Source organism: Sander vitreus, chromosome 5, assembly GCF_031162955.1.
Source record: "Sander vitreus isolate 19-12246 chromosome 5, sanVit1, whole genome shotgun sequence".
NCBI classification, from domain to species: Eukaryota; Metazoa; Chordata; class Actinopteri; order Perciformes; family Percidae; genus Sander; species Sander vitreus.
The window spans coordinates 4,253,956-4,398,134 of NC_135859.1; the positions used below are offsets into that span (position 1 = coordinate 4,253,956).

General features: G+C 41.4%; 8 protein-coding genes, 1 long non-coding RNA gene, 3 other non-coding genes and 1 pseudogene across 19 annotated transcripts in view; 9 read left to right on the forward strand and 4 right to left on the reverse strand.

Annotated features, from left to right (window-relative positions):
* Positions 1-5,969: 5,969 nt before the first annotated feature.
* LOC144517568 (P2X purinoceptor 4a-like) lies at positions 5,970-10,675 on the forward strand. The gene is made up of 12 exons (XM_078249651.1): positions 5,970-6,130; positions 7,489-7,636; positions 8,284-8,355; positions 8,881-8,953; positions 9,051-9,147; positions 9,230-9,310; positions 9,428-9,569; positions 9,720-9,856; positions 9,941-10,034; positions 10,134-10,199; positions 10,285-10,389; positions 10,533-10,675. Exons 1-12 carry the CDS (start codon positions 5,994-5,996, stop codon positions 10,569-10,571), a joined length of 1,191 nt encoding a protein of 396 aa, XP_078105777.1. The 5' UTR covers positions 5,970-5,993; the 3' UTR covers positions 10,572-10,675.
* Positions 10,676-17,807: 7,132 nt separating this feature from the next.
* Positions 17,808-26,883, forward strand: LOC144517882 (P2X purinoceptor 4a-like). The gene is made up of 12 exons (XM_078250115.1): positions 17,808-17,988; positions 18,703-18,850; positions 20,214-20,285; positions 22,577-22,649; positions 22,747-22,843; positions 22,926-23,006; positions 24,126-24,267; positions 25,895-26,031; positions 26,114-26,207; positions 26,307-26,372; positions 26,458-26,562; positions 26,698-26,883. The coding sequence occupies exons 1-12, from the start codon at positions 17,846-17,848 to the stop codon at positions 26,734-26,736; spliced, it is 1,197 nt and encodes a 398-aa protein (XP_078106241.1). The 5' UTR covers positions 17,808-17,845; the 3' UTR covers positions 26,737-26,883.
* A 78-nt stretch (positions 26,884-26,961) lies between these two features.
* Positions 26,962-31,133, forward strand: gucd1 (guanylyl cyclase domain containing 1). The gene is made up of 6 exons (XM_078250119.1): positions 26,962-27,367; positions 27,508-27,592; positions 27,776-27,941; positions 28,044-28,135; positions 28,241-28,482; positions 29,918-31,133. The coding sequence occupies exons 1-6, from the start codon at positions 27,361-27,363 to the stop codon at positions 30,007-30,009; spliced, it is 684 nt and encodes a 227-aa protein (XP_078106245.1). The 5' UTR covers positions 26,962-27,360; the 3' UTR covers positions 30,010-31,133.
* A 37-nt stretch (positions 31,134-31,170) lies between these two features.
* Positions 31,171-46,597, reverse strand: upb1 (ureidopropionase, beta). Of its 3 annotated transcripts, none has more exons than XM_078250117.1 (11): positions 44,827-45,385; positions 44,442-44,531; positions 42,940-43,111; positions 42,720-42,807; positions 42,128-42,222; positions 41,884-42,042; positions 41,635-41,804; positions 39,905-39,986; positions 35,164-35,206; positions 34,785-34,939; positions 31,171-33,246 (listed from the first exon to the last, which is right to left on the reverse strand). In XM_078250117.1, coding segments are annotated over exons 1-11 (1,140 nt in total). In that variant the 5' UTR covers positions 44,829-45,385; the 3' UTR covers positions 31,171-33,162. The 3 variants fall into 3 exon arrangements, with proteins under 3 accessions (XP_078106243.1, XP_078106242.1, XP_078106244.1); XM_078250118.1 differs by lacking the exons at positions 44,442-44,531; positions 44,827-45,385 and adding exons at positions 33,644-33,703; positions 46,339-46,597 and having other exon boundaries at positions 33,170-33,246; XM_078250116.1 differs by lacking the exons at positions 44,442-44,531; positions 44,827-45,385 and adding an exon at positions 46,339-46,596.
* A 3,000-nt stretch (positions 46,598-49,597) lies between these two features.
* LOC144518804 (5S ribosomal RNA) lies at positions 49,598-49,716 on the forward strand. Its single transcript, XR_013502029.1, has one exon. It is a non-coding gene; the product is annotated as a 5S ribosomal RNA (ribosomal RNA).
* Positions 49,717-50,594: 878 nt separating this feature from the next.
* LOC144518816 (5S ribosomal RNA) lies at positions 50,595-50,713 on the forward strand. The gene has a single exon (XR_013502040.1). It is a non-coding gene; the product is annotated as a 5S ribosomal RNA (ribosomal RNA).
* An 878-nt stretch (positions 50,714-51,591) lies between these two features.
* Positions 51,592-51,710, forward strand: LOC144518827 (5S ribosomal RNA). The gene has a single exon (XR_013502047.1). It is a non-coding gene; the product is annotated as a 5S ribosomal RNA (ribosomal RNA).
* A 266-nt stretch (positions 51,711-51,976) lies between these two features.
* Positions 51,977-60,721, forward strand: LOC144517885 (uncharacterized). Of its 3 annotated transcripts, XR_013501977.1 has the most exons (6): positions 51,977-52,209; positions 55,972-56,138; positions 56,313-56,396; positions 59,170-59,358; positions 59,437-59,635; positions 60,062-60,717. It is a non-coding gene; the product is annotated as an uncharacterized LOC144517885 (long non-coding RNA). The 3 variants fall into 3 exon arrangements; XR_013501978.1 differs by having other exon boundaries at positions 56,313-59,358; positions 59,437-59,929; positions 60,062-60,721; XR_013501976.1 differs by having other exon boundaries at positions 56,313-59,358; positions 60,062-60,721.
* Positions 52,586-52,705, forward strand: LOC144518826 (5S ribosomal RNA; annotated as a pseudogene).
* Positions 60,722-66,935: 6,214 nt separating the features above from the next.
* Positions 66,936-86,281, forward strand: LOC144517888 (bromodomain-containing protein 3-like). Of its 4 annotated transcripts, none has more exons than XM_078250124.1 (12): positions 66,936-67,050; positions 71,053-71,356; positions 73,260-73,371; positions 73,973-74,110; positions 74,295-74,439; positions 78,004-78,173; positions 78,503-78,898; positions 79,266-79,394; positions 79,492-79,698; positions 79,924-80,156; positions 80,295-80,593; positions 81,561-86,281. In XM_078250124.1, exons 2-12 carry the CDS (start codon positions 71,265-71,267, stop codon positions 81,677-81,679), a joined length of 2,040 nt encoding a protein of 679 aa, XP_078106250.1. In that variant the 5' UTR covers positions 66,936-67,050; positions 71,053-71,264; the 3' UTR covers positions 81,680-86,281. The 4 variants fall into 4 exon arrangements, with proteins under 4 accessions (XP_078106250.1, XP_078106253.1, XP_078106252.1 ...); XM_078250127.1 differs by having other exon boundaries at positions 79,492-79,674; XM_078250126.1 differs by having other exon boundaries at positions 78,506-78,898.
* Positions 86,282-89,325: 3,044 nt separating this feature from the next.
* brd3os (BRD3 opposite strand) lies at positions 89,326-91,601 on the reverse strand. The gene is made up of 2 exons (XM_078250139.1): positions 91,221-91,601; positions 89,326-90,642 (listed from the first exon to the last, which is right to left on the reverse strand). Exon 2 carries the CDS (start codon positions 90,481-90,483, stop codon positions 90,184-90,186), a length of 300 nt encoding a protein of 99 aa, XP_078106265.1. The 5' UTR covers positions 90,484-90,642; positions 91,221-91,601; the 3' UTR covers positions 89,326-90,183.
* Positions 91,602-103,236: 11,635 nt separating this feature from the next.
* LOC144517895 (apelin receptor A) lies at positions 103,237-105,094 on the reverse strand. Its single transcript, XM_078250137.1, has one exon. The coding sequence runs from the start codon at positions 104,905-104,907 to the stop codon at positions 103,819-103,821; it is 1,089 nt and encodes a 362-aa protein (XP_078106263.1). The 5' UTR covers positions 104,908-105,094; the 3' UTR covers positions 103,237-103,818.
* A 32,353-nt stretch (positions 105,095-137,447) lies between these two features.
* LOC144517893 (TBC1 domain family member 10A-like) overlaps positions 137,448-144,179 on the reverse strand; it is a 16,339-nt gene continuing 9,607 nt past the window's right edge. The window contains exon 9 of the mRNA XM_078250133.1: positions 137,448-139,969. Within this exon, the coding sequence (XP_078106259.1) occupies positions 139,472-139,969 (498 nt within the window). The 3' untranslated portion in view covers positions 137,448-139,471. The remainder of the gene's footprint in view (positions 139,970-144,179) is intronic.

The window sequence follows — 144,179 nt, forward strand, 5'->3', positions numbered from 1 at the left end:
AAAGCTTACTTCCTCCTAACTTAAGTGCAGCAGCGTGCTGCGTCTGATGTCATTCTTATTGTTCTTTTGCGCATGCGGATCAGTTTGAGACCGCAAACTGTTCACACTGGAATCTGATATAGGCCACATTTTAAAAGGTAATGTGAACAGCCAAACAAAAACAAAAATCGCATCTCAGCAAAAAATCCGAGGCTTGCGGTGTGAACGTAGCCTATGTGAACTGAAATGGTTCTTTTATACGGAATTTATATATATGAGGTACTATTGGACCAAAGTTACAATGTATCTGTCCTGTGTTCATGGAAGTCAATGTGTGTTATGAAATTAAAAACTGACTCCTAATCAGTCTTGGTTTCAAGTGTTCTCACTTTGTGACACACTACAGTCCACCATTCAGGCACATGCAAATGATATTTATGGAAATATAGTGAATCCAAAATGTAAATGCTGAATTCCAATGTAGTGATTATATTGTCAGAGTTGAGTTCTAGTTATGTACAGTGGGGCAAAAAAGTATTTAGTCAGCCACCAATTGTGCAAGTTCTCCCACTTAAAAAGATGAGAGAGGCCTGTAATTTTCATCATAGGTACACTTCAATTATGAGAGATAAAATGAGAAAAACAAATCCAGAAAATCACATTGTAGGATTTTTAATGAATTTATTTGCAAATTATGGTGGAAAATAAGTATTTGGTCAATAACAAAAGTTCATCTCAATACTTTGTTATATACCCTTTGTTGGCAATGACAGAGGTCAAACGTTTTCTGTAAGTCTTCACAAGGTTTTTACACACTGTTGCTGGTATTTTGGCCCATTCCTCCATGCAGATCTCCTCTAGAGCAGTGATGTTTTGGGGCTGTCACTGGGCAACACAGACTTTCAACTCCCTCCAAAGATTTTCTATGAGGTTGAGATCTGGAGACTGGCTAGGCCACTCCAGGACCTTGAAATGCTTCTTACGAAGCCACTCCTTTGTTGCCCGGGCGGTGTGTTTGGGATCATTGTCATGCTGAAAGACCCCAGCCACGTTTCATCTTCAATGCCCTTGCTGATGGAAGGAGGTTTTCACTCAAAATCTCACGATACATGGCCCTATTCATTCTTTCCTTTACACGGATCAGTCGGCCTGGTCCCTTTGCAGAAAAACAGCCCCAAAGCATGATGTTTCCACCCCCATGCTTCACAGTAGGTATGGTGTTCTTTGGATGCAACTCAGCATTCTTTCCCCTCCAAACACGACGAGTTGAGTTTTTACCAAAAAGTTCTATTTTGGTTTCATCTGACCATATGACATTCTCCCAATCCTCTTCTGGATCATCCAAATGCTCTCTAGCAAACTCCAGACGGGCCTGGACATGTACTGGCTTAAGCAGGGGGACACGTCTGGCCCTGCAGGATTTGAGTCCCTGGCGGCGTAGTGTGTTACTGATGGTAGCCTTTGTTACTTTGGTCCCAGCTCTCTGCAGGTCACTAGGTCCCAAGGGCGTAAATCCCAGGGGGTCGGGGGGGTCAGAAATATCATTAAAACAATGCTGTGTATTGTAAATAACATAATGATGTACACTTAAAATATCTGTGTAAGCAGAAAAACAATACAAACCCCCAAAAATGCTTTTTAAGTTTAGAAACATTTTGAGTCCCCCCCCTCCCTTGCCTCACCGTGGTTTGGTCCACTGCATGCTGTAGGATCTGCGCTAGACTCACAGTCACATCGGGTAGTGACAGGAATGTAGTAAGTAGGCGGTTCAAGGCTGTTTTATTCACATTAAACATCAGATTAAGTTTTTCTTTTCTCAAATAGAAATCATGCTGAGTAATTAATGAATTAGTCATGACAAAAAAGTTCGCAATGTTAGTGTAATATAATGTAACGTTACCTAGCTTATAGCTTGTTGGATAGAAATGCACCCACTACAACTAACGTTACCACGGCGATAAGCCTAACGTTATGTGTGTGAACTGATATTAGGGTTAATATGGAAGATCTACAGTTGTGTTTTGCTCAATATTAAGTTAAATATATATCCTCTGTCCCAGAAGAAACCTAATATTTATGTGGAGGACGCAAGATCATTTTATAATTATAATATGACCACGTGGTGAACCTATGAACCTAACTCATATTTAGACATCTGACGTTAAAGATTTGTGTTGTTGTTAAAAATGACAGAGAAAAGAAAAACGGAACATTTTTTCAGTAGGCTTACACCAAAATGCCAAGTAAGTACATTAAGTCCTCCTATCAAGACAATTTGGTAACATCTTTATAAGAATGGGTGCTTATGGAAATACGAACGTCACTATGTCACAGGCAAAGGAGACAGTCAGGTGTAGAGTCTCAGGGAGACCAGGGACAGTCAGGTGGAGAGTCTCAGGTAAGTGTGTTGAGCTTAGTTCATATTTCTGGAGGTGTGTCTGTCAGGGTGAGCAGATGAGCTTCACCAGTGGCTCACTAATTTACATTATGATCAGCTAATTTAACAAGTGTACAAAAGCATTGTATTTCTTTTATATGGGGACACTTTTTCAAAATAAGTCATTATGTTTTAAGGTAGGTTAAGGTTTGTGGCTTGATTATGAACAACTTAAAAATAAATACATGATTTAAAAAATTTTTTTTATTGAATCAAGAGAAACGCTGAAAAGAAGGATAATGGTACAGTCTCCATGCTACACTAATGATGGTATAAAGGCTTTCCTCTGTGAACACGTCCTCTACGAGTATAATTGTGGCTGTATTATTTGTGTCCTCTTCAAAAATTGCTCTTCAGAAATTTTATGTTTATTGTCCCCCCCCTACTGTTAGATCAGATTTATGCCCATGCTAGGTCCCCCCGTGTGGTTCTGGGATTTTTGCTCACCGTTCTTGTGATCATTTTGACCCCACGGGGTGAGATCTTGCGTGGAGCCCCGGATTGAGGAAGATTATTAGTGGTCTTGTATGTCTTTCATTTTCTTATAATTTCTCCCACAGTTGATTTCTTCACACCAAGCTGCTTACCTATTGCAGATTCAGTCTTCCCAGCCTGGTGCAGGTCTACAATTTTGTTTCTGGTGTCCTTTGACAGCTCTTTGGTCTTGGCCATAGTGGAGTTTGGAGTGTGACTGTTTGAGGTTGTGGACAGGTGTCTTTTATACTGATAACAAGTTCAAACAGGTGCCATTAATACAGGTAACGAGTGGAGGACAGAGGAGCCTCTTAAAGAAGAAGTTACAGGTCTGTGAGAGCCAGAAATCTTGCTTGTTTGTAGGTGACCAAATACTTATTTTCCTGAGGAATTTGCAAATAAATTCATTAAAAATCCTACAATGTGATTTTCTGGATTTGTTTTTCTCATTTTGTCTCTCATAGTTGAAGTGTACCTATGATGAAAATTACAGGCCTCTCTCATCTTTTTAAGTGGGAGAACTTGCACAATTGGTCGCTGACTAAATACTTTTTTGCCCCACTGTAGATATTCATTTACGCTGAAGGAGAAGAAGCACAGATGTTTAATGTTTAACCTCAGTGAGCAGGCTTAGTTTTACAAGCTTTTTCATCAGTATCTGAAAGTGGCATGTAAATGTGTGGTGAGTTTTTACAAAAGTTTCATTGTATTTGCTGCAGTATGTTGTCTCTGTATCTTCACACCGGTGAGTAGATTATTAAAGAGGGGCACACAGCAGTGAACCTTTGCATGTTAAACTGACAGCTTCACCCTCCTGCCATGCACCTTGCAAAAGATAAAATGAAATTGCGCGTGTCACACATGTAATGTAATTTTATTTAGACAGGACCAGTGCACAATTAAACTTTAACCTTGTATAAAAGCAAGGAGAGATGCATTGTACTAGGTTTTGGCAAAATTGCTCTTTTCTGCCCATATTCCCTGGGCAGGTAGATAGAGCAAAAATATAATAACAGAATTAAATGCAAATGGAATACAAAACACCAGGTTATACAACTTTAAAAACATTATCATTCATATTTCCCACCCCACCTAATTACTAATTACTAATAATGGCAATATGTGGAAAGTTGTGCCATAATATTATCGGGCTCAGTCTTTCCCACATCCTAAAACTAGTCTCCTCCCCCAACCCCTTCCCTTCACGAATATGTATAATATATGTATAAATAAAGGTTAAAAAAAAAGAATAAATACACAGCAGAGGCTCCTGGGACACATGCATTCCTGAGTTGAATACAGTATCACATAGAGAATTAATTTCAATTCAATTGAATTTTATTTATAGTGTCAAATCATAACAGGAATTATCTCAGGACACTTTACAGATAGCGTAGGTCTAGACCACACTCTATAATTTACAAGGACCCAACAATTCCGGTGATTTCCCCAAGAGCATGCATGAATGCGTAAGTGCGACAGTGACGAGGAAAAACTCCCTTTTAGGAAGAAACCTCGGACAGACCCAGGCTCTTGGTAGGCGGTGTCTGACGGTGCCGGTTGGGGGTATGATGAACAATGGCAATAATAGTCACAATAAATATATTGTAATAATTATAATAGTTCATGGTGTTGTAGAGCACAGCCGGGCATAACAGGGTGTGGCAAGGCGTTGGCCGGACATAGCAAGTCGAAGCCGGGCATTGCAGTGCGTAGCAGGGTGTAATAGGGCACAGCAGGACGTAGGGCATGACCACGGCGACAGCTGCCACCATGATGGAGGTGCCATCATGATCCAAGATGATGATGCTGGGTGGAAAAAGAACATAAGGACTCCGGGGAATAAGCTCCCCGGAGCTATGTTAGTAACAAGCATTTCTGGGACACGAATACACACAGACGGAAAGAGAGAGGAGAGAGAAGCTCAGTGTGTCAAAGGAGGCACCCCGGTAGTCTAGAACTATAACCGCATAACTAAGAGCTGCAGAGAAGGGGAGATGGGGAGGCTGTGTTCCGTGATTGTGGCTACACACCTTCCCCCGCCGGTCTAGGCTAATGCTGCGACTCATTACTCCCTAAGTATATGTAAGCTTTCTATGGGGAGAAGCAGAGATAGGGTGTGGGTGCGCCTTAAGTAAAAGTTATTAAGTAATAATAGGTGGTTTCAACAATCTGCAGTTAGTGCAGTGTGTTTGTATGTTCACATCCATGTATCGTCGTTGATGGGCGGAAACCTTGTACCTCCAAATTTTATCATTTCAATTTTTTTCTCGCTTAATCAATGCTATTGGTCGCACTTTACATCTGTGAGTTTTACAAACGCATAAACAGTGTTGGGGTGATTTTGTCTGACTTCGTCTGAGAAAAAAATAGCTCTATAAAATGATTTTTTTAAATTTGCCATTTTTCATTTGCTGAAAAGCAACAGTTTCGGACATACAAGGTTTTTGCCCCAACAGCGACAATATATAATATAAGTATAATATATAATAGCAGTTATTTCCTCATAATATTCAGCTACATTTTTCAAATCAACTCCACATGTACAATATTATAATGCTGCAGTCAGATCATGTATTTATAATATATTACTTCAGCATTTACACTTTTACATACCAATCAAACCAAATATACAAAATGTAGCTACAGTATATAACACTGGTGAGAGGATTCCAATAGGAAATAAACACAGATAATATTTGCTAAAGATAATAATAATAATGTCTTTTCCACTTCTACTCTGCCGTATTCTATTGTTACATGTGACTTACTGTATGTATTTCAGGTTCTATGGTCAGTTAACAGTGCTGCAAAGCTCAAAAGTACTTATAAACTTCACATTGTCATTCAATGTGTGACAATGACACGTACCAGCTCTATGATCTATCTCTGGCTCACCACTTATACAGAACATATAGAAAGTATTTTGTCCCGCCTGGTTAGTTTAAACCTACTGTGTGTTCACTAATATGTGTGTACTACTTATAAAACACACTCAGGACAAAGAAGATTTGAATACAATGATTTGAATAAGGGCAGCTATGCTTTACTCATCATCATCACTGCACAGTCCATCACTGGTGTGCGCGGTGTAAAGGTCAGAATGACTGCAGGCTTCTGTCAGCGCTGTCTGCATTACATGTTTGACTATGAAACACCTAAAACACTGGTTATTCCAAACATTGGGGTAGGATGTGTCTTCAGGTTCACCCAGCTTCTGGTGGTGCTGTATGTGGTGGGGTAAGTAACAAATTATGGGGGGGGGGGCATGGTGTACTTGGTTGGGATTTGGTCAAATGTGGCAGCGGTGGAAGAAGTATTCAGATCCTTTACTAAAGTAAAGATACTAATACCACTGTAGAAATACTCTGTTACAAGTAGAAGTCCTGCATTGAAAATGTTACTTATGTAACAGTATGTAAGTATCATCAGGAAAATGTACTTAAAGCAGGGGTCTTCAACGGTTTTCAAGCCAAGGACCCCTTAACTGAAAGAAAGATGAAGCAGGGACCCCCTACTACATATATTGTATAAAATGAAGTTGCATATTAAACTGGGCCTACAATAACATTTAGGGCAGCCTAAAGCCTTTATAGATACCTTTTTTGCATAGAATACTAAGATATTAAAAAAGCCTAATAATTGTTGGCATGATTTTATAAATCATGTTTTAATGTTAAAAACACAGTGAATCCTTAGGGTTAACTGTATCTGTGGATGACTATCATAGTGATTACCTTACCTATAGGCCAGTAAGACTATCATCAGTGGGGTATTTATATTTGCTAATAGTATGTTGGATTCATTTTAGGACTTTTTTAATTTTTGAAAAGATTAACAATTATTTGGAGCACCCCCTGCATTGACTCTGAGGACCCCCTAGGGGTCCTGGACCCCCTGTTGAAGATCCCTGACTTAAAGTATAAAAAGTAAAAGTACTCAATGCAGAAAAATCCTCACATTTTAGAAACTGGAAACGATCTAAACCGTTCTGTCAATCAATTAAGTGTTTAATTGGCTAATCATTTCAGCTGAACTTGTACAGTAGGTCTATATACTGTACTTTACTTCATCATAAAACATTGTATTTTATAAACTAAATGTGTTTTGTGTGAAAAAAATCTTGTTTGTAAAGTGACCAGTAACTAAAGCTGACAGATGAATGTAGTGTACAATATTTAACCTCAGAAATGTAGTGGAGTAGAAGTGGAAAGTGGAATGAAAAGAAAAGACTCAAGTGAAGCACAAATAATAATTATAATTATAATAATAATAATAATAATAATAATAATAAAGAATATATAGTATAAAGATTGTGGCGGTGGAGCAGGTCTGTGAGGTAGGAAGGAGCCTGGTTATGGAGGGCTTTGTGGGTGAGGAGGAGGAGGACTTTAAACCTCAACATTTAGTTGAGGTTTTACATTTGTACCTCAACATTTGTACTTAAGTACCGTACTTGAGTATACTTAGTTACATTTCACCACTGAATGGGGATATGAAGCTAAACTTGTCATGGAATACTGTTGTAATGAGCTGCCTGGTGATTTTTCATGATTTGATTGCATTGTTAAAAGTTTCCTACTGCTGTAAACCTGCAGGTATGTGTGTGTGGTGCAGAAGGCCTACCAGGAGACAGACTCTGTCATCAGTAGCGTCACCACCAAAGTCAAAGGTTTTTCCTTCACCAACACAACTGACATGGACCCCCGATTTTGGGATGTGGCTGATTATGTTATCCCATCCCAGGTATCTAACCATACATTTCGTCTTAATTACGGAAATACCCACGCACAAATTGATGTTAAGGTTAAGGTTAAGGTTGATGTTAAATCATCATTTATGGCAGTGGTTCTCAAACTTTTTTTCAATAATGTACCCCCTTTGAAGAATTATACTAACATAATACTACCCCCTGAACAGCGCAAAACATTTTTTTGTAGAAAAAAAAAGCCTATATATATATAAGAGGTACAATGCTTTGCCTATTTAGGCTAAACAACAACCTTGTAACTGAAAAACACTTAAAGGCACACTATGTAACTTTTCCCTCTTCGGTCCCCCTACAGGTTGTCTCATTGGAACTACAGCTAGCCTACATTTCAAATGTTTAGAATCCATCATTAAGTTCATTTGTTATTATAGTATACTTATTTTAGGAAATATTATGCATGAAAAAAAATCTCTTGTACTCCAAAGTACCCCCCATTTGAGAAACACTGCTCCATGGTAAATGAAATGACAATTGTGTTGAACTGATTCAATTCAGTTTATTTAAGAAGGGGACAGTGGAAATTACAGGAAGTTACATAATGTACAGTTTGTTCAACTATGAATGTGAGCAAGATGAGTATTTCATTGCCTTGTGACATTTGTGCTTCTCTTCTGTCTAACAGGGTGACAACTCATTCTTTGTTATAACCAATATGGTTGTTACCCCCAATCAGACTCAGTCACGTTGTCCTGAGGTGAGTCACTGATGCTACCTAATATGATATAGTATATATGGAATGTTATGGACAAGTCATAGAAGCTAAGGTCAGGGCTAACTAGGGACTCTGCACATTATTTAGATTAATTGTTATTGTTGAGCTTACATAAACACTGTTATGAAACAATCCGATCATGATTGTTTTGTGGTTCTTATTCTATCATCTACTGGCTTGACCTCTGTGTGTTGATTCTGAAAGCAGTTAAGAGCGCTCGGGGAACAAAGTGACACGGTTCAGTTCACAATTCTATATCAACGACGTTTCATGGGACTGAGTACACTGACCCATGTGAGGAGGCCCCAAAAAGATGCTAGAATGAATAGCTGTGGATGCAGGGAGGGGCCCATAGAGAATGCCTTTGTGCAGGGCCCAGAATTTTGTGCTACAGCCCTGCCTCAAATGTGTACTTAAGTACAGTACTTGAGTAAATGTACTTAGTTACATTCCACCTCACCACCTCATACTAGATCAACAGATTAACACCATTGATTTCTCCTCCAGCTTCCAAACCCATCAACTACTTGTGTGGATGATTGTGACTGCATCGAAGGACACAGTGATCCTCGAGGCAATGGTAAGCTTTCCTCACTTGGTGGCATCAGATTATTATGGGTTGATAAAGAATGTCTACATACAGCAAACACCACCTGACTGACCAATTTCCCTCTCAGGTATACAGACAGGGCTGTGTAAGAACTATTCCACGACTGCCAAGACCTGCGAAGTGCTCTCATGGTGCCCTCTTGAAATAGACACTAAGCTGCCCAAGTAAGAATATATGCAATGTTAATAGTATTTATAAGTTATTATAGTATAATGTAGGTATGGCTTGATATGTTGTTTCCCACAGACATGCACTGCTGGCTTCAGCAGAGAACTTCACTGTGTTGATCAAAAACAGCATAACATACCCGAAGTTCAACGTTCACAGGTCAGAGTTTCTAAATGTCAAAAGAAAGGCTCTTATCAGTACAGTATATATGCAAAGATGCTGTTTAATTGGGTGCCATTATATCAAATGTATTTCTTGGCTTCCTTCTTCCCCCAGAAGAAATATTCTGCCACATATTAACTCCTCGTACCTGAAGAGGTGTGAATTCAATCGTGCAACAGACCCTGACTGCCCCATATTTCGCCTGAAAAACATCGTCTCAGAGGCTGGAGAGGAATTTCAAGACATGGCTGTAAAGGTATGGCCAGAATTAAATATGACACACATTTTACAAAATGTTCATTTCTGTATAATTTACCTCTCCACACTCCCTTATCTCTTATCTTCCTTAAATTTAAGTTGTATACATAGCTTGATAAGGGATTATTTTTGTTGTATGTTTCTAAAGGGTGGTGTCCTCGGTATTATTATTGACTGGAGCTGTGACCTGGATTGGTGGGCAGGGAAATGTTACCCCAAGTACAGCTTCCGCAGGCTGGACAGCAAACATCCGGTCAATAATGTTGCTCCTGGATACAACTTTAGGTGAAACCATTGTTAACAAATGCTCATTAATAAATGGATTAAGTTGGGGATAAAAACATTTTTTAAAAAAAACACTTCTTTTAGGTTTGCAAAATACTACAAGACCCAAGATGGAGAGGAAACTAGAACCTTAATCAAAGCATACGGGATTCGGTTTGACGTCATTGTATTTGGAACTGTGAGGCCAGAATAAATCTTTAAGTTGCAAAGACTTCATCAGCTAAATGTGTGTTCTCTTTGCTCTGACGATACCTGGGTTTGTTCTTTTATCTTGCAGGCAGGAAAATTTGGAATTGTACCAACAATAGTGAACTTGGGGGCAGCATTATCTTTCCTAAGTTTGGTGAGTAGACATGTTCAGTCCTGCACGTAATATCTGATTAAAAAGAATGCAATTTTCTAGAAAAAGCATTAATGTTTTCCTACAGGTTCCCGTTGTTACTGACTGGTTTTTGCTGTCATGCACGAGTAAAAGAGATCTTTACAGCAAACATAAAGTCACAAATCTGAATGAAGACGTTGAAACTGAATCAGTAAGCGGCCAATCATTTTCATTCTACATTCCTCACTGCTTAAAGTAATTAGCATTGAATGAAAAACATATTTTGTTATATATAATTTTTAACATATAATTTTACTAGACAAATAATCTGTTTTCTTCTGTTTTTATAAACAGGTGTCGATGGGAACAGGCACCAGCTATGGAACCCAGTAACATGGTCTCATCAACATTTTTCTGCAGCGGGATCCTGCTGAACATGCTCTGAAAAAAATTACATGAAAACATAGATCTTCTACATCATTTGAATTCTTCAATAAAACTGGTTAACTTTGTAAATGTTGAGAATGAGTGTAGATTTTTGATGAAATTAAACTACCTTCTAACCTGTAACATTTTAAAGGAGACTACCCCGCACCGCAAGGGGATGCATAATTTACAGCATAACAAAATGAACAAACAGGCTTCTCAGTATGCTAGCAAACAACAGATAACCGAAGCTGAGCTTCACCGTCACAAAAACTTGCAAAAAAAATTGTTTATACTTACTTATTTCGCTTATTTAATTGTTTAGTTAACTAATAATTGTATGTGAAGCAGTGGTGTGCGTTGAGGAGCTAGCTAGCTAGCTTTGCTGTAAGCAGCGAACCTACCAACTGACTAGTTTATGTTAATACTGTTAGCCTGACAGCTAATATTGCAGTTGGGCTGTACTAAGTACTGCTACTAAGCATCCATGAAGAAACCCAACCGTGGCTTCAGTGATGTAAACAAGGCCAGCTTGTCTTGAGTTAACGTTAGCTAGTGGGCCGCTTGTCAAAGAAAGAATACAACAGAATGACAGGTGAGTGACTCGACCTGGTGTCACTAACTTTAAACATAACGTTACAAATTGAGCTAGCTTGACATTGTTTTTCTGATAGCAGCGTGAGTTTACAGTTGTGAAAGTGTAAATAACATTAATAATAACACCGCAGGTTTTCTCAGAGGATGCCGTCTTGCTGAACGTTCCTGTCATTCGGCAGCTGTTCCACTGGGACTGTGGGTTAGCCTGCTCCAGGATGGTTCTGAAGTAGGCCTAGTAAGTACACAGCAAAGTTGCTTACTTAATAAATCAGTGTGTTAATCATATTTTTTTGCATTATGTAGTCCGCAAAGGTCTTCCGAATAACTACAGTGAACACTGAGAATATGTTAATAGAATTGTAGTGCCTAGAAACGCTGGTGCACTACAGTTAACCCATAGGCATTCACAGGCTAACTGTCTAATCTTGCAGGTATCTCCATCCAGTCAGTGATGAGGAGTTTCAGAGAGCATGCTGGGAGCTCAAGCTGACAGAGAGTGTGTGAACTATTGACCTGGCCTACCTCATGTGCCATCTAGGAATCAAACATTGTTTTTTCACGCAGACCCTGGGTGTTGATAAGGGCTTTAGGAATCAGGTACTTTTGCACAGTGTGAAACCTTTCTTATCCATGAAAAAAAAAAATTCAACTTCATGAAAGGTTGTTTTTTTATTTTTTTCTACAAAACACTGTAGATGTCTTCATATCGTACTTAAAAATTCAGCACTGAAACACTACAAATATTGACTGTACTTCATTAGTTTTATTGATGAATTAGCATTTCTTTGTGTACGCTGTCCAATGAGAAAAAATATCCATATGTATATTGTGTATGCAGTCTACTGACACTGCTGTAGCCTTTCTTTCTTTGTTATCTGCGTGAATATGACAACATGGACTTAATAACTAAAAGAAACTTGAAAAGAGGAGGAAAACATGCTCTGGTTTATTGGCATTTCTTTAAACCAATCACAAATATCGTTTATGTCTCCTCTACAACACCATGGACAACGAGAGATTCATCTTGGAGCAGGGCTGGACTGGGACAAAAAGTCGTCCCTGGCACTTTTAGCCCAGGCGGCCCAAACCCACCGTGAATGGATTACCTGCAGACAGTCCTCTTAAAATGTGCATGCATTCTATGATATGAGTTGCCTAGTGTTCTGCGTTCATGTGATAGCTTCAAGAGGGGTCTCAAGACTTATCTGTTGATCTTACACTTAAATAATTAATTAATTCTTATTATTAGTTATGATTTGTATATTTATGGTATTTGTTTATTTTATTATTATTATTATTATTATTATTATTGATATTTGATATTTTATTGCCATTATTGTTATTATTACTATTTTGCTTAATATTGGCTTAGCAACTTTTTAACTGTTTACTGTTCATTTTAACTATTGTAAGATTCATATTTTGTCGCTTTGGACAAAAGTGTCTGCTAAATACAATAACCATAACCATAACCCTTCCCAAAAGCTACAATAAAGCTGAGAGTAGTATATGCCCTGGAAGAGAGCACCAATACAAGAGAAACTAATTAAGCAATTCAAGGAACACTGATGCTTGTATCAACAGATTTTATAGATCACACAGACTTTTCAGCTACCCAACAGGCCAACCGCTAGAATTTTCAATGTAAGCTTAAACAGTTAGGTTACCTGACTAACTTTAATGTTACAGCCAAACTGCTTGTTGTTGTTATGACGTGAGGCACACATAACGCACACACACGCATGAACACACACACACACACACACACACACACACACACACACACACACACACACACACACACACACACACACACACACACACACACACACACACACACACACACACACACACACGTTTGTTTCACTATCTTTGTGGGGACCCGCCATTGACATAATGCATTCCCTAGCCCCTTACCCTAACCTTAACCATCACAACTAAATGCCTAACCTTAACCCTTACCCTCACCCTAACCATAACCTAATTCTAACCCTAATCCTAAAACCAAGTCTTAACCCTCAAACAGCCCTTTAACCTTGTGGGGTCCAGCATTTTGGGCCCCACAAGGCTGTGCAGACCCCACAAGTATATTGTATTCCCTGATTTTTGGACACCACGAATATAGTAAAACAAGCACACACACACACACACACACACACACACACACACACACACACACACACACACACACACACACACACACACACACACACACACACACACAGCCTCCCTCCCTTCCTGAGAGTTCCTGTTAATTTGCCTACTCCTTACCACGTCGTCATCTACTCTCTCTTCCATCTTTTCCTCACTCGCTCCCATGGCCCTGTCGGGTTCACTCTCCTCCTGATCGGCTTCATCCCTGTCATGATGTTGTTTCTGCTTCTCTGTATAGCCAGCCACCTCTCCTCCTTCCTCTACTTCAGGTAATGCTGATGTTGAAGCAGCTACTACAGCCCCAAACTTTTGGCACATTTTGAGGCATCCTGTAGATTCTTAATGTTTTTCTCCCGTAATTTCTCTGCACCTCCCTTGCGCTTTGGTGGTCGTTCGTCCATTTTAACGTGGATGCTAAACTTCCAGCATAACTATTACAGCTCGTGTCTCAGGGCCGGGAGTGGGGTAGGGGGTTCCTGGATTTGATTGGGTCAGGCCAGTGCCAATACAGACAATTAACCAATGGGCCTCTGTCAGTTCTTTATGGGCCGGCGTGGCAACAAAAAAAGGCCTATGAATTATATCGGCGATTCAGCCCAAAAGTGTGTCGGCCGGTGTCTTGGAGGTTGAAAAACATAATAAGACATCAAAGATCTTTGTCATCAGGAAAGAGAAGGCATGGAGTTTAATTAGAGGAGTGCTTGGAGTGGAAGTTAGATACTAGCTTAATAAACACAATTGTTCTGTAAAGTACTTGTAGAGACAATAAAATATGCGAGTAGGGCAGCAAGACGCTCCGCCTCTGAAACGCTCCGCCTCTGAAACGCTCCGGGTGTGATATGGCGCGTGGCGGAAGATGGAACAAAACTGGAACACTGCACAGATACGCCCTCTGGAGAATCGGAGTAACACCCTCCTCAGTGTGCAGGCTACACGCTTTTTGATCAGTTAGGGTTTCACAGTGCGAGTATCTGAAAGTGGCATGTAAATGTGTGGTGAGTTTTTACAAAAGTTTCATTGTATTTGCTGCAGTATGTTGTCTCGGTATCTTCACACCGGTGAGTAGATTACTAAAGAGGGACACACAGCAGTGAACCTTTGCATGTTAAACTGACAGCTTCACCCTCCTGCCATGCACCTTGCAAAAAATGAAATTGTTAAATTGCGTGTGTCACACATGTAATGTCATTTTATTTAGACACGGCCAGTGCAAACATTAACCTATAAAAACAAGGATAGATGCATTGTAGATTTTGGCACAATTGCTCATTTTTGCCAGTATTCCCTGGGCAGGTGGATAGAACAAAAATATAATAACAGAATTCAATGCAAATGGAATTCAAAACACCAGGTTATACAATTTTACAAACATTATCATTCACATTTCCCACCCCACCTAATTACGATAATTTGCAAATATGTGCAAAGTTGCAGCAATAAAATGATCGGGCTCAGTCATTCCCACATCCTAAAACTAGTCTCCCCCCACCCCTGCCCATTCCCGAATATGTGCAGAGAATGGATTTAGTGCAATAAAATTTGATAGGAACAAAGCTGTGCATTCCAAACCTTAATTCCCTTACCCCTTCCCCCCATCCGTTACATTACACACACACACATATACATACATATATATATATACATATATATATATATATATATATATATATATATATATATATATATATATATATATAAATTTGTACAAGTTTGTTGTGACAGTATCCAGCGTTTTGGTCAGGCATGAAAAGGTTTGAAGATTTGCAAATGTAATTAGCTGTGTTGGGAGGGTATTCCACTGACATAATTATGTTGTGACACATGCACACATGGTTCACTGTGTCACCATCTCTTCCTCTGATGGACTGTTGATACAACTTTGGAGACAAGAATTGGACCCCTGCCTTATACATGGTGTCTACTGAAGAACTTGTTACACACAGCAGAGGCTCCTGGGACACATGCATTCCTGAGTTGAATACTTTGAATGAACAGAGTATAGAGAATTAAGGAACATTTATTAAGTAATAATAGGTGGTTTCAACAATCTGCAGTTAGTGCAGTGTGTTTGCATGTTCACATCAATATATCGTCGCTGATGGGCGGAAACCTTGTACCTCCATATTTTATCATTTACATTTTTTTCTCGCTTAATCAATGCTATTGGTCGCACTTTACATCTGACTGTGAGTTTTACATATACATAAACAGTGTTGTGGTGATTTTGTCTGACTTCGTCTGAGAAAAATAGCTCAATAAAATGTTTTTTAAATTAGCCTTTCTTCATTTGCTGAAAAGCAACAGTTTTGGACAGTGACAATATGTAATATAAGTATAATATATAATATCATTTATTTCCTCATAACCTAACAGCTAAATTATTCAACTCTGCTCCACATGTACAATATTATAATACTGCAGTCAGATCATGTATTTATGATGATTTACTACAGCATTTACACTTTAACATACTAATCAACACTTTCAAATAAACAAAATGTAGCTATATAACACTGATGAAAAGACTCCCATTGGAAATACAGTGGGGCAAAAAAGTATTTAGTCAGCCACCAATTGTGCACGTTCTCCCACTTAAAAAGATGAGAGAGGCCTGTAATTTTCATCATAGGTACACTTCAAAATCCAGAAAATCACATTGTAGGATTTTTTATGAATTTATTTGCAAATTCCTGGGGAAAATAAGTATTTGGTCACCTACAAACAAGCAAGATTTCTGGCTCTCACAGACCTGTAACTTCTTTTTTAAGAGGCTCCTCTGTCCTCCACTCGTTACCTGTATTAATGGCACCTGTTTGAACTTGTTATCAGTATAAAAGACACCTGTCCACAACCTCAAACAGTCACACTCCAAACTCCACTATAGCCCAAGACCAAAGAGCTGTCCAAGGACACCAGGAAACAAAATTGTAGACCACCACCAGGCTTTGAAGACTGAATCTGCAATAGGTAAGCAGCTTGGTGTGAAGAAATCAACTGTGGGAAATTATAAGAAAATGGAAGACATACAAGACCACTAGCCAATCTTCCTCAATCCGGGGCTCACGCCAAGATCTCACCCGTGGGGTCAAAATGATCACAAACCGGTGAGCAAAAATCCCAGAACCACATGGGGGACCTAGTAGACCTGGCCTGCAAGACTGCCATCAGTAACACACTACGCGCCAGAACTCAAATCCTGCAGGGCAGGCATTGTCCCCCTGCTTAAGCCAGTACATGTCCAGGCCCGTCTAAGGTTTGCTGAGAGAGCATTTGGATGATCCAGAGAGTTGGGGAGAATGTCATATGGTCAGATGAAACCAAATAGAACTTTTGGTAAAAACTCAGCTAAATCGTATTTGGAGGGGAAAAGAATGCTGAGTTGCATCAAAGACACCATACCTACTGTGACATGGGGTGGAAACATCATGCTTTTGGGGCTGTTTTTCTGCAAAGGGACCAGGCCGACTGATCAAGTGTAAGCGGAAAGAAATGAATGGGGCCATGTATCATGAGATTTTGGTGAAACTCTCCTTCCATCAGCAAGGGCATTGAAGATGAGACGTGGCTGGGTCTTTCAGCATGACAATGATCCCAAACACACCGCCCGGGCAACAAAGGGTGGCTTCGTAAGAAATCATTTCAGATCCTGGGTGGCCTAGCCAGTCTCGAATCTCAATCCCATAAGAAAATCTTTGGAGAGTTGAAGTCGTGTTGCCCAGTGAGCAGCCAAAACATCACTGCTCTAGAGGAGATCTGCATGGAGGAATGGGCCAAAATACCAGCAACAGTGTGTGAAGACTTACAGAAAACGTTTGTCCTCTGTCATGGGTATATAACGATAAGTATTGAGATGAACTTTTGTTATTGACCAAATACTTACTTTCCACCATAATTTGCAAATAAATTCATTAAAAATCCTACAATGTGATTTTCTGGATTTTTTTTCTCATTTTATCTCTCATAGTTGAAGTGTACCTATGATGAAAATTACAGGCCTCTCTCATCTTTTTAAGTGGGAGAACTTGCACAATTGGTGGCTGACTAAATACTTTTTTGTCCCACTGTATATACAGATATTTGCTAAAGTATGATCAAAATAATAACAATGTCCTTGCCAATTCTACTCTGCCTTATTATATTGTTACATGTGACTTACTGTATGTATTTCAGGTTCGCTGGTCAGTTAACAGTGCTGCAAAAATCCCATTCTCTTTTCAATGTGTGACAATGAAACGTACCAGCCCTGCAAACTTATTTTTAGACTGGATCATCTCTGGCTCACCACCTATACAGTCAGAAAATATAGATATTGTTTTGTCGCCTATACTGTATGTGGTTAGTTTAAACCTACTGTATGTTCACTACTATGTGTGTACTACATGTAAAACGCACTCAGGACAAAGATGATTTGATTACAATAATTTGAATAAGGACAGCTATGTTCACTCATCATCGTTGCACAGTCCATCACTGGTGTGTGCGGTGCAGAGATGAGCAAGCCTGCAGGCTTCTGTCAGCGCTGTCTGCATTATGCGTTTGACTATCAAACACCTAAAACACTGGTTATTCCAGACATTGGGGTAGGATGTGTCTTCAGGTTCGGCCAGCTTCTGGTGTTGCTGTATGTGGTGGGGTAAGTAACAAATGATGGGAGGGGGTGTATATATGGTGTACTTGGTTGGGATTTGGTCAAATGTGGCAGTGATGGAAAAGTATTACTAATATATATATATATATATATATATATATATACTAATACCACACTGACACTAACTCTGTTACAAGTAAAAGTCCTGCATTGAAAATGTAAGTAAGTATCATCAGGAAAATGTGCTTAAAGTATCAAAAGTAAAAGTACTCAATGCAGAAAAATCCTCACATTTTAGAAACTGGAAACAATCACTCAGTTCTGTCAGTCAACTAAGTGTTAAATTGGCTAATCATTACAGCTGGACTTGTAGGCCGTTATAATGTTGGGTAGTTTCATTTATAATAAAACATTGTATTTTATAAACTACTGTAAATAACTTTGTTTTGTGTGCAAACATTTTAATTTGTGAAGTGACCAGTAACTAAAGCTGACAGATGAATGTAGTGTACAATATTTAACCTCAGAAATGTAGTGGAGTAGAAGTGGAAAGTGGCATGAAAACAAAAGACTCAAGTGAAGTACAAGTACCTCAAATTTGTACTTAAGTACAGTACTTGAGTATACTTAGTTACATTTCACCACTGAATGGGGATATGAAGCTAAACTTGTCATGGAATACTGTTGTAATGAGCTGCCTGGTGATTTGTCATGATTTGATTGCATTGTTAAAAGTTTCCTACTGCTGTAAACCTGCAGGTATGTGTGTGTGGTGCGGAAGGCCTACCAGGAGACAGACTCTGTCATCAGTAGCGTCACCACCAAAGTCAAAGGTTTTGCCTTCACCAACACAACTGACATGGACCCCCGATTTTGGGATGTGGCTGATTATGTTATCCCATCCCAGGTATCTAACCATACATTTCGTCTTTATTACAGAAATACCCACGCACAAACTTAACAACCGCACTCCATTTGAACTCATAATCTATGGCAGTGATTCTCAAGCTTCTTTTTCATTAATGTACAGTACCTCCTATGAAAAACAGATTTTTTTAGTACCCCCTGAACGGAGCAAAACATTTTGGTAGAAAAATAAAGCCTATATAAAGAGTTACAATGCTGTGCCTGTTTAGGCAACCTCAACCTCGTAACTGAAATGCTAGCCTACATTTGAAATGTTTAGAATTCATCATTAAGTTCATTCATTATTATAGTATACTTATTTTAGGAAATATTATGCATGGAAAAAAAAACTCTCTTATACCCCCTGCAGTATTCCAAAGTGCCCCCCATTTGACAAATCAAGGTCTTTAGCAGCATCACGGGTACTGATTTGTATAACAAACAGCTGTTAAAGAAAGCAGAATCCATCCTGTCTGACAGCACCCACCCCCTGCACCCAGAGTTTCAGACCCTGCCTTCTGGTTCGAGCTTCAAATACCCACTAGTCAAAACCAACAGATATAAACACTCATTCATACCTTCAGCTGTCTCATTGCTAAACTTAAATAGGATAAGGTAATATCAGCTTGACCACATTTACATTTTTGCTATTTATTGTTGTATTTTTATTGATTTTGTATACTTGTCACTGCTGCAAAACCAATTACCCCTTTGGGAATAAATAAAGTTCTACTTGACCATTTGAGAAACACTGCTCCATGGTGAATGACATGGCAATTGTGTTGAACTAGTCTCGCTTTGCCAGACCTTCCGCCACAGCTCTGCGGAGGAGGGCCTGGCTAGTCCACACAGCATTCCAGGATGGGAGAAAAACATGCTCTGGTTTATTGGCATTTCTTTAAACCAATCACAATCGTCTCGGGTGGTGCGAATCAGAATCAGAATCAGAAAGCGCACCATGCAAGTTTGCCAGATCGGATAGCGGATCTGTAGTTCGAATGATAATGGTAATTGCCAATTCCGCTTCCAACCCGTAGGGGGACCGAAGAGGAAAAGTGCTTTGGTGATGCTTTCAGAAGGGGACAGTGGAAATTAATAAAACACTTTTTCTTTTGCATGGGTTAAAAGTGCCAGAATTAGGCAAAAGGCTATTTTTCATCTGTAGTCCCCTGGCCTCGATGTTAAAAAGGCTTTTTAAAATACAAATAAACAAGATAGAAAAGACAAAACAAGACAGCACAGAACACAAAATGCCCATTACAAAACAGGCTACGTAATGTACATAATGTTTGTTCAACTATGAATGTGAGCAAGATGAGTATTTCATTGCCTTGTGACATTTGTGCTTCTCTTCTGTCTAACAGGGTGACAACTCATTCTTTGTTATAACCAATATGGTTGTTACCCCCAATCAGACTCAGTCACGTTGTCCTGAGGTGAGTCACTGATGCTACCTAATATGATATAGCAACCCAGTCTCACGGCAGTTCGTGAAATGGTCACGTTATTTAATCTATTGATTTGTGTTCATGGGGAAGTTTTTCTTGTTTTTTTTCGTAGTGGCCAGCACGAAAATGTAAACTAATTTATTTCAATTGGAAGCTTATTTCGTGTTCACAGCACGAAATACGTTATGGAGTAGTATGAAAAGCCGAAAATCTGCGTAGGGAGGGTGGTCGGGGTGGCGGATGGGTCAAACAATACAGGACTTTTACCCGGGAGACCGGGGATCGCGTCCCACGTCTGGCGTTTTGTTTCCCCGTTGTTTTCCTAAACCCAACCTCCGCCGTCCCGTTGTTGTTGTTGCGTGTCCCCCAGAGACCGCGGATCGTGTCCCGGGGTGTGACGTTTGCTTTCCTCGTAAATCTTTTCCAAAAACCCAACCTCTGAATAGATGGTTCCCATTTCGTGCTGGCCACCACGAAAAAAACGAGATAAACGTGTTGTTGTACACGAATCAATAGATTAAAAATAACGTGACAATTACACGAACTGCCGTGAGACCGTGTTGGATATAGTATATATGGAATGTTATGGACAAGTCATAGACGCTAAGGTCAGGGCTAACTAGGGACTCTGCACATTATTTAGATTCATTGTTATTGTTCAGCTTACATAAACACTGTTATGAAACAATCCGATCATGATTGTTTTGTGGTTCTTATCCTATCATCTACTGGCTTGACCTCTGTGAGTTAATTCTGAAAGCAGTTACAAGCCCTCGGAGAACAAAGTGACACAAAGCGAGTTTCAGTTCACAATATTCTAAAGGTTTAATGACGCATAATAATATATACATTTTCCAAAAAAAAATCTCTATTCACTTCAATGACATGAGAGTAGATACAGGTAAGAAAGAGGCACCAGGAGAGGATTGGTTTAAGGTAGGTTCACGCTAGAGATGGTCCGATACCATTTTTTGCTTCCCGATACTGATTCCGATACCTGAACTTGCGTATCGGCCGATACCGAGTACCGATCCGATACTAGTGTGTCATATATTTTATTATGTTTTAAGAACTGTATACTACTATCCCTGTATGGATGTGATATGATTTCTATTTTTGTTGTCGGTCTGGCTCAGGTTAAACTCTTTGTGAAACATGAATGCCACAGAACGTTCTTTTATTATCCAGTTTGACAGTCAGTTATAAAAAAAGAACATAAATAAACTACTTTAACATATTTTTTCTTTAGGGCTTTATTACGTGGTATCGGATCGGTGCATAAACTCCAGTACTTCCCGATACCGATACCAGCGTTTTAGGCAGTATCGGAGCCGATACCGATACTGGTATCGGTATTGGAACATCTCTAGTTCACGCAGATACATCTTCAGGAAGAAAAACTGAGATACCAATTTACCAGTTGAAAAAGATGTGAGAGGCTTTGTTCAGACTTTTTTGTGGAGTGTATGTTACATATTCACAACAAACACCAACCTGCTTAGGCCAATAACCAGTGGTGGAAGAAGTATTCAGATTCTTTACTTAAGTAAAAGTACTAATAGCATACTGTAAGAAAGAAAAAGTCCTGTATTGAAAATGTTACTTAAGTAAAAGTATGTAAGTATCATCAGGGAAATGTACTTAAAGTATTAAAAGTAAAAGGACTCATTGCCGAAAAATCTTCACATTTTAGAGACGATCAAACCAGTTCTGTCAATCAACTAAGCGTTAAATTGGCTAATCAGTTCAGCTGGACTTGTAGGCCGTTATATTGTCTGGTAGTTTAATTGGGGAGGGGACTGAGTACACAAAGATACTTGAATGAATAGCTGTGAATGCGGAGAGGGGCCTATAAAGAATTTTGTGCTACGCCCCTGCCTCAAATTTGTACTTAAGTACAGTACTTGAGTAAATGTACTTAGTTCCACCACTGCCAATAACTTTAGTAACAGAGTATTCTGAGATGCATCATACTCAAATATTTTGACACTCTAATACAATAGAATTTGTACAATCCATTTGAAACAATCTTTTTAACCTAATCGTACTTCTAACCTAATCTCACTTACTTCTACTTAACGTATTTATTTATTTATCACTGTAGCTATGTTACTTTATAAAGTTATTGACTTGCACTTTTCTTACTATTATTTTACCTTGAATTTGACTGTGAGCAACTGCAACCAAATAATTTCCCTGAGGGGATCAATAAAGTATTCTGATTCTAATAAAAGGGTCACATCAGATTGACAGATTAACACCATTGATTTCTCCTCCAGCTTCCAAACCCATCAACTACTTGTGTGGATGATTGTGACTGCATCGAAGGACACAGTGATCCTCGAGGCAATGGTAGGCTTTCCTCACTTGGTGGCATCAGATTATTATGGGTTGATAAAGAATGTCTACATACAGCAAACACCACCTGACTGACCAATTTCACTCTCAGGTATACAGACAGGGCTGTGTGAGAACTATTCCACGACTGCCAAGACCTGCGAAGTGCTCTCATGGTGCCCTCTTGAAATAGACACTAAGCTGCCCAAGTAAGAATATATGCAATGTTAATAGTATTTATAAGTTATTATAGTATAATGTACGTATCGCTTGACATGTTGTTTCCCACAGACATGCACTGCTGGCTTCAGCAGAGAACTTCACTGTGTTGATCAAAAACAGCATAACATACCCGAAGTTCAACGTTCACAGGTCAGAGTTTCTAAATGTCAAAAGAAAGGCTCCTATCATATGCAAAGCTGCTGTTTCCAGTGGTGGAATGTAACGAAGTACAAATACTTCATTACTGTACTTAAGTACATTTTTCACGTATCTGTACTTTACTTAAGTAGAATCAATAGTGCATACTTTTGACTTTTACTTCGTTACATTTTGCAGCAATTATCTTCTACTTATTACTTACTTATTACTACTATTATCTTTCTATCTACTTTCTACACCACTACATTTCTACAACGTAGAATTGTTACATTTTCTGATCAGTTTTTCCCCCTGCCAAAACGTCTTCCTGACTGTCACACATTTGTCTCACCAGTGAAGTTTGGTTGCCATAGATATATATATATATATATACGGGGCACCGCCGATTCTTCATCGGCTTCCAAGCCGGCTCCTGTGCTCCAGAGCCGGGGCGCAGCGCCGGTGACCCTCGGTAATACAGCATCCGGTAGAAGTGAAAATTAAAATGTATGTTTTTTATTATTCCCGTTGTTAAATCATAGTTGCCATCTATTTCTCTCCACAGCATCGTTTACTTCTCCGCCAGGCTGCGTAAGACGCGTTTATATCTTATTTATTTGGCTGGACCTCTTCACATCCGCCTCACCATTTCCGCTGCTTCACACACTTTATTTTCTTAAAGGAAATAAAAGCGTCTTAAAATACAACCATGAATAAAACCACCTGCATTCCGATTTTAACAACATATTTTCGTTTTATGCTTACGTTAGGATAGGAACTTTTTTTAAAGCCAAGCCTTGTTTGTGGTAGTGGACAGTATGGATACTGCCGAAGCTCAGCATCAAAATAACTGAACCACCCCTTTGTAAATCACGGGTCGCTAGACACAGTGCCCTCACTGACCAAGGTGCAAACTAACCAACTTTGTTTTCTTATTTGCATATTACCATTTAAAATGGTAAAATCAGGTACTTTTTACTTTTACTTAAGTAGGGTTGTCATTGTGGTACTTATGTTTCTGGTTATTTGTACTTTTACTTAAGTACTGAGATTCAGTACTCCCTCCACCACTGGCTGTTTCATTGTGTATCATTATATCAAATGTATTTCTTGGCTTCCTTCCTCCCCCAGAAGAAATATTCTGCCACATATTAACTCCTCGTACCTGAAGAGGTGTGAATTCAATCGTGCAACAGACCCTGACTGCCCCATATTTCGCCTGAAAAACATCGTCTCAGAGGCTGGAGAGGAATTTCAAGACATGGCTGTAAAGGTATGGCCAGAATTAAATATGACACACATTTTACAAAATGTTCATTTCTGTATAATTTACCCCTCCACTCTTCTCTCTCCCTTAAAGGTCCAATATGTAATAAGGACAGCTAGCGTTTAAAATGGTTACTGCAGTCCAAATTCAAAATACTGACAAGAGTCGTCTCCCCCCCCCCCCCAGCAGCGTTGAAGTTCACAGGAGTTGCCAAGTTGAGAACGCTTAGTCTCGCTTTGCCAGACCCTCCTCCAAAGTGCGCTGGAGGAGAGTCTGGCTACTCCACACAGCATTCAGGGATGGGAGGAGAACTCTCTGGTTTATTGGCATTTTTTTAAACCATCTTGGGCGTTGCTAAGCACCGGAAAAAAAGCTGCAGTGCCGCTGCAAAATAAGCTCGGAAGGAACTTGTTTTGGTGGGACATGTACGTTTAAAAGTTGTTTAAGTCAAGCAACAGAAAACTCAGATTGGACAGATAGTCTAGTTAGCTTTCTGAATTTACCTTGCAGAGATCTAAGAAATGTTAACCATAGTCCTCATAAATCGACTGGAGTTTAAAATGCCAACACAAAGGAAGCCCACGGATATCCGGCCTACATGAGTGAAATCCGGCGGATTTTTCAGCAGCAATGGAGCAATCCTGGAAGTGAAACGTCAAGTATATACTGTAGACTAGAGAACGCTAAACCCAACTTCACACAATGTCAATGTTAGCTTGATGCTAATCTCGCATTGCCAGACATTACTCCACAGCGCAGCGGAGTTGCTAGATGCTGCTATGTTGACGGTTATAAAATCCTGTGCTCTCGCCAAGCTCTGTACCTGCCCACCTTTTATCGACTAACCATAACAACAACGACCGCTAAAAAGACCGCGACCTTGCGGAGCTTTGTGTCCAACTGACAGCCACCTTTTCTCGGTTTAACGTCACTGCAACAGCCGCTAAAAAAACCGCAACCTTATGGTGGCACAGTCACTGTCTGTCAGCTACGCCCACTGAACAGAAGCGGGGGAACAATTTCAGCAAGGGGGAAATTAGTCAACTCGGTGTCCTTTTGGGCTCTAAGCTGTCTCCATCTTTTAAACGCATCTCCAATATTTACCCGTGTCTTACCTCGTCTGTTGTTATGCAACCGTTCAGAAAGATGGCATGTTTTTTTTAGGGCGGGTAGAATAAATCTATTTCCATTGATCCCGTTCGTTTGTTTACTGCTTCCATGGCTGTACTACAGCTGAAGTTTGCAATTGGGTTTGCAATTTTACAGGTACATTATGTCTGGCAACCCGGCTGGGCTGTCAAACTGGGCAGTTGATAACAACACACAGGCCAAAATACAAACAGACATTCTGTCACGGAATGGAAATTTCAAAAGGAGAAAATACTGGCTTTAGTATTGTTGTCAGAAAACATAGTATTTCAACTTAGCATGTTTCCTTAATTTCTGATGACACATTGTGGTATTATTTTTGATTAAATACAGTACATATATTACATATTGCACCAATTTCAGTTTTAAGGTCAAAAGTGTTTATAGTGTCATATTTGTCTACACTTGGAGACTGTATACACAGCGGGATAATGGATGATTTGTATGTTGTATGATTTGTATGATGTATTGTATGTTTCTAAAGGGTGGTGTCCTCGGTATTATTATTGACTGGAGCTGTGACCTGGATTGGTGGGCAGGGAAATGTTACCCCAAGTACAGCTTCCGCAGGCTGGACAGCAAACATCCGGTCAATAATGTTGCTCCTGGATACAACTTTAGGTAAAACCATTGTTAAATGCTCATTAATAAATGGATTAAAGTTGGGGATACAATTTTTTTTTTTTAAAAACACTTCTTTTAGGTTTGCAAAATACTACAAGACCCAAGATGGAGAGGAAACTAGAACCTTAATCAAAGCATACGGGATCCGGTTTGACGTCATTGTATTTGGAACTGTGAGGCCAGAATAAATCTTTAAGTTGTAAAGACTTCATCAGCTAAATGTGTGTTCTCTTTGCTGTGACAATACCTGGGTTTGTTCTTTTATCTTGCAGGCAGGAAAATTTGGAATTGTACCAACAATAGTGAACTTGGGGGCAGCATTATCAATCCTCAGATTGGTGAGTAGACATGTTCAGTCCTGCACGTAATATGTGATTAAAAAGAATGCAATTTTCTAGAAATTTCTTTGATGTTTTCCTACAGATCCCCGTTGTTACTGACTGGTTTATGCTGACATGCATGAGTAAAAGAGATCGTTACCGCAAACAGAAGGTCACAAATCTGAATGAGGATGCTGAAAATGAATCAGTAAGCGGCCAATCCTTCAGTTTCACATTCTACATTCCTCACTGCTTAAAGTAATTAGCATTGAATGAAAAAAATATTTTGTGGGTTCAATTTTACTCGACAGATTATCTGTTTTCTTCTATTTTTATGAAACAGGTGTCAATGGGAACGGGCACCAGCTATGGAACCCAGTAACATGGTCTCATCAACATGGGAAAAATGTTCTACAGCGGGAACCTGCTGAACCTGCTCTGAAAAAAAATTACATAAAAACACAGATCTTCCACATCATTTGAATTCTTCAATAAAACTGTTGAAATGTTGAAAATGAGTGTAGATTGTTGATGAAATGAACCTACCTTCTAGCCTGAAACATTTTAAAGAAGACTACCCCGCACCGCACGGGGGCAGCATAACTTACAGCATACCAACATGAACAAACACAAGAAAGAGGCTTCTCAGTATGCTAACAAACAACAGCTAACCGAAGCAGAGCTTCACCGTTACAAAAACTTGCCAAAAAATAGTTTTTCTTACTTATATCGCGTATTTGTTTAGTTAACTAATAAGTGTATGTGCAGCAGTGGTGTGCGTTGAGGAGCTAACTTCGCTGTATAAGCAGTGAACCTGCCAACAGACTAGTTTACGTTAATACTGTTAGCCTGACAGCTAATATTGCAGTTGGGCTGTACTAAGTACTGCTACTAAGCATCCATGAAGAAACCCAACCGCGGCTTCAATGCTGTAAACAAGACTGGCCAGCTTGTCTTGAGTTAACGTTAGCTAGTGGGCCGCTTGTCTAAGAAAGAATACAACAGAATGACAGGTGAGTGACTCGACCTGGTGTCAATAACTTTAAACATAAAGTTACGAATTGAGCTAGCTTGAAATGTTTACGAAAGCAGCTCCAGTTTACGGTTGTGAAAGTGTAACTAACATTAATAATAACCCCACTGGTTTTCTCAGAGGATGCCGTCTTGCTGAATGTTCCTGTCATTAGGCAGCTGTTCCACTGGGACTGTGGGTTAGCCTGCTCCAGGATGGTCCTGAAGTAAGTGTTAATCATTTTTTGCTATATGTAGTCTGCCAAAGGTCTTCTGAATAACTATAATAAACACCGAGCATATGATAATGAAATTGTAATGCCTAGAAACACGGAACTGATGACAAGTGTAACACTGGTGCACTACAGTTAACCCATAGGCATTCACAGGCTAACTGTCTAATCTTGCAGGTATCTCCATCCAGTCAGTGATGAGGAGTTTCAGAGAGCATGCTGGGAGCTCAAGCTGACAGAGAGTGTGTGGACTATTGACCTGGCCTACCTCATGTGCCATCTAGGAATCAAACATTGCTTTTTCACGCAGACCCTGGGTGTTGATAAGGGCTTTAGGAATCAGGTACTTTGCTGAGTCTACACCAATGGTACTGTCCTAGCAAGATTGTTATGTTCCTAGTTCTGTGTTTATGATAGTGGCTTTGTCTTTTGGTATGGTTTGCAGTCCTTCTATAAGAAACACTTTGATACAGAAGAAGACCGAGTGAATGAGCTCTTCCTTAAAGCAGAGAGCAAAGGTGTGGTGGTAAAGAAATGGTGAGTTTTGCTGTTAATACTTATTTACTTTGACAAGCCACCAGCTTTTGCCTTAGATAAAGTAAATATAACATATGAAATGTCTTTGTGGATGTCTTCTCATAGCTCTGTGACAGTTCAGGAAATCCAGGCTCATCTGGAGCATGGCCACGTTGCCATAGTGCTGGTCAACGCTGTCGTCTTGACATGTGAACTGTGCTCCTCGCCTGTCAAATACTGCTGCTTCCTGCCTGTAGGCCAGAAGTGTTTCTGCAGGAAGCCAGAGTACCAGGGCCACTTTGTGGTATTGTGTGGCTTCAACAGGACCACTGGCTGTGTTTTCTACAACAACCCTGCATATTCTGACCGTGAGTAATCTCATATGTCCAAAGCACAGGCAGAATGTTGCGTAACTGTAATCGAATAAGAAAACGGTTACAGAAGCCTTTCTGAAAACAGTTTAAAATATATATTTAATTTCAGTTTTTAAAATATAATGCCAAGAAACAGTGTCAGATGTTACATCAGGACTTGGATGCCCTGATATCTGTTGCCTGTTTTTGCCACAAAAAGGGATATTAGTTTTCTTTTTAGATAAAAGTAGTGCTGAAAAAAATGAGTGGATTAATTGACTAGTTATAAAACAGAAAAATAATCACCAACACTTCTGATACTCGTTTAATTATCTAGGTCATTTATCTAGCAAACACTGTAGTTTCAAGTAAGGATTTTCGGCTTTTCATAATTAATAATAATTACATAACAGATGACAAAACGTAAAATATGAAGTCTTCACCCCTGGGCTCTGACAACTTGACTAAGCAATTAACCGATACATCTAAAAAATTAAATTAAAAGATTAATGAAAATGTTAGTTGCAGCATTAGATCAAAGCTTATTTTAGTCTGTTTTTTAGTTGTTAACTCCAAGATAATTCTTTAATTCTGCATGCAAAACAATCAACAACAGTTTGTGGAATAGCCAACCTTTGAGATCATTGACATTTTGAGCAGATGAGGGTGCAATTTGAAAAGTAGTCTCGCATTGCCAGACCTTCCTTCACAGCGCCTCGGAGGAGGGACGGGCGAGTCCAAACAGCATTCGGGGATAGGAGAAAAACGTGCTCTCCTTTTATTGGCATTTCTTTAAACCAATCACAATCGTCTTGGGCGGGTCTAAGCGCTGAGTGGAGCCACGGTACTGCTGCAAAATAGCCTCTGGAAGGAACTTGTTTTGGTGGAACATGTGTACGTTCAAAGGTTGTTTAAGTCGTGCGACAGAAAACTCAGATTGGACAGATAGTCTAGCTAGCTGTCTGGATTTACCCTGCAGAGATCTGAGGAGCAGTTAACCATAGTCCTCACAAATCCACCAGAGTTTAAAATTACAACACAAAGACAGTGGAAGGTAACGGACATGCGAAAAGACTGACATCCAGTGGAATTTTCGGCTGAAAGAGAGCAATCCCAGACGTGGAACGTCGTGGCTATAGACTATGTGTAAAGTAAAAGAATCATTTAAAGTATTACAATTTATCCTGAGGGGAACATGAATGTCTGTACCAAATTTCATGGCGATCCATCCAATAGATGTTGAGATATTTCACTCATGTGAACCTCATTGTGACACTTGAGGACACAAAGACAGACATTGCCACACTGCTAGTGGCTAAAAAACAGGAAAAAGACAATTAGCTTTAGATTCTTGTACTACTATAATCCTTTGACTGCTACTGTAGTAACACGTTTGTGTGTGTGTGTGTGTGTGTGTGTGTGTGTGTGTGTGTGTGTGTTTTATATTCAGGGGTGTGCTGCACCAGCGTCAGTAACTTTGAGGAGGCTCGGCGGAGCTATGGGACAGATGAGGATATCCTGTTGGTCTTTAAGGAGAGTTGATGGACAGTGAAGATGGGTTTGGATTTCACTCTTCTCCTCAGCTCACCATTGTAGTGATCTTCTGATGCTGCAGGTTCGACAGTCTCGGGCTTGTGGCTCCCCCTGGTGTCAGTTGTCGCAGATCCCCTGGGCCCTCCTCTCCGGTGCTAATGAGCCCAACTGATAACATGACTGCTGCAGATTTTCACCGCTATTATTCCCTCCTACACAGTCAGTACCACTCGACCCGTAAAGGATCAACAGCTGGGAGTTTGAATAATCTAAATTGAATTTATTTTTTTAATCCACTTTTTTTGTTGTTGAGATAAGCAGATAGTTCAAATGTATTTTATTGCATCTTTGTTGAATTTTAATGACCCATATTGGAGCTGTTGAAATCTCAAAGTGTGAGTATTTCAGATTTGTGAAACTGCAGTGGATAAAATGTGGGAATCATGACATAGAATAGGAATTACCAGGAAATAGTGTGCGCATAATTCAGGGCTGATGATGACAACATTTTAGTGTATCTAATTTATTTGTGCTGTTAAGTGTTGATGTCCTGAAGAGGCTTGTCAGCAGCCTCCAGCCTCACCTCCACTTGCCTTTTTAAAAGAAATCCTTCTAACTCACCTCTCCGTCACTTTTTATTCTGATGATTCTATCAACAGGGAATACAGGAAGTAGTTTTGAGAGTCTCAGGTAATTTTTCCTCTGAAGTGTGACTTGCGTGTCAAATGACAACTAGTTCAATGCAAAACCCCAAAGTTTGTCTGTGGAACTCAATCTGACTGCAGAAGAACATGGACTATGGATTGACATACTGAAACATGAACTCATCAGTTTTATTGACTTAACTGGAAAAACCAGCTCGGCATTTTGTGTTTTGGTGTTGTGGCAACATGCTGGATAAATAGATAAGTGGTATGGTTGTTTTGATCGGGTGGCAGTACAAAGGAGTAATTCTGACTCATGTTCTCTGTTGTGAAGACTAGGTCATTTCGTCATTGTCACTTAGTTTTATTTTGGTATTGTGTATATGTTTTTGCACTACACTTTAAACCAGACATAATGATGTGTTATTTAAATAAATAAAAAATATACCATGTAATTGCTTTTCTGAATAAATAAAAAAAAATGATGTATTCCTGGTTGTGTTTTTTGGGAAGAACAAACAACACATTTTAAACCACAAACCTTATTTTTTTTATTAAACATAGAGGGGCATTTATTATATGTTGTGATAAAAGGATTTGAACATATGCTCCACCCTTGTCATGTATTTAAGTAAAACACTTCCATTTTAAACCCTAATTTTATATTTACATTTTGCCAAAGGTTGGCGCAATCTGATATGACTATTTTTTCATATAAGTTATATAGGCCATTCCAATATTAGCCAGCTAATATGAGCCTCATATAACTAACGTGGTTTTGGGAGAACGGATTTAATAATCATGAACAAAGTCATCTTAAACATCAGTAGTCCAACCAACCGTATTTCCCCTAAAGCATATTAACCTAAAATCTCCTATCGAGTAGATTATCAGCACCCTATAATCTATGAATTGAATAATTAATAATTGTCATAATAAAACGGTTGTACATTTTGATGTGAGGTCACCAAACTCTTTGTGCTAAGAACAATAAAGATGTAATATTTTTCCCGCAGTAGGTGCAACAAAGCTCACTAGAGAGTGAAGGAGCTGTCAGTCAACCACATTCTGTACATGATGCCCACACAGTCCTGAGAGGACATCTACCTTATCAGCCAAAATAGCCTAAATGCTTTCATTTGATTGATTCATTTGATCATTTAATGGTTATAACAATTTTCTATTGGTGCCTCTAATGAAAATTAGTTGGATCCATCTTATAAAGTCTTTAAAGAGGCGCTATGCAGTTTTGGCCATTTCTTTGCTGTTTTCTCACTTTTTGCTCGCAGGTTTCTCTATAGAGCTCCCCCTACAGCTTCGGAATAGATATTTGGCAGCTCCTATGTTTACTTGTGTTTGACTCCTCGCTCAGGACTCAGGTCAGTCTGCCGTTTCCTCTTTCTCTGTTTCTCAGACAATGCTTCCCTAGCTTTCTGCTTCTTTTTAGCCGGCTCAGCCATAACTATAGTGTGAAAAACTCCATTGCTACCTTGTTAGCCGGTTCCTGAATGGGTGTAGGTGTGCAGTGCCGTGAAGCAATTTGTTACATCGCGAGACTTGATATCACGCAATACTTCCTGACGCTGAGGCCGGCGGCTTGCAAGTTGTCATTTTGCACTAAAGTTCTCAATAAAACGACAAACTTCTTAGTACTTTTCATTCGTAGTGAAGTGTTTAATTCATACAGGACTATAGAAAAATAGGCTTTACCATGTGGTTATTTCATATAAACTATTTTTTTTATTAAATTACCAGAAAACATGCTATATCGTGATGTATATTGTTATCAAGGTATGAAATGACCTATACCAGGATACAAAATTTGGGGCATATTGCCCATCCCTAAGTTCATTTTTTAAAGAGAAGTCATTTTTTGTTGTACTGATTAAAAGTTGAATTCATATGCAATAAAACAAACCCTTGTTCAATTCAATGCAGCTGCTACAGCCTTACTTGGTCTAGTTAGACCTTTGGCGTACAGACAGTGGCTAACTATAGTTAGTGTTAGCAAACTTAAGATAGATATTAATGTGTAACTCACTGACTTTGTGAACTTTCCCTACCTTATGCTACAGTTACAAAACTGTTTTAGTATTTAGCATTAACCCATAATTGGCACTTGTGGCTGCAGCGGCCACCGTTCAGCAACAGTTACATGGTCTCGCTTTAAGGACTTGTTGATCGGTCAACAGCTCCATATACATTTTTAGACAACTGAAAAAGCCAGGCTTGTGTTAAATGATCAACAATGAAATCAAGAAAAGTTAGTTATCCACTTATAAAGAACACTGGGTTGACTTTGAATGTAGTGTTCTGCCATACAGTGATAGAACCAAGAATGTGACATACACATTACATACATACACAACAAATTATGCAGAAGAAAAAGGACCCCCTCAAAAAAGAGATGCTACTTCTCAAGGGGTCATTCCTAATAAAACAATCCCAACTTTATGGAAAAAGAAAAGAACTGAACTTGATTAGTTTCATACTTAAATCTACTATAGTAGAATATCATCTACTCCTTCACTATGTTGGGTTTGAAGTCATGTCTGACAGCCTTGGTAAGTTCCTCTGCATACTCAGAATATCGCCCTGTCATCTGCAAAGTAAGGTACATACATAGATTAACAGTAGTCCAGGAGAATATATTGTTTTTTTTGACACAATGGTGTTTACATAATACAAATCTTCTTAAAACCTTTGCCTCTTTAGCAAGTATGTCTAATATACAACCAACCAATCACTGCAGGAACACATAAACCTTGATGGGCTACAGCTACATTACTACGTTTTTTGTTTAAAGCTTTAGTGCGTAACTTTTGTATATCATTGAACGTCCGTTACATTCAAGCCATTGCCAAATGAGTTGATACAAAGCTAATTAAGATCAGCTCCACGCAACTGTCTGTCTGTGTGTATTTCTCAGTATGGCTATGTTCAGAAACTGGTGTCGTCCGGCGACTTTCGTGTTCAGAAAATTAAGTGAAGATAATTACCTCTTCTGAAGCGACCATCATGTTTTTTTAATCCTCTGTGTCCTCCTTGGCTACAAGTAACTGCGTGGAGGAGGGGTGGGGTTTTTGTTGTCATTACTTAGAATTCCTCATGGGGGAGACAGGAACTATGCACTATAGCTTTAAAAACAAATATCTTTTCAATTCAATTCAGCAACTGAATGGAAAAGATATTTGCTAAGTTGTGCCTCGCATCCACAATAATACAGCATTTCCGAGAATGGAGACTTTGGAAACACTGCTGTCCCCATTTTGATTTGAAAACACTTGGGTTGTTTTGTATTCTGGGCGGGCATGTTCCTTTGGAAACAACAATACACGTCAGTCGGTCTTATCGGTTAGGTAGGCTTACAAACCTTTCAGTAAAAGTTCCACTTCGTCATCGGTCCAAGCAAATAAATCCGTCTTACTTTTCGTTATTGTTGTTGTTTTCAACGTATACAGTACATCCATGATTGTCAACCGCAGAGTAACGTCAGACAATTTGCTTCCTGTTTACACCAACACGCCCATGCCCATCATGTACGAATGGTCATGTTTTATGCATTGTCAGACGTGTTTATATGAATGTAGTCTCGCTTTGCCAGACCTCCTCCACAGGGCTGCAGAGGAGGGTCTGGGGAGTTCACACAGCATTCCGAGATGGGAGGAAAAGGTGCTCTGGTTTATTGGCATTTCTTTAAACCAATCACAATCGTCATGGGCGGCGTTAAGCACCGGGCAGAGCCACAGTGACGCTGCAAAGCCTCGGGAAGGAACTTGTTTGGGTGGAAGATGTGTACGTTCAAAAGTTGTTTTAGTCGTGCGAGAGAAAACTCAGAATGGACAGATTTACCCTGCAGAGATCTGAGGACCAGTTAACCATAGTCCTCATAAATCCAACGGAGTTTAAAATTCCAACGCAAAGAAAGCGGAAGGTAACAGACATCCGGGGGAATTTCCGGCGGCAACGGAGCAATTCCGGACGTGGAACGTCATGGATATAGACTATGGACGGAGATTAGTTCTGCGACTGGAGCTAAAACTCTTGCGTCGATAGTAGTGTAGATGTAGCATTAAAGTAGGTCAAAATGTGACATACATGAAGGCAACATACTGTATACAATTCCCAGTTAGTTTTTACCTTAAAACTCCATTTGTCGCTGATTTGTCTGTTCAGGTTGAGATCCAATTCTACCACCAGGAGTCCGTCACGGGTCCTGGAGAGCCCCGGGGTGCGGCTGCCGTCAGGAGCAGACACATAACTCGATCCATAGAAGTGTCCGAAGTCATGGTGAGCTGCAAAAGTCAGGAGAGCTCTAAGTGGTACTGAAACACTGTATGTAGGACCAAACATGACAGACTAGGAAAACTATTATTATTACTATTATTGATAAAATAAATAACATCACAAAATATTCAGGTTATCTGTAAGAAAAAACATACTAATGCACATTTACAGGTTAAAGAAGCTAAATGAAAATTAAGCTAATTTTCTCAGTTCTAGGAAATAAATCTCTTACCTTTTTTTCCATCACCAGATGTGAATTCACTTTTGAAATGCTCCTGTGAGAAATACACAAATAAACATAAAGTCACACCGGCTCCCAACAGTGAACTGAGCTGAGTGGAGACCCCTGAAGAGGGCCATAGCTACCACAACCTATTGCTGTGTAACTTCCAATTGTGGTCCCAATTTTGGGAAGAATTGGGTATGTAAATAGTCTTTAGGATAATAATCAGTAATGTATACTTTCTTGAGAATTTGGTGAAAACATGTCCCACTAAGAAAAGTGCTAATTCTGTTGATGAATATAAATATTCAGGGTTAATAATCTGAGGGTCTTTTGCACAAATGTAAACTTTTTTCATGAGTTTGTTTTTTAATTTAATGAATTATATTTTTATATGCGAGCCCATTAACCACAAAATCACTTGTCCTCAAACAAGGGATTATCATTTCAGTTTGATAAAAAACAATAAAAACTGTTTTTAAAATGAATAAAATACTTAGCCTACCAGATGAAAAACCAGAGTGAAAAGTTTCTATAAAACTAAAAGCAGCAATAAGTTACTCAAAATGTGTACCACATTTTTGTCAACACCATCAGATATATATAAAAAGCAATAAAATCCAGCAACCACAAGGTCACAACTATATTGCTGAGGACCCCCTTGTCCACCCTCCAGATCTACTACATACATTGACATATATAAAATGGACCAACAGATCCCGTTGCTCTGGATGGAGACCAGTGAAGGATATTAGAAGCACTTTTCTGGAGATGGCTGAGCGTTACTGCGCAGCCTCAAACTGAGCTTGAAGACGTAGATGTGATGTGAGCAACCTGTCTGAAAGTTGGAAGTCTTCTGGTAGCTGTGCCAAGAGAAATCTCAATCATTCCCAATCTTGCAGAGACGGAGAGCGTAGGTATATGTAAGGAGATAACATGGACACAGGCTAATTATTGCTAACTGAAATGCTAGTTAACATTAGTAATTAAACTTAAACAGCTAATGTAAGTTGAAACTGTCTGCGAGCTTCTCCTGTACTATACGGTAATTTCTCTACTGTGCAACAGTAAATCGCGTGATTATGACACAATCGTTAGCCTATTTTTATAAAAACGTCTGCTACGGAGCCATAACGTGAGGTACAAGGTAATGGAGCCTTTTATACATTGTCGTGTTTCTTTAGAAATAAACAATGGACAAATAGAGTCTTTAAACACTTCAGATGTAAAATTATTCGCTGTCAAAGTGAATGGCAGTCAATGGAATGCTAACGGGAGGTGATGGCATGTTAGCATCAAAATGGCGCCATAGGAGCTATGCGTTCCGAGGAGAAGCTTACCCCCTTGACTACATGCAGCAAGGTCAGCCAGGCTACTGTAAGTTTGCTATTATTTAAAAATGGTATTATAAAAGTGTTGATATTGTTAGTATCACAACAATGATGTGTCAACACTGTCACTGTAAAAAAGATTATATGAAATTACGACATACATTTATACGTTTTAAGTAGAGGCCAGAGGTAGCTAGCAACAGAGGGAACTCAAGATGGCTAACGTATACAACTCATGTATATCATGTAGAAAAGCAGGTTTTTGTCACTACCGTCAGACGTCAACACCGTCAGGCTTTCTGTCTGACGGTGGTGACGTGTAGTTTGACGGTGTTGACAAAACCCTCCAAATCATCCTCAGTGGAGGCTTGAATATAATTTACGATCATGATAAATACCAATATGGCTTGTAATGGTTCCGTAACCTCTTTATTTTTATTTATGTAATTTCCCCCTATATTTCTTCCACACAGGCCCAAAATGCATGTTAAACAGGGAAGACTTTGCACAGCAATCACAGTGACTGTTGAGCAGCATTGTAATACATTTGGGAAATTAGGAATGTTCAGGGGTTAAACTGCTCTGCAGCTGACTCCAACTGTGTGTGGTGCAATGTCTGTTTATTGTAACACGAGGACTTCTAGTCATTGGGGATGCACATGGTTGGAATATTGAAAGTGTACAATATTCCTTACTATATGTATCCCCAGAAAATGAATTTAACCAACATTTAACCCAATTATTTTTTTCTAGAAAGTTATGGCTAGGCAGCAGCTATCAGTGGAGGAGTGAAGGAGAAGGAACAGGGAATACCAAAAAAAGCGGAGAGAGAACATACATAGTGAGGCAGAGTTAAAAGAGGAATAAGGAAAGGCAAAGATGGAAGCGCTGTTTCTGCTACAGAAATTCAGCAAAAACGGAGAAGAAGAGTATAGTCTTCAGTCACTCCCAATCATAACATGCTAGACTATAATAACTTTCACCACTGCTCATTTTATAAAGGCCGCCACAAGAAAACGTGTCTTTGTTTACATTGTATAATGTGCTGTTGGATTGCTTTTTATTTTGCAATTCTGTCAGCACGCTAGCTAGCAGCGCTACCGTTAGCGCACTAATACTGCTAGCTAACATTGGCAGTCAAACAAACATCAATGATCCAATGTCTTTTTGATAATCTACACGTTTTTCTTGCGGTAGCCCTTCTACAATAAGCCGTGCTAAAAGTTACTATAATCCGTTCAAGGAGTTGATAAGCAGACAGATTAGCTAGTTAGTTGATAAGTTTTCTACTTCCACTTTATAAACAGCTAACCATAGCAGCCAACGTTAACGTTACGTCCCTGCTGGAGCGTCAGTTACTTTAGCGATGTTTAACGTTAGCTACATAACGTTAGAGGTCAAGGGGTGTGGTGATGACATCATCGATACGCACGTATGCGGCTTCGCCGTCCAAACAAAGCCAAAAGGGAGCCGTTTTCGTTTTTTTTCACCCTGGGACCAGGTTTAAAAAAAGTGCGTTTTCAGGCAGTGCGTTTACAGGATTCGTTTCGACGATTGGCCCAAATGATGCAAAATGTGCGTTTGCATCAAAAAGCGGAAGACCTTGGAGAGGATTGTATTGCGACACCTGAGAACCCTGGTGAGCTCAGAACTGGACCCCCTACAGTTTGCTTACCAACCAGGCATAGGGGTGGAGGATGCCATTATCTATCTATCACACAGCTCACTGTCATACCTGTAGAACACTGGGAGCACTGTGAGGGTCATGTTTTTTGATTTCTCCAGTGCTTTCAATACAATCCAACCATCACTGCTCTGGGGGAAGCTATTGGGAGCTGGTGTTGACCCACACCTGTCTGCATGGACCATCAATTACCTCACTGACAGACCACAGTATGTGAGGCTCCAGGACTGTGTGTCTGATGTGGTGATGAGCAGTAGGAGCACCACAGGGTACCGTGCTCGCTCCTTTTATCTTCACCCTGTATACAGCGGACTTCAGGTACAACACAAGCAGCTGTCACATGCAGAAGTTCTCTGATGATACTGCCATTGTTGGGAGGGTATCAGAGGAGAATGATCAGGAATACCGGGAGGTCATCGGGGACTTTGTCAACTGGTGTGAGTCAAACCGCCTTCACATCAACGCCAGCATGATAGAGGAGATGGTGGTTGACTTTCGCAGGAGGCCGCCTGGTATGGTATGGGTGTCGACATTGAGATGGTCGAGACATACAAATATCTGGGTGTTCACCTCAACAAAAAACTGGACTTGTCCAAAAACACAGACGTCCTGTACAAAAAAGGCCAAAGCCGTCTCCACCTGCTGAGGAGGCTGAGGTCCTTTGGTGTGTGCAAGACTCTGTGGTGGCGTCTGCAATCTTTTATGCAGTAGCCTGCTGGGGAGCTGGGAGCACAGGGAGGTACAGGAAAAGGCTAAACAGACTGGTGAAGAGGGCTAGCTCTGTTCTGGTCTGCCCTCTGGACACCATACCCCCTACGTGACACTGTGAGTCCACACCTTACTCATCTGTACATCTGTGTCTCTATACTGTCTGTTTATAGAAGGATGTTTATTGTGTAAATATGTTTGATTTATTACTATTATTATTATAACTAATTCTATTTTTTCAATTTCTTATACTTAATGTATATTTTTTTCCATCTGTGTTTACTTAATGTATATTTTTGTTATTCTGATGTGTGTACATGTTTTCTTTTGAGCTGCTGTAACAGGAATTTCCCCAGTGTGGATTAATAAAGTCTATCTTATCTTATCTTAAAACACGAGAAAGATACTCAAGAGAGATGAAAGCTTTGAGAAATACACTTCAAGAGGTAATAAAGGATAGGAACAAACTGAAAAAGGATTGGCAAAGAGAGAAAACTAGAAATAAAAAAACACAAGAATCACAGAGAAAAAACTACAAGGAAGCAAACTGAAAAACCTCCATCAAGAAAAACCTGTCGTTGCAAAATGCTCTTATTCACGAACTGAATCAAAACAAATCTGCTCACAAGAACAACAACTTGACTCTATCAGGGGTTCTGAAGAAATATTGCCTAATCCACAAGACAAAACAGTTTGGCGTAACATATAACACACTGTGGATGAGGATGAGAACTGAGAAAAACCCACTTACATTCAAACAGTAGGTGGTTCATGATTTCTTCCATAATGCCGTTATGATATCGTAATTTTTTTATCTCAATTTTTGTAACATTTACAACAAAAAAAGCCTTTTATAAAATGTTTAAAAATCATGAATGTTTTCTAACCAAACCAGATTTAAAGAAAACAACACTTTATGTCTAAAATCTGGCTACAACCATGAACTTGACTGTCAAAAGCGCAACTCTGTGAGCTCTCATATGCTGTCATTTATCAGACCTCTGTGAATGACTGCAGACTGACTTACCGTCCCAACACGGTTGATTGCACAAGTGAAACAGTGGTTAGCTATTGCTGCATTCCTGGCCTCAATGGACCACATGGGCTCACTGTAGACAAGAAAAAACATTATTATTGATGTTAATAAAACAATAACTAACAACAACTTCAGTACGGTACAGTATATGTATAGCAACAGCAACAGGTCTAGTTTTGGGGGGAACAGCGGGAATAGGTACCACTATTCAATTACATTTTATTTATAGTGTCAAATCACAACAGATAGAGTAGGTCTAGACCACATTCAAAATTTACAGAGACCTTAAAATTCCCCACAAGAGCAAGCCTTTGGTGCGACAGTGGCAAGGAAAAACTTCCTTTTAACAGGCAGAAACTGGCTCTTGGTGGGCATTGTGACTTATAGTCAATTTATGATGACGAGAAAACACAATCACAGGCTAAAACCAGTGGTGTAGTCTAGTTTTTTGGAGTGAATACACTGTGATCTTTCCCTCCCAGCGTCATTATCGCCAGTCCCAGAGCGACGCGTCCCAGAGCGTCAACCCCATAAGTATTTTATAACGTTATCACATATAGCATCAGCCTTATCTGGCTCATTTTCTGTAGTTTCTGTACCGTTAACGTCTGCTACAGTGTCACTCGAAGCAGCAGTATAGTTTAATGGGCAGGCTTACCAAAATACTGTGTAGTTTAAATTCACTTGTTTCAAGTGTGATTCCAGTGATTCACATTAGTTAATTTCAAATTTGCACAGAGAATGACTGCCAAGCAACTGTGTTGTTGTTCCTATGCGACTCATAAGACAGGCGGGGTGAATTTATGAACGTAAGTGTGAAAGTTCTGTCACAAAAACAATAGTTGTTACGTATCGTTATCCTTGCGCTTTTGTAAGTGGGTATATGGAAATCCTTGACTTTTCCTAGTGGGTATATGGCGTATTCCTGCATATCACATAGACTGCACCTGTTATGGGCAGCTCTTTCTCTCCGCCCTGTTTTGGGTGTTTTTGTTCTCTGTTTGTCGTCTGTGTTTTTCCACCTGGAGTGCTGGAGGTGTGTTCAGAGGAAAGTAGGTCAAGGTGTGTGGCCGAATCAACACTGCACAGCCATTCCTCACAGCTGCAGCTCATCTACAAGATTCATTCCAGCAATACTTAAACCCGGGCTGATCACCTCTTTGGCGCCAGTTCGTTATCTACACCCATGTGGTAACTTGGCTCTGAGTTCTCAGTTTACTCAAGTTGTGTCCGTGTTGTCTTGTGCACCCTAGCTTTTGTCTTTGTTCTCCTGAGCTCATACTTACCCTGTGTTTCTGTCCAGTGACCGCTCAGACCTGCTGCCTCCTCCGCTGTTCCTACAAGCTTCCACCCTCACCGTCCTGCCTTATCCTCCACCTGTGGAATCTACTGTGAACTCTTCCCTGCCTGTCCGCCTCAAGTCTCGTACGACCTGGATCGTTCCCCCTCGGCTCGCCTCGGTACTCGGACCAGACAGGAGATTCCCCGCTCAGACAAAACCCACACTGTATCTCTGAGTACTATTTTCTTCATTAAAACCTTTACAAACTGCTTTCATTATCTGTGTGTGTGAAATCTCTGAGTTCTGGGTCAGAACAAGCCCCTAACAGCACCACTGGTAAAAACCTAATCTGATGAAAATAAATGAATAATACCAAAACAATTGGACATCATTGCAGCAATGCCAGGAGGAATACTACTTACTCCATTGAGTCTATTACCTGAGAGCTCCAACAGTAGCTGAGGGGTTGAAGATGATCTCCGCTCCATTCATACTATACATGAACCAGTTGAGAGGGTGATGGCGCCCGTAGCAGATATTAACAGCAATGTTCCCAAACTGTGTCTGGAACACTGTGTGGCCAGTGTCGCCCTCCATATAATATGTAGACTGAGTGTAAAAGAAATACAGTGAACAAAGCATTTTGCCTAATTTCATACAGCTGCATGTACGGAAATCGCACACTAACCTCATTAAAGTCTCCGATCCTGGGAATATGGTTCTTTCTGCTCTTTCCCAGCACATTTCCAGAGTTGGAGATCACCACTGCTGTGTTCCACAGAGTGCTGTGCAGCCCCTCTCGCTCCAGAATTGGAGAAACAACTACCATGTTGTATTTTTTAGCCAGCTAATGATAGAATCACAGTTATTATTAGGCTTCTGTACTGTAGTAAAGCATATCATTGCACTGTGGCAGAACTCTGTAATCCCACCTCTTGGCAGAAGTGTGTGGTGTTTCCTTCTTCAGCAGACTCTGCAAACTCCGTCCATGGTTCTTTCTCACGGGTGCAGAAACCAAAGGGCATGGCTGGGGACAGCAAAAAGGTTAGTTTTGTTAACTGGCCAATATGTAATGTACAGTTCTGACTAGGGCTGGGTAACTTTTCGTTATCGTCATACCAGTTCCTGAACGTTATCAATAAAAAAAAAAATCCACTTTAACAAAGACATTACAACACACCACATTACGGTACAAATCTTTTTTTCAGCTACTTTACACCTATTTGACGCACACTGTAGTCAAGCTTCCCAAAATGCACGTGTCAGCCCCATCTCTGTGCATAGCGTGGAGTTTTTCCTGCATTCCTCTGATGTGTAATGTTGGCCAATCACAAGCATGGTACAAACATGCTGTTTGCTTATTGGCTCACTGACACTGATGAGCTCTACTCCTTAGGTATTCATATTTGGTAATGACGGATAAGGCATTTTTCAATACTCGATACTAAGGAGGTAATTCGGTCGGTGCATAAAAATATCAAAGTTTGGTACCCAGCCCTAGTTCTGACTCATTAAAACACTCACTCCAGGTCTCCTGAAAGCAGACAATGTTTACAGCGCACATGGCTGCCACTTCAACCATTTCACCAATCCGGCTATGCATGGCATTGACCTGTGGAGGGGACAAGAAGAGGGTTTACACCAGTGACTTTTACCTGCAGTTTTAAGAATGTACAGCACCCTGTCCGTCTCTATCCCACTGAAACCACGACAGGCCTGTTTAATAACGTGTCTGAGTCCTGACCTGGTCCAGGATGGGAGCATCAGTGGGCAGAACTATGTGGTTCTGAATGAGTCCCACACGGATCCTTCTTGGCGGCCTCAGTTGTTCCTGTGCAGCTTCAAACCTGTAACCCTTCAGCTCAAAGTCACGCTCAGCGGCAGCACTCACAGCACATGCAGGCAGGTCCAACTTCCTGTGACAGACAAGATTCTTCATGAGTATTTACACAATGGACACCCTTATGTGATGTTTTCAAAACATGCAAAACAATATACAGGGCTACACCAGAATAGTGATTTGACATTATTCTCAAAAAGCATTTGGATGTAATTTACATAAAGACATGAGGTAGGTCAGTTTTTGCTAGTCTCTTAATATACACATAGGAAAGTGTATTCTAATATTTGAAATACTAAAACTTTAAAAGCAAATAGTCAGATGTGAAGAGGTTGTGCAACACGTATAGATCGTGCAGCCGTGTTCTATGTTGTATTGTATTATCCTTGTCACTTAGATAAATTGAATGCATTAAAAAAAAAATCCTGTCAAATAACCTATAAATACCCTTGTATTTCACCATGAACAGAAGATAGGAAGAAGATCTAACATTGTTTCCGTGTAATAACTGAACAAATTAAATTGTTTACAGGTGTCTCTAAGGCCTTTAAATCAATAGCAAGAAGTGAGCAAAACCTTTGCTCCCTTGGTTTCTGTGTATTCTTCAGTTTCAGTCCAAACACCACAGAGCAGAGATCTTTGAGAGATTCCTTTTTAGCTTCTAAAATGTGAAGAATTTCCCCTTTTCTTTGTCATATTATTTAGTGAACTAAACATCTTTGGGTTTTGGACTCATGGGCGTCAGTTTGGTTTGAAATGTGCTGGGGACAGAGACACATTTGGAAGTGCATTTTCAGAAATGCATTTTCAGAAGTGCTTAGACTTAGACATAGGCTGAATCCCATTTCTCTATTACCCCTACCCCTTAGCCCTTGGCCCTAGAAAAACGAGGGGTAAGGGGTAGGGGTGAAAACATACCCCTATGAAATGGGACGCCACTTGGTTACATCATCATACATACTTAGGTCTGTTTGCAATACATATTTGTATACACACTGCATGGTGTGTTGTATATCTGTTTCAGTTATCACTGTTTTGAATGTCATTGATGTTCAGAAACACTTTCTTTGTTAACAAAAAGCTGTCTTTATTGCCCAATAAAGTAAACACTACAGGCAAAAACATTATATAAAAATATGTTATATTACAGAACAATTATCAACTATTTAACTTACATGTCACACACATATAAAGAAGGCACTCAAATGTATAAAACTCAAAAAAGACACACAAGACCACAAACAAACAAAAAACTACAGCTATTCTGACTCCAGTCTGATGCCTGTTGGCCAGTAACCTTTCCCCTCATACCCCATTTCCTTCATTAGTGTCCTGTATCATGACCAACAACAATGTACAGGTGCATGAACAGGAATGAATTACACATGTTTACAATAATACAGTACCAATACAATAATGAATGGCTACAACACGAACGCAGAAACTTCTGCTCGTTTTCAGAAAGTGGATCAGCTACTGGGTTTCCTCCGGCGTCCCTGTGTGATACAGGACGGTAGTGTTATACACTGATATCAACAATGGAGTTTAGTTAACACTGTAGACATGCATGGAGTCCATTCAAGGCAGAGAAATGCGGGACTGTTGTGCAAATAAGCAATGTAGCTAACGTTAACGTTAACTTTAGCGTTAGCTTTAGCATAGCAAGCTAGCGATTTTTAAAAACGTTTCAATTACAAATATGGTTGCAAATATATATGTACAGGACTGTGTAGAGCACAAAACAAGACTGTCGTAATTTTTAAATCAATTCTTTAAGCTGAAAATACTTACATTTATGGATCTCTCTGGTCGACGGGGCAGCCATGTTCCTTGTTGCGCAATGAATCTGGATAGCCCTTGCTGTTCAAGTAAGCTTGCGTCCTTACTTGGCGTCAAGGGGTATATAGCCCTTCCCCTTAGCCCTACCCCTCGACCAAAATGATGACGCATTCATTTTTTTTTCTCTTTTGTGCGGGTCATGTTTTGAAAGACGCTGTCCTGTAGCTTACTAATGTAAATGAATAAAAATGTGTACAAAAATGTGATGATGTCCGACACGTTTTATGAAGAAGAAAACCTTTAGTTTTCAAAAAGCATTAGACATATGAACCACTTTGTTCTGCTTCATGTATCCATGTACCATGTTGACAATGTGACATGACGTGACATCAGACTCAGAGAGAGGAGCTGCGCGGGATTAAAAAAAAAACACTTCTGGGGTCTGAATAACCGTGGAAAGAGTTGCTTCTAGGGTTTCAATGCAAACACAATCCTCTTGAATGGAGAGCATGATTCCTACACAGGGGAAGTTTCAATTCAACTCCAAAAAAAAAGCATTTCAAAACGGAATCTGACAATCCCTTGAGAAAGACAAACACAAACCAAAAGTCCCTGGCTCCTTGGAGATGTGTAGGAAAAAAAAGTTTATCCAAAGTTAGAGCGCAAGGGAGCGGTGTTGAAGTGTGAGCAGGCGGCTGAGCAGTCCTGTGGAATAACAGTAATATTGTGCAATACAATATTTGTAGTTCTGCACCACAGAACGGCTGTGTCTGTGCCTGCCCTGTGGGGATAGAGATTTTTGTGGATTTGTTGGCATCTGTCGCTCAAGAATGATATGAGTTATGAACTTTATTTTTTTTAACTAAATTGAGCTCGAGGTTTTCAAAAAAAGTGGTGGGTAGGCCTATAAAATGACTCATGACGAAATCTGATAGGTACGCATACCCACCGTCCCCACCGAAATCGACGCCTATATTTGGACTGTTGGTTGGACTCAGCAAAGTACTTGAATAGTTTGCCTTACACTCTGGGATATAATAAAATAATATTTTACTATTTATGGACATTTTTTGGACAAAATTAGTTATCAATGAAATAATATGCAGATTAATCAATAATTAAAGTCATTGTTCGTTGCAGCCCTAGTTTGTGATTTACTTCTTCAGTATGTTATTCTCCCGTGAGTATAATTGGAGATGTGACTCATAAAGAAACAGAGGTCCGGATTAATACCCCTTCCTGGCTTTTGCCTTTGTGCTTTTCAGCAATAACACCATTATTAAGTGTAGCAAGAGCCCTACTTGGACACAGAAACTAGAAAGTTTTAAACCTTTTAATGAGTAATCCTTTCTTTGCACAGGTTAAAGGTTGTGTGTTGAACACTGCAGAGCTTACACAGCTGACCAAAGTCCACGCAACAGAATAATAATTTACCAGGAACAAATTGAATGGAAAATGATATGATCCATAAGACTGGTTCGGTTCACCACAGTTAAACAAGTAGCTACTCTCGCGACAACTCACTGTGTGTCCTTTCCGAATAAGATGCGTTTCACTTCTGACAGCTCGGCCTCTGGCAGGTGGGACTCCAGAGATTTCTCCAGCGATTCAAACTCACATGCAGACATCTCTGCGTGTTCTTCGGGTTTGCGGCTTCACAGCAGCTCGTTGACTGATGGATAGGGGCTGTGCATCTGCCCCTTTTATCTGTTACACTCTTATATAAGACTCTGGGTTTTCACTGGTTGAGTGGCGCTACAATGTTTGTGCAGCGGCTGGTAAGGGAAGTTTTGTAACTCTACTAGTGCAGTGCACGCCCTCAAAACGTGATATGGTTAAGTTTCAGTTGCAGATTTAATTCACAAAATAGGCTATCACAATTAAAATATGACGCATTATTATTAATTTTACTAGCCGGCATTATATGAGTTGACAGCTCCACCTTGAGACGTGAACAGGGTTGGACTGGCCATCTGGCATACCTGAAATTGTCCCGGTGGGCCGACGCACTTTTGGGCCACATCGCCGATATAATTTATAGGCCTTTTATTTTTTATTTATTAATTAATTTTTTGGCCGCGCCGGCCCATAAAGAACTGACAGCGGCCCATTGGTTGATTTTCTTTATGGGCACTGGCCTGACCCAATCAAATCCAGGAACCCCCTACCCCACTCCCGGCCCTGAGACACGAGCTGTAATAGTTATGCTGGAAGTTTAGCATCCACGTTAAAATGGACGAACGACCACCAAAGCGCAAGGGAGGTGCAGTGAAATTACGGGAGAAAAAGATTAAGAATCTACAGGATGCCTCAAAATGTGCCAACATTTCTGACATGTTTAGGGCTGTAGTAGCTAGCTGCTTCAACATCAGCATTACCTGAAGTAGAGGAAGGAGGAGAGGTGGCTGGCTATACAGAGAAGCAGAAACAACATCATGACAGGGATGAAGCCGATCAGGAGGAGAGTGAACCCGACAGGGCCATGGGAGCGAGTGAGGAAAAGATGGAAGAGAGAGTAGATGACGACGTGGTAAGGAGCAGGCAAATTAACAGGAACTCTCAGAAAGGGAGGGAGGGTGTGTGTGTGTGTGTGTGTGTGTGTGTGTGTGTGTGTGTGTGTGTGTGTGTGTGCGCGCGCTCTTTTCCAGGACATATACTACTCTCAGCTTTATTGTAGCTTCTGGGAAGGGTTATGGTTATGGTTACTGTATTTAGCAGACACTTTTGTCCAAAGCGACAAAATATGAATCTTACAATAGTTAAAAATATTAAGCAAAATAGTAACAATAATGACAATACAATATCAAATATCAATAATAAAACAAAATAAACAAATACCATGAATATAAAAATCATAACTAAGAATTAATTAATTATTTAAGTGTAAGATCAACAGATAAGTCTTGAGATCCCTCTTGAAGGATCCAAAACTATCACATGAACACAGACCACTAGGCAACTCATATCATAGAATGCACGCACATTTTAAGAGGACTGTCTGCAGAATGTGTCTGACCAATCACGGTGGGTGTGGGCCGCCTGGGCCAAAAATGCCAGGGCCAATTTTTTTATCCCAGCTCTGGAAGTGAAGTAAATATTAGTGTTATATAACAACTCTCCAACTCACCTGCATCATTGCATGGACTGTCTATAAATAAAACATTTAAAAAAAAAGAATAAATAAATACAGTAATGAAAAAATAAACATGGAAATAAATAAATGTATTAATAAATATAGCAAAAGGCTGAATAAGTGAATTAATATGAAACAAAACAAATAAAAGAATGCTGAAATACAGAAGTGTTAAGGCTCTGACACACCAACCCGACGGCCGACTGTCGGCAGAAAAGGCAGTCTGACTGATCATTCGGCTCCTGTCGGTCCAAAAAGTGCCTTGGAACACACCGAAGCAACGCCGACTTGAGCGTACGTTCTGCGCGTGTGCGAGACGTAATACGTCCCCATATTGTCGCCCAAAATGAAATGACGAACGCGTCACGTGGGTCTGGCTTCTCCTGAATTTCAAAGCCGAGCATAATGGCGGCTTGTTTGGAATACGATCTCGTATTTTAGGACAATAGTTCACCGAAACGTGTTTCTGAAATGCAGTTGCTTAATCTGTCTTTTTTTGATCGACAAAGGTCAGTTTGAAAGATTTTCGTCAAATTTTGAGAGGTGTTCGTCACGCTCATCCCGCTCGTCATTTCAGATTGGTAATTGAGTCCAACTGCTCACTGGCCGATTCAACAAGTCAAATCGGCCCAAATTAAAGCTGACGGCTCCTCCGACTGACGACAGCACGGAACGCACCAAACAGACTTGAGTCAGTGACCTCGCCAGACTGTCTGACGGCCGATAATCGGGTTGGTGTGTCAGCGCCTTTAAGTAGACTATAGGAAAAAAATTATGCAGACATGGCTTGGGCGCTGTTGGCCTTTTTATACATTTGTTAAACATAGAAAATGTGCTGTAAGCTTTTCTTTTCCGTCAGCAGAGGGCGCTAGTAATGGTCAAATGAAGCTTCGCAAAACACTGTCTTCATTTTCTGAGCTCACTAGATGGCACTTTCTGTTCAACAAAGGGTTGAAAACACACTGAATTGCCATTCCTTTAACCCTTTTCTTTGAACAGAGATTGCCATCTAGTGAGCTTAGAAAATAAAGACAGTGGTTTGCAAAGCTTCATTTCACCATCGCCAGAGGGCGCTACTCCTCCTTTGCTGGAGACAGAGCTGACAAGGAAACTGTACGGAGGATGCAACTTTTTTTTTGGAATCAACATCTTTAATTAAAACTAAAATAAACAACCTCACAGTGTTCAACAATTCAAGTAGGAGTTCATGCACTTTGACCATGAATTCTTTGTTCTTGTTCTTCAAGATTGTGCCAATCTGGAAGTCTGAGTAAAGGTAAAGTTCAAAAGAATTGAGAAATAATTACAGTAATGAAAAAATAAACATGGAAATACATACATGTAAGAATACATATAGCAACAGGCTAAATGAATGAATAAATATGGAACAAAACAAATGAAAGAATGCTTAAAAATACAGCAGTGTTAATTACAGTACCGAAAAAAAGAGAGCAAAAAAAGCAATTCAACTTGTTGGTTTGAAGATGAATGTAGTTGAACTACCAGAGAGCTACTGCAAAATGTATAGGTGCACTACTAGTGTGATTACATGTAGTTGAGTACTCCTCAACCCCAAACTGCGTCTTCAACAGTTTTGAGAACCTCTGGGGTTCATCGTCTTTAAATAGCTTGTTTTCACTTGGTACACTCGCTTACGGCCATACCACCCTGAACACGCCCGATCTCGTCCGATCTCGGAAGCTAAGCAGGGTCGGGCCGGGTCAGTACTTGGATGGGAGACCGCCTGGGAATACCCGGTGCTGTAAGCTTTTCTTTTCCGTCAGCAGAGGGCGCTAGTAATGGTCAAATGAAGCAAAGCAAAACACTGTCTTCATTTTCTGAGCTCACTAGATGCCACTTTCTGTTCAACAAAGGGTTGAAAACACACTGAATTGCCATTCCTTTAACCCTTTTCTTTGAACAGAGATTGCCATCTAGTGAGCTTAGAAAATAAAGACAGTGGTTTGCAAAGCTTCATTTCACCATCGCCAGAGGGCGCTACTCCTCCTTTGCTGGAGACAGAGCTGACAAGGAAACTGTACGGAGGATGCAACTTTTTTTTTGGAAGCAACATCTTTAATTAAAACTAAAATAAACAACCTCACAGTGTTCAACAATTCAAGTAGGAGTTCATGCACTTTGACCATGAATTCTTTGTTCTTGTTCTTCAAGATTGTGCCGATCTGGATAGTTTTGAAATCAAAGATATCTACATTTTGGATCATGCAAATTTACGGAAGACGACAAGTCACTCAAGTCTGAGTAAAGGTAAAGTTCAAAAGAATTGAGAAATAATTACAGTAATGAAAAAAAATAAACATGGAAATACATACATGTAAGAATACATATAGCAACAGGCTAAATGAATGAATAAATATGGAACAAAACAAATGAAAGAATGCTTAAAAAATACAGCAGTGTTAATTACAGTACCGAAAAAAAAGAGAGCAAAAAAAAGCAATTCAACTTGTTGGTTCGAAGATGAATGTAGTTGAACTACCAGAGAGCTACTGCAAAATGTATAGGTGCACTACTAGTGTGATTACATGTAGTTGAGTACTCCTCAACCCCAAACTGCGTCTTCAACAGTTTTGAGAACCTCTGGGGTTCATCGTCTTTAAATAGCTTGTTTTCACTTGGTACACTCGCTTACGGCCATACCACCCTGAACACGCCCGATCTCGTCCGATCTCGGAAGCTAAGCAGGGTCGGGCCGGGTCAGTACTTGGATGGGAGACCGCCTGGGAATACCCGGTGCTGTAAGCTTTTCTTTTCCGTCAGCAGAGGGCGCTAGTAATGGTCAAATGAAGCAAAGCAAAACACTGTCTTCATTTTCTGAGCTCACTAGATGCCACTTTCTGTTCAACAAAGGGTTGAAAACACACTGAATTGCCATTCCTTTAACCCTTTTCTTTGAACAGAGATTGCCATCTAGTGAGCTTAGAAAATAAAGACAGTGGTTTGCAAAGCTTCATTTCACCATCGCCAGAGGGCGCTACTCCTCCTTTGCTGGAGACAGAGCTGACAAGGAAACTGTACGGAGGATGCAACTTTTTTTTTGGAAGCAACATCTTTAATTAAAACTAAAATAAACAACCTCACAGTGTTCAACAATTCAAGTAGGAGTTCATGCACTTTGACCATGAATTCTTTGTTCTTGTTCTTCAAGATTGTGCCGATCTGGATAGTTTTGAAATCAAAGATATCTACATTTTGGATCATGCAAATTTACGGAAGACGACAAGTCACTCAAGTCTGAGTAAAGGTAAAGTTCAAAAGAATTGAGAAATAATTACAGTAATGAAAAAAAATAAACATGGAAATACATACATGTAAGAATACATATAGCAACAGGCTAAATGAATGAATAAATATGGAACAAAACAAATGAAAGAATGCTTAAAAAATACAGCAGTGTTAATTACAGTACCGAAAAAAAAGAGAGCAAAAAAAAGCAATTCAACTTGTTGGTTCGAAGATGAATGTAGTTGAACTACCAGAGAGCTACTGCAAAATGTATAGGTGCACTACTAGTGTGATTACATGTAGTTGAGTACTCCTCAACCCCAAACTGCGTCTTCAACAGTTTTGAGAACCTCTGGGGTTCATCGTCTTTAAATAGCTTGTTTTCACTTGGTACACTCGCTTACGGCCATACCACCCTGAACACGCCCGATCTCGTCCGATCTCGGAAGCTAAGCAGGGTCGGGCCGGGTCAGTACTTGGATGGGAGACCGCCTGGGAATACCCGGTGCTGTAAGCTTTTCTTTTCCGTCAGCAGAGGGCGCTAGTAATGGTCAAATGAAGCAAAGCAAAACACTGTCTTCATTTTCTGAGCTCACTAGATGCCACTTTCTGTTCAACAAAGGGTTGAAAACACACTGAATTGCCATTCCTTTAACCCTTTTCTTTGAACAGAGATTGCCATCTAGTGAGCTTAGAAAATAAAGACAGTGGTTTGCAAAGCTTCATTTCACCATCGCCAGAGGGCGCTACTCCTCCTTTGCTGGAGACAGAGCTGACAAGGAAACTGTACGGAGGATGCAACTTTTTTTTTGGAAGCAACATCTTTAATTAAAACTAAAATAAACAACCTCACAGTGTTCAACAATTCAAGTAGGAGTTCATGCACTTTGACCATGAATTCTTTGTTCTTGTTCTTCAAGATTGTGCCGATCTGGATAGTTTTGAAATCAAAGATATCTACATTTTGGATCATGCAAATTTACGGAAGACGACAAGTCACTCAAGTCTGAGTAAAGGTAAAGTTCAAAAGAATTGAGAAATAATTACAGTAATGAAAAAAAATAAACATGGAAATACATACATGTAAGAATACATATAGCAACAGGCTAAATGAATGAATAAATATGGAACAAAACAAATGAAAGAATGCTTAAAAATACAGCAGTGTTAATTACAGTACCGAAAAAAAGCGAGCAAAAAAAGCAATTCAACTTGTTGGTTCGAAGATGAATGTAGTTGAACTACCAGAGAGCTACTGCAAAATGTATAGGTGCACTACTAGTGTGATTACATGTAGTTGAGTACTCCTCAACCCCAAACTGCGTCTTCAACAGTTTTGAGAACCTCTGGGGTTCATCGTCTTTAAATAGCTTGTTTTCACTTGGTACACTCGCTTACGGCCATACCACCCTGAACACGCCCGATCTCGTCCGATCTCGGAAGCTAAGCAGGGTCGGGCCGGGTCAGTACTTGGATGGGAGACCGCCTGGGAATACCCGAATACTCAACTCTCAAAGACCCACAAAGTAAAACCTGAAAATAACTCTTAAAATATATAACAGTTGTAGCCTGCTTTACCCAGTGCTTACTTAATTTTATTTTAGACTGAATGAAGCTGTCAGCTAGCGGTTAGCCGAATTAGCTAAACTTTCGTTAGCTTCCCAGTGGAGGCTAAGGGCAGAAGCGTGGAACAGATCGTGATTCGTGCAGTATCGTAAATCCTCGTATAACAGGATTATTATCTTGCGCATGCACATGACGCATCGTGCAGGCAGCACAGATCAGGTACCGACAGCTCCCCCGTGGGATTGTTCAGGATTGTGGGTAATGAAGTACTTATCCAAGACATCGCAAATAAAAGACATTTATCTTAATGCCCCATGAACCTTTGGCATCTATATGATCATATACAATCGCTTAGTCATGTCGTAGCTGGTTTTACGTCTACCATCGATGGTTACAATTTTATGGCTTATGCTCCAATTGTCAATGGAGAAATTGCATTGTATTTTTACTTCCGGAACCCTCTGTGGGCAGGACTAGGTTGAGCTCTATTACTCGTTTTATTAATTTTACTGTCTATGGTTTTATTAGGGTAAACACTAGTGTCATCATGTGATAGCCTTATAGTGTCATTCTCTGATTCACAAGAGATGACAGCAGCAGTTCTCTGAAGGTTAAGGTGTGTGTGTGTGTGTGTGTGTGTGTGTGTGTGTGTGTGTGTGTGTGTGTGTGTGTGTGTGTGTGTGTGTGTGTGTGTGTGTGTGTGTTGGGGACAGGTGACAGAATCCTGTGTTAAATTTTTTTTTTATAATAATCAGTCAGTGTTTGGAAAATTAGGCTATAGGATCCTTCTTAGCAGGTGAATTATTATCAGCAAAATGTATTAAAGGAGAATTCAATTCCAATTTTTACATTAATCTTGATCGCTATAGCTACGCGAGTACTTTCAATAGAAAAAACCGCGACCCGAATCAGTGCAGGTAACATGGAGAAGCTGCAGCTACGTACTACAAGCGTCCCCTGAGCTAAAACGGCAGTGGTCGGGGCAAGTTTTAGAGTGCCTTTGTCTCTCTTAACAGACACAAAATGCAATTAATATGTCTGTGCCACATGAACAGGGCCTTTACATGTCAACAAGATGCGTTTTCAACACAGACATTGTTTAAATTCACCTACCCTGGTCCCTGTCTCGATCCTGCCGGTAGCTCAGACATTGTTTAAAACCCTTGTGTTGACCTCAGGTCACATTGACCCGTTTTAAATTTTTGTTTTATATCAGAAAATATGGGATGTAGCAATAAGCGCTGAAAATGTGTAAAATGTTGGAAAAAGCAAAAACAAATTGTGAAAAAAAGGTGTCAAAAATGTCAGAAAAAATAGTGTTTTTTTCAAGGTTGAAGGGAAGACAACACAATCACCTACCCTGGTCCCTGTCTCGATCCTGCCGGTACCTAGCTTGCCCTGCTAGTTGATAGCCGTTAGCCGTTAGCTGCTAGCTGCCATCCGGTGAGTGTATTCAGACAGGCTTCTGTGATAATCATCCCAATAAAAATCCACGGAGCGGCGGTGGTGTGGCTATGTCCTCCAGAGGACAGTTCATGTCACGTCTTGAAGTGTATTCCCCCCTAAAATTAACAGTACTGCGGTAGTAGCTGTTAGCTGCTAGCTGCCGGTGAGTGTGTACAGCCAGACAGCCGTTAGCCGTTAGCTGCTAGCTGCCGTCCGGTGAGTGTATTCAGCCAGGCTTTTGTGATAATCATCCCAATAATAATCCACAGAGCGGCGGTGGTGTGGCTATGTCCTCCAGTTACTGAGGGCTAGCTTTAGCTTGCGCTTGGAGCAGCAAGTTCATCTGCCTGTTTCCCGTCTGTCTGTCTCGTTCTTTCCAATTCTTGTGAGGCTAGTTCTTCGTCTGTATACTCGGGTTCGAATAAATAAGGACGACCATCAAACTGAAAAGGCTCTTCTATAGTATATCTGCTATATTCTCCATAGTTACGTTACTCCAAGCTTCTTCCCTTGTAAACAACTCCGCTCTTCACTCTTCACACACTACACTCCAATCTGCACACTACTGTTTACCTTTTCCTGCTACAACTGAATTCCCAGGAGACAGCGCGAGGCTACAGCTAAGCTTCAGTAACGCTATTACTGTGCAAGCCACAGACATCGTTTATCCCGTTTCCATGTAGTTACATAGTCACTGATATGGTCATAACCACTACAGTGCTCAATTACCTATTTTGAGGGGGAACTAATCTAAACCTTTCGCTGCGAAGGCATGATCTGTCCTATGCAGGACATCCACCAGACCACCGGGCACTCCGTGGATTGTTATTGGGATGATTATCACAGAATACTGGCTGAATACACTCACCGGACGGCAGCTAGCAGCTAACAGCTAACGGCTATCTGGCTGTACACACTCACCGGAGGGCAGCTAGCAGCTAACAGCTACTACCACAGTACTGTTTATTTTAGGGGGGAATACACTTCAAGACGTGACATGAACTGTCCTCTGGAGGACATAGCCACACCACCGTTGCTCCATGGATTCTTATTGGGATGATTATCACAGAAGCCTATCTGAATACACTCACCGGACGGCAGCTAGCAGCTAACGGCTATCTGGCTGTACACACTCATGTCTGTGTTGAAAACGCATCTTGTTGACATGTAAAGGCCCTGTTCATGTGGCACAGACATATTAATTGCATTTTGTATCTGTTAAGAGAGACAAAGGCACTCTAAAACTTGCCCCGACCACTGCCGTTTTAGCTCAGGGGACGCTTGTAGTACGTAGCTGCAGCTTTTCCATGTTACCTGCACTGATTCGGGTCGCGGTTTTTTCTATCGAAAGTACTCGCGTAGCTATAGCGATCAAGATTAATGTAAAAATTGGCCGGAATTCTCCTTTAATACATTTTGCTGATAATAATTCACCTGCTAAGAAGGATCATATAGCCTTATTATAAAAAAAAAAATTTAACACAGGATTCTGTCGCCTGTCCCCAACACACACACACACACACACACACACACACACACACACACACACACACACACACACACACACAGACAGACAGGCTGGGTATTTTGTTGGACTATAGGCTTTATTATAATTCCATGTGATGTCACTTCTGTATGTCATTCAAATCCACTCTATTTGTGCAATGAAGAAAGACAAAAAAAACAATTCATTGCATTTAATTGAATGTACACAAAACAGTATGTTGTTGAAACCCCACTCTGATCTCAGACTATTTTGATTTCAGGCGCTTCATTGGTATAAATCCAGAGAGCAAGACAAAGGCCAAAAGGGGCAAGGTTGTCTCTAAGAAGAAAGGTGTGATCGTCCAGAAGAAGTCTTCTGCAGTCAATACACACGTTGCCATGCTACTGAAGAATCTCCTTGACTTTGAATAGAACTTCATATAGATCGGTGAGCTCTTTAATCTCGCTCTCTTTGTTTTGACAGTCTGACATTGCCACATTAAGCCACAAGAGAACTGGTATTATTAACTTTATAAGCATTAGCTTGGACTGTATAATGTACATTCTTGATTGTATAGTTTATTTATGATTATGATTATGATTGTTTGTTGTTGTTTGACAGTGGCAACACTGGAATAATGCTGCAGAGAGGAACAGCGGCTACCAAAGTGATATGGTCATCTCTCCTGGAGATCTCCTCACAGTGGCACGTGCGCCTACCTTACAGTATCATCCCTAAATGTTTTTATTGATGCATATTATTGATGCATATTGTCAAAATGTTCTACTGTACTATAATAGTTTCAAAATGGCCTTAATGCACATTTTCAAAATGTTTTTAAATTTGTTTTCCAAATGTTGCTAATTCTGCATATGTGCAAAATGTTATTATAAAAGTATATTTTTACAGAGAGAATATATTAGAGAATATATTGCAGATTACATATGTAAATCTTTTAAGTTGACTTTTGAGGACATTTTAATCTAACTCACAGGACTATTTTAAGAGGAAAAACACGAGCCTGTGGGCATTTATTTCCCCCAAAATGTGCCAAACATGCTTGTATGCTGAATGTTCTTACTCATGTAATTAGGGGTGCAACGGATCAAAAAACTCACGTTTCTCGGATCAGACTCACGGATCGGATCATTTTTCGGATCAGCAAAAAAAAAAAAAAGAAAAAGACAAGACAAATAAACATAAGTTTTGTCTTTTTGTTTATTAACACTTTTAAATTATTAAATTAAAATATATAAAATCAACTTAAAGTGCACAAGGCATAATATCTTCTTTTTAACATAATTAATGAAAAACAACTTAAAGTGCAACATAAGAAGGCACATCATCTTCCTTGAAACATGGATAGTGAAATAAAGCCTAGGTCCACATCATCAAAGAAGAATAAAAGAAAGAAAGCAAAGCATACCTGAGCTTATAATTTCAAATTCTTTTTCAAAAAGACAAGGATGTCTACATTGTCTGCAGTCACTATGTCCCCTGCTGTTGAGAACACTCTCTCGGAAGGAACTGAAGAGTCTGGCACAGCGAGATAGCATCTTGCCATCTTGGCAATATGAGGGTATTTACACTTTTTGCTTTTCCACCATGTCAGTGGATCACCATCCACTGTAATGCCGCTTGCTGCCAGGTAGGATGCCACCTCCTCTTTGATGATGTCAGCAGGAGTCATGCTGTCCATGTCTTTGCTGGCAAAGGTCTCTCCAAAAAGCTCTGCCATCGCCGACTTCTTTTGTGGAGGAGATGTGTCCAAGTTTGCTCCTGTTGGCTCTACAGCTTGACCTTTGCAGAAAAAAATGTGTTGATTAATTAAACCTATTATTTATTTTCATGTTTCATAGACATAAAAAATGTGGCAATAACATTTAATAAAAGCCATTATTACTGAAAATAAAACATTTATTTAGATTTAAATTTATCATTTTTAAATAATATTCTTTTTCTTTACCTCATCACAGTCTTCAGTGCCCAGACTGCTCACAATCTCAGTGGTGAGGTCACTGTATGTCCTCTGGCGTAGGGCAGGGTCAATGTGAGACAAGGACTTGAACCTCGGATCCAGGGCAGTAGATCTGTGAAGGTAGTCCTGTAGAGTAGGGGGTGAAGTGTATCTGGGCTGCAGGTCCTCTCTAATGGCAGTCTTGACATCTCGAGTGATGGTGCTGTCTTCCACACTTGGAGCCATGGATTGCAGAATCCTTGTTTTCAGCAGCAGGATCATTGACACAGATGGTGAAGTTTCAGTGCTCAACAGTTTTGAGGGGTTTAAGCACCTGGAGGACCTCCTCTGCCACTCTGACATCATCATCAGACAGGGTGATGATGTCTTTGACATTTTTCTTCAGGGTCTTGTTGGTCAATGCAGAGTATATAGCTGCCTGCTGCTCCAGATAACGCTCCAACATATCTTAAGTGGAGTTCCACCTTGTTGGGACATCATGTATGAGCTTATGAGTAGGCAGCTTTAGCATTTCTTGCTTTGTCTTAAGCACATGAGCAGCTGTTGTGCTTCAGGGGAAGTAGGAAACCACCTTCCTGATCTTCCCAAGGAGGCGGTCCATCCTTTTGACTGAGATTCCCTTCTGTGATGCCAAATTCACTACATGTGCAAAGCACCCTATCTGTGGGCCCAGTCCTGCCTCATTCACTGCATTTATTTGATTTTTGGCATTATCAGTCTGACTGGGATATTACTAGTACTGGGCCACTTTATCTTCCATTCCTCCACTGCTTGTGTCAGTACCTGCGCAAGATGAGTGCTTGTGTGACTCTCGTAGAGGGGGCGTGTCTGCAGCGCCGGTCTTCTCATCTCCCAGTCTGCTGTGATGAAGTGAGCGGTTATCGTCACATAGCTCTCCATTCCCCTGGACGTCCACCCGTCTGTCGTGAGCGCAACAGAGGATACTCGGGATAGTTCATCCACAACTTTTTTCTTCTCCTGCTCATAAAGATCTGGCACAATCTTTTCGCTGAAGTGGGTGCGCGACGGGATGTCGTAACGTGGCTCAAGCACTTTCAGCATGTGTTTAAAGCCCTCGTTTTGCACAACCGAATATGGCCTCATGTCTGCACCTGTAAACACACCGATAGCGTTTGTGATGGCTTTAGCCCGGTCTGATTGTGCAACGAGGGGCTGCTTAAATGCCGCGGTGATAAGTGGTTGTTGAGCAGCTTTCGTTTTCACTCCTGTCAGTGAAACACCGGGGTGATGTCGCTTCAAATGCGTAGCCATGCTTGATGTGTTTCCACTGTCATATGGCTTTCTTGTGCCACAGTGCCTACACACCGTCACGGTTTTATCTACTAACCTCGTTCCTTCATCATTATATTTGACAGGGAAGCCAAAATGCTCCCATACAGGGGATTTAAATGACGCGGGGCGTTCAAGCTCCTCCGTTCCTCCGCTCTCCATGACCATGCTGTGTGTGGACTGAACATGTGCACAACTTTTTTTTTTCAGAAATCAATCTGCGGATCACGTGTGTGCCGAACCGAAGATATTGATCCGAACGGATCAATGACGATCCTTTGCACCACTACATGTAATCAAAAAGGTCTTAATGTTCCTTAAATAGTCTTATAGTTCTCATGATACATCCAAGCCACCAGCGAGCTGGAGCTGCAGGTGGACCTGCAGCAGCAGATTAAGGTATGATCACTGGAGACAGTGTGTTTTTTACTCTGCTGTCCTCTGAGGCTTACTGACAGAATAACTGCCCTGTCCCAGGAGCTGCAGGCCCACCTGGAGGAGGAGGTCCGGAGCCACGAGGAATGCAGGGAGGACCAGGGGGCCGTGTAGCATGCTGCTCAGCGAGACAATGCAGCATGCTATTGGTCAGCGAGGGCGAGAAGACCCTTGCAGCCCTTGAGAGCGCAGAGTGAGTCCGACGGAGGCCAGCGAGAAGCACAGCCACCTCAACAACCAGGTGATCACTGCCGGGGTCCTGCAGAGGCTGCAGCTAAAGTTCTAACCACCGTAGACTAATGGTGGGCAGTGGTGGCTTAAAGGTTAAATAAGAGAGGTTGTGACTGGGAAGTCATTGATTCAATACCCAGACCGCCAGGATAAATCTGGGTGGGGAAAGTGAAAGAGCAGCGCTTGTCCTTCCCTCATTACCACCACTGAGGTGCCCTTGAGCAAGGCCCTTAACCCCAACCGCTCCAGTGGAGCTCCTCAGTGGCCAGCACATCAGACTGTGGTTGTGCTGGGCAGCTTCCAGGTATGAATGTGTAACTGTGTGAATGTGACAGGTTGTCGTTGCAAATGAGAATTTGTTTTCAATCGACTTACCTGGATAAATAAAGGTTTAAAAAATAAATGACTTACTCAATCTTTTCTCTTGTGTGTTCAGTTCCAGTTGGCTGTGAGTGCAAGGCATAGATATATACTGACTAGATGTCACCTTGGACTTCTAAGCATACGTCAACACCATCGCCATCTTGGAACGGGGGTCTGAAGCGCCAAAATAGTTTTCCCGCATTCAGATCAACGCTAAAGATGCCAGACTTTTGTGCTGCTTATGGATGTTCGAACGAAAGAAATTAAAAAACCAAACAGCTGAGAATGTGTTTTCTGATAAATATATGCCGCCTTCGACTGCGTTTGCTGGCGGACGGAGAGAAGCTACAGCGGGGCAGCAGAGTCCGTCTGCTGCTGCAGGATCTGGAACTCACTGCAAGCTTCCTGGGAGCCAAAACCGACTCCACGCAGCTGGAGGCCCGGGCCGTACTGCTGGGCCCGCTGGAGGGAAGGGAAGCCCGGCAGAATCAGAACCAGGACTGAGCAGAGCGGACTGTCACAGCCTGCTGAAGTTTAAATCACAGGTTTCCTAAAGGGAGTCTGGCTGGACTCAGACTGTGGACAACGAAACATGACTTTAAGTCTCGTTAAATAAATAAATACATGCAGAAATAAATAGTGGAGGAGTGAGACTGGACATTTCAGTCCGTTTGGACTCAGATCTGTGAACTGATTCTAATAAATATTCTTTGTATTAACACATGAATAAGTCTGTCACACCATTGTAGCCATTTTGCATGCAGTAGGCTAGGCTAAGGTGAGTAGAGATAGTTCATTTTAACTTTACTTAAGTGGAAGAATGTAACTAATAAACCTAGGCCTACTACACTAAGCATTACATTTTGAACATGAATAAGTAGATTATATCAATATCAAAAGCTTAAATTTTCTCTGGACTCGATCATAATTACATGTCTGACCTTTGGAATGAACCAAAAAAACTAGCAAATCGCATGAGATTTTGACGATTTATAGTGATTTTATTTCTGTTAGACATTTGCCTACATTGACGCTGATGCAATAAAGAGAAGATGGCGGCTCTATTGACGCATTTGTTCCAATGAACAGCAAGAGCCAAGGGGACATCTAGTCAGTATATATATATATATATGGCAGGAAAGGAGGTTGGAATATACTGTTCTTCTCTTTGGTCAGTGGGGAATGGTTGGCAAAGTATCACCCCCTGCTGGTATAGCACCTTCATAATATGTGTAATGTTCACGCCTTGGCGAGGCAAAACGTGACAGTGACACGCCAAACCTATAGACAGTAAAATGAATGGACAAAATGACGCCGTAGACTTCCACGGAGGCCAGTGAAGTCTATTAGAAGAACTTTTCCAGTGATGGCTGAGCGTTACCAAAGAATTTCTAATAAGGGAAGAAGTTCCACTCTCTTGATACTTCTGGCTTCTGAATTGGTTGCAGTTCCACTCTGGTTCCATATAGGGGACGCTCACAGGCGAGTGCAGAATGAATGGTGGTCTATGGAGCTATACCCCTCAAAATCCACTTTTCTCAGGATATAATTTTTTGCTTCTCCGGGAACCATCACCTTATCGTGGTGGAGAGGTTTGTGTGTCCCTATGAACCTGAGGGCTGTGTTGTCTGGAGCTTTGTGCTCCTGGTAGGGTCTCCCAAGGCAAAGTGGTCTCAGGTGAGGGGCCAGACAAAGAATGGTTCAAAAATCCTATGAAAAATCGAGAAAGGGATGAAGTGACCCTGCCCGGAGGAAGCCCGGGGCCCCCGTCTGGAGCCAGGCCCAGATGGAGGGCTCGTCAGCGAGCGTCTGGTGGCCGGGTTTGCCACGGAGCCCGGTCGGGCACAGCCCAAAAAAGCTACGTGGCGGACATCCCTCCATCCCATGGGCCCACCACCTGTGGGAGGAACCGCTGGGGTCGGGTGCGCTGCCACATGGGTGGCAGTGAAGGTCAGGGGCCTCGACGGACCAGACCCGGGCAGCAGAGGCTGGCTCTGGGGGACGTGGAATGTCACCTCTCTGTGGGGGAAGGAGCCGGAACTTGTGCGGGAGGTGGAGCGCTACCGGTTAGATCTGGTGGGGCTTACGTCTACGCACAGTCTTGGTTCTGGAACCATACTCCTGGATAGGGGTTGGACTCTTTTCTTCTCCGGAGTTGCCCAGGGTGTGAGGCGCCGGGCGGGTGTGGGGATACTCACAAGCCCCCGGCTGAGCGCCGCTACGTTGGAGTTTAACCCGGTGGACGAGAGGGTCGCCTCCCTACGCCTGCGGGTTGTGGGTGGGAAAACTCTGACTGTTGGTTGTGCATATGCACCAAACAAGAGTTCAGAGTATTCGACCTTCTTGGAGACCTTGAGTGGAGTCCTGCATGGGGCTCCAGTCGGGGACTCCATAGTTCTGCTGGGGGACTTCAACACGCACGTAGGTAATGATGGAGACACATGGAGAGGCGTGATTGGGAGGAACGGCCTCCCTGATCTAAACCAGAGTGGTTGTTTGTTGTTGGACTTCTGTGCTAGTCATGGATTGTCTATAACGAACACCATGTTCGAACATAGGGATGCTCATAAGTGTACTTGGTACCAGAGCACCCTAGGCCAAAGGTCAATGATCGATTTTATAATCGTTTCATCTGATCTGAGGCCATATGTTTTGGACACTCGGGTGAAGAGAGGGGCGGAGCTGTCAACCGATCACCATCTGGTGGTGAGTTGGGTCAGGGGATGGGGGAAGACTCTGGACAGACCTGGTAAGCCCAAACGGGTAGTGCGGGTAAATTGGGAACATCTGGAGGAGGCCCCTGTCCGACAGACTTTCAACTCACACCTCCGGCGGAGCTTTTCGTGCATCCCTGTGGAGGCTGGGGGCATTGAACCCGAGTGGACAATGTTCAAAGTTTCCATTGCTGAAGCTGCGGTGAGGAGCTGTGGTCTTAGGGTCTTAGGTGCCTCAAGGGGCGGTAACCCACGAACACCGTGGTGGACACCGGTGGTCAGGGAAGCCGTCCGACTGAAGAAGGAGTCTTTCCGGGATATGTTATCCCAGGCGACTCCGGAGGCAGTTGCAAGGTACCGAAGGGGCCCGAAGGGCTGCAGCCTCTGCCGTGAAAGAGGCAAAGCAGCGTGTGTGGGAGAAGTTCGGAGAAGACATGGAGAAGGACTTTCGGTCAGCACCAAGGTACTTCTGGAAAACCGTTCGCCACCTCAGGAGGGGGAAGCGGAGAACCATCCAAGCTGTGTACAGTAAGGATGGGGACGCTGTTGACCTCAACTGAGGAGGTAATAGGGCGGTGGAAGGAGCACTTTGAGGAACTCCTAAATCCGACTAATCGCCCTCTATGGTAGAGGCAGAGCTGGAGGATGAGGGGGGATTGGCATCAATTTCCCTGGTGGAGGTTGCTGAGGTAGTTAAACAACTCCACAGTGGCAAAGCCCCAGGAATTGATGAGATCCGTCCAGAAATGCTTAAAGCTCTGGGTGTGGAGGGGTTGTCTTGGTTGACACGCCTCTTCAACATTGCGTGGAAGTCTGGGACGGTGCCTAAGGAGTGGCAGACCGGGGTGGTGGTTCCCCTTTTTAAAAGGGGGACCAGAGGGTGTGTGCCAATTACAGGGGTATCACACTTCTCAGCCTCCCGGTAAAGTCTACTCCAAGGTGCTGGAAAGGAAGGTTCGGTCGATAGTCGAATCTCAGGTTGAAAAGGAACAATGCGGGTTCCGTCCTGGTCGTGGAACAACGGACCAGATCTTTACTCTCGCAAGGATCCTGGAGGGAGCCTGGGAGTATGCCCAACCAGTCTACATGTGTTTTGTGGATCTGGAGAAGGCGTATGACCGGGTGCCCCGGGAGATACTGTGGGAGGTGCTGCGGGAGTACGGGGTGAGGGGGTCCCTTCTCAGGGCCATCCAATCTCTGTACGACCAAAGTGAGAGCTGTGTCCGGGTTCTCGGCAGTAAGTCAGACTCGTTTCAGGTGAGAGTTGGCCTCCGCCAGGGCTAAGCTTTGTCACCAATCCTGTTTGTAGTATTTATGGACAGGATATCGAGGCGTAGTCGGGGTGGAGAGGGGTTGCAGTCGCTGCTTTTTGCAGATGATGTGGTCCTGATGGCATCATCGGCCTGTGACCTTCAGCACTCACTGGATCGGTTCGCAGCCGAGTGTGAAGCGGCTGGGATGAGGATCAGCACCTCTAAATCGGAGGCCATGGTTCTCAGCAGGAAACCGATGGAGTGCCTTCTCCAGGTAGGGAATGAGTCCTTACCCCAAGTGAAGGAGTTCAAGTACCTTGGGGTCTTGTTCGCGAGTGAGGGGACAATGGAGCGGGAGATTGGTCGGAGAATCGGCACAGCAGGTGCGGTATTACATTCAATTTATCGCACCGTTGTGACGAAAAGAGAGCTGAGCCAGAAGGCAAAGCTCTCAATCTACCGGTCAGTTTTTGTTCCTACCCTCACCTATGGTCATGAAGGCTGGGTCATGACCGAAAGAACAAGATCCAGGGTACAAGCGGCTGAAATGGGTTTCCTCAGGAGGGTAGCTGGCAACTCCCTTAGAGATAGGGTGAGAAGCTCAGTTATCCGTGAGGAGCTCGGAGTAGAGCCGCTGCTCCTTTGCGTCGAAAGGAGCCAGTTGAGGTGGTTCGGGCATCTGGTAAGGATGCCCCCTGGGCGCCTCCCTAGGGAGGTGTTCCAGGCACGTCCAGCTGGGAGGAGGCCTCGGGGGAGACCCAGGACTAGGTGGAGGGATTATATTTCTAACCTGGCCTGGGAACGCCTCGGGATCCCCCAGTCGGAGCTGGTTAATGTGGCCCGGGAAAGGGAAGTTTGGGGTCCCCTGCTGGAGCTGCTACCCCTGCGACCCGACCCCGGATAAGCGGATGAAGAAGATGGAGATGGATAATTTTTTGTCTAGTAATTTGGATGTTGCATTCGAAAGGCCAGGTTAAGAAAATACACACTGCTGGTTTTTGTTCTAAAAAGCCTTTTTTAAATGTCAATGACGTCATACACATCGTACGGCCAGAGATACTACTTTACGGCAAACTCTGAGTCACTTCCTTTTTTCTCTCGAGGCATCGACAACACAGCTGACAGGTTAGGCTCTCCCTGTTAATGCACTAGAAAGAGGTTTGCTAATGTTTTAAAGACCATGCCGAAACATTCACTCTGACATTCTGGTTCCACTTCGGATGCCATCAAGTGGGATCTCTGGTCATAATCAGTCCTTCACTGACCAATCAGCATTCATTAGCAGAATGCTAGCTTGTTATGGGCAACAACGACTCAACCTGTAAGAAATCGAAAGGACTCGTTCAACTTTCGACCTATAATCCATGCTGAACTTGCAAAAACTACAATCAAATCTGAGATTTGTCAACGGCAATCAGGCGAAAGAGACAAATTTCGCCATCTGGCTCCATAGAGTCCCATTCATTTTGCACTCGCCTGCGATCACCCCTAGTGGAACTCTGGTGGAACTGCAACCAAATTTGGTACAATGGGACTAAATAGGGAGTGAAATGGCTCTCCGTAGACCGGCTCTGGCATTACTGCGCAGCCTCAAACTGAGCTTGAAGACGTAGATGTGACGTGAGCAACCTGTCTGAAAGTTGTAAGTCTTCTGGTAGCTGTGCCAAGAGAAATCTCAATCATTCCGAATCTTGCAGAGACCGAGAGCGTAGATATATGTAAGGAGATAACATAGGCACAGGCTAATTATTGCTAACTAAAATGCTAGTTAACATTAGTAATTAAACTTAAACACCTAATGTAAGTCGAAACTGCCAGCGAGCTTCTCCAGATTATACGGTAATTCCTCTACTATGCAACAGTAAGTCGCGTCAAAAATGAATGGCAGTCAATGGAATGCTAACGGCAGGTGATGGCTTATTAGCATCAAAATGGCTCCATAAGGTACGCTTTGCGGATGCTCGCCTACCCCCTTGGCCAAACCCAATGGACCAGCGGGCGTATTACACACTTAGGCGATACTGGGTTGATATTTTCATACACGGAAATATAAGTGCTAATATGTAGGCTACAGTAGCAGAAATGTTAGTTTTGTACGTCTATATATTTTGCATACAGGTATTTCTACACAATATACACATTTTCAACAGAAATGTACTCCAAGTACTTGAATTTGAATTGCTCGACACAGGGATGAAGAAGCATCATAGTTGTTAAATACTTAAATTACTTAATAGCCTATTATATTTTTTCATTAAACAGTGGTAATAGGCCTACATTTTGTATTATTATTTGCTGTTAGGAAGCTGATGGGTTCAAATAAATATCACCTTTATTTTATGTGTCCATGTCTCTGTTTAACCACAAAACAGTTTGAAGATCTTTTTAACATTTTTTTTTTTTTAAGTACAAAAAAAAATCTTTTAGTTTCAGTCATATTGGTTCTTTTGGCACATTTTCAGCTGTTTGCATGAAACCACAGGATAAACCTTTTCACTCATAAATATTTTATAAAGTTTAATTAAAAATAAGAAACAAATGACACACATCTATAAATACTGAAAGTATCCAAATAAATGTGTGTTTATGTCACAAAATGTTCTTGTTTGAATCCCCCAGTTCGTCACTGTTGGTTCATATGACTGAACACAGTCTGATGGATCGATATAAAGATCAGTTATTTATTAAGTAAATTGATCAGTAAATCTTTGCAACGCAGACCGGGCCTCAGGTTCTCTGCATGCTGGGTGACGTCGCCCTATTGAACCAGGTAAACCTTCCCAGCCAATCACAGCAGCCCAGTCATAACGCCAGCCAGTCACTGCAATTCAACTAACTCAACGGCCAATCACAGCACTTCACATTCCCCAGCAACAAATCATAGCCCCGTAAATACCCCGCAGCCAATCACAACACCTCTGCCACCCGGCCAGCCAATCCGACCACAACAACATCCATGATGCTGCTCTCCACTGCGCCTGCGCAGACGGTAGACAGCTGATAACTCATCTATTATGCTACTTCGCTAAATAAAAAATCTTCAAGAAAACTGACCGGAGCCCGTCGCTGGACTCACCGGAGGAACGAGACACAAAGTAAACACGCCTCTCTGACCGGTACCGGGGGGTTAGCGGTTAAACTGAGCGGAGGGTGTGCGGAATGTGTCTGTGTGTTTCGGAGCCTGGCTGGCCGCTCGGCGCCTTCAGACAAAGCTCAAGCTAACAGGCTAACGGCTTATTAGCTAGCCAAACACCGAGCGGTAACATCTGCAAAGATTGGATCTGTGAGCGCATTCATCTGCTCGGTGTGCGTCTTATAACAAACAAAAGTCAAGATACCCCCTTCAACACACGCTCACATATCAACACGGCCGCTATTATTTAATATTAACGACATTTACGTCTTTGGTAAGTAGCCTAGCTCAATTAGCTAGCCACCTAGCTCATATTTTGCCTTGGCTTGCCCGCCATCTTTTTAAAGCAAGATAAATGGGATGTTTCGTTATCCTGCAAAACATCCACACCTGAGCAGGTGGAGCAGTTAGCGCGGGGTTTTATGTGTACTTCAGCAGTAAATAACCGGGGGAGGGTGTGTGGCTGTGGATGGTGTCGCTGTTGACGGGATTTGTTGAGTTTGTTGGTCGCAGCGGTGTCTGTTAGCAGTTAGCTCGCTCGTTAGCCGTTGAACCGCAGCAGCATGCAGGCAGAGCGAGCAGCCGCCGGACTATAACATCTGTTGATCCGTGCAGGACTTCACTGTGAGCGGACTGTTTAGAGACGATGTGACCGGCAGGTAACGTTAAAGGTTATCTGCTACTGTAGCAGAGCTGCAAGTAAACGCTGAACTGAGCTGTGTGTTTTCAGTGTTAAACACTGCTGCAGGTATTCATGCACGACTGTTGTTGGTGATTTACAAAGGTGGAAGACTTACTCACATCATGTATTGCAGTAAAAGTAGAAAAAACAGTGTTGTAGAGTTACAAAATACTTGTCAGTTACAAGTCCTGCATTCAACATCTTCCTTAAGTAATAGTACAAAAGTATTATCAAAATATACTTAAAGTACCAAAAGTAAAAGTGCTCATTATGTAGTGTAATATATCTTATTTTATTGGATTATAATTACTGATGCAATAATGTGTTCATCACTTTTATGTTGCAAATAGGGCTGGGCGATGTGGTCAAAATCTATTTTCCCGATATAGGTAATTTTTATATCTCTTAACGATATATATCACGATATAGCATGTTTTCTGGTAATTTGATAAATAATTAGTCTATATGAAATAGCCACCTGGTAAAGCCTATTTTTTATATCCTCGCGTGAATACTTGGCAAATGAAAAGTACTGAGTATTTTCTCATTTTATTATTAGGATTTAAATGCAAAATGAACACTAAGGGTCAGAATGTAAAGTTCGACCGCTGGTTTATTGACATCACAATAGAAACGGTATACATTTTTTTTTAAATGATAGACGTTTTTATATAATTTTGACGCTATATATCGTATACTGAAGTCTGTAGTTATAAAAGTTATATTAAGTACTTTGTACACATGTCACAAACTCTGCTGGAGAAACTTGGGATGAATGTTTACCTTGTTACCTAGTGTTTATTGTCCCAGAGGGGGATTTGTTTTCACACACAGCTCTAAAGTCAGACGACGGTAATGTGTATAAAAGATTTTTAGTTGTTGAAAGAAATTTCAGAGTGTAGCTGAAAGGATCAGGTGATAAATCGGCCAGTTGATCACTTATTTTTTATAATCATTGAAATGTGCTGTTCCGGCTTCTCAAATATGATGATTTACTGCTCATCTTTCTCATAAATGATGGTAATGTGAAATGATTGCGTTTTGGACTGACAAAAAAAGGATGTTTTGAGGATGTCACTGGGGCTTTTAGAAATTGTGATCTGATTTTTTTTTTTTTTCATAGACTCACTGAACTGTTTATGAACTGATGAGTTGAGAAAATCTTCAGATTGACCAATAATTTGATTATTTAGAGTTAGTTTAAGACAGAAACATGTTTTGTCTGGTTTTCTAATTTATGGCCTTTTTAAAGGGCTTTGACTTTGTGAAATTATGTTTGCAAATGATTCCAGTGTGTGGTTGTAAATATACTGTAAACAAAATATTTTGTCCGATTTATTAGTTGCAAGTTAAACATCAGCAATTTTTGTGATCGATCAATGGTACTTTTTAAGCAAAAGGACAAAAAATTCCGTTTTCAGCTTCTCATATGGAGAGATTTACTGTTCTCTTTGACTATAGCAAATTGAATATTTTTGAGTTGATAATTTGAATGTCTAAACGATTCATCTATATATTGAGGAAACAATCTAAAGATGAATTGATAATTACATTTTGCGGACTTCTCAATAATATTTGTGCACAAACTGTATCAACTGTGAGGTTACAGAGAGAAGCACAAAGTTGAAGATTGAAGTTTTTGTCCTACTCTTAACAATTAATGTGTTCATAATTTTTTTGGAAAGTTAAGTAATAAAATAGTACGTTAAAGTTTCAGAAAACTGTGACAGATGTGCTAGGTGACGTCTTGTTGTGTCCGACAAACCCAAAGAGATTCAGTTAAATGAAAAACAGACATCACATTAAACAGTTTTTTGAAAACATTGTTTTTTAAAGGCTAAACACAACAAATATGGATTGAAGCAAAGCATTTTTAAATAGATTTTGAGTTATTGGAAATGTTTGGTTTACACAAATCTGAAACAATCCTATGCAGCCCCCACTAAAATCTAATTCTACAATTAGTATAATACTAATAATAATATAATACTAATAGTATAATAATAATGTCAGTGCAGCCTAATCTTTATCTGCAACCGTGCAGAAATAACGGCTTTAAAGAGAATGAATAGACATGCAAAAACAAAGCTGCGCAGCATTCGAGTGTTGATTTAGAATTTGAATGTCAGGATTATGAAGCTTCGAGCTATTCGGTACAGACCTAACATATTTAAACAATATTTCAAGTTTGATGAAGATTGACATGATCTGGTGATCCTCAGTCTGTGATGTTTGTAAAAACCAGGATGTTTACACAGGAGGAGATTATTATTATAATTATTATTATCGGTCAGTGATTATTTGATTACACCCACATAAACAAAACCATGTCCAAAGTTTGCAATATTATCTGAAATCATTTAATACAAACTACAAAGTTGGATATCTTTTTTTACTAAAGGGGAGAGTTCAGTGCCACCCTTATTTATATTGTTATTACCCCATTTCTAAAGTAATATTGGGTCATCCCGTCTTGGCGTGTGTTAGTCGGCTGACCGGCACACCGATACATACTTAGGTCTAGTTAACTGCTGTCTGTCAGTCAGTCTGGGGCAGGTTAGCCAGCCTCTGTGCGACTTTATGCATAGAAAAAAAAAAAATATATATATATATATATATAATTTAAAAGGCCTAGCAAGCATATTTTATCAAGGGTAAGCTGTTACTTACTGTGTGTCAGGTGATTTGCCAAACTCGTTGATTTGTAATATGCCCGTTTCCTTTGGTATATCTGGGTTTTTTTTTCATCATTGCAAATTTTGGAATTCTTTCAGACGCTTGACTTTTTTGACATCCAATAGTAGGTGCTAGCACTCACATGGTCAAATCATTTTTAGTTTTAGTGCTTGAAACGACGGCTCAGGTGCCAGGAAGACGTGAGGCAAGCCGTGACATGTTTTTCCATCTGTCTGTATATCGATTTCAGTACCTGTGACAGCGCCACACCTAGGCCCGCATCCCGCCTCTACACACGCACGCACACACACACACACACACACACACACACCAAACAATGCTCCTTCAGAGAATAACTTATTATAATGTTGATGCATAAATGAATAATTTGGGATTACTATTGCTTATTTCATTGACTATTCTGGATGTTTTGGGTTATGTATAATAATGAAAAATGAAATATTAAAATACTAATACTTCGCTGTATGTACTGAACCTCTTCAGTTTCGTTTGAAAGCAGAAATATTTTATTTATTTTAAATATCAATTTTCTGATTGTCATCAACAGAAGAGAGAGCTAACAATGTGTCTCTCTCTCTGTCTCAGGTTGTGCGATGGGAGTTTGTCTCCACGGGGGAAACATCGAGCTGAAAAATCGACACCAACAACACCTGAACTGAACACACACTAACACACCTGTGTGCCCACACACACCCTCACACCACACACACCCTCACACCACAGAGGGAATTGTTTTTTTCACCTTCAGGTCAGACACTGCCGTCCCACAGTGCATTGCTGCGTCACCGCCGTCCACCATGTCGGACGCCCCCGAGGCTGCGCCCCCCAGCCCCCCTACCCTTACCAACCCGGCCCCACCTGAGGTCACCAATCCCACCAAACCTGGCAGGTAAGAAACGCTGAGACTCCTTCAGTAATCACACTTCTCAATCTGCCATCATTCTTAGATTCATCTCCATCGTAGTTTATTGGTCAGAGTTGTGATGTTGTCACGTGGTGATGCAGTTGGTGTGTTCAAAGACAGCATCTGAGATTAGAGAGTTGGCTGCTGAAAAGGACTCCCCTTACAATACTTGTTGTTTTGACCTTTATTTTGTGAGTTTGTCATTACCAGTGTTTACCATATATATATATATATATATATATATATATATATATATATATATATATATATATATATATATATATATATATATATATAAAAACATTTTTATTTATTTTTAATTTAACCTTTATTTAACCAGGTAGGCCGTTGAGAACAGGTTCTCATTTGCAATGGCGACCTGGCCAAGAAAAGAATAAACGTACAAGACAACATACAGTTTCACATTCAATATAGTGCAAGAAAACGGAATACAGTAGGCTAAAAATGTACAGGTAGGCAGTTCAAAGCCGGCGCAAAGTGAGGTGTAAGTAAGTCGATGGATATGCTAAAGTGGTATGGTGATAACATAATACACATGAAAAGACAATCTATAACATTGCTTAGATGTGGTAAAGAGTCAGAGTACAGTTAGTGCAAATTAAATTGTGGTCAAGATAGTGATGTGGATCCAGTGATCAGTTATAACGCAGTATATATAAATAGTCTATATGAATGCTGAGTAGTAGTGAAGTCAATATACAGTTAGTGCAAGATGTAATCTAGATAGTGATGTGGATCAGTAATAACACAGTAAACATGAGCAGAGAGTCTAATATGCATTAAACGTACAACGCTAACGTTAGCACAAGTTTGGCTCACTGCTAACCATAGTGAACAAACTGCAGCGTGATCACCCGGAGGGGATATTGTAACAGGGGACTTTAACAAGGCATCCTTAAAGTCTGTACTCCCCAGCTTTTTCCAGCATGTAGATTGTGCTACTAGAGGGAAGAACACACTAGACCATGTGGCATACTCTAACATCAAGAAAGCATACAGAACTACGCCTCTCCCTCAACTGGGCCAGTCAGATCACATCTAACTACTCCTGATCCCAGCATACATCCCGGTCAGAAGGACTATCAAAACCTGGCCTGACACTGCCCTATCCCATCTCCAGGACTGCTTCCAATAAGGACATGGTTGTGTGCAATATGTTACAGAACAGAGCCCTTTGTTTATTATGATTTCATCTTGCTTGTATGCTGCACAATTTACATTACAGCAGAGGTGTACAACTGAATGTTTACTCAGAGTTCAATGTTCCTACACTAGTTCAGTTAGTATTTTGTATGTCTTTGAATAGTTTTTACTTGAATACTTACATTTTAAAGAAAATAAATAACTGTTTTCATTCAACATTGTGCCCATTATTATCATCAGTGATCAAGTAACTCGGACATTTAAAAACACAATTTGAAAGGATATCGTCTAATTATCGTTATCGTCAAAATTGCCAAAAATATCGATATTTTTTTGTCCATATCTCCCACTCCTATTTGAACGTCATTTTTGGCCAATGTTAACGGACCTACAGGTTTTTATCTAAATGTGATCACTATAAATCTCTGTACACTTAGCTTTTTAGTCAAATTATATATTTTTGAATATTTACTTACTGTCTAGGGGAAACAATGAACATCAGCATAATTAGATCAAGATAAATATGATATGATGATGGCAAAGGTTTTTGATACATGGCTGTTGTGAACGCTGTTTGATTTCTGCTTTATTCTGTCAACCAATGTCCAACATCAGCCAAACAAGCTGTACAAACAAATGAAAAAGTAGATTTGACACCACTCCCTCCACAGTGTTGAAAGCAGGAGGTGAACATTATGTTGTGCTCTGTGTGTTTGTCCATCAGAAAGACCAACCAGCTGCAGTACATGCAGAATGTCGTGGTGAAGACTCTGTGGAAACATCAGTTTGCATGGCCCTTCTACCAACCTGTCGATGCCATCAAACTCTGCCTGGCAGTAAGTCACTGCCCACACCTTACGACTGTTATCAAGTAGTCCCAGTCTCCCCTTGGGATTTGATTGAGATTTGATTTTCTCCATATCGCCCAGCCCTAGTCCATCCATCCATCTTCGTCCGCTTATCCGGGGTCGGGTCGCGGGGGTAGCAGCTCCAGCAGGGAACCCCAAACTTCCCTTTCCCGAGCCACATTAACCAGCTCCGACTGGGGGATCCCGAGGCGTTAGAATTAGAGCCCAGGCCTATTTGGAATTTAAAATTTGGTGGATTTATGATGACTATTGTTGACTGCTCCTCAGATCTCAGCAGGGTAAATTAAGACAGCCAGCTAGAATCTATCCAATCTGAGTTTTGTCTTGCACAACTATTTTGCAGCGCCTGTGTGCGGAGTTTAGTGCCGCCCATGACGATTCTGATTGGTTTAAAGAAATGCCAATAAACCAGAATGCGTTTTCCTCCCATCCATGAATGCTGTGTGGAGTAGCAAGATCCTCCTTCAGCGTGTGTTGGAGGAGGGTCTGGCAAAGGGGATACAGAGCCAGGCTAGCTGTTTCTTTGTTTCCAGTCGTTATGCTAAGCTAACATCATCCATATTTCTAGGACTACCACAAGGTGATCAAGAACCCGATGGACATGGGAACCATCAAGAAACGTCTGGAGAACAATTATTACTGGAGTGCCAGTGAGGCCATGCAGGACTTCAACACCATGTTCACCAACTGTTATATCTACAACAAGGTACACACGTTACTGCAGTATTTCGTTTTCTGCTTAAAAGGTGAAATCAGTAGCGTTTTACCGATACCTGCAGCCTCAGGTGTGATCTCTGTGATCAGTTCAGGTGGTGACGAAAGGAAGAAGGCAGGGTTCCATGGCTGCCACTAGATGTTGCTGAAGAGTTATTTGTGTTTGTGTGTTTCAGCCTACAGATGACATCGTCCTCATGGCTCAGGCTCTAGAGAAAATATTCCTGCAGAAAGTCGCTCAGATGCCTCAGGAAGAAGTCGCTCTCCTGCCTCCAGCTCCCAAAGGCAAGAGCAAGAGCAAACCCGCTGCTGCTACTACAGGTAATACTGCAGTAGGGCTTTGACTCTGAACTTCGTTATTCGAATAGAATTCAAATATTTAAAAAAAAGAATGATATTCGAACGAATATTGGGCAGCCCTTAATATTCGAATTTCGAAACCTGTTATGGGCATTCTTTTTTGTAAATGTGTTTGCTTGTAAACCTTGTTTTCAATTCAGATTCCGAGGCCTTTTCACGCATTTCAAAATGTAACTACACGTCGCGGCGACGCACGTCGCTCGGCCGCGGCTTGGTAGCACATTTCCCCCGACTCATTTCCTGGTTCTCCTTCTCCATAAACAACGTAAAATCATGGAGAGGGTTAACTTCTCCTGCTACAGATTTCCCACCTTGGTCAGAAAACACAGGGGAGACGATTTGTTTCTCTCACTATGACTCTAGAGTCGCTACTCGCTCTGAAGCTACCGGTAATCACCGTCACTCTCTCATAACACACGCACACACACACACACACACACACCGGCTCGATGCACACACCAGCGCACAAGTATGAACATCAGACCACTTACGTAGGCTACGGTGAAAGCTCCAAAATTCCTGTCAAAAGCATACTGTTTGTGTTTAATCCAGGGTCTGACTTTTCATAAAAATAAAAATAAACAGTTGCGGCAATGTGTTTTTTTTCCTGAAAACGTAATTGCCTGCCTTTTGACATTGACTGATACACTGCCCTCTGGTGGACAGAACATATACAACTTTTACCAATATAGGTCTTACTGAAGGCATTTAATGGTCAAAATATTCGAATACATTTGAATATTAATAAACAAACTAACTTTGAATATGATTTTGGGGCAAAAGTCAAAGCCCTATACTGCAGTACTAATACGGCTACTACTGCAGGTATATAATACAGTACTACTGTAGTGCTCGGGGTTCGCACATGGTGCTTGAAGTACTTGAATTTTTAGAGAGGAAAAAAAATCAAGTACTGGAATACCTTTTAAAATAGCCCCTTTTTAAGAAGGTACCTAAAAAGTCCATGACATTCAAATAAACCACATAATGCTGTCTTATATTTGGACCAAAGTTTTGTTTATCAAGTCATTATAATTGATGTAAATTGCTCAGAATCAGAAATCACTCCGCTTTTTTGAAGTTATTATGCAGCACTGTCTCACGCTCCGCTGCACTCTCCTTCTCCTTTCTTCCTCATTTTGATGAGCGAAAACCAGTTGGTGTCGCGTTGTCTATGCACTTTGTCTTTGTCTGAACAACTGGCTCGTGGAGGCAGGACGTGAAGAATAAAGATACATTTATGTAGATTTAAACTTTGGAGCTTCTGGCTTTAACAAGGTCTCATTCTCTAACAGATTAGCTGTTGAGATGGAGATGATTCCGAAAAAATAACACATCCTGAAACACAAGTGATGTTTTAAATGTGAAGAAAGTTTTGAACAATGAAGAAGAATAATCATTTCCTTTACATAAATAAAGACATTTGCAACATAAATTGTTGCATCAAAATTCACCAGAATGCAGGAAATGAAGAGTTTGACAGACAATATTTAATGAGGGATGAACCCCAGACCCCCCAGTTATGTGTCCCCCCCCTATCAATGTTGAAACCAAACCTACACCTTTGACTGAGAGGCAGAAACATCATCAGATCCAGAGGTTCAGCAGCTGGATCTACAGTCATGTGAAAAAATTAGGACACCCATGCTAAAGTTGACTAAAAAGACGAATAAAAAAATAAATCATCTTTTGGAAATTGATCTTAATGCCTTAATTAAAAAAATGAGGAAAAATCCAATCTTTAAGGACACCAATTTTCTTTGTGAATGAATAAATAAATGTTCTTCCTTAAAATACAGGGGGCATAAGTAAGTACACCCCTATGTTAAATTCCCATAGAGGCAGTTATGTCATGGATCCAGGATACTATGCATCCTGATAAAGTTCCCTTGGCCTTTGGAATTAAAATAGCCCCCCCCCCCCCCCACATCATCACATGCCCTTCACCATACCTAGAGATTGGCATGGGGTACTTTCCATAAAATCTCAAATCTCTCAATGCAAATCAAACCAGCTATTAGGCTAACTGAAATAACATTTTGTATTTTAAGGAAGAACATTTATTTATTTAGGATACATTCTTCATTCACAAAGAAAATTGGTGTCCTTAAAGGTTGGATTTTTCCTCATTTTTTTAATTAAGGCATTAAGATCAATTTCCTAAAGATGATTTATTTTTTTATTCCTCTTTTTAGTCAACTTTAGCATGGGTGTCCTAATTTGTTCACGACTGTTTATAACATGTCTGCCCTCTGCTGGAGACCCTGAGCTAACACATCATGGGCTTGCAGTACAGTACTCACTACTACTTTTAACATCCTATTAAATTACAAAAAAGAGAGCTCCGCATTTTACAAGCACTCTTAGAACTAAAGCATTGTTGACAGAACTACAACAAATAATCACTGTGAAGTGACTGTGGGGGAGAATGTCCTGCCCTGTGTGTCGCCATGGCAGCTTGAGAAGCACTCGTTGTGGAGTTTTGAGCCCTCTGCGTTGTTTGTCAGTTGATATTTAGTCAGTTTGGTTGTGTACGTGTGTGCATGTATATGTCTGCAGCTAAACAAAATTTTGTTGTTTTAATATGCGTTTAGGTTTCATTCAATTTACCTTTTTTTCAATTCTCTGATTGATTTTGTGTCTCCAAATCTAGCATTGCTCGCTCAGGAATGTGGCACAAATATAACGCCGTCATTTATGACTGTATAATCAAGGAAGAGCTTGAAAATGGAGAAAAAAAATGATGATATAGTTATTAAAAGTCCTTGATTTTGTAATGTCTGTCTAAACTAATGGCGTCTTTCCACTACACGGTACCTGCTCGACTCGCCTCGACTCTACTCGCCTTTTTTGTTTTCATTCCAGTCCATTATGGAAAAAAAGTACCTGGTACTAACAGGTACTTTTTTTAGTACCACCTCCGTCGAGGTTCCAAGCGAGCTGAGGCGATACCAAAAGGTGACGTGAAAACCTGCAGACTACTGATTGGTCAGAGAGAATTGTCACTAATCACTACTTCATCATTACTAGCGACAGACAGGGGTGTCCTGAACAAACCCGCCGTTTATTTAAAGTTTTTTTTAAACAAAATTTGTCTTCTGGCAAACAGCCACATGCCGAGAATCAAAAACAACACACCTTCGACGTTCTGTGTGTATGTCGCGTTAGGTCACGGCAGTTTCCTGCGGCGTCGCTATGACGACCAGCCACACTCGCCTCATGCATGAGGCGGTACAAAATCTATAAAGTTACTAAATTTGTAATGGAGGCACCGCGGTTGAGCCGAGCCGAGCTGGTACTAGCAGTGGGTAAGCGCCATTATACTGCTGCTACTACAGGTACAGTTCTATAGTATTACTGCAGTAGAGCGCTGTATATTGGATTGAATTGTAGTTGAGTGCAGGTGGTGAGACTGAAGCTTTAGTGAAATCTCAATGTAGAATTTAAAAAAAGTGTGTTTTATATATTACTGTGTGGTACCTAATTCCAGTACTAACAATACTTTTCTCTCTGTCTCTCTCTCAGTGAGCCAGCAGGCAGAGTCCTCAGCCTCCCCACCCCCCTCCTACCCCTCTCCCTCCCCCTCTCAGACACCTGTCATCTCAACCACGCCCACACCTGTCCAGACCACACCCCCTGTCTCTGCCCCACAGCCCCCGGCAACCATGATGCCGTCTGCACAGCCCGTCGTAAAGGTAACCGATGTGTGACCTAAAATATAAAAGATAACTTTTCTGTCCGTCTACCTGTATCTCTGTCTCCCTCTGTCTGTCTCTGTGTACCTATCATCCTCTGTCTCTTTTTCTACCTGTCTTGCTACCCTTTTCTGTACCTGTGTGTCTCCCTGTCTCTCTCTCCCTGTCTCTTTCTCTCTACCTGCCTGTCTCCACCTGTGAACCTTTGTGTCTGTCCCTCTATCTATCTCTCTTTAACCTGTTTCTTTCTACGTGTCTCTACCTGTGTGTCTCTCTCTCTCTCTCTCTCTCTCTCCCTGCTTGTCGTCATATCTGTGTGTCTCAAACAGAAGAAAGGTGTGAAGAGGAAAGCCGACACCACCACTCCCACCACATCGGCCATCTCTGCCGGCCGTGCAGACTCTCCATCCGCTCAGGACACCAAACCGGCCAAACTAGGCTTGTCCCGCCGCGAGGCAGCTGCCCGACCCGCCAAGGCCCGCAGGGAGACAGTTGAGGAGGTGCCGGGGGGTGAGGTGGGAGGCGGCGGAGGGGGAGCCGGGAGGAGTAAGGGCGGTAAGCTGGGTGAGCAGATGAAACACTGCGACGCCATCCTGAAGGAGATGCTCTCTAAGAAACACGCCGCCTACGCCTGGCCCTTCTACAAGCCAGTGGACGCCGAGGCCCTGGAGCTGCACGACTACCATGACATCATCAAACACCCCATGGACCTCAGTACCGTCCGGGTAATGCTCACATGACATCATCACATACAAAACACACTTCCATGACATCACAACACCCTATTTCAGTATACTGCTAAAATAAAACAATAAAAAACTATATATTGTGTATATATCCAACTTGTTAAGTGCATTTCCTTTCTTAAAATATTTTTAATTCTACATTGTTTACATCCATGTTTGCTTGCTTGCCACCTTTGTTACCTTTTGTTGGTGCATTCTTTGGTGTGTTACCACAGCATTCATACCACTGCACAGGAGATGGTGCACATATTTGTGTAGAGATGATTCTGTAACCTTCACAGAGCTGCCAACCTTGACTCTTTTATTCTTCATTTTTAATATTTCTCCCCTCTCTCCACCCCAACAGAAAAAGATGGATAAAGCAGAGTACAGTGATCCTCAAAGTTTTGCGACTGATGTCAGGTTAATGTTCTCCAACTGTTACAAGTACAACCCTCCAGACCATGAGGTGGTGGCCATGGCCCGCAAGCTGCAGGTATGCAAAACCTCCAGAACTTTATAGAACCTTCCAGAACATTAACCTCATTGGTTGGTAGTCATTTAACATGAATCTCTCTCTCTCTCTCTCTCAGGATGTGTTCGAGATGCGTTTTGCTAAGATCCCAGATGAGGGCCTGGAAGCATCGGTCCCATCTACAACACCATTGGTCAGTAAAAGCACCGCCTCCTCTGACAGCAGCAACAACTCCTCCTCCGACGAATCGTCCGACTCAGAGGAGGAGCGAGCCACGCGATTGGCTGAGCTACAGGAGCAGGTTGGTGCTGCCGACCAATCACAGGTCAAGAACATCCTGGTTTTCTTCTTTTTTAATATCATTGTAGATTTAATGAAAGTTGAGAAATTCTGTTTTAATTTTATATTCAATTGTTATTTTTGATATAAAATTACTGATCCTAGATATTCATGTGATTTTATATCAATTTCTAGAATAATTTACCAGCTGAAGGCGTTACTAAATATTGATTAGATGTTAAAGGTATTCATAGTTAGTATATTCCACCAGTTGAAGGCGGTGCACGAGCAGCTGGCCGTCCTGTCCCAGGCTCCAGTCAGCAAGCCAAAGAAGAAGAAAGAGAAGAAAGACAAGGAGAAGAAGAAAGAGAAGGAGAAAGACAAAGGGAACAAAGGCAAGATGGAGGAAGAAAAGAAGCCCAAGGCTGCTGCTCAGCAGCCCAAACCAGCCAATCAAAAGAAAGCGCCAGCCAGGAAAGCCAACAGCACGGTAACCGCCACGAGGTACGATTAAATCAATTAGTTCCCCTTTTCTTGGAATCAAAGGTAAACATGTGAAAACAAAATGTTCATATTCTTAGTTGGGAATTTTAAATTTAGAGTTTGACCAATCAGAGTGACTCTCTGTGTGTGTGTTTCCAGGCAACCTAAGAAAGGCAGTAAGGCGTCGGGCGGTGGCTCGGCTAATGGAGATGACGGTGAGGAATCATCGCTGCCGATGTCTTATGACGAGAAGCGCCAGCTGAGTCTGGATATAAACCGGCTGCCGGGGGAGAAGCTGGGCCGTGTCGTCCACATCATCCAGTCCAGAGAGCCGTCGCTGAGGGACTCCAACCCCGACGAGATCGAAATCGACTTTGAAACCCTCAAACCCTCCACACTTCGAGAGCTGGAGCGCTACGTCAAATCCTGCCTTCAGAAGAAGCAGAGGAAGCTACTGCGTAAGTATAGAGTACTAATATACTACTATTGTCTGTATATCATACCAACGGATTGTGAAATTAGTATTTATAGACTACTATTACACAATGGTCTTCTGTCATGCTCAAATTTGGCCTTTGTTGCAATCGTACTTGACCTTTGTGACACTCTGACATGATGTTTGTCACACTCGGGTATTGCCTCGGCTCTCCCTGAGTATAATCCTGGCGCTGCTGGGATATTACTCGGATATATACTCTGCTCCACACGGGTATGGCATCTACCCGTAATTAAAAGTTTATATCCTTGACACTACTTGGTAGGGGTGTAAAGATTCACCGATACGAATTGGTATCTGGTTGTATTATCACCAGTACAACTAGCCTGATATACGGACCCCTGGATCGATTGAAATGGACCAAGAACCGGCCGACGGCCCGATTCTAACGGTACAAATCGGTTGACTAAAGCTGTGTTGTCAAGTCAACAAAGCTGCTGCTGTGTGTGTGTGTGTGTGTGTGTGTGTGTGCGCGCGATGCTGTTGAAATAGACGGGTGTGTGCTTATGTATGTGAGGGAAACTTTGACTCACCATTTGTGTGATGAAGGACTTGGTCATTAATGTTCGGGATGGCAAGAATCAGCCAATCAGCGCCTTTGTTTGGGTTTGCAAAAAAAAATGTGCCGAATGCTAGGTTTCGTTTTTGGAGTGGCGAGACATCTTAACATATATATCCACTTTGCCATTAAAAACAAAACTGAACTATTTTTCGGAACTGAGCGTCTTGGGACAGGGCCGGCCTAGGGCAGAGATTTAAAGCCTGTGCAGGGCTCTAATATGGCCTACTCGGGTATTGTCTCAGCACTACAGGGTTGCACATTTCTGCCACAGCGTTTCTAATAGTTGGCAGGTCAAATTTCATGACATGTATCTGTTTATCAACCTGTCTGTCTCTCTCCCTACCTGTGTCTCTCTCTCTCTCTCCAGAGAAGGCAGCTGGAGGTGGGGCCTCAGGAGGCGGGGCTAGTCGTTTGAGTGGCAGCTCCTCTTCCTCCTCTGATGACAGCTCCTCAACAGGAACCTCCTCTTCCTCCGACACAGACTGAACACACACATACACACAGTACACGTACACATACACACAGTACACACACACGTTACTGAACACACACACTGATCACACACACAGAGGTTTATACACACACACACAGCTCAATCTATAAAGTTAACACATGCATATATACATTAACGCACACTGAGGTCCATGTAAACTTCCATCCTGAACAAACACAAACAAAAGACAGAGATACACACTCTGAACTTACAACACACACACACACACACACACACACACACACACACACGCGCGCCCACACCCACGCCCAGACTTGGAGACTGTATGTAAATAGGCTGCCCTGTTTTTTAGCTCCTAGTGTCGTTTTTTTTTCCTGGAGGAATGCCGACAGAAGGGAAGAAGAAAGAAACAACTTCCCAGCGAGAGAAGAAGAAGGCAGGGAGACATGGTGGAGAGACGGGCTGTCTGTCTGAGAGTCATATTGATCTTCTCTCACACAACATTCAAGCATCGTTGCCGTGGAGGCTTTCTTCTTCTCCTTGGACGGCCGGCTGTGACCCCTGACCTCTGAAAACATTCCAGAAGCATCTATAGAGCATCATGGAGGAGGAGGAGGTGATCTCAGTGGGTTTTACTCCGATTAAGGTTTTGAATATTGATTGAATGGAAGTTGAACTTGAAGAGCTACCTTTGGTCTACAAGGTGGAAACGCCTGTGGGACAAAGTTCGGAGCATCATGGGACACATGGGAGCCAATCAAGTTCTTACATTAGAGTGTAGTTCACATCTGCAGTAAATCTGTAACCAGTGAAACTGTTTAACTTCAGATTGGAGATGATCCAGTCCTGATCAATTATGTTCAAACATCAACTCTTTGCTTTTATCACGTCCACAAATCAACTTTAATGGGCTTGAAACTTGCTGCAGAGAAAAGCTCTTAAATAATCCACTTTTAGATCCACTCAGTGTGTTTATTACTTTTCTTTAAAGAGTATCTGAACTTTAAATCCACCAGATTAAACTGTCCGTATGGTCAATGTATCATTCTGGTCTTAGTCTGCATTGTTCACTGTAACGGCAGGTTTTTTTTTCTTTTTCCAGTGAAAACCCAGTTATTCTTTTAAAGACCAAAAGATGTCTTTAAAATGATGGCGTTACCTCTGATGTGTCTTTGGTCTGGTCCCATAGACACATACAAAACAGAAATCAATTCTTCCTGCTCAACACACGAGTCACATACTGTCTGGAGTACACACGAGTCGAGTCTGGATGTCAAACTGACCTCAGAGCTGGTGTCATATATGCGTCTCTAGTATGGAGGTGTGGTAAGAGATGAGACAGTAATTTGGTCAGAGGTGTGTTATGTTGCTGCTGTAGACAGCTCCACTTACTAAATCTGTGACAGAAGAAGATGGTTTAAACTTGTGCTGTCGTTAGTTGTCCGCTAACTGCAGAGGCTTTGTATCTATTGAATATGTGATGGTCAAGCTAAAATGAGGCATTTTGTTATTCTTTAATGTGATGTAAATCTGGTTTAAACTGGTGCTGCACCTAACAATTGTTGTCTTTATTAGTTATGTTCTTGATCTTTCATTTAGTTTTAGAAATATCGGAAAATTGTGACAAACATCCGTCGTAGTTTCTCAGTCTCAGGTGACGTCTTCAGATGTCTTGTTTTTCCAAGCAGTCCAAAACACAGAGATTCAGTTCTTTAACGCACCAAACGTTTACAGAAATGGTCTCAACTGCATCAGCTCTCTTTAACTTTAGCTTTAACAATAAAATGTGACTGGGATGGATTTTTCTCTGCAACAACTTTCAAGTCTCTGCAGGACTTGCTTTTTTTTTATTTTATTTTTTTTTTAATTATTATTATTGAAAATCTTGGATTAAATTTTTTTAATTTAAAAGGAAGGAAATCAATTGAAAATCCGATGGATAATTTGTATAATGATCAGTTGTGAAGCTAATCTGTGCTCTGATTAAAGAAAGGAAAAAAAAGTTTGCTACAGGATCCAGGTTCCAAACTCTTCTTTTACTTGAAAGTAAAAACCCTCTGAGACCAAAAACCTGTCCTCTGCTGATCCTGCAACCCAAACCCACAACCTACTGTCTGTTCCTGGGGTCAACAGTGGGGGGGTCACCAGGCTCGGACCCAGACACCCCCCAGCCAGCGCCGGCTCTGTCAGCACAGAGCAAGACAAACTTTTTTTTAACACTACATTTCCTTTATTTTTCTGTTTTTTGATTTTTCAGGTTGTGTGCTGAACTTGTTTGTGTCTTATAAGGTTCTCTATATAAAAAAAATGTCTTTGTACCGCTGTCCTCTTCAACCCCCCCTGCCAAAAGAAAACCACTCATACTGTAACAGCCCCCACCCCACGGATACTTCCTGTTAGACTTGGACTTCACCAAATGTAAGGAAGAGTCCTGATCAGACGTGAGTTTTACATCTGAGTTTAAAACTTTTTTTAACGTTTATTATTTTAGCGATTTTCAAACTTCAACAAAATTAGTATAAGAAAAAAAAATCTGCTTGGAAAAATAGGTTTCCCAAAAAGAAGTTGCAAGAGTGTAAAATAAATACAATGTCTTTTACAAATTGAGAGAAAAACAGCTTATTTATTATTGGTTATTTTTATGATTATTTACTGCTTTAAATGTCCAAAATAAAGACAAACTCTCATGAAGGCAGATATCACATTCTCTGATCAGACAATAAAAAATATTTTATTTCTCAATGTTAAGTAAAGGTTTTAATCTATAGGTGATGATTTAATGATTTGATTTAACTTTGGGAATTATAAGTATCAACATTTTATTTACTGTAAACCAGTTTACAAACTAATTGTTTTATCATACGTTTTAATTTTTTTAAATGAAGTTGATCTGATTGGCTGCAGCAGCCCCGTCAGTAAAAAGAAATGTGTTTTTGTGAAGAAGCCACATTGTGTCTGTGGTGACACCACAACTTCTTAATTACCTTGGTTTGTTGGAGTTGAGCCGCAGGAAGCTTCCTTAAGTTTGGGATGCAGCCGACGCCTGTCAGCACTCTGGTAGATGTCAGGCTGGTTGTTCTGGGCCTTGACCTCTGACCCCTGATATCTGGGCCATTGTGGCAGTGCTTTCTGTTACTGGAGGATTTTCGGTCTCCAGGGGGTCAGGTTGAATTAAAGGGGAAACTCGAAAATACGGTAAAACAAACTTCAACACAAGACCAAACTCCGTGCTCTGCTGTGATTGGTCGGTTAAAGGCTGTGATGCTGGACACCTGAAACTTCACAGGAAAGTTTCTTGTGGCAGAAAGTTAGAATTTACAATTTTCCACCATGTTTTGAACTCAACATAGACGGGTGTGGGGGGGTTCGTCACTTTTGGTTTTTTTGTCTTTAACCACCGTGTTTATGTGTCAATCTGGTTTCGCTGCAGTGCTGCTGATCAGATCAATCAGGTTGAACCAATCAGATTAAATCATTTGACTTCTTCTCTCAAACACACAGCTCATCTGTATGTCTGCCTGTCTGTCTCTAGTCTGTTGGTTTCTTGCTGTTGGTTAAAAACAAATGCCTCCTGTTGATGTTTGTTCTCGTATTAGACTTTTGACCTTGGCATACACATGAATTAGCAGTGATGTGCTGGGAACCTCAAACCTGACTTGTCATGGATACAAACCAGGACTTCGTACGTCCACACCTGTCAGGCCCTTGAGTCTTTAAGTCTGGATATGTAGGTTTTTTTTTTTTTTTTTCAGACCTTGAGGTGCAGCCTGTGTTGAGTAATGAGCCTCTTTTTTTTGTGTCTCGGACTGTGTTCTGCCTCCTCTGATTAGTCGAGCCTCACTTGTCTGTAAACTAAAAGCTTCTGATTTGTATTGATTTCGTAGTTACATATATTGAATACTTGTTGATTATTGGTTAACAATCTGTTCAAGTTCAGCAGCTTCACAACCGGACAGAGAACTTGAAGTTGTAACAACTGATTGATTACTTGTTTAGATAGGCATTAATCTGACAATTCTGATGGATTGGTTTCATTTTCAAACTTTAGCTTCAAAGATCTTTCTGATTTTCTCCGTTTCATCTCAAACTGAATATGTTAGTCGGACAAACAAATCTAGTTTTTGAAGAGATGGTTTAGTCGTTTGTGCTTTTTGATGTCGGACTGAAAAAAGCATGTTGAGGAAACTAAAAACAGGCATCTGGTTTTATTTTGGACATTTTACAGACCAATAAGTAATGATAAATGCACACATCTCCCTTTGTGACAGACAGACAGACAGACAGTGAGACAGCTCGTTGCCACAGTAACCCTCCTCTGTTTTTAGTTGATGGTCGAGCTTTGATGCTAATAGTTAATTTTTGTATTTTAATAAGAAAAAGGAAAAAAGTGATTTTATGTATTTGCATGCACTCCGGCCGTACGTTCTTTCTTCCGTATGTTTGAGCACTGTATAGTAGCTGTATAGTAGCTGTCTGGGATTTAGATCGATCTCCACTCGATAGAGTAGAGACACAAAGAGAGAGGGAGAGGACGAACTGACGAAAACCAACAAGTGAATTATTTGATGTAATTACTGATATGGGATCCTTATTTTCTGAGTTCCTTTGTTTTCATAAATAAACACATAAACTGAGCCGCTGACTCGACTCTCATTTACACACACCAAAGATATTTCTCTCTGGAGACATGTCGTCTTAACCCTAAAATTTTGTGGATTACCTAATGGGGCCCCAATGATTGTCCCCTGGTGGGAGGCGAGTCCCCACATTGTCATAAAAACAAACTGAACGTTTCTGTCAGTCTACAGTCATGTCTGCCGCTCTGTGAGGCTGTAATGAGACACAGCAGTGCTTTGAGCTAAATGCTAACACGCTAATGTTTAGCACGTACAATGTTTACAATTTCCTCTTCTCATTTCTTAGTGTGTACATCCTCAATTCCGTTTCTCGCCCCCTAGTTCTTCCCACCTGCGATGTTAGCGGAGTAGGCGAAGAATAGACAAGGGATTCATAACATTACCTTATTTTCCATCTTTGTTTTCCTCACGTCTCTTACATGTATCGTATACCCCATTTCCACCGAAATAAGTGTGTATATGCAAGTTTTTTTTTTAACGTGGGTAAATCCATTAAATAGAAGATAATATTTTCTCATTGCCAGTAAATGAGTACGACTTTCTGTTTTTTGTGTGTCATGTTCGACATCAGGAATGTGCCGGAAAACAGGGTTAGTAAACAGTAGGAAGCATGGAGGCCAGTGACAATGTTACAATGTTTACTTCTTTTTTATTTTTGTTACTTATTGTGTCTCTTTCAAACTCTGTGTCGACCAGTTTGGGACCATGTCCGAGCACTGCTTGGGCGGAGGCGGACGGAATTTTTGGCCATGACAGAAGTTAACGAAGGTGGTTGCACCCGAAAAGGGGCAAAAATTAGTGTCCACCCGGATGTCATGTTTCCATCACTGCCGATTGGAGCTGGAGCTGCTGTGACTACTGCAGAGTCATTTGTTCCGGGAATGAATGCTGATTGTAATCTTTCCCACTGCAGATAAAACCCAGACGTTGGTGGGGTTTTTTTGTCCAGTGGAAAAGGGGTAGTAGCTCCCCCCCCTTGTAAGACGTGAGGAGACCATGCCAGGAAACAGGCCTCTGACTAAATGAGACATCTTGCTTTGGAGCTGTCATTTTAAGGCAACGTCAATTGAATATGACATGTAGCGCAGCTGATGGTTTGTATATTCCAGCTGTGTCACGCCTCTATTATACGTCACAGGTGCCAAATAGATTTCCGCAAATGATACACCTGTGCATCCTAGCTCATAGCCCCTTCGGCAAGCCTCCTCTCTCCTCGAGCTGCATTTTAAGAATTGAGACATCCTTTGACATTTCTTTATGGTGTAAAATTACGCTTACGTCTTGAACTTAATTACTAACAAACTACACTTCTTTTGATTAGAGATGATTTTATTCGTTTTAAATGTAATCAGACGTCCAAGCTACAGCTGAAATGTTCACTGACACTGACCTCCTGTTGCTGCTGTTTCACAGGTTAGAACCAGCGCTGCCACTGGCCACCAGCCCACTGTGTCCCAGTTGCTGTTGTGTTCCGTGCCGTCGTCCGTCCGAGGGGCCGTCGGCCTTCATTTTGGCTGATTTGACATGTATAATCGGCGGGGCGGGCACTGCCGGCAGTCTGACTCAAATGAACCATCATTGGTGGAGTGCTAACCCGGAAACGGGGAGCAGAATGAGCGTGACTAGAGTCTCTCAAAATCTGAAGAAAATCTTTTAAACTGACCTTTGTTGATCTGAAATGAAGACAGATTCAGTAACTGCACGGCCTATTTCTCTCTTAAAATGTTTTCAGAAACCCGTTTCGGTGAACTATTTTAGTACAATATGAGATCGTATTCTTAACGAGCCGCCATGACAGTCTGTCTTTGAATTTCCAGAGAAACCAGACCCACGTGACGCGTTCGTCCAATCAGCTGCCGGTTTTCATTTTTGGGGTGACAATACAGATTAGCGCCGCCTGCTGTTATGGAGACGTATTACATCTCGTCGCTTTGGTGTGTTCCGAGGCATTTTTTTTTACCAACTCAGGATCACTGATCAGTCCAACTGCCTTTTCTGCCGAGGGTCGGCCGTCTGGTCAGTGTGTCTGGACCTTTAGACTAAGGCCTACTTCAAAAGTAGGTATTTTAAAAACATCTTTTTCTCTGCATTTTGATCTTTCGTCTGCACAAACTGTTTCAGTTAACTGAAAACGGATCTTTTGTAAAACTCCTTTCAGAGTGAAGATGTTCAGAAACTGTTTTCAGAGTTTTTGTCTTGTAACGTCAGAGTGTGCGCTGTTATTTCCTTTAGAGAATGAGGCGAGATTTCGTGCAATGGCGGATGTGTCCAAAATAGTGCTGGTTCTATCTGCTAACAACACACTTTTTTATGTGTTATACATTAATGCACAGTTACTCTTTCACTATATTGAGGAACAATCAGGCCCGGACATGCAGCTTATTTTGTCCAGTGGCCACTGGCAGTATTACACTGAAAAAAAATCCCTCTGCAAGCCAGAAAGGATTTTAATCATTGACCACCATTGTAAAAGATACGTGTGTAAAACTGCTGCCAGGACACCTCCAACTGCAAACAAGGTCGGTTATGACTCTTTCTATTCAAATTTTTTTAATTCGTGGACTTTTTATGTTTGAAAAACCTCTGAGGAAAGCGAATTAAAAACCTGTGACGTCACCTCAAAGTAAACCCGCGGGCTGGGAAAGCGAGACAAACAATGCTGCGCATAGTCAGTGGTCACATATATGACGGAAGTAAGGCCGACTACACACTGGCTGCGTGGCGTGAGCGTGTCAGCTGCGTGGTGTCTGTTTTTATTTAGTTAACAGGTTAGAGCTTACACACTGCCTGTGTGACACGCACGTCTCAGGCGCGGCTCGAGCCGAAAACGTGTGCATGCTAGAAATAGGACCGACGCCTATTTTTCACGCGACACTCAAGCGTGTTGGAAACGTTTCCAGGCAAAATAGAATAGGAAAAGATGTTTATATGTCATTTTGACATGAATACATATTAATAAATGACATGTTGATGTTTGAAAGTCTCTAGGTTTTGACATAAATGCAGATATGAATGTAATTTAAAAAAAAAAAACGTGCGTCAGACACGTTTCTGTTGTGAAAAGACATAGAAAAATCCACTCAGCAGCCATGCAGCTGACACGCAACAGAAACGCCACGCTCACACGACGCAGCCAGTGTGTAGCCGGCGTAAACCTGGAAGCTTAGAAACGGAGTAACTCTCATAGGAATGAACGGGGCTCCGTCATCAATGTTGCATCCAAGTTTTTATAATACATCCATGGTCCGAATGCGCTACGGAACGATCGATGCACCATTTCAGCCAGGTAGCCGTCCGTTAATGGCTTTAGGGTTATATCGCTGCCTGTTGGTTTGGCATGCTCTTGATTTCATTTGGTTGAAGATTTTTTAATACAGTGCTTGTGTGGATGGGATTTTTTTTTGAGAATGGAGGAGGAAAAACCCTATTTACAAATACAAAATACCTGTGTACGAGTGGGTCTTGGATGCAGCATGTAAAACCATATCCACAAGAATAAAAACATTTGTCGCAGTTAAAACCAGAATATGTAGTCAAACTGTAACACTGCTGTTTACGTCACACACTATTTGAGTCTAGATCTCTTTATAGTGCCTACATTTCCCACAATGCCAGTTGTTTCCGACACTCCAAGACATCGCAAGATAATAAGCTTAATGGGAAAATGAAACGGTTTCAGAAAACATTTGAGGGAAAATCCACTTTGAGTTCACAAACGTCACATAAAACAAGCAGACGTGGCTTCATCTTTAAGGGTCACTAATGGATCAAATGGAGCAGCACCAGCCTTTAAAATCAGGTTTAAATCCACTCAAAAATACATGGAGTTCGATGTGAGTCTCAGTTTATAAGTCTCGGTTTTTAAATCAAACCAGTCTGTTCAGGTTTCTGGTTCCAGTCTACATGACGCTGCAGATCCTGGACCGCCCTTCTGTGTCCTCCAGGCCCTTCTTGTCCCGGACCAGCACGGCCTGGTTTCCGAAGCTGCTGTACCAAGCCGACTGGCTGCGGTTCAGGTAGGTGGAGGGAGGGGCTGCCTGCAGGTCCTGCTGCTGCTGCTGCCAGATCAGCAGGGACGTGTCCCGGTACCTCAGCCGAGCAAAGGCCTCCGACAGAGCCTTCTCTGCCAGGGGGGGACGACCGGGACCAGGAGGTTCATCTGCAGCAGTCTGCCCCTCTACAGCATCACAGTCAGACATGTTGGAGGTGTCAGCGCTCCATAAACCAGCATGGGGAGAAGAGAAACGTCCAGAAGCAGGATGGCCTGTCCCGGTTTGTACCGGCTAAGGCCAAAGTCTTTCTCAGTCATGTTCAAACACCTGAAGAGTCCAGCTGCTCATCTGATCCTTCAGCAGAACCTGAGGGAACAAAACCAGGTCGGTGAGCTGTGAGTTTAAACTGGATCCACAATGTTCCTGATTATACTCACATAGCCTACTTTTAATTCAGTAACATTTTTAATGCAGTACTTATAGTACCAGTCAAAAATTTGGACACGCTTTCCCCAAACTTTTGACTGGTACTGTATATTTGAAACTTGTTTTTTTGTAATTGACACCATATAAACATGAAGGCCTTTTAAGCATGAAAGAAAAGAAAAAAAAATACAAAATTGGAGTAATATGTACACAAAGACTATGGGGGACTAAATGATGTGTATAAGATGTATAAGGTGCAATGTAGTAATACTAATTTACTCTAGTATATAATATAGTACAGCAGTATAACAAACAGAATATCAAATATATTGTACAGTATGGTGTTGTAGTGTGTAATAAATAACGTATTATATTATGTATAAACAAGTAATATATCTGTCCTTATTGTTATTTAGTCTAGAGGATGAATGTCTGATATTGAAGTGAAGCGAAGCTGGTGAGACCTTCAGGTGAGCTGGTTAAACTCAGTGCTACTGTATAAACGCAAACAGACTCACATCGGTACCAGCTGGGTCATCCTCGTGTCCCTGTCGGTTCCCGTACATTCACCACATCGTTAAACTGTCGGTTTTTCCGTTAAACTACCGGAGACTCCGCTCTCACACACACACACACACACACACATAGAGGAGCTAACGGTTGTTAGCCGCTTAGTTTAAAGGCTTAACGTTACAGCTCATCCTGCTGTTAGCTCCTGAGATAAACGCATAGCTTAAGTTTACCGCCGTTGTGACGTCACTACGTCAGAGTGGGATCACGTCAGAATATAAACTGTGACGTTTTATATCGTCTCTTCTCTTTTCTCTGACAGTTTAGCTGCTGTTAGCATGCTGCTACTGCGGAGAAGCTGCCCTTGCATCCAATAGCAACGGTGTGTCTGCAATCCGCGTCCGGGTAGGAACACACAACACAGCAACAAAGGTTCCTCTTCTTCTTCTTTAGCTGTAAAGGCAGCTTCTGCATTGCCTCTTTAGCGGTCTGAGTGTTGCACTACTGCCATCCTCTGGAGTGAGATAGCTCCTACAGTCTGTCAGATTGCTAACCTTACTAGGGCTGCAATTAACCATGATTTCATCAGCGATTAATCTGCTCATTATTTTTTTCGAATAATTGTTTTGTAGTAAACATTATTCATTCTGTTTGTTAGTAAATTAACTATTAACTTAAGTTTATTTAGAAGAATTAGTTTCACAAGTTGGCCCTGTGCTTCTGTTGTCAGAGTGTGTGTGAGGTAGTCGGACACAGGTGACTCCAGTCCCCCTTCAAGTCAGGGCTTCTGTGGCTTTTGTCTCATCATCATGGTTTCCTAAATTCACAAACCCGGTCATTTTCTTTAATGACGGGCTGTAGTTTATCTGCCTTCAGATTGCTATGGCATCAAGCATAAGGCAAACATCCCTATATTTAACAAGCTCAGAGATGGCCTTCTCTCTTAACACTTTTACTTTTATGTCTTCATTGATGCCTGGCTCAATATGAATAGATTTTATCCACCTTAAAAAAATATATATATTTTTGCAAATGCTGTCTGAAGATGTATTATTCTAAGAGATGAAAGTGTTTACTAGTTCCTTTTCTGGATATTTTAGTTATAGTTAGTTATTGTAGAGGACAGTTTCCCCAAGTTTATTTTATTTTGTTCAATATAAACTTAAGAGACAATGGAAAATCAGGAAATAGTTGAAATACAGTAAGTGTTTGGTTGTATGTGGTTTCCCAAGAAGATTGGGTATTAAAAAGATATCATGATAACCTCTATTAATATGCGCATTGTTCCTCAGAATTCAGTTTAAGAGGTGTAACTTTTGAATTCCTGCTGGAATAGTTTAGTTTGTTATTATGAGGCAGTTCATGATGATCTGAGTCCTCTCTTCATGTAGTTCGGTGATGGGTTCAATAAAGGACATAATGTCAGTTACTTTCAGATACCGTTGTTTAGGAAGATTTTATTTATTAAAGTACCTGCTGTGCGATCCATGTGTAAAATGATGCTTAATACAACTGGAGAGTGCAGATGTTAGTCACATAAACCTGCTGCTGATGACTGCCAATATTTAACTGAAAAATGATTCTACATGCTCTACATAAGATGAATAAAGGCCTATTGTAAGTAAAAGTGACATTAAAGTTGCTTGTTTGTTTTGAGCAGATGGAAACAAAAGTAGTAAGCATAAGGTGTATGCTGCTTTACCGCTGTCGCAACATTTGTCTATATACTGCCTACACCAGCAGCCGGTTCTGCACTGAACAATGATAAAATATTGCACACCAAAGTGCAAATTATAGGATAATGTTGTACTTGTGCACATTACACAGTAAGGAATAGGAATATTGAACATTGTTTTATCAGCTTCATAACTTTCCTAAGTTAATGAGAACGTTTTAAACGTGATTTTTAGAAGTACAGCTGTAAAACCTGGTTGAATACAATGAATTTCCATCTTCTCTGTATCTGTGATTGGTGTTAAAAGTAGTTCATTTACAGCACTACTCTGTCCAAAACCCAAATAAGTCATCAGAGCTTTAACAGGGAGTTAGACCTCACAACACATATCGCTTTATGCTGCCGTTTTTTTATTAAATCTCTCCTCTCCCACAGTTACATTTGTATAGACCCAGCTGCTCCTGCGGGAGCCTAAAATGGCAGTTGAGTTCAAATGAGACCAGAGCCCTCACTCCTGTGCTCAGGCAAAGGAAATGATTTTCCGATATACACCATGACCTTGGCGCTTGACAGCACCCGTGCTTAGCTGGCACAGCCAGATGCAAGCCTGCCAGGTAACAGGGCTAGTTTTGAAAGAAAAAGATGTCACTCCGGGCCAGGTATGGCATGGCATGGTCTGTCAGGCCATGTCCTGCGTATAAATCTCAAATAGAGGGGCCCCCTCGCCATAAGGCCCCTGATGAGGTGAGGCCCTGTGTGGAATATACACTCAAAATGTAGTACCCAAAATCAAAAGTACTGATTGTGCAGTAACATGTTCCCGGTTTAGGAACAATGTGTGTGTTGTAGGGGTTGGGAGTGATATAACGATATTTCAGGGTTAATTTTGTTCATGCGATAACAATATTGTTTACAATATGACAAGATACTGAGGAATGTATTATACAACTGTTTGTGATCAATTTTGTTTAGTTTTACTGAATATCTGGAGGTTACGTTTATGCTGACGTATAAATAAATACCTGATGCTCCTGCTTGAGGTTGTAAAATGAGTTTGTTCAATTGCCCACTTTTGGTATTATAGTCATCTTGCACTACTTACATATTACCATAGTTTGTTGTACATCTAATATTTTGTAACCAAACCACTTCCACACTACTGACGTTGCTCTACTTTTTGGAACTAACTCATCCTCCACCGTGGAGCCGGCAGCCATTTTGCTTTCAGTCATTTTTGTTGTTGCTGTCCATAACAGCTTGACGTCATTATGCCAACAAGGTGGAATATCGCCATTATTACGATATGATTTTTTTGTAAGATATTAGAAATCCTGAAACAATATGATATGGCACACCCCTAGTATGTTGGCATGTAAACACACGGACTGAGTCTTGTGGTGAAAGGGTAAAGTAACCCTGAGAAGTGTCTGCAGGCTCCACCAATCAGACGGCGGTGTTTAGGTTGAGGACAAAGAGCGGGCTGTTGGTGTTCAGTCTGATTCATCATGTCATCCTCTCAGCTGCTCCTCTGCTGTCTCACTGCTCTGTCTCTCATCTGTCTGCAAGGTAAGACAGGTACATTCATACTTCACTCATACTCCTCATTATATTTACTTTAATATCTGTGTGCTTTAATTCCCTGATGTCATCTATAAAATGTCAGAAATGTTGACTCAGTTACTATAATGATAATCTCTACATCAGCTAATCAATTGATTGACTCATTGTTAACTGCTATTTACTATATCTATTTTTCCTGTTTAAAGTGATGTCGATGATGGGATGTTTGATTGACAGTTATGTGACGTGTGACAGCTGTTGCTACAGCTAAATATCAATGATCAATAATAATATTAATCAGATGTGTTTGAACAGAGAGACTCTGCTCTGCTGTCTGACTGTTACTCTGTTGTTTCATGGTGTTTATTTTTAACGAGTGACCTGCAGCTGTTCTCAGTCTAAATGTTAATGTGATGCAGTGTTAGCATGAGATGCTAACTGAGCTTTAGGCGCTGACCTCTGACCTTTACAGACCTGACAGTTTACACTCTGACACTAAAGGGGTCACTCTGCTTCACATGAACTAATTCATAACTTCGCAAAGCATCAAGTCATCAAACATCTCTTTTTGGGGATAAAACAGAAGATCTGACATGTATCTATATGCAATGTCTTCATAATTTAAAAGGGAAACTAGGCTACAATATTTTTCAACCTGGACCCTATTTATCCATGTTTTAGTGTCTTAGTGACTAATCAGGGACAACAATTTTGAAATTAGTCCAGTATTGAGCTACATTTTGGAACCAAAGAAGATTAAGTATATGTCAAATGTAATGTAATGTACATGTAAGTCTATGAAAGTGTTGACAGGTTGCAGTTGTTTCTATTTAGTTGTGCTACAAATGGATCCGCTTCAGACAGACACAAACTCATACATATTGAATTCGGTACCCAGCCCTACTGTTTCCTGACTTGTGTGTGTGTGTGTGTGTGCGTGTGTGCGTGTGTGTGTGTGTGTGTCAGGAGACTGTCTGCAGTGTTTTGGTTGTAATGTAGGTGGTGGTCGGGGGCAGGGCTATGTGGAGCTGGGCTGCAGCCAACCAGAAATCATGAACTGCAGTCGAACAGAGAGAGGATTCAAACTCCGACTCTGCATCACAACATACAGCAGTCAGTAGCTGTCTGTCTTTCTTATGTTTTGTTTGGTGTTATGTTGTGGTGTTTTTGTCTGTCTCTAAATACTACATTTCACATGAGCTTCGGCTGCTGTGGTTGAGAATGACATTAAATGAATTGAAAAACTGATTCAGAATCAGAAAATGTATTATTTTAAAGAATAAGTCTGTATTCTCAGCGGTGTAATCTTCAGCTCACCGTTAATGTGAAGCTCTGTGATTGGCTGTTAGTGAAAAGCACCCTGGGAGTCAAAGTGACTTTTTCAGTCTTGTAGCTTTTTTTTAATTTCTTTTTTTTTAATCAGAGAAGCAAATGTTTTCTAACTCAGTTGTTTCTCTTTTGTTTCATGTTGAACACAAACTGAACATGCAGCAGACTGAAGTAACTGCTCATACTTCACTGCTCTGTTGTTGTTATTATTATTATTATTATTATTATTATTATTATTATTATTAGGGATGAATTTTCATAATATTTTATTATATGGACATCATCATCCTCCCCCACCTCTCTGTGTCTATAGAGTCTCTGGACCTGGTCTTATCTCGAGGTTGTGCGACGTCTCGCCACTGTGAACAGACAGAGCTTCCTGGAGTCTCGGTTGCTTGCTGTGATTGGTCGCTGTGTAATGGCAGTTGGCAGTGGGCGGGGGCGGTCACTGCTGTCATCACCAGTTTCATCACCAGCTGGTGGTTTCTTCAGCAGGGACTCACTGAGAACTGATTCTGGATCAATTCTGGACCTCAGACTGAAGGTAGAACAAACACTGGACTAGAACTGGGTGAATGTCCTGTGTTTGTTTGACCCATCTACCAATAGCACTACAGGTAAGAGGAAAATATGTATATGGTGAACTGTCCCGTTTAAGAACTTTTAACAAGGTATTTTCACTTTTTTATAGAAAGAAAACACATATTAAGCACAAGTTATTATTCAAAGCAAAATATTTTTATATTTATGAAAACATGTTCCTGATATTTATTTATTTTTAGAACAGGGCTGAACAGGGCTTACTGACTCACCAGACTGATCATTTATGATGCTGTTAAATCTGAAAAAATGTAAATGGAGTTCAAAATGGGGAACTCCTTTTTTGTTATTGTTACCTTTAAATAAAAAAAGAATTAATTTAGAGACTAAAGACAAAAAAATAAATGTATGTCATGTTACCATGTTTTCATTTCATTATGACAGTATATGTTTACAGAAATAGGAAATACAAATAACAACTTGTGTTGTATTTCACTTTATTTCTTGATTTTGTTATCCTCTTTATAGGAAGAGGAACGTGGACATCACAGAAATTGTGACGGGACAATGGACAGTGCCTGATCCATGAAGTCACTAATTAGAAGTTAGACACCAGCCTGCTGCTGCCCCTCAGTGGCCGCAGCAGAGGACTGCTGCTGTACTGATCAGCTCCCGGGAAAGAAGACGTGTAATGATGTAGAGATGAAGGGGGGCATGCAAAGTGTGCAAAATCATTTTACATTTTGATGTTGATGTGACTTCCAATAACAGATTAAAGATTTAAATTTATTTGAAATATTTTTTTTATTTTTTTTAAATAATTGAATATTTTGTCACCATGATGCTGATTCTAAACGGTCCCTGGTATTGAAGGAATTTCAGGTTCACTACATGCAATGATAAGGACAGACTAAACTTGTAGATGTTTAGAAATCAGTCCATTTATTTCCTGTAAATTGTCTAGCTTCAGATGAGGGATAACAGTGTTAAATTGTTAAAATACACATCAGCAAGTATATTGCTTGCTCCCGGTTTATGAGGGGTATAGGTGTAAGAAAGGTGTTCTGATATTTACTAGTAGAGACCGGAGCACCTGAGTGCTTCCAGCAGCTGAACTGGCACTGGGACCAGCCAGTGACAGGAGATGCATTTAGCCTTGAAGCAGGCACAGGAGCCGTGTGCCTCGAGGCAGGCCCTTCACAATGGAAGGGATAGAGAAGGATGTGAAGAGGATCTTTGTGTCTAAGGGATGATGGGCCCTGAGCGACCATATCCGGAGGGGACGAGAGCCCAGCACATTCAGGTCTGGCCAAGCCATGCTGTCCTCGGAAGCAGCATCTCTAGCCTAACGATATCCACCAGCAGCAGGGCTTATTACTATTCACCATGCAGCCGGTTCATGGTTTTCATAGATAGATAGATAAACAGACAACAAGAAAACACACACACACACACACACACACACACACAGATTATTGTGACACGACATCCATGACCACATATGTGCCACATATGTTAAAAGTTTAACCCCAGTCTTTACAGCGTACTGTTTATCCTCTTATATATTTTCTCAGCTGACTAAAATCTTCTTAGCCACCGAATCAGATCTAGTTAATGCCGTAATGGGTGGAGTGGACATGACCCTGAACAACAGTGAATAACAATGAAAGGGATACAACGTTGGGGGAGATCCATTTGAAAGCCCTGATTGCCTAATCACCTCCTCGAAACGTGCCAAAAGATAACAACATTACCATGAAAACACTGATCTCATGTAAATGCTGTGTTTTTCTAGGCCGTTGTTCTCAAGGTCTGGACAATTACAGCGAGAGGCCACTTCCAGGTTAAACTAGACAGATTACTGAGACAAGCTGTTTTCAATAGTGATTCTTGAGCAGACGAGGTAGCAATTTACAGCAGGGAGAAGTCAAGGAGGGAGACTGCAGTGTCGTTGTGTATTGGATACTTAAGTGGCCACTTTTGTGAGGCATGATTAGACATGTAATACCCTATTATTTGTGAGGCCTTATCGATAAGATTTGTGGTGATTTGGCTCGGTTTTCAAACGTGGTGGAATGCCACTGATCATAATCAAGCAAAAGGGGAAGGGATATGAGTAGAAATGTTGCTGTGAATGCAGAAAATGTACTTGTTTTCATTTACATTCAGGAGTACAAACTGCAAAAAGATTACAAGATGAGCTCTATGGAAAGGTGGAAAACCAAAAAGCACAAGTATTGGAACTGAAACGGAATTTCCATTTTGTGAGACTTTATATGTTCCACTTCATTTCTATATGAAATATCTTATTTAAAAAAAAGGATATTTTTACTTTCAGCATTGATTATTCTGCAGATTATTTTTTTGATAGTGAATAGTGAAAAATGTTTATCACAGTTTCCAAGAGTCCAAGATGAAGTATTTTGTCCCGACCAACAGTCCAAAACCCAAAGACATTTAACTTACTATCATGCTGTAGAAGACTAAGAAAACCAGCAAATATTCACATTTGAGAGGCTGGAACCTGCAACATGTTGGTATTTTTTTCTCTAACAATGAATTGATTATATTAAATTGTTGCAGATTAATTTTCTAATGATTAATTAAGTAATCAACCCATTTTCAGATCTAACTCACACATACTGTATATACAATACAATTTTCCCAATATTTTTGTTTTGTTTATTACCATGATCTTAATGCCTCGCCATCCTGAATGAACATTTCAATTCATTACAGGAAATGGGTTTTTATTAAAAGGTTGCCAGCATTTTAGAGGGGAGAATTGCTAACAAATGTGTACACTGTTAACAAGCATTGAAACGTGGCATCCGTGGGAAGGGATGGGGGGGATGAAGGTCAGCTTTGACAGAGGGAAACTGCTACTTTCCCGGGTTTCTGCATCCGGCTGGGCTGACTTGTTTTAGTGGATCAGAGACAGGTGCTGGGCTCATACTCAGACCACAACCGTCTCAGACACTTGTTGTTAACAGTACAGTATGAACCCTAATCCTCTGGACAGTTTCTCATCACAAAGCTGTCAATCCGGAGCTTAAAATACGCTCAATGGTGTTTTAAGCCCCCAATGTCTCCTTCCAGGCAGCGCTGTGACCGTTGACTTCAAGGCACCTAACCATAACCATAACCATAACCATTGCCTAATCCTAGTGCCTTCCAGGCAGCGCTGCTGGAAGGAGGCGTTGGGGGCTTAAAACACCGATGAACTTAAAATACGGTTATAAAATACAAAATCCTACCTGTTCACTTATGTTCATGCTTCTTCAAAGAAAACGGGATTTGTTAAGGGAGTTTGCATTTGAACAATATCAGATTGAAGCTGCTTACTAAATACCTAGGTATAGAGTCAGCTGACTGAGGACTGTGTGGGTTTGTTTTGATCAGTACTGACAACCTAAATATGAGAAATACACTGAGAGAAAAACACAAAAAATATGAAAATATCTCAAGAAAAATAAACCAAAACTGTTTCAACTTTGGCAGAACATGTGTTCACTGACGACCCTCATTGCTTAGAGTCTAAAGCTGACTGAAAAAACACACGCACATGCACACACAAACACACACACACACACACACACACACACACACAGAGGAACAAATGCAACACACACACTTTAACACCCTCTCCACCTCCATGTCCTCTTTCCTGATTTTTCTCCAGTAGACCCTTTCGTGCTCCAGATTCACAGGTAAGACAAACAGGCAGGCAGGGAGAGGGACACCCAAAGGTCATTTTGATCTTTCAGACAAAGGTTTGGGATTGGGCATGGATGTATTACTATATTAGATTATGGGTGGATAATACTCTCAGCCCCTTTCCCCCTCCACCCTCACTTTGCTCTGTGTTAAACCAACTAATGGATGGATTGTGTGGAGAGATACTTTCTCTAACTGTGTCTTTTGTGTTACATTTCCCTGAGCTTGTGCTGTTTGTCTTAGGAGTGATTATAGGGTCGGGGAGCTGTTTGTTTATGTGTGTGTGTGTGTGTGTGTGTGTGTGTGTGTGTGTTATGGTCTGGCAACAGGTGGACGAATGAGAAAGTGGGGTTAGCGTTGACAGCCCATGGAATGTGTCAGATCTCTGTTTACATGTGCATATGAACACACACACACACACACACACACACACACACATACAGCGGAGTGCAGAGTGCATTTGTTGCTGCTTGGGTGGGATGGAACAGCAGGGAGATCTGAGAGGCGAGCAGTTGTGTTTTGGTTCAGATGTCCCATTTGGGTGTGGCAGCTCACACTGGCGACAACACTCAGAGCGGGCACCTGTGTCTGCTGCTTTAATGTGTTTCGTTTAGACTGGAGATGCAGAGTGATGGTGCTACCAGTACGATTAGTCTGGTGATATTCTATATTTGACTGTTAAACTGAAGTCTGATATAACTTATTCCTCTGTGCAATAGAGCTCCATTGTTGTCCAAAAGCTATAAAAAACAAATAAACCTTACTGTTTCACTGGGTTCTTTTATTACCATTAACATATACACTATATACACTCTCTCCTGCTGCTGTAAGTTCTCACTTGAACACCAAATGTGTATTAAGAAGCAGCTAAAGGTAGTTGCCAAAATGCACAATCAATTGTGTTTTCTCTACTTTGTTGTTGTTTGTTATATATTTGTGTATGTGTGTATTTTTGTATGTTTTAGTGTGAGCACCATGAGTTGTAGCACACGTCATTTTATTTCCAAATACTTAGTATATTAAATAAATAAAACCAATAATAATAATAATAATTAAATGAGTTTATTTTCATTCTAGAATAATTCAATTACATGTAAATATTTTTTGGTGTAGCAGCTGTTGGTCAGAACAAGCAAAACCAGTGCATTCATGTGTTCATGTTCATGCTCTACTCTCCTAATGAGGAAAACAAAATTAGTTTAAGGGGCCAGTGGGTTAACATGATTGAACTCCCTCTAAGAATACTTTGGGAGCACTGTGAAGCCCACACACCCACACATCCATGCACGCAAACAGGTCACACAGGCCACACATGAACATAGACAACATTTATGAGCATACAGAAGCCTACTACACAACTGTTGTTTTTGTGTTGGCGGTGTCCCATGTGCACCCCTGGTGCTTTGCTCAGCTGGTGTTCTGGGTGAGTTATTCCAAAGTGGACTTGCTGGACTGGCTAACAGCATGAGACAAGCTGTCAGCCCAGCTCATCTCAATAACAACAACAGGTCTGGCCAGTCGGGCATGCATGATCGACTCCACCCTGATTCCACTGTCTTAGTGTCAAGCTCATATGTTTAAGATGAACCAGATGAAGGCTGGAGGAGTGCTTTTGTTATGGCCCTTATAATGATGCTGTAAAAGCCTGTGTTATGGGCTTTCCACTTATAAATACTTCCAAATGGCATCTGACTAGACTATATGAAGAATAACTGTGTGTTTAAGCAATCCTGTTTCTGTCTGCGTGTGTTGAACACACCAAGGCCCTCACATCCATCACCGTGACCATCCTGTGATCTGCTTCAAGTTCTGCCGCTGTCAAATCTGCTGCATTTCGCCAGGATGGACAATAAGTAACATATGATCTCTCACACTCAGAGACGAGATGAATCATGCGGCTTCTCATTCTCGGCGTTTCACACGTTACTTTAAAGTGTGATGCAAGACGAACCCGTATAGCTGGGATTCCCCCCCACCAACTTTCTCACCTCGTTCACTAGTTTTTCTTAGCAAAGTCCTCTGCTCAGTGTGTTGGAGCATCTGCAGTCAGACGCCCTCCTCACATCACCCCCCCCACCCCACCACACTCCTCCTCTCCACCCACCGCTCTAACTGCAATCACTTGTCAGCGGGGACAAATATTGACTTGTTCAGTGGCCCGACTTCTGCCAGGATTAGAGCCCCACTTCCCCCCCGCCGCCCGCCATCTCTAAACGGTGATTATGTCCAACAGAGCTCATTACTGTCAAATCAAAGGATGCTTCAGAAGAGTCACTCGTTGGTAATTACCCTATTATTCAGTGAACATGTGGGGTTTGGTTGGCTTTACCTCCTGCGGATAGATAGTCCTTTTTTGACATTGTATTAAATATTTCAAATAAATTTAACTAAAGACAAATAACTCAAAAACACTGGGATGGTGCCTCATTCTGCTGGTTATAAATAACTATACCGTGACCCACAAGACTTTGACATAAAAAAGTTAAAAGTACCACAGCAGATAGAAGTCACAACTGAGTATCGAATACACATTCTCAGGATGACGGTCACTTAGCATAATCCAGTTACAGTCTGGATACTGGCTGTGAATCAATAGAGATTAGAGATCTGTTAGTCTGAAGGTGTAAACCAAATGCAAGGCATTCATAACAAAGCTTTAACCCTCTGGATATAGTTTACATTTAAATAAAAGGATGGTGTAATGAAACTGATGTGAAACTACAAGAGTTTAAGTTTCAAAAGATCCATTTTTTTGCAAATATTTAAATTTAGTATTTTGTTTTCTTTACGTTCTCCTCTCCACCATTAAAATGACAGTTTCAACGGTGTTAGCAAAAGTACAACTTTGGTTTTCTTGACACACACACAAACACACACACACACACACACACACACACACACACACACACACACACACACACACACACGCACACACACACACTCAATGAATCTAAGAGATCTGGTTCATAGAACACATCTTTAATACAGTAGTTAGTTACAGTGATGTTGAAAAATAAAACATATACATCAAATTGGAACATTTATTTACAGAGTTCCTTTGTCCCCTTTTAGTGCTGTGACTACACTGTGAAGCCCCTCCACCCCACCCCACCCCGTTCCTGTTCCCCAACATTTGTCAACTGCCATCTGCCTGTCTGCCCCCCGTCTCCTCTCCACAAACTATATAATTAAGCCGCAACACCTTTTCTCCTCTTACGCCCCCCCCCCCCTCCCTGCTGCAGACTTCTACCTTCATAAACAAACTTTTAAGAGGACACTGCTCTGTTTGAGTTCCCTGCTCACACATCTTTTTAACAAGTGCTTCTAAAACAAAACAGCAATAGATCAGAAAAAGAAAATGCTATGGTATGAAAATACTGTACAGCTTTATGTTTCATCCAGTGTAAATAGATTTCCGTGTAAATTGATTTGCAATTCCCAACATCAGTGTGTGTTTCTAAAATCACAATTCTGCCCTCTTTTCATGATAGAAATGAGAACTTTTGCAGACCAGGACAAATCACCTCTGAGAATTTGAGGAACAAAGCAGCTCAGGAGTTCAGCCAGCTGGCTCCGGCTTCAAGTCCACACAACATACAGAGCATCCCCATCTCTCGCTGTAGAATAGGAGGAACATATGGATTTCATGACTGTGAGCAGTGAAAGTTTATCATCTCAGCTTACCAGCTTTGAACAATGGACACATGAAGTCTTTTTTTTACAAGTGTTCCAGTGGTTGGAGCTGGGGCCAACCTGCAGCCCCGGTCCACCTTTCCTTTGAGCCTCTACACCTTGGTGGCAAGAGACTGAATCTCTGACTTCTGAGTCTGGGCGCTGAGCGTAGATGACATTGAGCTCATCTGGCCATGCATAGCCTTCTTTAGGTTGAGCAGGCACAGACACTGGGAACGAAAGCGCAGGTCAAAGAAGGCGTACAAGAAGGGGTTGAGGCAGCTGTTGACGTAGGCCAGGCAGGTAGCGTAGGGATGAGCCAGCAGCAGGAAGCGCAGGAAGCCACAGAAGTTGGGAGCCAGGTTCAGGTAGGAGAGTGCATCCATGCTCTTTAGGACATGGAATGGAGTCCAGCAGATGGCAAACACCACCACTAGTGTGGTGATGATCTTCAGCAGCCGCTTCTTCTTCTGGTCCTCCTTGCGCAAGTTGTTGAAGTGGCGTGTGACGGTGCAGCCGATGAAGCAGTAGAAGATGGTCATGGCCAAGAACGGTAGGAGAAACCCCAAGGCAGAAGAGGACAGGCTGAGCCCAGCGATCCAGAGGTACTCGTGCCTCTGGTTCATGGTCACCAGGCTGAAGTCCATGGCGCATGTGGTCCGGTTGTTGTTTAGGTCGTTCACCGTGGTGCGGAAAAGCAGCGTGGGCACAGCCAGCAGGCCGGACAGGAACCAAATAGCACCCAAGGACGCCAGCATGGTGCCCCGAGAGCGCAGCCTGCTGCTGGACAGAGAGTGCACGATGGCCAGGTAGCGGTCAAAGCTCAGGCAGGTAAGGCAGAAAACACTGGCGTACATGTTGACCAGAACAACGTAGCTGCTGATCTTGCACAGAGCCACACCGAAGGGCCAGTGGTAGCCCAGAGCTGTGTACACGGCCCACAGAGGCAGGGTTATAACAAAGGTGAGGTCAGCAATGGCCAGGTTTCCTATGTAGACATCTGCAGCCCGACGTTTCGATTTGGATCTCCAGACAGTAAAGATGACCACGCCGTTACCTGACAGGCCCAGGATGAAGATGAGCATGTAGAGGACCGGGATGAGAGAGTAAGAGGGCTCCCACTCTGAGAAGTCACAGAGTGCAGTCTCATTGTCATCATAGTAGTCATAGTTATCAACATATTCCCCATTGGTGGGCTCCATGCTGCAGTGGAGAAGATCTTTAAAAACAAAAAACAAACAAATCCCTTCCTTTTTCAGAAAAAAAGAGTCCTGTACAGTTCCAAGGCTTCTGAGGTAAATCAAAGCAAAACAATGAGAGAATCACAGGAGCTGTATTCTGTAGGTTCTGCTGAGCTGGCTGCTGCTGGGAGTTGCAGGAGAGGGCAGATTGTGTGAAAGAGTGAGTGAGTGTTGGCGCTGTCTGCCTTTTTAAACTCAGCCCCTCCACACCCCTGGTTCCCTCCCAGGACGGACCCCCCCCCATATCTCTCAGCCCTCCCCCTCCTCCTCTCTCACCTCTTCTGGTGGGGCCCATCCCTCTGCCCCGAGCAGCACCATTACGTTCCCCGCGTAGGCAGCTCAAACCTTCATTACGTATGTTTTCACACCATGCAAAATCAATAATCATCTTTTAGCAATTTTCAGGAGAAGCCAAATAGCCTACAATAACCGATTCAATTGAATAACTTCTCAAATATAAAGAATTTGTCGAGACACGATCCCACTCTGGCGTCTGGAAATAATGACATAAGATAGGACTTTTACAAGGTACATCAATCAATCAATCAATCAATCAGTCAAGCAGTTAATCAGTCAATTCATTTTATATAAGTATAATAGGCTATATATAACAATATAACAATATAAATATTTTCTTACAACTTAGCTTGTTTTTTGTGCCGAAGAACAATGGTTTAATTGGCGATCGTGAGCAAGTTCTAATAATAATGGGCTATAACAATAGGCTACTAATGATAATCATCATACAGTGGATTGGATCAGTTTTTGTCCGTTACTAAATAAATGTGATCATGTAAACCTGTTGGTCAGGTGGCACCACCCTGCCGCCCTCTACTTTTATCTTGTGAAATATTTGATCTTTTAATCGGCATGACAACGTATAATTTTCATACTCTTCAGCGTTGCATTAGTTTACCTGCGATTTCGTTAGAAACGGTGGATTCAGCTCATGTGCGGAACACGTCTGGACATTTCAACTCATCTCGTTTTACATCACAATCACTATATTAAACGGCTGTTAAAAAATGCACGACTGTCAGATGCGTCACATTTCGTCTCTTATTTTGTCGCCAGCTGACAATAAAAAGAGAGTTTACTGTCAAACTGAAATGGGTTGCAGCCAAGCTTGCCCCATCAGAAATATTACCAATTAGATGAGTTGCCTTGAAACGACAACGTAATTAGATCGACAGTGAATTGCAAACTGTTTGAAGGTTAGATTAAACGTCAGCGGGCAGCTCAGGCGATGTGTGAATTCAATTCTCAAGTCTGGGGATTTATTTCCATGATAAAAGGACAAGCAAACGCACCGGTCTGAAACCAAAACAAAAGGAAACCTCACATTGACACCAAAATTGTGCTAACAATGTCTATTTCTACACCCTTTTCATTGAGCCTGTTGGTTTAATACATGTTCATTTAACTGCCCACTGCATCACTTACTGATAGGCGTTAATGCAGTGCAATTTACAAGGCAAGAAATTAGATCATTGTATTATCTATATAGCCTATTCAAACTAGGATTGTCCAACAATAAAACACCCTGCTACAAAAAATTATGAAAGTTGAGAAAAGGATTGTTAACACCCAACCTAAAGAAAGAATTTTGCATTATGGAAATGTAACTTTACTGAGCACAAACATCTGCCAAACAACAGTTTGACAAACTACTCAATCAGCTCACAAAATATGTTATGTATGTATATGTATACCTATTTTTAGACCTGCGATGAGACTCTAGGCCAGCTCAAGTGAATTGCCTTCAGTGAAACAAAGAGTAGACAAGTCTGAGCAGCGCTGAACATTATTTACAGCAGGTATAGTTAGGATAATCTGTCTAAAAACAGGCCTCCTAGTGGTGATAACATGGAGCTACAACAGGAATCCTCACAGTGGATTATTACACTGTAAATGCACCGGCTTTGAGAAATGTCTTTGGTGAAAGGAAGGACTCTCTGGATCACAGCTTATCAGCCTGACTGGTTACTGTGCTGAGAGGAGTCTAACATGGCAGAGGCAAAGATCTTCTTTTAACAAGGAGGAGACGTTTGTGTGTTAAAAAAAAATGAAAGAAAGTGGTGATTATGATAAAACCGTGCCTATTGTACTTGTGCTTTATCCCTGATCGTAGACACAGACACACACACACACACACACACACACACACACACACACACACACACACACACACACACACACACACACACACACACACACACACACACACACAGACCAGGTGGGTCCCACCTCCACCTCATTCCCCAGGGAGAGGTTTGGTTGCCTGCTGCTTGCAGGCCCAGTATCCCTTAGACAAATAAATTAGCAAATTTAAAAAATAAAGGCAAGTAGATAAGAAACAGATGGTCAGATTAGACCATCGTCTTGGATATCTTCAGAAGACCTCCTCACTTGTTAATCAGAGCCTTTATAGGTGCCAAGATAAAGTCCTGCTGCTGATATTGAGGTCAGTTTTCAGAGGGGTGGGAAGATGATCATGGGCTGGAAGGGAGGATTTACTTTCAAAAGAAAATACAAGTAAAATATATAAATGCCAGTTTTGACCAGAAGTTACGGCATGGTTTTATTCTCTGTCATATTTCCTTTTCATCCTATATCACCATTGCTACCTTGCCACCTATAGCTGCATTGTGTCACAGGGTTTTCTCTCTTATGTCTGGACCACACATGTGTCCCTGCCACAGCTGTGACTGCTTTTGATCCGCTGCTGTAATGACCCTGCTGCTGTGATGTGACGGCTTCTGTCTCACTCTGATTTTTAGTCGAGGATATCATGGATGCAGCCTTTCTGAAAAGAGCGAGTTGTGTGATATTCATCTTTACAGAGTTCACTGGAGTGAATTGACAGGCGACTTGGGGGACATTTGCAATGGCCGCATGTCAGCTCCAGTCTGGTCAGAGGGGGAGATAAGTGATTGAAGGTGTAATCTGTGACCTGGGGTTTGTTTGAAGTGTAAAAATTGATGGCAGCACACATATCCCCCTCTCCCTTCCTTGATTTGTGGCCAATACAGCAGATCCCAAGCCCCACAAATCATGCTGAGGCACCCGGGGACCAGGGCCACAGGGGGTCTAGGGTCATACTGTGGTGTCACTTCAGAGACAATGTTGGTCCCTAAGTGCACACAGTCCCTGCTAAAAAAAACAACCTCTTTATGTGGAATAAAAATAGTAATTCCTATTGGACCCTGATTTGTGTTTCCATCCCAACTAACTGTGAGCCGCAGCCGCGTACCTTTCGCGTCGGCCTGCTAAGTGCCGACTCTGCTACGTGAGACGACATCGCACTCCAGTGCCGTGGAGCCAGTGCCACACCCTCAGATGTGCGAGGGCACAGCTCCTGCTGAGGGGTTTGCTAATTGGCAGAGCATCTTGTCAAACTGCAGGTTTTCTGAGGATCACTGGCTGTTGTGTGTCCGCTACTCCTGTGTAATAATTTGCTTCTGCATGTGTGCAGTTTCAGTGCAATAAGAAATTAAACATCCCAAGAAAGCACAAAGGTGAAATACAGTATATTCTCATAGTGTGAAATGGAAAGTTCCGTAAATAACTTCCAGAGGACATTGTGCTGTGCTGTATGTGCCTCAGTAAACCCTTAAGCTTGAGGTCAGCCATATCACAAACAGCCATCTTTTCTCCACATCTGCCATACTTGATCTCAGCATTGAACTGAATAGAGAACTCCACCCAATCATTGGAAATGTTTGTGCTGATAAGGCTTCTCTATTGTTTCATTTTTGTCGCTCTAAGCAATTTTCTCCTAATGAGCAATGCACCTGTAGTTAGAGTGCTTTTTAAAATGTCATCATGTATCCCAGATTAGGTTGTAACAACGGATGTTAATTCTTTTTTGTTATCAGGAAGACTGGAATATTATGTCTCTTCTTCAGAGATTTATTTTACTGTACTGTCCGCTGTACTATTGTTGGGTACATTGTTTAGGGACTGTTGAAAAATGATTGGAGTGGGCAGACGTTTCACCTATGCCTTGAGTAAGAGGAAAGCATACTATACTGTATTTCTATTTCTATAATACAACAGTACACAACTGGTACAACCATGTTCAGTGTTAATAGCTAATGTAAGAAAACCACTAATAAAACCATAATATGTTTCAGGAACAAAACATTTCACATATACACCGACTGCTAAAATGATGACAGGATTGTTGTCCACTACATATAACCAAATGCACCTTTTTGACCTGTGGCACACAGAAATGCTATTTTTACGAAGAATTTTGCAATAAATCTTAGAAGATTAAAACAAAATGTAAATCTAGGATGAGAAAAGGTAAATGACCCTCTGCTGCTCTCCCAAAAAATGTGAATACCCCTCAACAAAAAAAGTAACCCTCTCTGTTTTCTGAGAAAAAGAAGAAACTTTTCCCTTAAAAGAGGAACTCCACCAATTTCACACATCCAATCTGTTCATGAAGTTGCGTTCAGTGTCAGTTTGAAATGTGGAGAAAAGAACCCAGACCTCTGTAGCCAACTCCTCATCTCTGCTTGGTTCAAGACTAAATTAGCCTCAACTAGCATAATACACTCTCAGATCTCTTTGAAAAATCACCAAATTGTCAGCTGCCGAGTTGCATTATGGGTAATGAAGGCGCCAGGTTTTGACAAGGAAGAAAAATAAAAAAAAAGATGTTATCTCTGGTTCTGCTGCATCAATTATGATACTTTTTTTGTCCATTGTGAAATTGACAATGCTAAATCAGTGGAGAACTTCAATGCTTGTTGCTTCCCATGTCTTTGATGTTGCAGTATGAAGAAGTACAGTAAATCCATCCAGATTCATTTATTTCAACATTTATTCTGTGTCAGTGAACTAAACGTGCGTTGTTCTCAGAAATGTATTTTTCTTAGATAGCTCAAATGGAGCGGTGGCTTTATCTGCAGCAGAAGTCATGCTGTCTGTGTCTGGGAGACAGTTTGGTTTGACATCCATATCAAAACCCAAACATGGCCCGGCCAGAGCCAAACTACAGCAGTGTGTTTGCAAGCTGATTACTGTTGTTGCCACGAGAAACAAAATCCTGACTGTTTATTTATGACTTATCTACCTTCCTTATTGCACGTCTGCCAAGAAATAAACATGCACGCACGTACATACGCACGCGCATACGCACAGACACACACACACAAACACACACACACAGACACACACACAGATTTTTGTGATATCCATTTGAGCCTCTGCTTACGGTTACATTTTTACTTTCTTGACACTTTTTCCTCCTAATGAGAATGTTTTAAACTCTTCATGAATGCAACAGTTTTAAACAGGTAGTCACGGTGTTAAATGTAAGTCAGCAACAACCGATTGCAAACCCATATCGCCGCAGCTGTTCAGCGTTGCTCTCTGCTCGTCCATCCTTGTTGTCTCCTCCAGTAGCTTGGTCAGGAACAAGGAGGTCACAAGGTGTTTCCCCTCTCCCTTCTCAGGACCCTGGACCACCCCTGGGCCCATCCTCTCTCTCTCTCTCTCTCTCTCCACACTATACTGTGAATGTGTGTGTTTGTGTGTGTGTCAATGGACAAAACAGCAAGCACCACAGGATGTGCTAAAATGGGCCAGTTTGTCCTCTCCAGCGGAGATGCTTATGTCAGACATTTGTTTTATAGCTGCTTAAGGTGCCCTGTTTATTAAAGAGATTGCGCGATTGAATGATAATATAAATATTATTTTTTTTGTCATTTCTCATTATTTTTATAGAGTTGTAAAAATAGATCAGATGGGTGGTTATGTGAAGATAATGAGGAAGACAACTCCTCTTATCTTGTCAGTTTTCCCATTCACTTCACAAATGAATTGTTTCTATCAGACAAGTCATTTCCTAAATAAAAACGAAGTCTGCAGGTGAAACACTTGAGATTTATGGCTCACCTGCACTCATGGGGAAGATCAGGAAGGAAATCCTGTAGAAACCGTAGGAGACAATAACAGGAGAACATAAAGAAGCGGGAGATGAGTCTAATGAAAGAGAGGATATGAGGGAAGAAAGAAAGGGACAAAGGACAGGGTTGATGAGAGGGTAGTGGCTGGCAGGCAGGCCTCTCTGTGTAGTAGAGTTAATAACAGGGATTAGGGAGCCGGGTGGACTGCTGGGATCTCCCGGCTCTGCCAGACTCCAGCCCGGCCCTCCCATCATCCCAGGAGATCTGTGGGAATCTGACTCCATTTGGTCTAAAATCTCCTGAGAAAACAAAAACCCCGCGGCTCAATTAGGAGGAAATTAGTCTCTCCTTCCACATACACATTTTACTGGAGGGCTAATATGATGTTCAAAATCGATTACCTGGCCTGCTTTTAAGATAACCTGGCTGTTTCTTTAAAGTTGGATGCTTATTCTTAATTGTTCAACCAGGAGATGTATTCTGAAGTGACAGGAAATGTCTGGATCTCATAATCAATAAGCGCCAGAATGATTTTTGCCTGTTTTCCTTTAAACTAAAGACACAGAAACCTAAATCCTGTCCCTGTTATGAGAAGTCAGAGTGAAAAAACCAAACAGCAGCCCATGTGAAAACCATGTGCGTTGCAGACTTTTTATTCAAACGTCTGAGCGGAACTTTTGTCTGTTATTCGATCGTTTCCTTCAGGACAGGAATGAAAGAGCCGTCACAGACCTGACTGGCACTGAGAAAGACCAGAACGGAGTCCCTGACAAAAATGCTTGGTGAGCAAAACCATAAACTCAAATCTCAGACAGACATCAGTGGGCTTTAATTGTTAACTTTTTTTACCCCCAAATTAATTTTTATATGATTTAAAGGCCTAAAAATGTGCTCTATGCAGCATGGCACAAAAAGCACAAACAGGTTTATGGCAGTTACTGTAAATGGCAAGTTCTGAATGTCCAACCCAACACTGGAGCCTTTTAGAAAAACTGCTAAAATAAGAAGCATGTTAGCTCCCACACTATGATTATGTCAGGAATACCTAGATTATTTATGTATATCTCAGAAGATTTATAGCCAAAATGACATTTCATCACAGACAAGCACTGTTACATTTTGTTCTTATTTCAGCACCAAAGAAGACACTGTTTTTCCAAGAGTTTAAATAAAAAAAAAAATGTTGAAGCTGAGAAGCTGTTTATTTACCATGTAGGAATAGTTTGGTTTGAGTGTCTGAATATCCTTTAACTGGATATTTAGCAGGTTCAATGGTCATCACAGGTACAAAACAATAAAGTAAATGCTCTACTGTTACACTTTTATGGTAGCTGTTAACCTTCCCATCAAATGTAAGGAGCTGTCCTCAGCATTCTTGCCACTGGGGAATCTGCAAAGCATCTTCAGAAGGGGCGACAGTGTGGCGGAGGCAGCACTGTTTTCCCCATCTGTCAGCTGTTTGACAGACAGCAAGAAACTGTAAATCAGTCACCTCTGAGACGAGGCCAGCCCTCCCCCCTGCTCAGAGCAAACAAACTATAGGGTGTGTGTGTGTGTGTGTGTGTGTGTGCGTGTGTGCGTGTGCGCGTGCGTGTGTGCGCATTTGCCTTGACAGTGCATCGTCCGCTTCCTATATCCATGTCACGTGGTGCTGACACTACATCACTATCAGGTGGGTCAAGTGGAAAATCTTTACATGATCTTATGACTTAAATGTTGTCTTAATTCATAAGAAATGAGACGCATGCGGGCGCCTGGGTAGCTCACCTGGTAGAGCGCGTGCCCATATACAGAGGCTTAGTCCTTGACGCAGCGGCCGCAGGTTTGATTCCGACCTGCGGCCGCTTTGTCCGACCTGCATGTCATTCCCTTTCTCTCTCCCCTTTCATGTCTAAGCTGTCCTGTCACAAATAAAGGCCTAAAATGCCAAAAGAAAAAAATCTTAGAAATGACATGCACACTTGGTGAGTTTGATAAACACACTGGAGTTTTGCCGCTATAAGTCTATTTGGTCTGGTATAACCAGTGGCTTATAGAGGCTAATGCTAGCATAGATACTGTGCAACTCACATCAATCAGTAAGTTTTGTGACTTTTCAGTAAACAGACAAACTTTGCTTTAAACATAAGGTGTGTTTTTTATCCAACGCTAAAAGTTTGAAAAAACTTTTCCCCAGCCTCCTCATCCCTCATTTTGAACGATGAGGAGATTGTAAACTTTCTCAAATTAAAACAGAACGTCAGCAACTGTTTACTAACCCAACTCCTAATAGTTGCATAACAGTAGTGAATGGAAACATTAATTTACATTTAGTTTTGCAGTTTTTCTGGAAATAATTATCTCAGGAAAGGCTGGCAAATTCAATGTGCCATTATCTTGTAATTAGTCTCAAACTGAAAGTTGTTTTTGGGACGCCAAGTGCATGACTATAACTTAAAATGAGGAAGGACAATCATACCATTATACAACAAATTTTAGGACCTGACACTGTGTGTATTTGTGCCTGAGTAGATCCCACCCCTTGACATTGTGGCTTTGCAGGGACTGGTCTAATCTGAGGCTGTCTGTTCTGAGCTGGTCTGCAGCCACAAGCAACAGCTCCTTTAAAAACTGACAACTGCTTTAAGGAGTCAAACAATAAAATCAACTCTAACACTCCGTCGACAACTTTGATGTGCAATCACAAGGCGAGAGGAGGGGTGGGGGGGGGGTCAGAGTGGGAGTAAAAACATCCTCTGACATGCCCTAATTGTTTCAGCATCTGTTTTGCTGTTGCTGTCACCCAGACCAGCCAAAAACACTAATGAAACCCCCATTCAAAGTTTCCACTCGGTCCATTTCCTTTAATCAAGCTGCCTTCACTGTGTCTGATTGTCAGTCCAGACCTTGGCCTCGTCTTGCCGTCCCTTCATCTCTGCTTACTGTACAACTCATGTTGTCACTCTACAAGGCTTGCCCTTCAATAATACTATTATTTTCATTTCAAGAGCAGCTGATAATTACATTAACTCATTACAACTGATGATTATTATCCCAGAATGAGACTGGAGGAAGAAGAGTAGGATTGGGCCAGCAGGGATAGGCTGTGTTTGAGTGAGAGTCGGTGGCCAGAGCGTGCTAATGAAACGAGACCAACTGGCTGTGGAACGTGGCCTTCCCATTATACACGTACTTCAGGTTTCTAAAAGAGGAAGCGGGACACTGTTAAAACACAAAAGGTCCAGATGTGAGGCCCCTTGAAACACATCTCACTGTTTGCCTCGTGTTGAATGCTGACAAATTGGCCTTTAACGATCCCAAAAAGACCTAAAGTCAATGTCAAAGCCATGTGTCACTCTTCTGAGCCCTGTATGGGAAGGCTAAGTGCTTCCAAAAAGGAGCTGGGACTCTAAGAAAATATTTGGACAAAGCGCGGCACTATTTCAGCCTCTAAAATGGGTTGATCCACATGCTCGGTACTCAGCACATGTTGTTGCATTTCATCTCGCTCAAGGATTGAGGGCTTCAAAACACAGCTGAGGGATTCAGTAAGACCTCTTGCATTATTAATGAATAGACAATACACTTCTAACCTTTTTAAGAACACATTTTTAGACCCCAAAACAGGTGACAGTGGCAGAAAGAAATGCTATGGCCTGTTATAAAATTCATAATTTGGATCCACACTCGTGATACAGCATGCGGCCTAATCCTTTGAGCTACCAGGATGACCTGGGTGGCCATGATGCCAATATACGTGTTTGCTGGCAGCATGACTCGTCCAGCTATGATTTAGCTGAAGCAAACAGCTGCAGACCACATCTCTCCCACCCCAACAGTGTCCCTGCTTTAATCTACTGCTAACCACCACACAAAATACTCTCTGCATGTAGTTAAACATCAGTCAAAAGTGACAACCGTCCATATTAGATAAAGTATCAAAATATGATACTGCACATGAATCAGTAGCTTATAGTACAGCGTAAGGCATAGGTGTAATAGCTGTGGCTAATGCTGACCTGGGTATGAAATATGATTTGATCTTATGCCTCCACACAAATCTTCGCAGTTACGTCATTATATGCCATATGGCCATGAAATCATTGAACAATCTGGAAGAACCATCTCGAAATATGATCTTTTCTGTCCAACTGTGACATCCAGCCATATTCACCAAACAATAGAGCAACGCTGTTGTTTGATTCGGCAACTGATCACACATAATTATACTGTGTCTCCATGTGAACGCTAAACGTCTACAGACACATTAGCAACTCTGTGAGTCTTCCAAAACTAGTCTATATCCTTGATGTTCCACTTCCGGGATTGCTCTGTTGCCGCCGGAAAATCTGCCGGATTTCACTCATGTAGGCCGGATATACACCTTTGTGTTGGCATTTTAAACTCTGGTCGATTTATGAGGACTATGGTTAACCTTTTCTCATATCTCTGCAGGGTAAATCCAGACGGCTAGCTAGACTATTTGTCCAATCTGAGTTTTCTGTTGAATGACTAAAACAACTTTTAAACGTTTTGCAGCGGCACCGCAGCTTTTCTCTGGTGCTTAGCACCGCCCAAGACGATTGTAATTAGTTTAGAAATGCCAATAAACCAGAGAACGTTTTCCTCCCATCCCCGAATGCTATGTGGAGTAGCCAGACTCTCCTCCAGCGGAGGGCAAAGCAAGACTATCCAAAACTAATATTCTGACAAGATTGTCCACTTCATGCAGCATCTAGCCAGGTGTGTGGAGGTGAGACAGTTTGAACATCTCGCTTTCATTCTTCATGCAACTACTGTACTTGTGTGCATGTGCAAACTGTAAGTGCAATACTATGAATTCTTTTGGTTAAGGCTTTTTCGAAAGTGTGCACCATTATGGCTTAAAACCAGGACCCTGCCTCCTGTGTTTAACCAATGTCTTCCTTCATTGCAGCCAAGAAGAACAAAGTGTGTGACAAAGGCCTCCATCCAATAAGCACCCTCCCACAACTGTGTATTCACACCTTTACATTTCTGCTGTCTAAACATCCACATTACAACCATGATTTGAGTGTGTTTACATTACACTGCAGGCCCCAGTGTGCTCTCAGAGGGAGAATCCCCTGAGAGGGAATACTAAAACAGGAAAAACATTCAGCGTTACCCATCATACTGCACTGACACTATGCATACGATTGATGCAATGGGTGTAGGGTTCAACGGCTCTACCCTTCCTGCCTTTGTTGGTCTTTGTTTAGTGATGTAGTCATCAACGACGGGTGCCCCTGTGAATGACCCTTGCTCTACAGGTCCCTCCCGAAAGATCACACTTTATGTTGCATTTCAGTGTCAGTGGAAGTTTGAGGTATTTCATTTGTAAATTGAGGAGAACTTGGAGGAAACTATGTACCTGTTTTCATGAGTATCATGGAAACTGAGTGCGTTTTTTTTTAACAGATGGTTGAGGTCGGTACAACCCTGAGGACCTTTAGGATTAGGGCTGAGAGGGCAAGCCCAAACCTGCTCTCTTACCTCCCCTTCATGAGCCTGTACAGACCACTGACTTTACAACACACTGTGTTGAAGGAAATATAGGTGATATCTGACTGAACATAACTGCTAATTACAAAGGTCAGTTAGGATGACTTAAAAAAAAACTTTTAATCGCAGTCACACTGAAACCTACAAAAGATGATTAGGGCCACATGTGAAAAATGTATTTAGGTTTTAAGATTTAAGTCAGTATTCTGAGAAATAAAGTGATAGTTCTGAATTGAAATAAAACCCTCAGAATTCTGACCTTTTAAAAATCAGTATTCTGACTTTAAACTTAAAACTCAAATCCATTTTTTCACATGTGGCCCTTATCCTCTTCCGTAGAAACCTCCATGATTAAACGGGCTGAAGATTCTCCCCCTCACATCTGCGCAAGTGTGACTGCATGGGTCCATGCAGAAGGCAGGTGGCTGCCTGACTGCAAGATCAAGGTGAGAGAGTTTGAGAAGAGAGTGGACACCCAGGATCTTTTCAGGGATAACCTCTGCTACCACAATATGGAGAGACAAGCTTTCACGGGCCCAAAAGGCAAACAGCTGTCAGCATTCCAACATAGCAGACTGATCGTTCTATTCATACGTAAAGCGAATGGCGACTCAGCGCCTTGCTCATTTTTTTGGGGAGGGTGGATTAGTGTCACAGGAGAGAAGCCTCACCTGTCAGAGGTAGAAAAGCCCTTTGGCCAGGAGACAAAGCGCAAAACAAAATCCGACAGGTCAGGTGCTTCCTGTAGACACACATGAAGGGGAGGGGCTTAGAGGAAAGGTATACTTAATCCTTACTTATAGTAACACATGCCACTAATCAGCACTTGGCTCAGGTCATAATGTTGTGGAACTAGCAAGCAAACATGGAATTAATTTAGGCAGGAAACTTGTAGCAACAAAGATTTATGCACTACTGTATGTAGGCTATGTCAGAGAAACTCCCTTAAACATGCTAAAGCCTCTCAATGATCTTTATCTTTGCTTTAACATCCTCCCTGCATAATGCCTTTGGAACTTGCTGACTAATTTAAAATAACATTGATAAATGACCTCTGTTTGGTGAATAGACATTTTGAGTAATATGCTTATTTTTTTTTTCTGCAAAGAGTTAGATGAGTAGGTTGTTGTCACTCTCATGTCGGTACAGTGCATATGAATTTACAGCCAGCAGCCTTTAGCTTAGCATAAAGAGGGGAAACGGCTAGCTTAGCTCTGTCCAAAGGTAACTACCACCTATTAAACTCACTAAATGAGGTTATATTGCCAGACTAGCTGTTTCCAGTTGCAAATAAGCATATTTTTCAAAATGTTGAACTATTGCTTTAATAGTTGTAGGAATGCAGTGGGAAATCAACAAGTCACATTTTCCCAAAATAAGTTTTTGGCAATTGTTTCCAAGTTAATCAAACTCCGTGCTGCTGTATTGTTCGAAGATGCCATTTGGCGGCAGGCCTGTAAATCATATGCCGGTCAGTGAACAGCAGACAGTCTGCTGATTTTGCTGCACAAAATGAGGGAGAATCCAATTGTTTTTTGGCTCCCTCCCCCTCTCCCTCTGTGGCCATCAGCAGGTCTCTGGAGATGTGCTGGTTTCCGTAAACGTGATAGGGAGATGTTTCCTGTGGCAGGTCTGTCTGCTGCTGATTAGAGCCCATCCATCAGCCAGACCTCCTTGGAGCAGAGAGGAGGGCACTGGTCAAAGCTGGCTCCCAGTCCAGGCCCGTCTTTCATATTCCAGAAATAAGGTAACAACAGGTCCACGCCCTGCCTCTCCACCCCAGACAGCACAGCCAAATAAAGCCCTCAGTTGGCACTCACTGATTCTAATTTGGAAGTGCACACAATAAACAATGCTGGAACTTCAGCCAAGACTGTAATTTGACAGATCTTCAAGTGACTCTTATCTCAATTTCTTTCATATAGATCTGCATTTTCAACACTCTAATTGGTCAGCTTAGATCAAATAATACTAAATATACACTGACGCCCACATGCATGTGTGTTTTAAACATCATGCATTACATTAACTGTCTTGCTAGGAATGTTTTACAGTGTAGAGCGGCTGCCTCCAGGCGCACAGAGGTCAGAGTGGCTTTCTTTCTCCTTTGCAGACGTGATCCTTCATCAGCTCTGATCTGCAGGCGCTGATTGCTCTGTGCAGCAGTGTGCTTGGTTTCTTCCTCTGTGGACCTCTGTACCACTCTTGGGTAAAGCACCCACAATAGCAGGATGACTGGAGCCTAAAAACAGGCTGCCGTGCGTGCCCCCTGCTGTGTTGAGCCATTTGTCTCCCCAGTCCCCATCACTTTCTTTGGCCTCCAGTGTAAAGAGTAAACAGGAGGTAGTGAAGTATTCTCCCCAGCCGGCCAGGCAAAGGAAACCACACAAGGTCTGGAGATTGAACTCTTCTATGGTTAGCTGGTCAACTGGAAGGCAGCTCTGTGAACTCCTGAGTCTGAGAAACTGTTATAGCTACAACCATTGTGTTGGACATTGTTTGTGGATGGATGTCAAAAGCGGCGTGACCTTCCTTGAGAATGAAATTGCTCCTGTGTTGGCACTCTTAAAGTGCCATTAATAAAAAAAAGGAGAACCCCCAATGGGGATCAGTTCAAGGCGTCAAGACGCAAACAGGAAAGATTTAATCAATCAAACAAGTGAGCATAAGAGCAATAAACGTCTCAGCTGATCTTACTGCTGTCTCAGGACTGGAGGAACTTCCCTCCCAAAAAGAAATCCCAGAGGTGATAAACTGTGCTTACATACATAAGAAATACCAAATCTTTCCTTTTATTTTTATTCTTTCAACACTATCTAAATCAGCAGATATTACTATTTATAATACAGACAGATTACTCAGTAAAGCTCTAATGTGACCGCGTCATGACACTTGACTAACACAAATTCCTTTGTAGAACAACTAAAACGACATAATTGACCACGTCAGGCGAAGGAATTTAGTAAAGATTTATGCCACACTTTGACTTTAGACTCTATTGCTTTTAAGGGCCCCTTCCAGGCATGCGTTTGTGCGGATGTAACATTCCTCAGAGAGCAGTAAGTGACAGAACACCACTGACCGTGCTCACCTCAACCTGTCAGGCTATTGAATCTGAGGCTGCCGTAGACAATGCCCAGGTCAACAGGGCCACACTGCAATCACTACAGGCAATAGATTCCATTACGCAGGTTTGACCTCTGACCTTTGAGGGAGTGTCAAAATTAGATCAATTAAAAAGGTAGACACAGCGCCAAAACATCAGTCAAAGGACAAATTAGAGGGTGGAAGATATAAAAAAGAAAAGAAAAAGGTAGACTGAGTCTACAGACATGCTAAGAGCGCTGTGAGGCTGTATTTTAAAGCCTTGACCTAAAAGCTCAAAAGAAAGATATTGAGATATTTCACAGGATGAGGATGAGTGAAAGCTGTGAGTTGCTGGTGGCACTAGAATAAAAGTCAGGTGATCACCTAAGTCATTAGGATTCGTCCTCTGGGACCATGAATGTCTGTACAAAATTTCATGGCAGTCCATCTGATATTTGTCGAGGTATTTCATTCTGGACCAAAGTTGTCGACCGACAAACCGACATTGCCGTTCCATTTTTTAGGCTCCAAACTTTTGCCAATTGCCATCTGCATGCACATCAGCACTAAAATTAGCCAGACCTTCATCCCCTTCAGCCTATTGTTAAGAGTGTACCTTCTGGCAGGAATACAGGCGGAATATAGGTCAATAGTGTGACCCAGTATGTTGGAGGAACTTGGCTTCTTGGACTCAGAGTCATTGAGCAGCAGAGGAGTGACAGAGGCCACCACGGGCATCAGAGAAACATTTTGCTGTTCTGGCAGAGGAAAAAGGGAAAAAAGAACTTCGGGTCTTCCCAGCTGCACTGCTAAAGAGGGAAATGAGAGGCAGGCTTGGAAAGATTTATGGTCTTCATAATAAATTTCTCAGGAAGGATTACAACATTACATTTTAAGTGTGGATATAGTAGAGGAGCAGGCAGCACTTAGCCCAGGTGGGGTTGGCTCTGTTAATAGCCTGGCCACCGCTGCTGTTATTGTTCGGGAGACGCTACGCCAGACAGACTCCTCTTTAGATCAGATACAGCAAGTCTCAAAGGCAGGCGCTGAGATTTCCTTTCTGCCATCCAGCAGCTGTCTGTCATGACCGAGAGCCTCTAAAGTTACAGCCAGCTGCCCCTTCAGATCAAGTCATTCTCACTACAGCCGTCTGTACAGCTGGATATGAAGCATTAAATTACACGCAAAAAAATGGCAATATTTGTCAATGAAGGCTGTTTAGAGGGATCTTACGGAAAGAAACGGATGACAAACATGACATTACCAAAAATACTTTGCATCAACCCTCAGATATGTCCTCATCTTTCACATTGGCTCCTCTCCTCCATACATCTCTCCTTCCCATGCGTAACTCAAAGTTTCCACATATTTCTCATTCCACTTCAGCGTCTATCTGACCTGGATTGTTCGTGGACAGACCCACCAAATTCCACAGCTAACAAGCACCATGGGTCAGAAAAGGAGGGAGGCCTGTTGACTTTTTACAGAGGAACATCTTATCAGACAAAATACCACCAGCATGCAATTATCTACCAAGCTAGGTCATTTAAACACAAAACGCTGTTGGTACAGAGTTAATTTTCTGTGATAAAACAACTTATGTACATTCCTTGCTCCATGGAAATGTTGTGCAACTTTGCAGCAACCTTTCCTTTCCTCCTATATGCTAAATATAATTTGTAGTAGATACAGTTAAATAGCTCAGAATCACAAGACAAAATGTAACGATAAAAACCTTTCTAGATTCTAATTAAGAGCCAGACTGACAGGGTCCAACAGCACTGTACATGCAGAGAATGGCCTTAGCCTCAGCCTTTTTCTTTTCTTTTGTTGCTCATGCTTGGGTTGTCAGATCGCATGTACTCTAGCTGTCGTACATTGTGTATGAGGAGGGCATGCTCAGTAAAAGCTGCAGAAGCCAGCGGTGTGACCTGACGCTGGCCCCTGACCTACACCCAATGGGAGTGAAGCTCAGCAGCAGGACACCACGGCCGACATGACAGCTCCTGCTGGGAGGGGAAACGGGTGAGGCACAGCTCACCCCTAATCCCAAAACCAGATCGGGCTTCACCAGGCTGGTACCCTGCCTGCAATGCTGCACTCACATTTCTGCACATCCAACTGTGCAGAAGCCCCTGCTAGACCAGAGGAAAGCACCTGTTGAGCCTCATACAGAGAATGGAAGTATGCTAAATGAGGTCCAACAAGGGAAAAATGTGAGCATTCAGATATTTGCTCACACAAGACCAACATGCAGCGGCATGTTTCAGGTAGCATGTCACATACACCAGGCTTAAGATGTTGCCTTTGGGGCACAATGCCCAAAGCAAATAGTGCAGCTCTCTGAAGAGTTGGAAAAACAAGGGTAAGGCATTCAGGGGCTCCCTGAAAGCAATTATCCTGGCATGCATGCACACACACACACACACACACACACACACACACACACACACACACACACACACACACACACACACACACACACACACACACACACACACGCTCAACACACAAAGACTACGGTCAGTCAGTGTTGAGCGGCTTGACTTCTCCGGCTCTGGTTCTCCAAACACACCCTCTTCCTGTTTTCATACGGAGAAAATGGGAGCAGCAATGTAGAGGTAGAGAGGAGAGACACAGCAGGGTGAAAGAGAGACTGTAGTATCATTACTCACCAGCCAGGACAGAAACCTGTGTGGTGCATTATGTCTGTTTTATTGTAATTAGAGCTCACACGATTACCAGATAGGAAGACAATTAATCTGCAAGTGTTATTCGAGAGTCATTTTTCAAGCAGAAATGCAAAAAAACATCTGGTTCCAGCTCCTCCAATCAAAAGATTTCTTGCTTTTCTTTGTCATATATGATAGTAAACTGTTGGTTGAACAAAACAAGACCTATGAAGAGGTCACTTAAGGAAAGTATAATGGGCAATTTCACGGTTTTCTGACTTTTTATAGAAAACATGGTTAATCAATCAGTCAATTAATCAATCAATTCAATTCAAAGTGCTGAACAGTGATTGAAAAACATCAAACAAAAAACAGGTATAAAAAAGTGGATTTAGAGACTAATAAAAAATTGTTTAGCTCACTTGTTGCAGCTCTTTTTACCTGAGCTGCTGCTAACATGGTAAATCCTGGTGCAGAGTGCAACTAACTCCATGCAGACTTTACCATTCTCCTTTAAGATATAAATTAGGTGATATATTCTTATCACAACCATCTGCTGCCAATATACATGGAAAACAACAAGGATTCAACAAAGATAAAATAAATGTGGGTGATGATGTTTTTTTAGATGACCCAAAAATACCTCAAGGATAAGAGGAAGCAGGGAAAGGATTTGTAAACCGCTAGTATGTGAGTACACATTTATAGGGTGATACCAGTCATGAGCAAAACACATAACATAATGCATGAGTAATGGTCCTAATACACCGAAGTCAAAGGTTGGACGTTCTAAGTTCATGGTTTCCCCACATAAAAGCAGAAAAAAGAAGAAGAAACCACTGGCTTTCATCCACAGGCACGAGGCGTGCAGACAGAGAGCAAAACATCAAGTAGGGGAATTACGAGAGGATAATTGCGTCAGCATGGAAAGCTCTGCAAGTTGATGTATGTGAGGGGATACAGAGTATATGTTTTAATGCCTCACAGGGTGGGAGATGAAGGGAGGGACACTTCAAAAGCTATTCACCCGAGACGCTGCGTCTCTGTGTTGCCAGTCTTTCAAGAAAAAAACTCTCCCTCTTTGCCAAAGATTGTTAGCTCCTCTCCTGAAAAACACCGGATTAGTGACGGTGTAGTCTGGCGCTAGGGAAGTACACTGACAGGAAAAGCCTGACATTCGGTGCGCATGCCCCTTTGGATCGTGCAATGAGGCAGGCCTGCTTGGTTCTTTAGGTGAATGGTTGTAAAGATTTACAAAGAATTTGTCCATATTAACAAATAAAATCTAACAGGGGCATGCTAGCATGTTTGCCCACCATTTATGGGAAATGCTTATTACGCAGGGCAAGATATAGACAAATATACAAAATATAGAAATAAATGCTGCTGGCCAGTTCTCCATTGTATATGTACTACCAGAGACATTTGTTGGCAACTATAGATGGACAGCCATACTGCAAATGGCAACGTCTCGGGGCGGATTGGTGGGGATTGCTGTGGATGTGCATACGGTGATACACTGGTAAAAGCAAATTATGTTTAACCATGTATCCAGCTAATTTAAATAGCTAACATTACGGTATTGTGTGAACAGTTAACTTCATGTTATATTGTATGTGGTGTTTTCTTTTGCCGGGTGCAAATGTTCCACCAAAACAAGTTCCTTTCAAAGACCATGTTGCACAGTCCATCGCTGCTTCCGGAGCTTAGCGGCTCCCAAGATGATTGTGATTGGTTTAAAGAAATGCAAACAACTCAGAGCTTTTTTTCCCTCCCTGTCCCAGAATGTTTGTGAGGTGTAGCCAGACCTTAGTCCAGGGCTGAAACAGCACTGTGGAGATAGGTCTGGCAATGCGAGACTAGCCATGGTGTGAATCAGAAGAGCCATAAAGTCTCTTCCTGGACCTTGAGAAAAGTCACTACTGTTTTCACTACTGTAAACTGAAGCTCCAACGGAGGAGTAATCAGCAGAGTACAGTGTGAGCGGCTGGCCAGACTGCTCCTGTCGTCATAGCGAGTGAATCATCCTATGACTTCCTGAGGGGCCCCTGAGTCTGGATGGCATACAACCAGTCACTATGACACTTTCAGCTAAAAGCCCACACACAAGGCACACAGTATCTCATATGATGCAATTCATGTGTAGACATAATTTACATACAGCTATCCCAAGAGAATGTAACAGATTGATTCAGGGGATGTAGGAACAGCAGTTTTATAACCTGGATCATTTTACATTCATGAATGCTACATGCATGAGTTTGGAAGTTGGAAGCAGGGCTGAGAGAAAGACCCTTGTTACATATTTGTTTTTCTCCCCCACTCAACTATCTATAACCTGTGACATTTTCACCTCCACTTAGAGGTGAGGAGGGCCTTCTGGTCTGACCATCGCAGCCTCTCCCATTACATCAGAGTGATATTTGAAGCAGGCAGGCCAGGGGAGGAGAGGTGTGGAGCCCAAGCTGGACCACATCCACCTCACCAGGGTCTGGGCCTCATTACACAGCACTAACACATGTGCCGCTGCTGGATCCATCCAACCAACAATGGATTATTCATACTTGAATGAGCTACTGTATTTTACACATTCTGGCCCGTGTATGACTGTGGAACAAGTGGTAACTGATGAGATTTTGCTAGACAGGTCAGAGTTCATGTTGATGTAACTCTAAGGAGGATTTATAATAGTTAAAGGACACTTAACTATGGCCAATTTAGTAAATCCCTTCAAGTATCAGATAACATACAGCTACATGTTATTGCTTTTTTTCTCCCTGCAGTTAATCTTTTGCAAGGAGGAACTCAAGTTATGACCACAGTTTTTACAAATAGAAATATTTTTTCCAGGGTGGTGAAAGCATGACTCAACCTACTCTGCCTCTAATAGTGCTTTCCATTTGTCCTCGGAAGTCGGAATTTCAGAGTTCTAAGTCGGAAACACGCCACCTGAAGTTGGATTTCCAAGTTGGGAAGTTGGAGCACCTCACAGTACCCTGATCAAGCAACCTCGAAATCCAATGAGGTACATCGTTCTTAATTGTGTATGATTAAATCAGTCGTACACACAGTACTCTCCAACTTCTATCTGTGGACATGTTGCTACGCTGGTTGTATGCATAAAAACAGCCAAAAGCGTTGTTATCAACTAGTATTGCTAACAATGGCTAACCTAGATAGAGCAAACCCCAGAGTGAAATCCGACTTGTTTTAATGGAACGCGGTCAACTCTGGTGTGGCGTCATTCCCAGCTCCAAGGTAAATGGAACGCACTATAAATAGCTAGTAGGCCTACTCGTTGCCTTTGTTGGTTGGACTGGGTAGGTTTAGACATGAGTAGGATTGGTTAGGGTTAGGGTAAGAATACCAGGGTAAGCTAATCAGAGGCAGAATAGGGCCATTCTAGAAAAAGAAATATTGCCACCTAATCGCTAATTTTCATCCCTTTTCCGGCTTCACCTTCAACTTTGTCTGTAACTTCTCTCATCTCGGCCGCACATTCCGTCAGTATACAATTAAAAAGCCTGCTCTTGTACCTCTGTCTGTCTCTTAAAAAATGACTGACCATTTTGAGTGGTATACCTGCCACTATTTCATTGTAAACTGAAATATGTGCCGTGGACGGAAAGCCTAGCAAAGGCGTAATAGTAATCAAGGGGTATGGGGCTTACAGATAACAGCTTACTTTTAGTATCAGCTCTGTTCAATCACTTCTATCACATCTAATCATTTAATCTTCATCTAATCTCAAAGGACCTTTGCTATTAGACTTCTTTCTTCCAGCATAGCTTTTGCTGGGTGGCAAACTCCCTTTAAAATATAATTATTCACAGCAGGTCAGAGCTAGATATGGGCTTGTAAGATGTCACCTGTTGTTCACACAGCCAAACATTTATACCAGGCCTGTTGCTCCCCCTACTCTTCCTGTGCCTATGTCTTTGATCAATAATTCTGTGGCCACCCGTCAGCCATCATCAATATGTGCACCAGAGAGGGGCCCATTGTCATCTAATTACAGGCCTACTACTCTCTGTGACTGAGCCAGTGCCTGGGTGAGTGTGATTAAAAGTCAGCTGGGGCATGCTTTGGTTCCTAGCTGCTCTTTCAACTGGAACCAACAGCTTGGAAACACAGCACCGCCAAACAAAGCTTCCTTCAGCACGCTCCGGTCGGGGCTGAAATTTTAAAGACTATTGGTGGTGACGTTTCTCTGTGATGGGGGTTCACACAAGTTAGAAGTAACGTGATTCTGCATCTAATTTGTGATGGAATTGAGAGCACCTGTGACATCTGGAGAATCACACATGAGTTCATCTTCAGAGCGAGAGGAGCGGAACATCAGGACAATGGGTAATAGCATGAGGAGAGGGACAACAACCATCTGAGTCAGTGAGGCCATGTGTCATGAGCCAAGACCATTGTTTGTCTTGACTGGGGTGAAGGATAGCATACACAATAGGATCTTGAGAGCTTACATATGTATGTGTGCATGTGTATATGCTTGCATGTCCATTTGTATGTACAGTATGTACTTTAACTGGACTGCAACCCCTCCCTTCCTGTGACAGCAAAGATCAGTAAAGTTTCATTTGATTTGCAAGCCTACAGCAAATCAGTTCAAGATGGCGATCGAGGAGTTAGCCTGCATCTAGTCCACAATAAACCCATAGCAGAGGACTTTTCCTCAGGGAACGCTCACAGGAAACACCTTCTGCTTTATTATCTTTCCTGCTGTTGTCACTTGCAACGCCTGCTTGCTCTCTCTTCTCCTTTCTAATCTCCATGGTCGGCGCGGCTTGCACGCCATCCCGGCATAACTCCTCTTTCTCAGGGCCCCACTCCCTCATGCATCCTTCTTCCAGGGCCAATCTCCTCATATAACCTTCATTCAAAAGCACAGATCAGATAGCAGAAAAGCAGTCACATTTGACCATACCTCAGCTGCTAGTTAATAAAAGCAATGCTCTGTATCTACTTGTTAGGGCTCCTTATAATTGCGGTTTGAATTCAAAGAGCAAACTCAATAAACCATCTCTGACTCCCTCATCTGTTCATGTGTTTCTCAGTGATTAAGAATTTGTACTTTATTCTTATCTGCAGCAATCATGTTCTTACATATATCATGATCTGAGGCCCGGAGCAGATGTAAGTCTGGGGTTGACTTTAGGTGACGATTGCACACACATGCAATCATGGCCGCAGCAAGATTTATGATATGGCATAATGAGTTGACATTAATGCATGAACAAAACCTTAGCTTAAGTCCAAACTCCAGATGTGCTCTTATGTGGCTTCATTGACTCACATCTTCAGATATCCAAGGTACTGTGTTCTGTGAAGAGGCTGTTTATTTTCATTAGTCAAAAAGTCAAAAGTCACTGATGTGGTACATTAGAATTAAATTAAAACAATGGTGATCTATGACTTCCAGGCAGAAATTACTGTATCAAAGGAGAATCAAATATTGTAACAAATTTCCACAAATTAGATAATTACTCGATATTAGCAGTCAATATTAACAAGAGAATGCATTTCCTGCAGCAAATGTGTGTGTCGAAAAAAGTCATTGTATAGAATGTCAAAAAAGTGATAGTACAGTATGTCGAAAAAAGTGATAAGAAAATCATAGTATAGCATGTCAATAAAGTTATAGTATAGTATGTCGAAAAAAATTATAGTATAGCAAGTCGAAAAAAAACGACCATCTCAACTGACGCTTGTGCCAAATAAAGAAACCTGTGTTGCCTATAGAAAGCACCTGTAAGACTTGTGCATATATTTAGGATTAGGAGTCTATAGAGTGTGGAATTGTCCTGCAGCTGAACCCTCTGCTAATGCAAGCAGGCATAACAGAATTAATCAACAATTAATCCTTGTGGGTCGTAATGCAGTATAAACCAATAATATTTAGCAACCAGATCCAGCCCCCCTGGCTAAAACTGAAACTTGCTGCCAGCGGTCCATAACAGCAGTGTTAACAAGTCCCACCGCTGTGCCTTGATCCTCCTCAATCATACCCCAGTCTGGAGATGAAGGGGCTTTGTCCATGCAGCTCTGAAGACACAACACCCTCTGTGCTGATACATGAGCTGCTGTTTCATCCCAGCAGCTCATTGTAAATAACATTAAAGCCAAGCTCGAGCTCTTTCCATGGGAAAAAAAAAAAAAAACTGCTCTGTGTTCCTCAGTGTGTATATCTACCCTGCTCAACTGCTGTACGCCTGTCTTCCTCAAAGTACTGGACTCCAGGGCCATCCTTTTAGAGAGGCCCCATCTACATAGCTGAACATCAAAATTATTGGTTAGGTTTATGGTTCCTGCCCGGTAACGCTCAGGTTTCTGCTCATCTGGTCTATATAACACACAAGCTGTGAGGGGGTGTCCTCGTCTCCAACTTGAGAATCTGTACTGTCTGATTTAGGAGAAACCAAAGAGTGGCTCTAAAACTCCACAACACATCTTTACATATAGCATCAGTCCCTGACTCCTCATTGTTTTTAATCATCAAATCCACCAACAGGAGCATTCACAGCGACATAAATGTAGATTATTGTTCATTTATTACTGTTCTGATTAAGTGGTAAAAAGACAATTAATTACCAACTTCAGGAGTGCTGACCTCAGGTCAGACTGTGTGCTTTTTAGGAAAAGAGGGTTGATGAAGAAAGAAGAGCATTTCACTAAACAGAGCATTACACCATCATCATCATCATCATCATCATCATCATCATCATCATCATCTCCAGAAATTTATGTTGACCATTAATCTAAATCAGTGATTCCCAACCAGGCGTGATGGTCTGATAATATATATATATATATATATATATATATATATATATATATATATATAACAACTAGATCTTTTGGAAATTGATCTTAATGCCTTAATTAAAAAAATGAGGAAAAATCCAACCTTTAAGGACACCAATTTTCTTTGTGAATGAATAATGTATCGTAAATAAATAAATGTTCTTCCTTAAAATACAGGGGCCATATTTGAGTACACCCCTATGTTAAATTCCCATAGAGGCAGGCTGATTTTTATTATTAAAGGCCAGTTATTTCATGGATCCAGGATACTATGCATCCTGATAAAGTTCCCTTGGCCTTTGGAATTAAAATAGCCCCCCCACATCATCACATACCCTTCACCATACCTAGAGATTGGCATGGGGTACTTTCCATAAAATCATCTCTCAATGCAAATCAAACCAGCTATTAGGCTAACTGAAATAAAACCATGGTAATCTCTAGGTATGCTGAAGGACTTTCATTTTAAGCCAAAATGGGGGTCAACCTAGGCCAAATTGCAACAGAAGCAAACTCAACTGATTTTGTATCCTCAATATACGCCTACTCATTCTTTTTCTCACATGAATTGAGTAAAATTTTGAATCTTTAGATATCACCATGAAAATTACTGAGTTGATTACTTACATCAAGACAAACAAAAAATGTATTACAAGTTTTTTGAAATTGTTTGTTAACATGGGCAACCGGTGCATAATCTAATCTAATTACGTATGTGCTAATTTGCATAAATACCACAACAGATCTAAACACTGGGTATAATCAACTCAGTAATTTTCACGGTGATATCTAAAGGTTAAAAGTTTTACCATATTCACGTGAGAAAAAAAAATGAGTAGGCGTATGAATAGGCTATATTTGGGTCTTTTTCGAAACTTTCCCCTAATGGGATTCTTCGGGGCTTTTTTTTCCTTACTCAGGACATATTGAGATAACTGTTTGCTTCTGTTGCAATTTGGCCTACCTTTTTTCATAAAATGACTGGAGTAGTATGTGATGATGTGGTGATTAGCATGGGTGCATTCACTTATGCTGAGCACTGTATATATTCAGTATGTATATGTGTATATATATATATATATATATATATATATATATATATATATATATATATATATATATATATATAATCAGATCATGATTTCTATTCTTTTGATGAGCTCAAGTGCCCCCCTTGAGCTCATCTGATAGGACTGCAAGGGTATGTCAATACAGTTTGGGACCCACTAATGCTTCAGCAAAGAATTTTAATGAGGCTGCTACTTACTACAGAAGATTACACACACATACACAGCCTTAAGCAGCAGGTTTATCAGTAGCACTGCAGTGTCCTAGCACAGTGAAATAGTTCATCTGGCTGACAGCATCACCGTCGGGAGCAGTTTTCAACAGCCAGCCAAACATTTTTCAGCTAGGAGGGTTGATTAACTATGTGAATGGTGTGTTGAAATGGTTGCTTTTATTTGGATTTTGATTGGAAGGCAGTGGTGCTATGCTGGTCGATGGGTATGCACAAATAAAATGTGTTCAGGTTTCAGGTTTGATTTCCCACTGGGGCCTTCAATCCTAAAATATATGTATATTGTATTTGCAGTACAGTTGGGTGCTTTGGGTGAGAGCATTTAAACCATCAAACAATGGGGTGTTTGTGTAAATCCTTGAGTGTCGAGAGAGACCCGTCAGTCCAGCTGAGCGATGACAGTTGGAGTCATCAAAGAGACTTTACTGCCACTGCATCTCACAAAAACCCAAAACAATGGCAGGAAGGGGTTGGGAGCCTTCAGTAGATGAGCCACACACAAACATCTTCAAGCAGGATTCATTAGACTGGCGCTGAGGTTTGGGGAGGGGGGGTCCATCCATTTCCTGTTTTTACTAAGCATTGATGAGGGCCTGCATGTGCCAACACTGCTAGTGACTCAAATCTTGAGAGCCACTACTAACACAATCATTCAATACTCTACTATGCCCAGAATGGAAGTGGTGCAGACCATGCATCCTTGGGTCCACACGTGTGTATTGGCAACAACATCATCTAATCATTAGTGGTGACCAGAAATGAAGCCAGTGACTGTGTGTCTCCAACTATGAACACAATGGTTTGTTAAGAGCCTTGTAACACAGAGGACATCCTCCCCATATGGCTGAGGGAGCCTGGCTCCAATACTAATCTGCTCCCACTGTTTATAAAATAAACAGGCCCCCGAACGCTAACCTACAGGCTGCCCAGTTTCCCCCCCTCCTGCTCCCTCCACATCGCATCTGGCTGACCTTTGACCTGAACTGTGTGAACTGGTCTTCCTTTCCAGTGTAACATACATGTGGCATCATGGTAAAACCTGCACTGTAGGCATTTTTCATGGAGCGGATAAGAGGGGATTACCAACATGTCCTGATGGAGGTGGCACATGTGGCAGCCACCATCCCACACATGCACATATACACAGACTTTTAATTATGAATCCAAAAAGGACCCCAGGCTTAGCAGATAATTAAAGAAAAGGTTTAACACCTAGTTGCCATGCTATAAAAGTGCAAATGAGTATGGATTTAGATAAGGCTCCATTTAGTGGTGTGAAGTTACTTCTAATTACAAAATCTGTCCCACTAAAAAGCAACAGCATTACCCTTTCAAAACAAGGCTGTTTTCACACAGACATCCCCCCCACACCACACCCACACACACACACACACACACACACACACACACACACACACACACACACACACACACACACACACACACACACACACACACACACACCCTCGCCCCTTCTCTCTGGGAGCCCAGAGCCTGGTAGGCCCACTGATGGAGGAATGAGACGAGATAAGCCCATGGTTGGCCTCCGTCAACACATGAGGCTTGCCAAAGCGAGTAGAGTTACAGACAGGCACTCCTCTGGGGTTCAGTGGGAGTGGGCTAGGATGGGGCTGCTCAGACATGGGAGGCTGCTAATCTGCCCCCAGCCAGCCAGTCAGCCAGCTAGCCAGCCTGCTGATGCCCACCATCTGTGTCTGTAACTCATCATCCACTGGCCAGGAGCCTCCACAGGCACACACACAAGTAAACAAACACCCAGAGAGAGCCATTTAACAGCTAATTCTCTACCTGGCTTTGTTAATGACTGATTATCAGTGCCACCCAAAAAGCAGAGGACAGGAGCCAGTGGAGAGAGGTAAGGGGGGATAATGAGAAGCCAGCTGTGAATGGAGTAACTTCAGGTTGTTTTATTGTCCTCATTATGGAGGGAATTTGTGAACAATAGCTCAATCAGAACACAGGGATATGAAAAAGCGACTGTGACAAGTTTAATTACCACCAGCAGGGAATGAAGACATGTCATGTCAACAGACTTCACGAGTGTCAGAAAAAATATAGCGTATGCTTCATTTACTTGACAAGACTTCACAGCAGTAATTGTGAATGCCTCTGGCACTACTGAGCCAGGGGATGTAGAGGGTTAAGAGGTCAGGAGGATGGGTGCAATGGGGGGGGGGAATACCTGAGGGAGATTAAATGAAACGCCTAAAACTCCTCAAGGTGTATGACAGCCACGCAGGTGTGCAGCACTTACCCCCACATTACCCCCACATACCCATCGTTTGGAGCTAAAATATCCTGTAGGCGTAGCAGCGGGCAGGTGATTAGCAGACACAATTACTATGCCTCACTTACCTTTTTACCACTCACCCCGCATGTTTGAATCTCACTTGACAGAGACAGCCTTGTTACTTCATGTGATTTGAACCACCTAAACCACTAAATGACTGTATTAACTTCTGCTAAGGGACTGTGTGAAAATTGTCAGAAAAGAGGGTGGAGGTAACTTTGCGGAAGGGAGGATGGCATAAAAGTTTTTGGTAGTGTTTCATTTCATCCTTGCCTTGTGAGTTATACTGTAAAAAATTTTTTTTATTATTTCATAAAAGTAGTTACGTGGCAAACAAGTCTTTTTTGTCTGCCACATGCAAAGGACAGCAATCATGTCTCTGTATCAGGGCTTTCTTTTCAAGTTGCTAATAGGACCAATATGTCAGTTTTGAAACAGTGGATGTGGATCTTTACAGTAAATAGGGATTGAACAGTATCTCTCTAAAAGGCATGCAGTTTTTTCACTAGCCAACATTCGCTTTCACTTTATTTAGCATTATAGCAGAACTATGGTAAAACTAAATATATGGTTATCCTATAGTATAATGCACGTTCAACACAAGCCAACTTGTTCTACTATTGGGTGAAGCAAAAACTTCACAGTGCTGAACCCCCTCGGCCTATGCCGCTGTAAACAGAACGCACTATTTGTTGTTTTTTTCCATCATTTTTGTAAATTACCAATTCCACTCCTGATGTGTAGTTTGAGCTCTGTACAAATTATTGTTCCCTTAATGTATTAAACTTAAAATCAGGGTGGAATTCTGTTTTTTTTTGCCTATTTAAGGGGAGGGTCCAAACCAAATAATAACAACCCTGAGGACATGAAGTTCAGCCCCGAATAACTTTGGTAAGGTCCCAAATGCAGGGCGTGTGTGTCCACTGGGAGTAGCTGGAATGAGAACTGTGATGACATTTAAATTATTTAGCTAAATGCACCCATGAGGATTTTTGGTTGTTTTTCTATGTCAAATTTACCAGCTAAGTATTAAGCGTTTATATAAGTAGACCAAAATTATACAGTGGAAACAGCATAGGTGCCAAAACTACATTTCCAAGGTACACAGAGCCTTGTATATATCGCACTGCTCCAGACTGAAATAATGTTATAAATGCCTACTAATGTTTTAACAGTAGTCTTTGTTAAGGGTGGTCAGACCTAGCTGAGAGCCAGAAGATGGAAAATATTTACAAAACTATGTCTGGAAAGAGCGCTGTCGTAGCAGGGCCGGAGACAATGACGTATGTACTACAATGCTGTAGAAATAAAGGGCAGTTAGAAATGATTAGTTTTAAAGGTCTGATGCGGAAAAGAACACAGTCATCCATAATGCTGTGAGAGGAGAATAAAAGTGAGGGCTTTTCCCTTGGCAGATGAACATAAGAGGTCCACACTAAAAGAACAACACAGGGATGATTCAATTATCCACCCTGGCTCTCGCACAGGGATCGTCCCTCTTTATGCCACAAAGACTAATGTTTTTCCTCAGTGCAATAAATTACTTTTTATTTCCACCGCCACGGAAAGTTCACCTGCACAGACGATCACAATGTCTGCCCTCATATTTGTTACTGTGGCCTTTTAATTTGACCTGAGCCAACCTGTCATGCTCCATCAAACGTGGGAATTGGATACTTTAGGAACACAGGCGCCTTTGCTTTGCGTTATGCCATCCACCCCCTCTGTGCCTTAACACATTGAGCCTGGGAGCAGAGAGAAAGTCACCCGCATCACATGAATCAAGCACTGTGACAGGGGTCCGTTGGGTCTGGGATCACACGGAGGATCACAAGTCTTTCTTTTTACTGCTCCCTCTCCCATCTTGGTTTGCTGGGGACGAGAGAGGCGGGATGGCCCTCTAAAGGCATATATTTCCGTTGATGAAGAGATAAATCAGATCATTTCTGGAGTAAGGAAGGGAGCACAGAGAGAGCCTTCTTGGTCGTCTCCCTTTGAGATGTAAATGGCACGGTGGCACTGAAAGAGGGCCAGGTGTCCGATGCAAAGAGGCAAAGCGTGACGGTGCATGCATTCCTCAGGGACCTAGACCATTAACTGTTGCTGTGCCTTATGTGGGCAAACATCAACAGATCCCATAATGGTCCATAATAGCCTTGGTGGAATGACACAACGTCTAAGTATGATTAATGCCTATTGACAGGTATTCTCTTTCAAATGAGATATTAATCATATCTACTCACACTTTGCCTACCCGCAGTTAGACTGATGATAGAAAAGAAATAGTAATTGTAATAATAAAACAATGATTCCCAAATCACATGCAACTTGCTGCCTTCTCTTGTAATCCCTACTCTGAATCCCTGATGGCCAGAGGGCAACAGCTGCAGCTCACGCCTTGCCGGACGATTAGAAACAAACGAGTTGGCAGGCTTTCTGAGGTCATCAAGGTAGCAATTTGCAATGAACTCTTTCAAGCCTAAGGCAAAACCTTCAAATATCCCACACCTCAAGGTGGAGAAAAGAGGCATTTGGCAGTTCAAACAGTGAATTAAGAAAAGAATAGCAAGCTGTTATTAGTCTAAACGAGAGGTAAGACCAGAATTGACCTCTTTGGCTGGGGTGTGGGTGGGGGGGGGGGGTCAAAGGTCAAATATTTGTGTCATGAATAGATACACTACAGTGGCTTCACTATCTTTTTTCATTTGCAGAATGCCCAGACAAATATACACCAGACCATGGACTCCCATTTGATAAGATTGTTTTACCATGTAGTCCTATCTGAGCTGATAGTTTTGACAGTGCAGAATTAATTACACAGTGGAGGAAGAGAAAATGTATCACTGGAGTCTAAATTCCACCATTATACATAAAGTGATAGGGAAATTTAACTAATCATGCATTTAGGAAGCTCATAAATCCCAGACCCTACTTTGATAACCACTGCCGTCTTCAGTGGTTCTCAAACTTTTTCAAAGATACATTTCCAGATTTTTGGTAAATATCGTGAATTGCCTTTTTCTAAGGGGTTAGTTGAGAATTGGGATAACTCTCTCGTACCTGTACGCTGCATGGAGCGAGCAGCCAGTAAGCTTAGCTTAGCGTAAAGACTGGATACAGGGGTAACAGCTAGCCTGACTCTGTCCAAAGGTTACAAAACCCACCTACCAGAATTACATAATCTCAATAATCTCAAAAATTTGCGAGAAGTTGGGCAAATATTTAAAGGTATTTACAGTATCAATGAAAGCTAGGATTTCACACTTCCTTCCATTTCTTAAGCTTATGTGATTTATTCTTCCAAATAAAATCTAGAAACATTCTATTTAGGTCTGTGGCTGTTACGTAATTTACAAATAAAGATAAAGATGGATACACAAAGCAAGATGATAGGCTCTCTGCTTTAGAACTTTACCCAGGATAGACAAATCCCTTTGAAGCCAAATGTTAAAAATAGTTTTAGTCTGTTTGAAAAATTTAGATGTTCACATTTGGACATATTCAATCTTAGGCTTTAGTGCGTAACCTTTTGACATTAATGAACGTCCGTTACATTCAAGCCATTGCCAAATGAGTTGATAACAAGCTAATTAAGACTATCAGCTCCACAACTCTCTCTGTATTTCTCAGTATGGCTGTGTTCAGAAGATTGTGGCGTCCGGCAACTTTCGCACACAGAAAATCGAGTGAAGATAATGACCTCTTCTGAAGCGACCATCATGTTTTTTTAATCCTCCGTGTCCTCCTGAGTGGAGGAGGGGTGGCTTCACGGAAGGCTTGTATCATGTGAATGCGCCGAAAATGTTGTTGTCATTACTTAGAATTCCTGATGGGGGAGACAGAAACTACGCACAATAGCTTTAAACCTGAAGCATCAGAGAATTGAAGCTAAGCTAACTGGCTGTTGGATGTAGGTTCATATTTAGCATACAAACAGAAGAGTGGTGAAGAGTCAGTTTTTTTTATCTAACTCTCGGCAAGACAAGACAAACAATGAGCAAAATAAACAAATAAGCGCAAAATAAGTGCATATTCCAAAATGTCAAACCATTTTTTTATACAATGGGACCCCTTCATGGTGATTTGTTTTTCATACAAATGTCCAAACATACAAACATGCCCACACCCAACACGTGCAAGACTGTGCGTGTTGTTGTAAGAATTGAGTATTGGTCTAAGCTATAGTGCTTAGTTTCTGTCTCCCCCATGAGGAATTCTAAGTAATGACAACAAAACATTCAGCGCATCCACATGATACAAGCCTTCCGTGATCGTGCACTACCCCCACCCCTCCTCCACGCAGTTGCTAGTAGCCAAGGAGGATTAAAAAAACATGGACTCTTCAGAAGAGGTAATTATCTTCACTTGATATTCTGTGAGCGAAAGTCGCCCGACAGCACCAGTTTCTGAACATAGCCATACTGAGAAATACAGAGAGAGTTGTGGAGCCGATAGTCTTAATGAGCTTTGTATCGACTCATTTGGCTTGAATGTAACTGACGTTCATTAATGTCAAAAAGTTATGCACTAAAGCTTTTAATGTTTTTCTAGAATTTTGTTCAAAGGTTATGTCGCCAATCTTAACTGAGGACTTGGACTGCATGTCTAACGAGGTTAAAAACTGTGATTTTAAGTCTTTTCTTACATCTTCCCTTTTGATAGCTTTAAACATGTAATTGTCTATAAACTGTTGATTTAATTTCTGTGAGGTGAAACATCAAAAATCTACAGTAAAAAATGGAATTGAACACATCTCTTTGAGAGGCCTCAGGGTGCCACAGTACCATGCAGGTCAGCCACGGCTCCATTTCAAAGTGATGACTCCGGAGCCCCATCTGGTGGTGGAAGCAAGACCTTTACCCAACTTTTGGTAATCAATAAAACATGCAACAAAAAAGGTTTTACGTTGGCTTTAAACACAAATTTATTTGTAGATTGATATTCATGATGATGCGTACTGCCCCTTGGTTGTTAAACATCTCTTTTACAACCCTAATGTGAATGGTGAAATGATACCAGTCCGTCTTAGAGTATTAAAAAACATTTTCACTTGCAAAAGTTAATCAATTTCAGATTTTTCTAGTGTTACAAATGTTGATTGAGGGTATCTGTCCGACACTTCGAATGATTTAGAGATGTCTCCTCTGCAGTTTCTGTAACTGCTCGATAAAATATAGCATATCACATTGAAAATAGATTTACAAAAATACAAACAAAAGATACAAAACAAATTGTTATTTTACATGTTGTATCTACACAATGAGCATTAAATTAAAATATAACATCAGCGAAATGTGAGGTGTGTAATATAAGCAACTAAAAGACTATTGCATACAGGGAAGTGGCTGCTTAGAAATGTGTTATTCTTTTAAACATCAATCTTTTAGCAGACTTTTTCTTTTCTATATTAATTACATACACAAACACATCTTATACGTGTGCTTATGCTTGTCAAAACTCCCTTTACCTTTTTATCATTGGGATGAAAGTTAGAAAATAGACTTGGACCCTAACAAAAAAAGATTGTCCAATATGTTTTGAAGAAAAAAAGGCCTTGCAACCACTGCATGTCTACCTATCTCCCAAAGAGAATATCCCCAAGAAATCTTGAAATCACTTAATCCCTCTTGACTGTACTAACAGAATACGCCTGGTCACAGGTAGCGGTCGGAGGTCATCTCAAAACAACAGTCTTGATCTGCTTTGGAAATTCTAGCAAAAAATATTTTTAAACAAGATCTTCTTTGCTCCAGTTGGATATTTGAGCAAAGCCAAGCGGAAGGTCGGCACCATTTTGCGGTGATTTGCACTCACTCGCTGTCCAAGATGTCACAGCAAACGCATGCACAAATACATACATTATACAGATTTGCAATAGGCAAGAGACAGCTTTTAGACTGATATGCTTTTAACAAGGCAGGAATGTGTCATGCAGTTAGGAATGTCCAGTGTTCTCCTCTCTGCTGCCAGAGCAACGTGAATTACTGCTGCGCTAAAGTGGCTGGAAGTGCCTGGCACAGTGAATATTGGGAGTTAAAACATTGATTCTACGGACTCTGAAAAAAACAAAAAAACAAAGAGCTTTTGTGCACTATCAGGGCATGCATGAACAACACATTTCATGTTTAAACTGGTCTTTCAATAAATAGCGCTTGTAGGAAAAAGACTTGCATGAACACAGTGTGGTCTGACTCAATCTCCTGGATTCAGGAAAGAGGATTTTCAATTAAATTGTAAGAATATAAAACATGTGCACAAGTGTCCTTACTGCAAAAACAAAAAAACGTCAACTCGGATTAATACCTCCCAAAGTTAGTGAATCCTTTAAGGAATCCCACCCCTGCTGCTGTGAGCTGCTTTACTAGGGAGCGTAACAGCATAAACCTCTGCCAGGCTGCCCTCTAGTGAACAAAACCCCTTATGAAATAGAATGGCTTAAGAAGTAGAAAAGCCTGCAGTTTGGACTTTTACATCCACTGCTGCACAGTATTACCCATGAACTTGATAGTGTTGAATTTGAGTGGAAGTGTATAGAAAAAAACTGCATAAGTTGTGGCACCTCATTGCTCTCTTAGTCCCATTCAAACCTTGAAACCCCACTGCTCTGAAGAAATGGCTTTGCTCCCAATAATTCAGTAACATGTCTCCCTTGCAAACAGAATACTAAGACTTATGTTCTGAATACGAGCATCAAGCATCAACAGGAGGTAACATAAGCTTCACATGGAGAAATGGCGTAAGCATCAAAGTAGGTGTACACTTAGCAATGGTGCTCTAGTGTATACCGATAATATAGGCAAAACGGTGTCTAAAATTAATCAAATGAACACTAATCAGTCGAACAATGGAATAATAGACCTTGGCAAGGCTGGCTGGTCGTTGGCCTAAGGGTGCTGGTGCTACACACGCACACCTACACCTACAGGTATGTATCCTGATCTGTGCTGCTAAGGCTTTGAGTGGATCGCTGCAGAGGAGATTCTTTGGCAGGGGGAAGGTGTGTAGGAGGCGCTTGCTGCTGGTGAGGTGGGTCTGTTTCAGTCTGTGGCGTCTCGCTGCTGACTGCAGGTGGAGCTGGTGGATCCGAGTGTGGAGGAGGTGGGGGGTCGCTGGGAAGAGAGTAAGGATTAGGGATCTCCACAATGGGCTGGGACTTCTTCATGCTATTCTTCTTCTTGCTTTTCCTCTCCTCCTTTCCCTTTTTCAGCTGCGGGGTGGGCTGAGGCACCTCAAGTACAATGGTGGGGTTCTGCTGGAGGTCCTGGCGTCTTGGCGGCTCGGCCAGCATGATGATCCGAGCGCCGTGCATCCTCGGGGGGGATTTGAAATTCAGCTCTCCGCGGTTCTTCTTCCAGCGCTTCAGCTGGGTGTGATTCTCCCTTTCCACGTCTCGCGCTGTCACTGGCACCTCCAGAATCTGCGGCAGGAAAAGAACACGTCATTAGGTCACAGCTGGAACCATGTTCATTTTCAACATATGTCATTTTTAAAAAGGAAATGTGCAGAAAAAAAACAGACCCTCGTGCTGGAAAACACAGTAACACAGTATGTTCCTTCCACGTTTGGCCATTGTGTTAAAAATGTGAACTTTGTCAGTAAATGCCAAAGGGCCTTAGGGCTGGTTTGGATGCGTGGTCACCCACACTCAAGCCAACCCTTCATATAAGAGGCGGTATTGTTAGCCTGGACAGAGACTCACACAAAGCTTGACACAGGACCCAGACACTGACCAGCCAGCACTCTGCCTAAGTTGTCTCTGCATCACTTCAAATCACGCTCTCAAGAGTCTCTGCCGTCTCCTCGGCTGCATTTCTGAACAATCACTGTTCATGAGCGACACAACACTCCACTACATCTTTAAAGGATTATTCCAGTGAAATAACACTTCTTTTCAATAACAAACACTTCATTTCTTAAGCAAACTGCAGTAGAAGACGTAAAGAAAACTGAGTTTATGCAAGGCAAAATATTATCCAAAACCCCCCCCTTCTCAAAATGTTGTTTTTTTTGTCATATTTTGTAACTAATTAAACTAGTGCTGTCAGTTAAACACGTTAACGGCGTTAACGCAAACCCATTTTAACGGCATAAATTTTTTATTGTGAGATTAACGTTCTTTTTGGCCTAGCAAACTTTGTAGTTTTTTTCACATGCTGTTGCAACAACTAGTAACGTTAGAAAAACTACAACACCAAACAAAACAACAGACACGCCGCACACACTTGTTTGGGCTTGCGAGATGGCCAAAGAGTAGTAGGTTAACGTTACGTTTTGAGTGGATGGCGAGCGCGAGACGCCGAAATGGATGGCAATAAGATTCTGAATGGAAAGTTTACTTTTAAAAAGTTGTCGAGGGGGACAGTAGTTTCACGCATACAAACTTCAAGCAGCCCAACTGGAACTGCTGCCAAGTGCAAACGCTGTCTCATTATCCGGTGATCACGGTCAAGGTTACAAATGTCCTGCTGTGCCAACCGGTTTTTGGACCATTTTGTTTGTACTGTATAAGCAAAGTGTTAGTGTTACATCTAAGTTAGGTTAGGTACTTGTAGGAATTGTGCAATAATGACAGATTCACACATTTTTCCTTTGTTTACAGTAAATAAATAATAGACAAATACAAATCTTAAAGTCAAGTTCATAAAGTCACTTTCTTTGCATTCATTTGATTCCCAATTAAGATACACTGGTAAGAATGGCTTTCCATCGTTAATATGTACTTAAAAACAGTTCTGAAATGCAAAATAATAGAATTTTATTCATGTGACAAAACATGCGATTAACCATAGAAATTTGGCGATTAATCGCGATTAAAATTTCTTTATTGTTTGACAGCCCTATAAATTAAACACAACACTAACTGCATGACCCATATAGCCTCCTTAGGTAGATTTAGGTAGTTTATATGAGTGAATAGAAACCCAACAACAACAAAAAATACATACTAAATATATAACAAATGCACTTCAACAGCTAACGCTAAACGGTGTAAAGTTTGACTGTGTTTTACTGTAGAGGATTCAACACCGGGATGTAACAATCTGCAGCTGCCATTGGAGAAACAACACAGACGGTGCATTCAATGAAACTGGTAAACTACAGCCTCGTGGTGCATTTGAAGTTATTGTAAATGTCCTTTTCCTATCTGGTTGTTGTTTTTGTCGTTCAACAGCAATTTACTAGTGAAATAATTTATTGTTATTGTTATACATTATTATTAAAATCATTTAATTTTGACCATATGGCCTTAGCAATAAACAAGCCGTTCTTTGATGAACTGTTGTTTAGTACCCTTTTTTTCTTTCTTTTTTTACTTTCTTAAAAAGTACGGTTCAGGCACCGTTAATTATGCATGCGATTAATTAATCACAGAGTATGTAATTAATTAGATTACATTTTTTTAATCGATTGACAGCCCTAGTTTTAAAAAAAAAACAAAAAAAAACGTGCATGCAGGATGAAATTTCACTGTTAGCAAATTTTTGCAGCGCTATGTCGACCATCTCCGCCAAGAATGGAGTAATGTTGAGTTCCAAGCGAGCAGTCTGATGTGTGTAGAGGTCTGTATGGTGATACTGTAGCAGCCTGGTGTCGTTTTCAGTAGAGATTTTCCGATACCAGTATTGGTATTGCCTCCGATACTGCCTAAAGCGCTGGTATCGGGAAGTACTGGAGTTATTGCACCGATCCGATACCACGTAATACAGCCCTAAAGAACATCTACGTTAAAGTAGTTTATTTATGTTTTTTTTCCGTTATAACTGACTGTCAAACTGGATAATAAAAGAAAGTTCTGGGGCATTCATTGTCTGTGTTTGTTCATGTTTCACAAAGAGTTTAACCTGAGTCAGACCGACAACACAGATAGAAATCATATCACATCCATACAGGGATAGTAGTACACAGTTGTTAAAACATAATAAAATATATGACACACCGGTATCGGATCAGTACTCGGGATCGGCCGATACGCAAGTTCAGGTATTGGAATCAGTATTGGGAAGCAAAAAATGGTATCGGACCATCTCTAGTTTCCAGGCGATTTGATAAAAAGGTAAAGGTAGAACGGCCGTGCACGATGCCAATTCTCTAGCGAGGACTGCTTGAGCATGTATTCACAAATGCTGCGTCGGTCGTCACTCGTCAGACAGTTCTTTTGAATGCCTGCGGCAAAACGTTGAGACCAATTCAACTTTTTGGAGAAAAAGCAACCCGACCTCACCCTGCGGCCGACTCGTCAGTCCGCTTTGCGCCGTGAGAGTCCTGTTAAAGTTACAGTAAACATCACTGCCTCTATTGCTGCCACAAAAAAGTTGTAAACACTATGAAAGTAAAAAAAGCATTGACCTGGCCAGGAGTTTGTGTAACAACAGGTGACTGTCCTGCAACAACAAAAGAAAAGTGGCTTCTTCTCTCATTAATCTTTTTTCTTTCTACGTGAAATGAAGCTGCCTTCACGTGCGGTCGGAAATTTAAAACACCCTCCCAAAGCTTCGAATATTTTGCTGTTGTAAAAAAAGTAACAAAACTTCAAAGCTCAAAAAAATGGTATTCGGTACATCCCTATATTTTTTATCAACTGGCATTCCAGCCTAAAATGAGCCAAAGGAAAAAATATTATAAAAGTATAAAATAGGAAAATCCAGGCAGTATTTGAATTTTTGAAGGGAAATCAGAATTTTTTTCACTCTGTTGTTAGTTACACACAGGCCTGAAATACACACATGCACACGCTCTGGACCTATCAAGGTTATAAACGTTAACGAAAACGAACGAAATAACGAAAAACTAGGTGGGAAAAAACCTTGTCGTTAACTGAAATGAAAATAAAAACGAGGCATAACAAAAAACGATAATTAAACTAAAACTGTAATGTCTGTTTGCAAAACTAACTAAAATAAAATTATCGAGTAAATGTCCTTAGTTTTCGTCTTTATTGATGTCTTTCATAGAGCAAATAACAATATATCTTTCCAACCATGACATTTCCCGTAGACATGTATAGTTTCCGACTGGGAACCCAGAAATCCCGACATTCCACGTCAAATTGAACACAACATAGTCCGTGCCCCTCGCCTGGCATCATAGTGGTACCGAAAGTCGGAAGAAAGCGGCACCTATTTGATTATGTGTCAGATAAAAGTGCCTTGCAGTGCAAGGTGGTAAAATATGGGGACAATTTATTACAGGGGAAAATACCACAAATTTGAAAGTACATTTGAGAAGCGCACACAAGCTAGGAGGCTAACCTAGCTTACCTTAACAAGGTAAAGAAGAACGCAAAGCCCCCTTTCCCCGAAACAGAAGCTAACCCCGGTAACGTTACGGGCATGGATGTATGGATACAGGGCATGGATGTATGGATACAGGGCATGGATGTATGGATACAGGGCCAGGCAGCATGACAGAGATAACAGCAGGACAGAGAACACTACAGGAAGGCTTTCACCGGCAACAGTGTGAGTCGACTGACTAAAAAAATGTTTGCCACTTTACTCCAACCAAAGTTCAAAACACCTGTATGTCTTCTTTATTTAGGTTTTTTTTCCTGGAACATGTCACTTACACATTTTGCACTTAATGCAGCATCTTGTGTAGACTGTTTACATAATTATGACCATATGTAG

Excerpts from the sequence above, each read along its gene's own strand:
- LOC144517895 (XM_078250137.1), bottom strand. The coding sequence starts at position 104,907 with ATGGAGCCCACCAATGGGGAATATGTTGATAACTATGACTACTATGAT.
- brd3os (XM_078250139.1), bottom strand. The coding sequence starts at position 90,483 with ATGTCTGACTGTGATGCTGTAGAGGGGCAGACTGCTGCAGATGAACCT.
- LOC144517568 (XM_078249651.1), top strand. The coding sequence starts at position 5,994 with ATGACTGCAGGCTTCTGTCAGCGCTGTCTGCATTACATGTTTGACTAT. Across the intron at positions 7,637-8,283 it reads ATTATGTTATCCCATCCCAG|GGTGACAACTCATTCTTTGT; the intron begins GTATCTAACCAT and ends TCTGTCTAACAG. Across the intron at positions 9,857-9,940 it reads GCTCCTGGATACAACTTTAG|GTTTGCAAAATACTACAAGA; the intron begins GTGAAACCATTG and ends CACTTCTTTTAG.
- LOC144517882 (XM_078250115.1), top strand. The coding sequence starts at position 17,846 with ATGAGCAAGCCTGCAGGCTTCTGTCAGCGCTGTCTGCATTATGCGTTT. Across the intron at positions 26,032-26,113 it reads GCTCCTGGATACAACTTTAG|GTTTGCAAAATACTACAAGA; the intron begins GTAAAACCATTG and ends CACTTCTTTTAG. Across the intron at positions 26,373-26,457 it reads CATTATCAATCCTCAGATTG|ATCCCCGTTGTTACTGACTG; the intron begins GTGAGTAGACAT and ends GTTTTCCTACAG.
- LOC144517888 (XM_078250124.1), top strand. The coding sequence starts at position 71,265 with ATGTCGGACGCCCCCGAGGCTGCGCCCCCCAGCCCCCCTACCCTTACC. Across the intron at positions 78,174-78,502 it reads CTGCACAGCCCGTCGTAAAG|AAGAAAGGTGTGAAGAGGAA; the intron begins GTAACCGATGTG and ends TGTCTCAAACAG. Across the intron at positions 79,395-79,491 it reads CCATGGCCCGCAAGCTGCAG|GATGTGTTCGAGATGCGTTT; the intron begins GTATGCAAAACC and ends TCTCTCTCTCAG.
- gucd1 (XM_078250119.1), top strand. Across the intron at positions 27,942-28,043 it reads ATAAGGGCTTTAGGAATCAG|TCCTTCTATAAGAAACACTT; the intron begins GTACTTTGCTGA and ends TATGGTTTGCAG. Across the intron at positions 28,136-28,240 it reads GGTGTGGTGGTAAAGAAATG|CTCTGTGACAGTTCAGGAAA; the intron begins GTGAGTTTTGCT and ends GTCTTCTCATAG.
- upb1 (XM_078250116.1), bottom strand. The coding sequence starts at position 46,442 with ATGTCTGCATGTGAGTTTGAATCGCTGGAGAAATCTCTGGAGTCCCAC. Across the intron at positions 41,805-41,883 it reads GGATCGGAGACTTTAATGAG|TCTACATATTATATGGAGGG; the intron begins GTTAGTGTGCGA and ends TTTTACACTCAG. Across the intron at positions 35,207-39,904 it reads CAATCAACCGTGTTGGGACG|GAGCATTTCAAAAGTGAATT; the intron begins GTAAGTCAGTCT and ends TATTTCTCACAG.